Here is a 144179-nt window from a genome sequence, read left to right as displayed (position 1 = left end):
TATGCTTTTACACTTGGAAGTGCCGTGGTGAGTTGGAGTAGTAAGAAGCAACCTACAATTGCTTTATCTAGTACAGAGGCTGAATACAGGGGTGCAGCCATTGCTACTTGTGAGGCAGTATGGTTAAAGAATCTCTTGGCAGATTTGGGTGAGCCTATTGATGGCAAAGTTGTCATTCATTGTGACAACATGAGCAGTATACAGTTGGCAAAGAATCCAGTATTTCATGCGAGGACCAAACAAATAGAGGTCCATTATCATTTTGTCAGAGAGAAGGTGTTGGATGGTACAGTTGATCTACACAGTATATGAAGACTGATGAGCAGGTGGTAGACATCTTTACAAAGCCACTTAGCAGGGAGAAATTTGAGTACTTTCGTACTATGTTGGAAGTACATGGGATGAACCTGAGGGGGAGTGTTGAGAGCCTTGATATCCCAAGCTCATCTACATCTTCATCTATGGCAGTACATCATGAGCTTGAGAGGGGCTGTTGAGATTCAAGCTCGATGTCAGTGCGCACCAGCTATGCTATGTGCTGGCATGTTAGGTAGGAACATGTGTGAGACATAAATGACCGCGTCCAACTGGTCATAGTGTGTGGACATTAGCTAGGGTTAGATGTGTGTCGACACAACTCATAGTGTGTTCTGTGTATTATGGATTATGGCTTTATGCATTGTGTAAGAAGGGAGATGGCTTCCCTCTATGGTTAGGGTTTACAATATAGGGTTTGCTCCTGTGTGTGTGTCTCCTCTCCCTCTACCATTCTTTCAACACCCAGCACGCCCGGAAGGAGGCCATGCAGAGGGGGTAGGGGTCTCACAGTTGGTATTAGAACCAGGTTGAAAGCTTAAGAAGGAAAAATGAATTTTATCATAAATTTATAATAAAAACTTAGAAAGATGCACTTTCATGTCATATTCTCATTCCTTAAGCTTCATTAAAAGACTTTTAATCGATGAATTTAATTTTATAGATGGACGTTCCGTGTTTATCTGGTATTCCCGATCTTACTCAATCTCAGGATATGACTGTTTTCTCTTTTGAGCATATCCTCTCCTCCGCTAACGACTCGAATGAGCAGAGCATGACTCATAAATCATTTCAAGGAATTATATTTTTTGGACCCCGACTGAGAGAACATAGAATAAGTGGCATGCAGGGCAATATGTCCACGCCTCTTGCAACCAACACCTAATGCTAAGGAAGAATATCTCTTTAGCCATGGTCCTGTTGAGGCTAAAGGTGGTTCGCCGGGTTATCCTGTATCACCCCACACCTCGAGATTTTAGGCTTTCTTGTCATATTTATAGACTTCTTAGATGTTTTATTCTGAGCAGTAAGATTGTAGCACTTTGAGCGGTTAGGGAACAATTGTACCGCGACATGCCAGTAGCCTAGTATCGTCGTCTCATGCTTATACCATAGAGGTTTTGATTTTCTGGAGCCATGTTGCTCTATGTATATATTGCAAACCTTATGTAAATAAAGAATGTTTTGTGAAAAATTTCTAGTTATCTAAGTGATTTGACTATTAGATATCGAGTTTAAAGAAATAATATTTGTTTCCTCGGGCATATGTCGTAGATCTTTAATAAGATCGATTATTTTGTTTAAAGTAATTATTTTCAAACTTCTTAAGTCTTAGGATCTCGATGACAAAATCAAATAGAAATTTAGCGATGTATCATTTTCGCCTAATCATGAGACGTGTGCAAACCATGGCAGACAGCCAAATCCTCTCACGAATGCGGGAGAGCTTTGACCCTGATGTCGCAAAGCCCTTTACAGATCTCAGCGCGAGGTCCCTTCAGGTGAAAGGGAAAACTTGGGCGACGCTATGGAAAAGTGGATCGAAGCAATGGAAGAATACTTCGATGTCACTGGATACAATAGAAAAGTAAAGTGGCTCTTGCAAGGCTGAAGATAGTAGAAACAACCAAAGTGGCATGGAGAAACCACTGTGAGACAAACCATTTGGATCGCAACACCAAGACATGGAATGATCTCAAGATATACCTAAGAAAGAGATTTTGTCCTCTCGATTTCTTCGAAACTAAGATGAATGAATTCTTGGAGTTAACCCAAGGAAGCAGAACTATTGATGAAGAGTATCACTAGGCGTTCGCTCTTCTCCTCAAGTACTCGCCACCGCTAGACGAATGAGAACTTGTCAAGGTTTCCAATTAGCTCATGAGCATAGTACAAAGTGAGCAGAAACAAATTTGTAAGATTCCTCCCCATCCCTCAAGATGTCCAGTTTCTTCCCCTGTAATCAATCCCCTTTTCAGAATAATAAAAGATCTTGTTTCTACTACCTGTTTTAGCCTAGAGAGAGAAAATATTCTAGAGAGAGATAATTCAGTTTTTAGATATCTTTGGATGGAAAAATATCCCTTCTTATTAAAATAAATTCCCCCAAAATAGAAGTTTAAAAAGAAATTCCTAAGGTGCATTAGAAATAAATTATAATGTGCACAAAAGACCTTAGCCTTAGGGTCCAGATTTTTTAAAAATTTTGGATTAAGGTTCTTATGGACCAATAATATTAATCCAAATATTGGGAGGATATAAATTTAAGAATAAAAGAAAAACCCCCCAAAAATAAGTAAATGCTCACATAAGATGAAGAGTGGACTAAGGACCAAAGAAAAGAGTAAAAAAAACTGAATTTTGACACCTCAGAGTGGGGATCTCCCCTCATGAAGTAGGCACCTTTTTTCTCATCATTACTCCCAATTTTTAATCAATAAAATGAGATATTTCATCTCTCCTCTATCCTATTTCAAAACTAGATCCAAAAAGTAAGCTGAACAGACCCAAAAACGGTCAAAAATTAACCAAACTGATCTGAAAAATTCTAGAATCAGTTTGCTTGGTTAGAGGCTCCCCTTTTCCTATAAATAGAAGCCTTCACCTTTGTAAAAGCTTAATGGTGTTTATGCACTGTTACTCTACTCCTGTCCTGAGCCATCTACATTGAATTTCTTAATTCAATTGTTTTTGGCTAATCCTCTCCAAAGTGATTTGGTGGGGCCACTCTTGCTTCAAACAAGAGTAGAACCCTCAATCCCTCAAGCCAAAGGAGACCTTACAAGCTTCATGTAAGCTAATTTTGTTACTTATTTACAAATTTTAAATCTATGGTTTTTTTTATTTTTTATGTTTTGCAGTTAATTGAATTAAATTCAAATGCTATGCCTTGATGAAAAGGCCACCCCCTTCTCTTCTTTACATTCTAGCCTTTCTTAATCCTAGAAAGATTAACTAAGGTATTAATTAAACTCTTCTTATTGTTTACTCTCTTGAATTTAGAAAATTATGTAGATTAGAGTTCTATGAATCTAATTTGGGTTAATTTAAGTTAAATAAAGAATGAAAAAAAATGAGAAATGATCAACCATACAAAGGAGGTTATGGCAAAATTTTCTAGAATTTTATGGAAAAGAAAGTTTATTTTTGTTATTCCAAAAGAGTAATTCCCACTACTTTTCCATTTAAAAGAAATATTATAATTACTCCATGTACATATTCACCTATGAATATGCATGGATATCACTGATATTAATTATTAAATTTAATTTTTATGCATAGAAAGATGCATAAAGGAATTTTTTTTATTACAAAAGTGTTATTCTTATTAAAATTGATTTTTATGCATAGAAAGATGCATAAAAATTGATTTTTATACGTAAAAAGATGCATAAAGTTCTTATTAAATTTAATTTCTATGCATAGAAAGATGCATAATGGAAATTTTTTTATTATAAAAGTGTTATTCCCATTGAAATTGATTTTTATGCACAAAAAGATGTATAATGGAAATTTTTTTTATTATAAAAGTGTTATTCTTATTAAATTTAATTTCTATGTATCAAAAGATACATAATGGAAAACTTTTTTATTATAAAAGTGTAATCCCCATTGAAATTGATTTTTATGCATAGAAAGATGTATAATGGAAAAAAAAATTATTATAAAAAGGTGGAATCGTCCCTGTTCTTTCGGGCAAGGGAAATTTTCTCGGTTTCGATTTTGGAATAACAGTTTAGTCTCGTGTCCGTACATTCGAGGGCGAGGCCCCGAGTGGGAAACCCTGCCCCGCATAAGAGGAAGCTACTTCCGCTGTGCTAGCATCCGGGAATCCGGTGCATGAAGGGGGCAGAGGGGTATCACAGCTGGTATCAGAGCGTTGTTGTAAACTTACGAAACAGCAAGAGAAATTGCCTAAAATTTTAAAGTAAATCTAGGAAATAATGTTTTCACTTGTTAAGATTATGTTTGAAATGAACTTCATAAATTGAGAACTCATAAATTGAACTGGATTTTTAGATGGATACCCCAAATCTATCTCGAATTCCTCGACTCTCCCAGAGTTAGGATATGATCGCCTTTGCCTTCTAAAATCTCATCATCTGTGTGATCAGTGAGAGGAAATCAACGCGGTAGTATCACCTTTTTATGCGTACATGATTGAGGCGACGACTTTTGGAGCCAAGACGCTCTATGTATATATCAAAAACTTTTGATAATAAATGATGTTTTGCAAAAGATTCTAAATTGTTTTCATGGTTGTGAATATTGGTTAACAAAATTATCAAAATGAATCTTGTTTTCAAGAATTATGATGGAATATTTATTTGTTTAAGAAATAAATCTCAAAAATTAAATATTCATAAAGCTAGAAACTGTGTTAGTTTAGTTGGATGGTTAGGTACAATCAAGTTTGAGGCAACTGTGAGCTTGCTGCTATCTAGTAGTGTGATTTCCTTGCAAGGTGAGGGAATTCTAAGAGCCAAAGAGAGTCTATGAACATTTGTAGAAGGTTTTTGCATCATTTGAAGTATCTGAGTCAGTCACGTTCTGTGTCAGATTGCTAAAGAGGAATTCAGTCTACTTCAATCAGAAGAGGGCCAAAAGAAGGTTAGCAAGGTGTTGAGGAAGGTCTTAGGGTTGTGGTGTTAAGGTTAGTTAACTTTGGAGGATAATAGAGAATCCTAGAGGATAGTTTTTTGATAGGGGACAAGTGGAGGATTTTGGAGGTAGAGAATCTGAGAAGTTCTGTGTCAGCTAGGAGCTATTTTGGTCAGTTGAATGTCAGTTGAGGTCAGGAGAGGCTCTTATAAGAATGATCAGTGCTTTTGGAGGTCTATGCTGACCTGAGAGGATAGCTGAGGGAGGCAGTTGGATCTGATTGGGAGGTTAGGAGGGTATTGAAGTGTCCAATTGTGTCAGTTGAGGATCAAGGGATGTCAACTGAGTGTATTGGTGCCTTCATTTGTTGGTGTCTGTGCTGGGTTGTGGTGGTGTAGTAGGTGATAGTTCCTCCTCATGGTGGCTTGTTTTTTAGACAAGCTATAGAGGCATGTTCTCCCAGACTCATCACCATATTAGTGCCCATTACTCAAGAAATTCTGGTACAACCTGCCTCCTCTGAGGCTCCAAAGAACTCAACAAATGTTGCTCCATCTTTTAGAGGATATCTGAGCACATGGATGGGGTACTCAAAAGTGTATATTGGGAATACAACATTGACACCCAACTACTAAAAGGACTTGTCCACACATCAAATCTATAAAGTCCTTTGGCAAGAAATTATGCAAGCTATATCTGGTACCATCAAACGAACTAAGCATCTTCAAGAGGTTACCAATTACATTCCTAAGGTAGTTCAGAATGAACGACACTTGCTTGCAACTACCCTACCTATACAAATGTGCCCAGGCCACAAGCTCAAGAAAAGAAAGTAGTTGCTCAAACCCCTCTAAACCATTGTCAATGGAAGATCCTTCAACCTCAACTTATCCATCAACTCCCAAAAAGAAGAATCAAAGAGCTCATAAATGAAAACCATAACATGTTGTAGAGTCCACATATGAATCTACTAGGGAGGAGCAGACTTCCCAAGAAGTTCCAATAGTTTGTCCAACCATTGACTCCTCTTCACAAAAATCAAATCTTATAAGAATTAGGAGAAACAACAGCACAGCAAATGGAGGAGTTCAAGGCTACAAACTACTCCTTGGTGGATCCAAAAAAAGCTTTTTCTTGGATTTGGGTCCCTAAGCAAAACCAAACTACCATCGTACCCCAGCCCAAGTATATCAAGGTTTCTTCATCAATGACCGTGACCAATGTACCCCAATGTCCAAATCACATTTGGAAGAGGACACCTATTTGAACAAACACTGTGACAACTCCACCACCAGTAGCAATTGCTTCACTAAGAGTAGACAAGGGCAAGCCACTTATGGATGTGTCTACAACATCCCCACCTCTCCAAACTTGGCTACCTAAAAAGATTTTGAGGGTACAACATAGAGAAAATTAATATTTTAACCTCTTTTTCAACTAATCTTTTTTTCAACTAACCTCTGCACCCCCAGCCAGTGGAGGAGCTCCCTCTCCTTGTAGGCCCAACATTAGCTCAAATGCTTCTAGCCCAACATAGCTAACTCAGTGGTGCTCCAGCCAAGTGAATCAGCGCAGCAAACTGCCGACCCCACAGCTCCCGATTTTCGTAGATTTGCAGGCATTGTTTTTTCTGAGAAAAAATGAGATCTTGTCTTCTCCAGTTGCAGTGGGTCTAATTCCTCTTAGCCCCAGGGGTTTTTAGCATACTCTACAAGCTGGTGAAGTCAGAATTTGATTTGATCAAGTTTACTGTGAGATCGAAGCTCTTCATCAAATCTGTAGGTGACTTTGGTAAAATAGAGATTAAGCATTCAATGTTTGGTCAAATCTTGTGTTTCTTGGCTTAATCCTCTACTAGACTAATTGCTATTGATGACCTTGAAAGTATTTGAGCTCATTTGAACTCTAAGGCCTCAGATCTGGGCTCCCCGCATACTCTATTTTTTGCACACAAAACAGAGGATTAATTTGCTAATCAGTGATATCAATGCTAATCACTATATTTTGGTGTAATTGAGGGTTCAAATTAACCATTAGTATCTGATACAGATCCCTATAACTTTAGATTGTAATTCGAAGATGGTTTAATACTCCAACCATTCCGTACAAATTGGTTACCCTTGATTTAATGTAATTTCTAGTGATTTTATGTTGATAAATCTGTTGTAATCATCTCTTAAACACCAGATTGAGTTGTAAAAGGGTAGACACTGTCCTTGAATCTTGAAATTGGATCAAGAGGTAAGTCCCCCTTCACATCATCATGAGTACAGCACAAGAAATAGCCAAATTTAATGGGGAGCAGTTTTACACATGATGGCAGACAAAAACCATGTATCTGCTCATGAGAAAAAATCTATGGGGGCTAGTTGAGGGAAGAGATGAATGCCCAGAGGTGAGAGGGGAAAATGAGTGGAAGAGTAGGAATGAAAAAGCATTGGGACTTATTGCACTCAGTTTAAATGATGAAATCATTCATCACATCATAGGGATACAATGGGCAAAAGATGCATGGGATGAACTCAATAAATTATTTGGCACACAAGCTAAAAATTCAAAGATAAATCTGTTAATGCAATTCTACAAATTGGATATGAAGGAAAGTGAACCTTTAATCACACACTTGAACAGATAAAAAAGCATTAAGCAACAACTGGCAGCTATTGGCAAAAAGGTAGAAGATGATGAGGCACTAGCAGTGTTTCTGAAGAGTGTGTGAATATGAAAACATTGTAGCAACACTAAAGAATGTACCTGAATTGAAGCTACACAAGATAGAAGGGATCTCTACTAGAGCAATCTTTGTGTTATTCATGTTTATCATTTGATTCATGGTCTTTATTGGTTAATCCATCACATGCTAAGTGCATCTACATTGCTTACATGCATTGATGAGTTTGGTTATGCTTTATTATCTTTGTGATTAGCAATTCTAGTATTCCACTCTCATCTCCTATTTCTTAACACTACAGGCTATGGTGCATCATTGCAAAACATCTGGATCCTCCTCCTTCTCTGACAGATCTAGAGGTGCCCTCACTAGGGACTACGGGTCGTAAGGAACAAGAGAGTCAAGTGAGGGTAGCCTCCAGCTTGTCAATACTCAACATAGAATACTCTCCCATGCCCTCCTCTATCTCCTCTCTACTCAAACCTAGACTCCGCAATACTCTCTTGATGGCTATCAAGAGACGTGACTTCCCAGAGTCCGCCATGGATGTCTACACACATGCACTCACAATCTAAAGGAGATCATATCTAAATCTATAAGAATACACTCACAATCCACTAGTACATATATGCAAGATAAAAAATGCACATAATCACCATCATTACATTATAAGTAAAATATAACATACTCAAATACAACTCCAAAAACTCCAAATGCCACCAAAACGGGGCAACAAAAATAACATAATGTATCTCTAAATGCCACCAACAGCAACAACATAATATCAGACTATCAGATATAAAGCCAATAGTTCTATTAAACTATAGAAACAGTATATTATAAAAGAGTACTTTAAACTCAATAGTTTCTAAACATTCTATTGAGCCCACTGCACTATATTAGCGAGCTCAACACGAGCTCTTGATTCTTGAGTGGAATTGATTAGCTGAATTTGTTTCCACTCAGTGATGCCCTCTAAAAGATTTGTATACGCTTTATTCGCATCAGCTAGAGTTGTCCCACTACACACTAGTGTGCCATGAACAAGGTCTACAATATATTGTTTTCTAAGAAGTGATGTGAGGTAAGCATTGTTATTATCTTCATATGTGCAAAGAAAAAGCATATCATTGACAATCTTTATCAATGTCTTGGGTCTTGCCACCATTGAATATAAACTTGTCCAAATTAATTACTTTGATTGAGCATTGATGGATTTTCCCACATAATAAACTATGTCTAGTAAGTTGCACTACTCTTGCACCTTATTGCTCACACTCTGATCTCTCTCTCTCTCTCTCTCTCTCTCTCTCTCTCTCTCTCTCTCTCTCTCTCTCTCTCTCTCTCTCTCACACACACACACACACACACACACATATACATTCAAATAAGTGCCCATGTGTCCATGGTGCCATGATGATCTACTCCAATGCTAATGTAAGCCCTAATTCTTATGCTGGCTATGTTTTATGGAAGAGTTATGCTCTAAATGAAATCATGGGTTTAGCTTATATGAAAGCAATAGTATTTGCTATGCTGAGAGCCCATGGGGAGGCTGTAATGATGGCCAATAGCCAATGGGCATGTGTAGGGAAGCCTGTTGGCCCCAAGTCCTCCTATGGCCTCAAAGTTATCCTTTATGGGATGTCCATGCCATGGCCTAGCCCAAGGCTTACCTAAACTCTCCTAATGCAAACCTAATACTAAGGCTGACACTACATGCACTATCTAATAATTTCTCCAAGTGGATTAAGAAGATTGACACTTGACTGAATGGTGTACTAATGTAGAGCCAAAAGCATGGTTACTACTTGTAGCCTGCCCTACTACTTAATGTTTTGGCATGTCCCAATGGGACCCACATGTTCAAACTCTTCAAAACTTGATGGCTCACCTATCTACACATTGGGTATACTCATCTAAGTATCAAAACCCATGCTGATGTCATCTATAACATCGAAAACAGGGCTGTTGTAAACTCCACCCCCCATGCCTCGGTTGCCACCTAGACCATGGTTGTAGATGCATCTAAACACCTTGGTTTTGCCTAGGTTTTGACTTGGTCATAGTCCTTGGTCATAGTCCAATATATCTACTAGACTCTCGTGATGTCATCTTGCCAATATATTATGGTTGTGCGGACCTAGTGAAAATAACAACTTTGCCAATAGCACTCCTATTCTGGTTGTGCGGACCTAGTGAAAATAACAACTTTGTGTGTTGTACACTACTTGTAGCTTACCCTATTGCTCACTATTTTGACTTTTCCCAATGGGACCCACATGTCCAAACTATTTAGGTGATGATGGATCACCTGTATACACATTGGACTTACTCATCCCATTATAAAAGCCCATGTGGATGTCATTTGTAATGTCAACAACATCAAAAACAGGGTTGCTATAAAATTGCAACCCTCATGCCTCTATTGCCCACCAAACCATGGTTGTAGACGGGTCCAAACACCTTTGTTTTGCCTAGGGTTTGACTTCGTGTACTAGAACCTTGTGATGTTGTCTTGCCATTAACAGTCCTATTCTGGTTGTGAGGATGTGGTGAAAATTAAAACTTTGTGTGTTATACACTACTTGTAGCGTGGCCTACTTCTTAATGTTTTGGCATGTCCCAGTGGGACCCACATGTCCAAACTCTTCAAAACTTTATGTCTCACATGTATACACATTGGTTATACTCATCCGAGTATCAAAACCCATGTCAAGGTCATCTGTAATATCAAAAACATCAAAAATAGAATTGTTGTAAATTGCTTCCCCCATGTTTCTGTTGCCACCTAGACCATGGCTGTAGATGGGCCTAGACACCTTAGTTGCCTAGGTTTTGTCTTAGTGATAGTCCAATATATCTACTAGAAACTCGTGATGTCAACTTACCAATTGCACGCCTATTTCTGGTTGTGTAAACCTGGTGAAAATGACAACTTTGTGTATTGTACACTACCTATAGATTACCCTCTTTCTCACTATTTTCACCTATCCCAATGGGACCCACATGTCCAAACTCTTTAGGTGATGATGTCTCACATGTATACACATTGGGTGTTCACATCCCAGTATTTACTGTGGATGTCATATGTAATATCAAAAACAGGGTAGCCAATGCTTTTACTGGTATCTACTGGCATGCTTAGGTAGCTACCGACATGCATTGGGAACACCCAATTAATTGGGAGCTCTTGGTGCATGCCGGTAGCTACCGCCGATATGCTTAAGTTATAGTGACATGCATCGAGAGCTATCGACATGCACGGGGATCTCCCGATCATCGAGAGCTATCGGCATGCATGGGGATCTCCCGATCATCTACTTGTGATTCCTGAGGACCAACCTTTCTTCCCAAATGTTGATTCTCCTTACAATGATCTGGACCACACAGGGGGGATGGGACTTCTTACTCATTAGAGAGAAAACCTGTATGAGGGGCCCACTTTTGGTAGTACTAGTGGATCGGGTCTTATCTGGTGGTGGGCTAGGTCTCGGACGACTAGGATAGACCTAGTCATGGGCCCATTTTGGGGGCTGTCGGCCTATTTCTACATATATTTAGAAACAGGCCATATATTTAGGGCATTCCCCCCCCACACATTCTATACCAGCTATCTTGTGTATATTGCAGAGTTTACACCACAGAGTTTACACCACTTCTCCTCTCTTGCACTTCTGCGTTTTGATGCTCTCATATTTATATCTCATTTTTGTTGCACATTCCGACATGGTATTAGATCCCCAGGTGGCTAGAGATGGTGAGAGCTTATGGGGCTACTATACTTGGTGATAACTGGAGCATGTTTAGGCCGTACGGGATGTGGAGAAGCGGGTAGAAGGCAGGTAGAAGATGGGCGTCATTGCTGGACAGCCACCTTGCAAGAAAGTGCGCCTCTTCTTCAAATTTTTTTCCCACCCACCCTCCCTTCACAAGACCACGCGTGAACCCCTGAGATGGAAAATATGCTCGACAATGAGGATCCCCACCCTCCCAACTTTCCTAGTGGACTGACAGTTGGATGGGAACAACTATGTCCTGAGGTTGGAGATTTGCCATAGCAGTAGGTGGTCCTAAGGTTGGAGATTTGTCATAGCAGCATGTAGCTCTACATTTTGTTCGGGTACCAACATGGTTGTTGGATACCATTCCAAAGTTTGGTGTGACGGAGTATCCCTCTAAGTGAACCACAGAGGATGGACCTTGAAGATCACACAGAATTAGTCACAAAATTCAGTTAGAGGAGCATTTCCAAGTAAATTATGCCTTGATATCTCGTATCATTCAGGACAAGGAGCCTTCCTAGGAGACTTGGGAGGAAAGCCATGCAAGTGGGACTTGGGAGTTGGTTCCGAGACCATCAAAATGGTGAGTCATTGGTGTAAAGTGGGTCTATAATACCAAGTATAAGTCCCATGGGTCCGTGGACAAGCACAAGGCCAGACTTGTGGCTAAGGGCTATGCTTAGGCAGCCAGGCATTGACTATGAGGACACTTTTTCACTAATAGCTAGGATGGCCACAATTCAAACAGTTCTTGCCCTTGCCTCTCATCAACAGTGGTTGGTGTATCAACTGAATGTTGAATTTGCGTTCTTGAATGGTGACTTTAGTTTCTTTGTACATTCATTGATAGCAATATGTATTTTTTGTTTGTGTAGAACCCACAATTAGCGGAATATATGGATTTGGATGTACAACTATTATGGGCCACAAAAATTAAAAATCTAATAAAAAATATTGGGCAATGAGAGCCTGATGTGCAATTTGCACTTGTGTCCCTCAACGGCCAAAAACCAATGCCACCACTTGTGTCCCTCCACAACGGCCAAAACCAATGCCACCACTACAGTAGTATTTACAAATGCCAACCAACACGGAGTTTATCCACCTTCGAGATTCGCCATCCCCTCGATAGGAGCAAGCATAGCAAGAGAATGCTCGTAACTCTGCCCAATAGCAAGATCAAGCTTACTCTCCCACATGGCAAGAGCAAGCTTCCCCTACCCAACAATAATATTCTACAACAGCCTAGTCAACTAGAATCACATATTAAGAACACATCTCTAATGCAATGTGTAAATTCAATATATTCAACAATGTAAGAAGGCATTGATCTTTGTATTAAATATTCTCGGCATGTACAAAAATTTGTCATGCCGGATGCTAACAAGGCATTTTTGTATCTCCATGTTGCCAATGATGATCTCTATGATATAGTCAATAGCACCAAGAAAAAACTTGCTTCATGGCAATTTATTTACATCAAAGAGTCCTTTCATTCTCCACAGTATCTATATGTAAAATTCAAAGTAATGTATGTAAGTAATAGCCTATTATGGCTTAATGTTGAAATCTAAACATTTTCAAGGTAAAGGAGCAGGGATGCCTAGGACGTTCTGTGGTGGCTGGGTGATGGCTTCTACTACACCACCAGCAGAGCAGACACACAAGAAGAAAACACAATGGGATTAGAACTAGGGGACACTGAAATCCCAACTCCAAGGGCACCAATCAACTTTGCTCCTTTCCTCAGCTGACTCCGTTAGACACCCAAACACCCTCCCAACCTCCCAATCTGACCTAGGTGACTTCTTTAGCTATTCTCTCTGGTCAGCGTAGACCTCAAAAACCTCTTATCTTCCACCAAAATAGCTCAGCTGACATCGAGCTGACCAAATTCCCTCCAGCTAACTCAGAACTACCTATAAACTGCTTTTGAAATCCTCCACTAGTCCCCAGTTAGAAAATTGTCCTCTAGGCCCTCCAAATGTCCTCCAAATGTCCTCCAATGTCAGCTAACCTCAAACTCTTGCTTCAGAAACTCTCTGAACCAATCGACTACCCTCTGTTGACACAGAATTGACACCCTTGTGACTAATTTGGCTGAGAAAGACCTGGCTACCTGACAGAATCAAAGTAAACTGATTCAACAGACTCAACTGAAACAAAAACCTTCCTCAAGTGTCCTCTGACATCCACAGGTTCTCAAGCAGCTCTAAACTCAAAGGGATAACACACTATAGGATCCCTGTACTGACTACAATTGACTCAAATGATTCCAAAACATGTCTAAATAGACAAAACCAACTCAGTTGTGCTGACATAGGCTCCCTCTCTTCTACGTCTGCTCTGCTGAGACCTCAAGGCACTCTGAACACTCAAACCACACTAGGATCCATCATAATAGACACTCATTTGACATCAGCCTAATAACACTAAAACCAATAAGACCTCAAACCCTTTTGGCAAGCTTAGACAACAAGCCAAAGCCAACCCTTTGCTTCTTCAACTAATGATGCCTAACACTCATCTAACCATGACTGACTTTGAACCTTCTCTCATCTAACTCAAACTGAGTCAACACTGACTCGGTAACATTTCACCAGTCATCTAACTAACACACAGGTGCTCAAACTCCATCAACTCTATCAAATCAACACATATACCACAACTGAATCAACAAAACAAAAGACCATGTATCCACTCTCACAGGGGTTCCTCCTCCATAAACTTAATTAAGATAACACAATTCTAGCACCATGGCTCAAAACTCATCTAATCACACGGATCTCAAGCTCCATACACTATTCTTCATTGAAACAAAAACAATCTCAACATCCCTGAGACTTGGGGCGCTCAAAGAAAAAGAAGAAAAACACAGAAAACTCTTGGGGTCCTCCATTGATGGACCTTGGCAACAACAACTTCAAAGGTTCATCTTCATTCACAAATAAACCAACTTTTAACTAACTAACAGCAAGTACACATGAGCACAAATAGCAAGATCTGGATTGGCCAAGCCTTTAACAAAGTCATTGCATGGAGACCTTAGGGAACTCACCTCCTAGTAGGTCCTCTTCATCTTCAGCTCTCCCTCCACTTTGGATCAATCAAACCTTCTCCCACTTCCTTGTCCTTCTGTTTGCAAACCTTTAACAACTCCAAGAACTCCAGCCTGCAGTCTTTAGCAAAAACATATCAACCTATAGGAGTCCACTATACTACAATCTCCACTCTCCACTCTCACTCATGGTGGTAACATGAACATCTTTGTCTTGGAGAGAGTCCTTGACAAAAAACTAAAAACTTTTACTTGAACCCATGTCGCTCCCTTGATTCCTTCCAAAACATGTGTAGCCCACTTCCTTCATTCATCCATGCACTTTCTATTTTTGGTTGCATACCTGCTCTTATCCATTCAATTGCACATTGTTTTCACCACCTTGGACCCATTTCTCACTATCATTTATACATTTCATCTATCTATACTCCATGTTTAGAATGGGCTCATGATTCCCCTTACATATAGCTCGCCCCCCTAGGTGAAAACATTCATGTTTTCATTGACTTCCTTCTGTTTCAAACTGCTCTCTTCCACAAACACTTTATATAGTTCTATATACAACAACAAACACATGATCTAGCATTTTAGTACCCTCCTAGATCAAATGGGAACATCGCCCTTCTCCAAAACCATCCTATTGAGTCGATTCATCCACCTAGGTCAAATACCTGCACACTGTCTACAAACAACATCTGAGTTCCTCTCTCATCATCTGGTTTCATCTTCCATGCATACCTATTGTCCAACCTTGCCAACCCCAAGTTCTTCATCCAATGTAGAACACTTTGCAACTCTATGTACTCCCATCAAACCTTCTTGCCATTCTGCCAATACATCCTCACAAAAAAACATCTCGGCCACATCTTGAACATTGTCATCTAGGCAACCCAAATTAGTAATCTGTTGCATCTCCTTGCCAGCATCCACAGCCTCTTCATCCCACAACCTACTCACATCACACAAAATCTCATCATCACCGACACATACTCTAGCATCCAAATGGGCATCAACCTGCTCACCGCCATCTATAACCATAGATTCTCCAAATAAAACACAGACATCCTCCAAAGCATCATCCAATGAAGCATCCATATCCTCACCACTTTCCATATTGTCATACGCATATGCCTGCCCAACCATGCTAGCAACATCGTCTCCTGAATAGAAAAAGGTAACTCTGATAGTCTCTCTTCCTTATACTCCACAACTTCACCAAATGTACCTACAATCTCCACACTTGCATCCTTTGATGAAACAAACTCAATTCAAGTACTTATGGCACCTCCAGCACACTAGGGACCACTTGCCCCTCCACATCAAACTCACCAACCATTGAGCAATTCTCCATTACTTCACTAGCTACGATTATGTAACTGCACTTTCTATAGCTTCAAAAAACTCTGATCCATTGCCTTTGCATCCTCTATTCACAGGACACATAGGGATCCACAACCTGCACACTACTTCTAGCAAGACACAAACCAAATAAATCAAACGTTCTGACTCCACCTAGCCTAGTGAGTGGCATACACATACTAACCCTTTGCTTCATCTTTCTCTCTTGATATATAGCAATCTTTACAAGTCCAGCAAAAGGGTGTGGGTCCTTCACCTCCACCTTCTCGCTAACCCTTTGAGTCAGCAATTCAATAAATTTTTTCTTCTTGAAAAAGTCAGGAAGAATTTGATTCTATCCTAAGGTTTTGAGCATCCTCCTCCAAGTAGCTTCAAACCTATCCACAAAATCTGACACATCTTCATTCTCTTCTTGGGTTAGCCTACCCAACTCTTTCCACCACAGGTCCTTAGGACTGTTAGCTTTCCCATATTTCCTCTTCATGGCTTCTCTCAACCCATCCCAGCTTCCTCTTTCAACACCCCAAGCCTCATACTCAAACCAATCTAGAGCTACATTCTCTAACAACAAACTCACCATCTTCAACTTGTAAGAATCCTCATCTCTATTGACCCTCAAAGCTCTGCCAACTCAACACTCCTCAAAATCACAGTGACATCTTCACCCTTCTCACCTCTAAACACATCATAACGAAAACCTGCCCCATTGACCTTGAGTTGAACAACAAGGGGAATCCAACCTTCTGATCATAGGCCTTAGCAAGAGCTTTCTGATCCCCAGTGGGGGCACCAAAAAATGTGTGGTCGCTAGGTGGTGATGGCCTCTACTACACCACCAGCAAACACACCAGAAGTAAACACAATGGGATCAGAACTGGGGGACACTAAAATCCTAGCTCCAAGGGCACCAATCAACTTGGCTCCTATCCTCAGCCCTCCAACTGACTCTATTGGACACCCAAACACCCTCCCAACCTCCCAATCTAATCCAATTGACGTCTTTAGTTGTCCTCTCTAATTAGCATAGACCTCCACAACCTCTGATCTTCCACCAAAATAGCTGAGCTGATCTCAGCTAACATCCAGCTGACCAAAATCCCCTCCAGCTAACTCAAAACTGCCTATAGACTGCTTCCAAAATCCTCCACTTGTCCCCAGTCAGAAACATGTCCTCCAAGCCCCCAAAATGTCCTCCAACGTGAGATAACCTCAAACTCTTGTTTTAGAACCTCTCTAAGAACCAGTCAGCTTCCCTCATCACTGATCTAACACCCTTCTTACTTATTTGGCTAGGACAGACCCAACTCATAGTAACAGAGTAAACTATTTCAGAAGACTCAACTAAAACAAAAACCTTCCTCAAGTGTCCTCTAATATCTGCAGGTCCTTAGGCAGTCATGCAGCTCTAAACTCAAAGGGATAACACACTATAGGCTCCCTGCTGACTACAATTGACTCACAGTTGACTCCAACCTGTCTGATTGACCAAACCGACTCAGCTGACATAGGGTCCCTCTCTTCTACATCCTCCTTGATTTGTGCCACCTTCCCTACATCTATAGGGGCACCTTTTCCTAGAATCTTTCCACACCCCTATATTCACTCATGCTACCCTTTATTCTCTCATCAGTAGATTCATCTCACCTTTTCATTGCTACCCACTCAATTACAAACTCCCTTTTACAGTCTCTTGCTAAGGGCTTGTTCCCACACACACCATTCACTTGCATATTTCAACACCTCCCCTCAAGTGAATAACTCTAGCACACCTGGACCCTATACCAAGTTTCCCTCTTACTTGGTAGCCCGCGAGACCAGTGCCTCAAGTCCCTAACTCATAGTCCTTGTCCCTCTTTATGTGTCCAAGGATACTACAAGTGCCGCGTGACCTTGACTAAAGTGCTCGCTCACACATACATCTACCACATGGCCTACATCATCGGCGGTGGCTCAGAGGTGGTTTTACTCTAATGGGGCAGGTTATATTGGGTTGTGGGGTTTCTCTCTCTTTCTCTCTCAGAAAAGATGTTCTGACTCCTCTACCTTAGGAGTCTCCATGAAGTTTACCGATGTTGATTCTTCTTCATTTGGTTTGCTATAGGCAGTCTCTAGCCATATGTCTTGGATTCCCACAGTTGTGGTGGCAAGTGAAGGTCCTTCCTCCTCCCCTACCTCGTCCTCGTCCTCGTGCAAGGCCTCCTCGGGTGTAGAATGCTTTCTCCTCTCCAGTTATTGGTTCCAATCCTTTCTTCTCTTTGACCTTGTTCTCTTTCTCTAGTAGAGCTCCTTCTATCGCATGCAGCTTCAAATCTGGTACATTCTTTAAGGTTGCCACAATGTTCTCATACTCTCCCTTGTCCACACTCTTTCAGAAGCACTACTAGTGCCTCGTCATCTTCTACTTTCTTCCCAATGGCTGCCAATTGTTGCTTAATGCTTTTGTATTTGTTCAAGTGTGTGGTTAGAGGTTCGCTTTCCTTCGTGTCAAGTTTGTAGAATTGCATTAGCAGATTTATCTTTGAATTCTTTGCTTGAGTGCCAAATAATTTCTTAAGTGCATCCCATGCATCTTTAGCTTGTTGTATCCCTGCAATGTGGTAAATGATTTCATCATTTAAGCTAAGTGCAATGAGTCCTAATGCTTTCTCATTTCTACTCTTCCACTCATCCTTCCCATGCTCCTCTGAACATTCATCTCTTCCCTCAACTAGTCCCCACAGATTCTTCCTCATGAGCAAATACATGGTCTTTGTTTGCCATGTATCAAACTGCTCCCCGTTAAATTTAGTTATTTCTTGTGCAGTGCTCATGATGATGAGAAGGGGGTCTTACCTCTTGATCCCATCCGAAATTCAAGGGCAGTGTCTACAATTTTACAACTCAAATCTGGTGTTAAATGATGATTACAACAGATTTACAAGCATGAAGACACCAAAAATTGCATAAAGCTAAGGGTAACTGATTTGTACTGAATGGTTGGGATATCAAACCAACTCCAAATTGCAATCTAAAGTGATACAGATCTGTATCAGATACCCAATGGTAAATTTGAACCATCAATTACACCAAAATACAGTGATTAGTATTAATTAATCATTAATTAGTGAAATAGTCCCATGTTTTGTGTAAAAAATAGAGTGTACGGGGAGGCCAGATCTGGTGTCTTAGAGTTCAAATGAGCTCAGATCCTTTCAAAGGCATCAAAAGCAATTAGTCTAGTAGAGGATCAAGCCCAAAAACAAAAGATTTGACCAAATATTGAATGCTTAATCTTTGTTTTACGAAAGTCACTTGCAGATTTGATGCAGGGCTTGATGTAGCTTTTCCTTGATGAATTTCAAGATTTTGAGGCCACCAACATGTTCAAAGCATCCAAAAACCCTTTGGGCTAGCTCCTTTGCTCCCAATTCCAAGTAGTGAAGATAAATTTGAAGTTTTCCTCAGCAAAATAAGTGCTGGCAATTTCGTGAAAATCTACAGCATCTCTCGACAGTTTGACGTACTGAAGTGCCACGCCTAAGCATTGGAGTGTTGGCAAGAAGATGTGTGGGTTTTGTAAGCAATGGATCTGTATGGAGGGAGAGATCTGAGCTCCAATGGAAGTGGGTACTGCGAAAAGTAAAAACAAGGCTTATAAAACTATTATCTCTGAATTAGTAATTAAGAGAGTGATTAAGCTTAAAAATAGTAGCTGAATGCTAAGTTGGCTCTAATACCCTGTTAAATTGCAGCAATGTGATGAGCTATGGTGGATCAAATGCAAAGATCAACATGATTAGAAGGTGATTCGAATATGATTAAGATGAGATTAGTGCACAATTACTATAATAGCTTAATGTAGGCATGGATACTAAAAAACCAACAATTTCTCATTAGGACAATGCCTCAATTATAGGTTTTACATCCACGAGATGCCAAGCATCTAATCCCACTGATTTCTCCTTGATTTGTTCCACCTCCCCTACATCTGGGGGGGCACCTTTTCCTAGAATCTTTCCACACCCCTATATTCACTCATGCTACCTTGATTCTCTCATCAGTAGATTCCTCTCACCTTTTCACTACTACCCACTCAATTACAAACTCCCTTTTACAGTCTCTTGCTAAGGGCTTGTTCGCGCACACACCCATTCACTTGCATATTTCAACAGCTCGTGCAGGCATGACAAGGCCCTCTTGTGCAATATTCGCACATTCAACACCATCCTTGTTGGGGCTGCCCCTATATAAACCTCTAGTGAACTTTGATGCATTGTTGATTGTTTAAGGGAGTGTACAGTATGCCCATTGACCTGTTTCATAAGTTCTTCACCCAAGTGAGAGAACTTGGTTGGTTTAGCATACTCTTTGAAATGGCCTCTTGCTCTGAAAACCTCTTAGTAGGTATCTTCCTCTGAAAACCTCTTGGGAGGAGCCAGAGGCTTCTAACATGTTGCTGTCTGGCTGGTGAGTGTGGGAGCTCGAGAGAAAAATGGCAATAGTTTGGCTAAGGTGAGAGCTGAAAGTGAGGACATAGAGAGGGGGGGGCATATTTATAGCTCTGGGAGGAGGGAATGGGCGTGGCAAGTTTAGGGTATAACCACAACACTAGCAAGGAACGTTCATTGGCAAGGTGAACGAACAGTCGTGTGGCAGTTGGCTAGTGGGAGGCAGTGGGATCAAACGGGTGCAACAAGTCATTCAAATAGGCACGGATTTAGGATATACAAAGTGAATAGGTGCGGGCTTTCAATTTTGAGAAGGGAATGGGTGTTTGGTCCCACTGAATCAAAATGGAATGACTGCAAGGAACTTCGAACGAGCGTGGCACTTGGGTTGAAGAAGGAACACTTGGGGCCAACTTGGAACGGTGGGGGAATTCCAGAACCTGAGAAGGGAACGGTTGTGGCAACCTTAAAACGAGCGTGGCAAATGTGGAACGCCCATGGCTTCTCTTTCTTTTTTTGTCTCTTCTTCTTCTTCTTCTTCTTCTTCTTTGTGTACCCCGAAGAAGGTTTTGTACATAGAGGCTATGTTGCCAGCACCCCATTGTGGGTTTTGTACTGACCACGTGCCCAGTTCTCCAAAGTAAGGAGTCGATTCCAATTAGGCAAAGGCGAGATAGTAGGGGTTACTTCCTTAAGGGATTTTGAGGTGGGTGATAAGGAAGTACCTGAGGCCGAAGGAGATGATGGCATTGTAGTACTTTGTGGTTGTAGCCTCACAATGGTAGGGGGGGGCTTGTGCTTTACCTTTTCTTGGGCAGTCCTAATAGTGGATGTTGCCTTGGGATTGAAGGGTAGGATACTATGGAGTGACACGAGGTAGAGGTTTAGGTTGGGGAGATTTGGGGATCCAAATGCAATGATTGTTCTCATAGAAGTGTTGAAGAAGAGGTTTTGGGATACACCGGGGAGTTGGTTTTTGACAGACTTGAGGGTGTGGTTGAGGGTCACAACACCATGGAGAGCGCTTGGGCTTGTGTTTGTCTTGTACCCTGTAGGCTTGAGGTTGGTGAATGTGTTGCCGACGTTGGGGAGGAGGAGCTTTGGGTGCCTATGGGCAAGGGGGGTGGTTAGAGCTTTTGGGGATCCACAGCTTTGATTCGCCTACATAATATCCTTGCGTTACAAGAAGCTTTCAAGGTACCGAATGGTGAGATAGCAAACCCTATGGAGATTTGTTTTAATGAAGTTAGCAATGTTAGTTGGATTAGTGTGACCTGGTGGGGCAGAAGCTTGTGAAGTGGCAATGTGAGAGTGGGTTGCTACCGTGTGTGGTGGGGTGAGGAGTGTGTGAGAGGAATTGATGTGGTTGGCATGATTAGCGGCCTCTTTTTTGGGGGGACAAATTGATAGGGGTGAGGTGAAGGGATGATTGTGGGTGGTGGAATGGGAAGTGATGATTGTGGGTGGTGGAATGGGAAGTGCTTGTTGGCATGGGGAAGCAGCGGGAACAACACAAGAGCTTGTATGTTCAAGCAAACAATCAGCAGTCTTACCTGCTGCCTCGGCAACATTTGAGCAACAAATTCAAGAATCAATAGTCATGTCTGCAATGGAGACTTATGAGCGCATCAAGGACAAAATAATAATGCTCTTGTCACACCCCTCTAGATATGAGAAATAAGTGCACAAGAAGCCGTTGCTCGCAAGTCATGACCTAGCTGACCCATAAAATAAATTAAAATAAAAAAACTATCGAGGTCAAAACCTGCAACTTCATGGGGTCAAAACCTACAATGTCACGGAATTCACTCTCACAGAATTCCAGTTCATGGCCTGCACTTTCACAGAATTCCAATTCACGGCCTACAAATTCACGGAATTAAATCTCATGAAACTACACTTCACGGAATTCCTTTTCACGAAATTACCTCTCACGGATTCCAGTTCACGGCCTGCACTTTCATGAAATTCCAGTTCATGGCCTATAAACTCACGGAATTGTTACCATATTATAGTAGTGATGTGTGTGAACACACTTAGGACCGCCGGGGCACTTTTTCCCTCACTAGGAGGTTTTTTCCCCCGTGCATTGTATATACGCCCATTATCTTCTAGGGCTAGTTATCTTTCATTTTTGGCACTCATAATACACTACTGTGTTGTGCTCAAGCTTCCTCATCTTCTTGAAGTTGTGTGTGCATTCCTGCAACCCTAATTCCAACAATTGGTATCAGAGCCAGGTTTCCTCCTCCCGGGCAGCATCACCGGCACCTGCCGCTTCATCTCCTCCGATTGCAACGAGGTTTCACGAGTGTCTGCAGGTTAGTATATGCCGTGGGACAGCCCGTAGGGCTTGTTCGTTTCAGAATTTTGATCTGAAGTCATTTCGCCCTCCGTTTTTGCATTCCAAGTACTGCGCAGGCAAAATCGTCCTACTGTGCAGATTTTCTGTCAAGATTAAAATCTGCAGGACAGGTGCCCATTCGTCTGTTTTGGGCTGTGCTACATAGCACAGGTCGATTTTATACAGGTTTACCTCTTACAGACAGCATTTACATCTAGTAGTACAGTCATTGGCCATGGCTGACAACAATGATGTATTCCGCATGTTGGCTGCTGAGGATAAGTTGGATGGCACCAACTATCCATTGTGGGCATATATGATGCGACATGTATTGGTAGCAAAGGGGTTATGGAACATTGTGCAGGGTATTGATGCACGTCCTATTGTGGCTGGGAATGCTGCAAACACATCAGAAACAGGTACTGTTGATGATGGTGCAGGCACAAGTGCTGTTGCAGCTGTTCGAGAACCACCACTTTCAGCAGAGCAGATTCGTTGGGATGGTAGAGATGCGCAGGCTCATGCCTTGATTGCGCTGTCTGTCAAACGTACCATTATCCCACATATTCGCTCCTGCAGGACTTCTAAGGATGCTTGGGATGTACTTGCCACATTGTATCAGGCAAGAAATGAGGCTCGTGTTGCTTATCTCCGAAAACAGTTGGAGAGTGAGCATATGAACGAAGGTGATTCTATGGATAGCTTTTTGACAAAGATCAAGGATTTCAAAGAGCAGCTCATTTCTGCAGATGAAATCCTGTCAGACAGTTCACTTGTGCAGACTGTTTTGAATGGTCTACCAGATTCTTATCAGGGTTTTGCTTCCACTCTTCGCTTGATGATGAAAGGCAATCCCAATGCCTTATCATTTGAGGAGTTAGTTTCTGTTTTGCTGCAAGAAGACCAGTCAAGGCAAAACAGGAATATTATGCGTGTCGCAGATCAAGCTTTCGTTGCTAGTCAGAGAAGCGGGAAAGGTAAAGCTGGCTTTTCTTCTAGTAAGCAGAAATCTGCAAATGCTGCGCAACCAAAGAAGGAAGACAAAGATGAGAAGAAGGGTGACAAACAGAAGACATTTTGCAAGTACTGTAAGGGAAATGATCATGTCATCAAAGCGTGTCCTAAGCTGGCTGCGAAAGAGGCTAAGAAGAAAGAGGCTGGTATGGCTGTTGCAGATGCCTCTCCTTCTAACAATGAATCTGCTAATGTTGTGCTAGATACAGAATGGGCATTCAATGCGCAGTGCAGTTATGACCCATCTTTGCATGACACATGTATGTCTGCAGTAGATTCAGATGTATGGTACTTTGACAGTGGTGCCACTAAGCATATCACCTCGCAGCGCAGTTTATTCACTTTCCTTGAGTCTGCTCCCACAGGGAATACTGTCACTTGTGCCAATAACTCCTCTTATCCCGTTGAAGGAGTTGGACAGATTGTGCTGAATGTTGCAAATGGCAACACCTTTACACTTTTTGATGCATTGTATGTGCCAGGGATCAAAAAGAATCTGCTGTCAGTCTCCGCATTTGCCAAAACAGGTTTGGTTGTAAAATTTGTGGATGACAGATGTACTGTTCATGATCTCTCTTGTGGTGACAACATTGTAGCATCTGGTTCACTATGTCGAGGGCTGTATAAGCTCAATATGGATGGCAAATGTGTAGAGGATTCAGCATGTGCTATTATGGATACGCAGGCTATTTCAGATGCAAAACTGTGGCATGCACGTTTTGGTCATCTGAATTTTGCAAGTTTGCTGCGCCTGCAGAAATCTGAAATGGTGTCTTCTTTGCCTAAGCTTGAGGCACCTGTCAAGCATGTTTGTGAGGGCTGCATATTGGGTAAAATGCAGCGTGCTTCCTTTCCCAAAGATGGATCAGTGAGAGCTGAACGCAGATTGCAGCTTGTTCACAGTGATGTTTATGGTCCCATGCAAACTCCATCATTTGGAAACTACCTTTACTTCGTGACTTTCATTGATGATTTTACCAGGCATGCATGGGTATATCCTTTGAAGGCAAAGTCCGAAGTGTTTTTGTGCTTCAAACAGTTTTTGGTTATGGCTGAAAATGTGTCAGAAAGTAAGATGGGCACCCTCCGTTCAGATCGAGGGGGGGAGTATATGTCTTCAGAATTTAATGCATTTCTGGCTGAGCGTGGGATAAAACACCAATGTACAGTGCCGTATACACCACAGCAAAATGGTGTGGCTGAGAGAAAAAACAGGTCTCTCATGGAAATGGCAAGATGTATGGTTAAGAGTCAAAGTCTACCACATGGTTTTTGGCTTGAGGCTGTCATGTGTGCCACTTATGTACTAAACAGGTGTCCCACCAAAGCATTACAGGTTGTCACTCCATATGAGGCTTGGCATGGCCGCAAGCCATCTGTTGGCCATTTACGTGTTTTTGGTTGCCTGGCATATGCATTAGTGCCTGTGCAACATCGCAGAAAATTGGATGACAAAGCTGTCAAATGTATTTTTGTTGGATATAGTGCTGAGAGCAAAGGCTATCGTTTGTATCATCCACAGACAAAGCGCATTTTGGTTAGCCGTGATGTTGTATTTGTGGAAGATGCAGTTCAGCCCTTGGTTTCATGTACTAAGGAGACAGATATCAGCTCACGTGATGTCTATGATACATTGTTGCCTCTGTTCAGTGGTGCACAGTCAAGTGCAATACCTCATGAGGCAGTTTTTCAGCCTATGCAGGTTTTAAATGATGGCACAGATCAGCCTATATCTGATGCAGATGTGCATGATGCACTTGAGGATGAGAGACAAGAGATTGAGGGCTCTAGGAATATGCCTAGATGGCTGGTGCAGACTTTGCGTGACAGCAAGTTGGATGCCCCTTTGTCTAGTCGCACTCGTTCTGGCTCTCATGGTGCCTCTTATGCGTCAGATTGTTATGCATTGGCTGTTTCTAGTATGTGCGATGAAAGTGAGCCTGTTTCATTTGATGAGGCACAAAGTTCAGAAAATTGGATGGCTGCTATGCAAGCAGAATACGATGCTATTATGAAGAATAGTACATGGTCTTTATGTGACTTGCCCCCTGGCAAGAAGGCCATTGGCACTAAGTGGGTATACAAATTGAAGCGTAAGCCTGATGGCACAGTGGATCGCCATAAGGCTAGGCTTGTTGCAAAAGGTTATGCTCAAGAGAAGGGCATTGATTTTGATGAGACTTTTGCTCCCACATGTCGTATGACCACTGTTCGTAGCATCTGTGCATTAGCAGCTCATAATGGTTGGAATGTACATCAGCTGGACATAAAGACTGCGTTCTTAAATGGAGATTTGCATGAGGAGGTGTATGTATCGCAGCCTCGTGGTTTTGTTCAAAGAGGGCAGGAAAACAAAGTGTGCAGGTTAAAAAAGGCTTTATATGGTTTAAAGCAAGCTCCACGAGCTTGGTATGAAAAAATACATGCATATTTGACTGCACATGGGTTTCAGAATAGTCCAACAGAAAGCACTTTGTATGTTAAACGTGTGGATGGTGTACATCTAATCATTGCTCTCTATGTCGATGACATGCTGCTCACAGGACCAAATGAGAGTCATATTGCTGATTTTAAGGCTGATTTGAATGCCTCTTTTGAGATGTCAGATTTGGGGCATTTGCATCATTATTTGGGGATACAATTTAAGCAGTGTGATGGAGGTATTGCTTTGTGTCAGACAAAGTATATTGAAACATTGTTGCGGAGATTTGGCCTTGAAGACTGCAAGCCTATTGCTACTCCAATGGAGACAGGTTTGAAGTTGAGTCTTCATGATGCTGGAGATCACTTTGATGTCACACTCTATCAGACAGCTGTTGGTTGCCTCATTTATGTATGCATTACGAGGCCAGACATTCAGTTTGCAGTCTCACAGGTGAGCAGATTTATGCATAGCCCAGGCATTAAGCATTGGCAGGCAGTGAAGCGTATCTTTCGCTATTTGAGTGGTACTCGGCATCTTGGGTTGTTTTATCCCAAGGGGGGATCATTGCCGCCAGATTTACATGTTTTTTCAGATTCTGACTGGGCTGGTTGTTATGACACACGCGTGTCCACGAGTGGTTTTTGCTTCATGCTTGGAAGCTCATGCATATCATGGTTGAGCAAGAAGCAGCCTACTGTGGCCACTTCTAGTTGTGAAGCTGAGTACAGGGCAGCTTTCACAGCTACGGTTGAGTGGTGTGGCTCAGACGCCTTATGGCTGATTTGGGTGTTGGGCAGCCATCTGCCACCACCATCTTCACTGACAGTCAGAGCGCATTGGCAGTTGCGCGGAACCCAGTGTTCCATGCTCGTACGAAGCACATTGAGGTGCACTACCATTATGTCAGGGAGAGACTCTCTGCAGGAGAGATCAGTTTGGCTTATGTGCCAACACAGGATAACCTTGCAGACCTTTTCACAAAGGCTCTGCCTCGTGAGAAGTTCGAAGCTTTTCGCAAAGCTTTGGGCTTACTCCCTTTTGTGGATTCGTCCACATAGCTAGACACTTCCCTATACATGAGTGCTAGCTCTTGTTCACCGCATCACTCCAGGGGGGATTTGTTACCATATTATAGTAGTGATGTGTGTGAACACACTTAGGACCGCCGGGGCACTTTTTCCCTCACTAGGAGGTTTTTTCCCCCGTGCATTGTATATACGCCCATTATCTTCTAGGGCTAGTTATCTTTCATTTTTGGCACTCATAATACACTACTGTGTTGTGCTCAAGCTTCCTCATCTTCTTGAAGTTGTGTGTGCATTCCTGCAACCCTAATTCCAACAGGAATTAAATCTCACGGAACTACACTTCACGGAATTCCATCTCACGGCTTGAACTTTCACAAAATTCCATCTCATGGAATTCCACTTCACGGAATTCCATCTCACGGCTTGTAGTTTCATGGGATTAATCTTCACGGGATTAGGCCATCTCACGGAATATCCCTTCACGGCCAAAAAACCTGCAATCTCACAAAAGTTCAGGTTTCTCACGAATTATAGTCTCACGGCTTAAGAACCTGCACTTTCACGATTTAAGCCTCCTCACATGGATTAAGCCATCTTACGCATTAACCTTTTCCAACAATCTTCAATAGCCATTATATATTTGTTAAGCTTATTACTTAGTATTATTTTGGCTAAATTAATGTAGCAGCTGCTCCATGAGTACATATACATACTCATGCACTTGAGAATATTTACACCAAAGGCTCACCATCAACAACTTCTAGGTACATCTTTGGATGGGGGGGCTATGGTGGGCAAAAGCCTGGTCAATGGTACAACCCATGACTTTCCTTCAAGTTACAAACCTCTCCAAACAACACCACCATCTTCACAAATCAATGATCTTCAATCCTTAGTGAAGATATCTATATTAGCCTCGCAAGTCGACATAATTCTTTCAATCCTCGCCAACATGTGGCTACTTCAACACAAAGCAGTTCAAAAAGTAGTTCAATAAGAGTCTCTATGACTCAAGTCTTGTACTCCATGTATCTCTGCTTCATAAAAGCACTTAAATATACATAAAAACATAAAAGCACTTAAATATACATAAAAACCTTAAAAGCACTTAAATATACATAAAAACATAAAAAGCACGTGGGCAGAAGAAGACAGGAACATGTCCTACTCAACAACATTGACAAGAATCCTGCCACCCAAAGGGACATCATCAAAGGCCAATTTCTTCAAATGATGAATGTCGCTTCAATGAATCAAATGAGGAACTAAGAATCACCATCTCGTTCTGAGGATTAAGTCTACGTTCCTCCGGATCCTTCCCTCTCTTCTCTCCCATTATTAATATCTCTTAGCAGCCCCACTAACACAAATCACATGTAACATTGCTTATGATTGCCAAAAACAAAGTGAGCAAAAAGCCCCAAAAAAATAACTTTTTTTTTTGCTCATAGAAATATGCAATCATTCGCAAAAAACCCCACCCCTTTAGGAATTCCCAATAAACTGCTAACCTCTTCATTCACTAAACTAGCTTTTCTTATTCCTTCTAGAGGAACAAAGACCATTGAACGTCACTCAAACATCAAAACCATCAACAAAGCTTGTTCATTCTCCCCACACAAAGGTCTTCAACGTGATCATGAGGACGCGATTGCCATTAGGAAGGGGGAGATGTTAACCCATTACTAGGGTTAACAAGAGCTACCACCATTATCTGACATCAAGGAGTCACGATAGATACACCAAAGGTTCATACATTCAAGATATGAAGTAATAGTGTCCAAAGCTACAACTTGGACGAGTGCCCGTATAATGGTGTGACGAAGTATTTATGGCGATTCCCGCTTCAAGAGCGTATGGTAGCAAGTTAGGATGAAGTCCTAAGTGATGTACTTCATGGATATATTATGAGAGTAGTCATTGTAATAGTATTAGGCCTCTTGTGAGCCTAAAGTGCCCGGCCGGCCACAATTTAGGTAAGTGTGAACACTTATGGCCATGTATATAAGTGAATTTCTCTCATAATACAATATACTCTCCCATTGTGCAATTGAGTCTTGCCCTTGCTAATCTCTCTCCCTAATGTATGCTAGTGAGTGTGTGAGTGAAGTGAGGTGAGAGGAGGGACGAGTACCCATAGTGCAACGTGACGGTGTGACAACGCTCACGGGAGGCACGGTGGAATTGCTTCTCAAGGAGTTGTAGAGCTTGGAGACCTCAAGGGTTACAAGCTCAGCCATTGGAAAGATCCTCACGACAGTTGTGGTTCACCAAGTAATCTCTTTTTGGATATGTTTTAAGGAGGGTTAGGGTGAGCCTTAACATCTACCCTCTACTAACCTTTTACCTCCCCCCCCAAAAAAAGGAATTTTTTTTATTTTAACAAAAAAAATACACATGCCTAGACCAATCTTTTTCCATTTAAGTTTTATTTAATTTTCTTTTGATTTTTAACACGAACAACACACACGCAACGCTATTGTTATAACCCCCTCCCCCAATATATAAAATACCACTCCCTCCTCCACACACAAACCCCCATCCCCAAATTCTTCTTTCTTTAACAAAAAAATACATCCCCCTAGACCAATCTTTTTCCATTCGAGTTTTATTTTAACTGCTTAAAAATATCATTGTTTAGCACCAATGACTGCACGATTAATAGAAATTAAAGAATTGAGTAAGTTGCTAGAAATCACATTATAGAGGATATTTGAAGAAATTGAAGCAATAAATACTACAATGTTAGCAAGTAGATACCTTTGTTTTGCACTTGGTTCTTCATATTTGTTTTGATGAAACAAGCTCTCCAATGTAAGCTAAAATTTGGCGGAGATTTTTTAGCTTCCTATGAGCTTCAAGATTGCTTCAATCTTAATCCTTATGGTGTTGTGGGTGATCTCTAGTGGCTTATCACCTTGTATGGTGTGCAGCTCCAATTAGTAGTAGAGTCCAATGATGAGATTTGAACCATACACAAGTGGGTAAAGATGGGATTAATGAAGATATTAGTGCTAATTACTAATTGATACAGTTTAATTGCCTAAAGCTATAGATTGGTAGGGAATGGTAGTTTGCTCTGATACTAACTTGAAAATTAAGTTGGAAGCACACTAAGGTGAAGCTAATCAGCGATTAAGCTAATGACAAGGCAAGAGGTTAGATGCAACACAAATTTTTGCATTAGATTGGGTGCCTAGGTTGGAGTACATCATTACCACATTGATTTTGCTTAATCCATTACCTAATTGAGCTCTAATATGGATTCATTGATTGTAGCGTCCACCTCCCATGACTCTAGGCTTATTTAATGATGATTGTTGACCTTTATGCATGCACTCTAGCCCGCTTATTTTGGGCACCTTCTTTGATGCTATCTTGGGTTGAATTCTTGCCATGTGCCTTCTTTCATGCTATCTTAGACTGAATTCTTGCCCATGCACATCATACCTTATGACCCATTCAGCCCACCATCTACTCATGTGACCTTTGATTTGACACCTTTGACATAATTTCCAAGGTTACATGCTCTCCCTTAATGCTCAAATGGTTAAACCCTTCGTCACTTTGTTTCTCAACAGAGAGCTCTATGGTTATGCTTAGAGATCATACATATGAATTGGACATTAATGCATAAGCATACGAGCTCTATGTGTATGCTTAGAGATCATGAATATGTTGGAAGGCCGTGGCCTGCTGGCCGCCTACATCCCACATGCATAGAGTCCCAAGTAATGGGATCATCTATAAGTAATAAAGGACTAGGGCCATTCTCATCCCTACACCAAATTTTGTGACTTGGAAGGGATTAGAGTGGTGGAGGTTAAGCACACAGTCGAACACTACTGGGATAGGTGACCTTCCAGGAAGTGGCCACTAATTTATAACATTCTATCAGAGCCAGAGCTAGGGAGGGCATGTTGGGATGTCATTAGTAGAGCTGGTTGACTTACCAATTCCTCTCAATAGAGCTGAATAAAAGCCGAATGCGTGTATGAGTGGATGGACAAGCTTATTGACATGCCGGGTGTAATCATGGGCCAAAAAAAAAGGATGTGTGGGTAAATCCTAAGGGTACCAACTGTGACATCACTGACAATGCGAGAAGCCTTTGAGCCCCATATCATCAAAGCCTCTAGGTACTGGAAGGTCTTGGGTCTTGGCCTGGCCGCCTACATCCCACATGCATAGAGTCCCAAGCAATGGGATCATCTATAAGAAATAGAAGACTAGGGTCATTCTCATTCCTCCTCCACCAATTTTCGTGGTTTGGAAGGGATTAGAGTGGTGGAGGTTAAGCACGCAGTGAGGGCAAGAACACTATTGGGATGGGTGACCTCCCAGAAAGTGGGCCCCAATTTCCAACAGAATAAGCATAATTATTCTTAGAGCTCTATGGTTATGCTTTATATATAAACATAGATTATACATAGAGCAGGTATATGCATAAAGCTTATGCATGAGCTCTATGTGTAAGCATATAGCTCTTATGCTTCTACATGAGCTCTAAGCATAAGCATAGAGCTCTATGCTTATGCTTAGATCACCGAAAGACAAGAGGGTGTTGATTGCACCAACTCTCTCATCTGCCCATAGAGAATATTAGGAGAGAGAGAGAGAGAGGAGCATGTAAGGTGCCAGTCAGTCAAAACTGCCATAAAAAAGGTGATTCCATAGGAAGATGGCAAACACCTGAAGAACATTTGAACTAATGTTTGAAACCTTCAAAAAAATCCCTGAAGTGAAAAACATAGCCCCGGGGACACGTGCCAAGCTAAGTGACGCATCCCCATCAAAATGGGTGCATATATATCTATTACAATTTAACCATGGACAACCAAGGCATAAGGAGAGGTGAGAAAAAAGAAATCCTGGATTTCTAAAAAATAAGAGGAAAAAATGCCTTCATTTTCGGCTTCCATTCTTGCGTGTTGCTTCTTAATATCTTTTACACACCACAACAACGCGCGAGTTGAGTACTAGTATATATATATTGAGGCTGCCAAAGAAGTAAATTTTCAGCTCAATAAATTATGAGATTTATTTTATCTATTCTATTGAAGCCTTATTATGCTGCCAAAGAAGTAAATTTTCAGCTCAATAAATTATGAGATTTAATTTATCTATTCTATTGAATCCTTATTATTTTATGAAAGAAGATTTAGTTTTTTAAAATAGAAATAACAATAGTGAAAGATTATAGCAATGCTTACAAGACTGTTGCGAGGCAGCGATGGGGGAAAGCGCTGAGGATGCGCTTCTGAAAGAGTTCTTCGCCGACGTGAGTGAGGTCGAACGCGACAATGAAGTCCTCAGGTTGGCCCTCGAAAATTTTGGAATAAAATTTGTATTGATCTTGGAGAAATCAGCACAAATTTCATTGAAAAATTATGTATCTTTTGTAATGCCTCTTTGATCACATCAAAGAAGTTTTTGTTCTGAAAGCCTGCTTATATGTATACGCACAAGTGTCATTTTCATTCAAAAGAAACACTTTGCAAAAATCGAAGAGCTCGCAGAAATCAAGCTGTGCAGATCAAAATTATCCCAAAAGCTATGTGAATTTTCTTCTTATCACGCCCCTTTGTTAAATCACGTTTGCAGGTTTATTTTGTTCTTAAAAAAAGAAAAAAGTGGCAAAGCCCAGGAAAAATAGCATGAAAATCCTATGCCTACTCATACAAAAACTAGGGTTTTTCTGGCTACAAATAACGGGATATTTATTTGGCATGGTAAAATTATGCAGTTATGTATGTATGTGCAATGCTCATCTTCTTTTGTGTGTTTTAAGCAGAGTCCTCTCTTGTTTCAAGCTAAACCCATTTGAGCATTTGAATTTGCCATTTAATTCAACACCAGAGGAGGTCAAACGACAGTATCGCAAGGTGATTTATCCATTAAACTTGGCATGGATTTTTTAATAAGGTTTAAAGCAATGGGAGTGTTTGTACATCTGCAATGCAAAATTTTGGAGTAAGTAACACCAAGGAACAGGTTAGGGTTAGGGTTAGTCATGTCATCTTGAAATAGGTTTGAAAGTTGCATTCAGACATTGTTGTTGTTGTTGTACCATAGTTGTACTTCAGGGAGTAGTATAGAAGCCTTGCATGTGCACTTGCATGTGCAAGCCAAGCACAGAAGGTAGGGCTGCAGTTAGGAGCAGATCTAAGCACTTGGTAGCAGCACAATGGAGCATATCTAGGCAGGCAGAAAGGGTCCGGAGGGCAGCCAGGTTTGGCCTGACAGCAAGCCGGCATTTTAGGCTTCTGGTCATTGGCTAGCCTTGGGGATACTCCCACCCTTAGAGTACTTTCAAGAGCTTTCTTGCCTCAAATCCAGTGCTTGGAGGGCTTCGTCAGCAGCCCTTATTTTACCCCCTGCTAGTCTCCTGCAACCTCGTGTAACTATCTGTGGTCTACCTGCATCCAGAGCACCAAATCTATGTGTACATACACATAAAGGATACACGGAAAGCAGTTGATGAACTCACCAACCCAATCACGGGCCTGACAGCTCAGGACCTGGGATCATAAACTGTTATGCACCATAGCTTTGCTTTTGCGATCCAAGTCGCATACTGATACCCCCTCATGGGCAATCAGGACCAACCTGCATTGAGAACATCCAACCCATGCACACATACACATAGAGAACTGCTGCTCCAGACCACTCAGTGTAGCAGAGTTAGATGAGTGAATATACCTGAGTGTGCTGTGAATGCTGTGAACACTGCAATAGGGACAGACGATGGACTTTTCCCTCCCTTTGGGAAACTTACAAGTTACATCCTTAGAATCCTGTTGATTTCTTCACAATGCTCTCATGTGGAGTCTGGACTTGTCAAGGACAGTTGACTCAATACCAGACTCTAGCGTCATGTAAGCAAAATTAATTACACAAAGCAATACCAAATCATCTTGGAGATTGATTCTCTATGTTGCTATACAGAGGTCACATCAGCAGATTATCCTTACAGCAGCTTCTAAAGCCTTGGCACATCAGGGTAAATCTGTACAGAACCTGCAACCATAGAGAGTGCAGTCCAACTTTAGCATCCTCTCACAGGTGTGAGTTGAGGATGCTCCATTCAAAAAGTGATTATTCTCCTTCTACAAAATGCATGGTTAAAAATAAAAGCGAGGCACCACAAGGCCATTTTTGTGACCTGATTCATTATTTCTGTAAAACTAATGAGATTAGTGCTTCTTTTCTTTATGTTCTACTTGTAGTTGGTAAATACACTTTTTAAAATTTCTGGCTGACTGTTTGTTGTCACATTCTTTTTTATTCAGCTCTCCCTGTTGATCCATCCTGACAAATGCAAGCATCCTAAGGCAAAGGAAGCTTTTGGAGGTATCATCATCATAATAGTCTTTTGATAAGCATGTTTTTGCAGGTTGAGTACAGGCTATCCTTAAATGTCACTCTGCAAGATTTTTGAACTACTTCCTAATTCATGTGAATTTGCAAGGACATTATTTTGATACAAGCACGTACTGTCAATGTTTCTCTACTACTGTTAATTTGCAACACACTGAAAAAGGAGCTTCTTCTCACTCTTCCTGAGCTTGATGTTCTTGGCTTCCTGGATCTCCCAATCCCGTCAATCTTGGTCTTCAGGTCCTTTTTGCTCATGGTCTTCCTGGTCTTCTTGGGTTTGTTGCTGTCATGTGCATAAGCAATGCCATGGACCTTCTCAAGGCTAAGTCCAGAAGGGGGCAAACAGATAAAGACCATGAACTAGTAGAAGATAGGTAGAACCAGAATGTGGAAGCTTCAGGTGTAGCATCTGAAGTGGACATGGAGCAGGACAAGTGGGATCATGGAGGGAAGCAGATGGCTGAAGCGCATAAGGGCTGTCGGCTGATTCCAGAGGGGGCCAGGGGCTGGAGCGCATCATAAAGAGCATCTAAAAGCACTTGCGTTTTGGTATTTTCTGGCAGGGCTGCTGGCCGACCAGCAGTCGGCCAGTTCCCCAAGGGTCCCAAGGGCTATAAATAGGCCCACTTGCTCATTGTTCTAAGCATTCTCTCCCTCTAGGGGAGTGGATCATTAGAGGTCCCATAGGGGACAGATTTTGGTGTTAACCACCTTTTATGTAAGGCAGCCCATGGCTGCAGATTTAGGTACCTTTTTGTACCATAGAATATACTGAATTTTCCAGCACCTCTCTCTCTCTCTCTCTCTCTCTCTACTCTCTCTCTATACCTGCGTTTTTGCATCAGATGGTTCTCAAGAGTGTTTAGGGCTGAAAGAAGACTCCGAGAGCTTCCGCGTGTTACAGTTGTGCTTAATGGTCATCCTCTTGGTTGTTGCATGCGCGGAAGGCTTGCTGTACTGATCCACAGCCCTAAGCATACTTAAGAACATTGATGCTACTTAACACAGAGGGGAGAGAGAAGAAGAGAGAGATTAGTGTTCAGCTTTTCTTGTACTACTATGGTACAAAAAGGTTACTGAGACTTGTACATGATTTAGGGCTTGTGGGCAGCCTATGGGCCTTCTCCCTATGCTCTACTTCTTGTCATGCTGAACTACTAATTTAAGACTTGAACTATGACTTGATTTTATGCTGAAAATGACTACATGCTTATATATATGGTTGGGAGCCGAGTCGGCCAATTAACTCCCTGCCGGCTGCTGCTTGGACACAAAACTAAGCATTAAATGCTGTGATCTCCTGTGCTTTATCTGGTATGCTGCCCAAACCATGCGCATAGGTGCCCAGGCCAAGTAGGAAAACAGGCGCAGCATTTAATGTGAGTTAATGCTGTTTTATTCAGTCGTGGACTGAATATATGACAGCCGACTGCTATAATACTGGTCGACTGCTACACTGGAGTAGTATAAATACCAAGGCCCAGATCCATTTGTGTTATCTCATATTTCACCAAGAGCCAAGGCAAACAAGGGCTAGACAAGCCAAGGTGTTGCTAAAGCAAAGGGGTGAAGGACTGCAAGTCAAGGGCAGAGATTTCTCAGCCAAGAAAGGTCAAGATTTCTGTATTTTCTTTTCAGATTCGCATCATTCTAATAAAGCAAATACACCATCCGTGGTGGGGGCCCTACAGAGGGTATTTGGGACCCAATACTGTGTCCTCTCCATCTCTCCCTCTCTCTCTCTATTTTCTGCACATCTTCATTCAATTTTGTGTGTTAATTCCGTCATGAAAAGTTTGCTGATTTTTGAGCATTGAAGTTACCGATCTTCTCCGAAGCTTCCGCATGTTACAGTGGTATCAAAGCCTACTTCAAGTGCAAAGATTCAGCAAAGAAACCAGAATTTTTTCTCGTATGCCGATGGACTACCCCTTTCGGAGTGACTCCTGTCCCTCGAAGGACTGTTGGTTTTCTGCCTTCGGACGTCTCCCACACACACAGTGGATGGTCAGATTGTAAATTGCGCTCTGGAAAGGAAGTGCGTTTTCCTACTATGGCGAGCTTCGACGACGAGAGAGACCAAGAACCTTGGGACCAGAGTGCACCGGGCAGCCTAGCTAGGGCACCGGGCTTGAGTGTTACAGATATGTTCCAGCAGATGATGCGAGCAATCGCAGACCAAACAACCAAGTTGGAAGAGTAGAAGGCGCAGATCTTGGCTCTGGAAGAGCATACTCGTTGTCCAACGTCGCGTTTTCCATCTCCTCCTCCCTCTCCTTCCGTATCCTAGATTCCAGATCCTCGACACAGGGACCCTCTCGCAGGGTCACGACCGCAACCGAGCTCTTTGCTTGAGTTGCAGATGCGTGCATTGGAGATCCGACAACGTGAAGACGAAGCCATGCGACGCGTGGAACACGAGCATTACCTAGCAGCTTTGGACGCCAAATTGACACCGGCGGCGCCCTCGAATCATTTTCCCGAGAAAATGAACTTCAGTAAGTATAATGGTAAACTCGACCCCACAACTCTTTATTCATGGTTGCATTAGTTTGAAAGACAGATACTGACAAAGTGAACTTAGCCAGTTGGTACTTGAAAGGTGAGGCCATTATTTGGTGGACTCAATGGGCTCATGCCCACAAATTAGGTATGGCAGCTTATGTGTGGGACGAGTTTGTCCGCGACCTTAAGCAGCGGTTTCTACCGCCCCACTACCTTGAGCGACTCGAAGACGAGTTTAGGGGAGCGCGTCAAAATGCGCAAATAATCCTTCAGTTTGCCAATAGAATTTCGACTTTATGTTTGCAATTAGGCTTATTTGATTCGGACAAGAAAGGGCAGTTTTTGTATGGCCTTGACACGCAAATCCAGTGGGGGAGGTGTGTATGTTTAGGCCAGCCACCTTTGAAGACGCACTCTCGCTTGCGCAAAGTGCAGAAATGAAGCATAATGGTGGCAAGCCCAAGACTTCCCAGCCGGCTACTCCCAAGGCTACCGCCTCGAGGGGAAAAGGCCAAAACATGACGGGGTCTTCCCGAGGATAGAGCCCGGGAGCCTCTGGCTCCAAGAACTCAAACAAAGCATCTAAGCTTACTCCAGACTAGAAAGCGGAGGCAGGCAAGATAGGTGGCAAGTTGAGTGCTGAGGAGCTTTCTCAGTACAAGGAGGGTAGATGTTTCTTTTGTCATACAAAAGGACATACTTCTCGGGATTTTCCTAAGAAGCCTCCAAAGCCCGCCGCCACTGTCTCCACAGCTTTCGTGGTGAGCTTAGCTCCCACACAGACTGTCACCAATTGGCCGACCATTTGGTCCATCTCCAGTTTTGTGTCTCGTTCACTTGAGGCTAGGCCGGTGTCTCATGTGAAGAGGCCAGTATTTTTGCTTAACATGGACGGGAGCCAGACGGGTGTCACCCGTCTGGCTCCCGTCCATGTTAACACACGGGTGCCACCCGTGTGTTAGCAGGATGGTGTCGTATGGATGGGAGCCAGACTGGTGCCGCCCGTGTATGACCTGGACTGTGTTCTATCCATGGGATTGTCACGCCATGGAAGAGCTAGTATTTGTGCCGTGTCTTGCCTATGGGACTGTCACTCCATAAGGAGGCTCGTGCCTGGAACTGTGTTTTACCTATGGGGTTTTAATTCTAACCTTTCATTTATAAGGTTGTAAGTTCACATTCACTTAAAAGTGGGCACCCACATGTGGGCCAAGGTGGGGAGCCACACTTAACCCTTAAGTGTGTGGGAGTGGGTGCATGACCACCTACCCACACCACGCCATGAAGCTGGCCGCCCCCATGCAAACGTGGGGAGCCGGCCAGCTGTGGTCGTTTACTCTTCTTCAATCTCTACAACAAAAGAGAGCGACCACCCTTGGTAAAGAACAGAACCGGTGATCGTCTCCTCCTCTAGGCTGCGCCATCTCCACCACCTCAGCAGACGGCGGCTCCCTCTGTCCAGCAGGCTGCGCTTGTTCACCAGCAGGCTGTTTCTTTTCCTCTCCATCAGGTGGCTCCCTCCCCTTCTGCATAGCGGCTGCTCTTCCTCCCATACAGGCGGCTGCGCTTGTTCTCCAGCGGGCTGCTCTCTATACTGCAGGCGGCGCAGGCTGCAGCCAGGCGTCTCCTATCCAGCTGGCGGCTGCGTATGCTCCTCCTCCCATTCAGGTGACTGTACCTCCTTTACAGGCGGTTGTGCTCTGCAGCCAGGCGGTTGTCTCCTCTCCTCTACCGGCTGCGTGGGGTTGCACCTCCCTTCCATAGGCGGCTACAGGTGGCTCTGCACCTCCTAGGTGGCTACACCTTCTACACAGGCAGCTCCTCCTCCTCCTCCTCGACAGGCTGCTGCTTTGTTGTAAATCTGATAAAGGATTCTCTCTACCGGTAACACCCGTTCGGTGCCGGGTAGTCCAAGCTTTTGGAGAACCACGGTCCAAAGGTGCCGAGATCGGGAGAGCCCGGCGTTAGTACGGGAGCGCCTATTTGTGCGTGGTCCTGGAACACCAGTGGGGCGCTCTCCGCGGAGTCCAGTGAAGGCACAGGACCGTAGAGACTGGACCACTCAAGTGGTTGCTCTCCTTCGAACATCTACTTTGAGCCTTTTGTTTGGTACTGTATTCATTTGTACATGGACATCATCTAGTTCATTGAACCCATGGAGCATTGTATTTGTTAAATACTCCCAATAATATATCATATATTGAGGGGGGGGGGTCGGCCCCTTCCGGCCCCAGTGGTGGTGTCCATCTATCAACATTTCATTTCATTTCAATTTTCAGTTGTTATTAAGTTGTCCATTTCAATTTTCAGTTGTTATTAAGTTGTCCATTTCAAATTGTGATATTAAGTTGTGCTATTACGCGTGTGGGTGTCCAACGGAGTCTATTCCCACTTGACGGGATCGGTTTCATTGGTATCAGAGCACGGTTGTTTCCCTCTTCTTAGTGGGGAAACGAACCTGTGTATTGGACACCCCGCTTCTAGCACACTTAACACAATGGACAACCAAGGCAACCCTTTGGAAGTGCCTAATTCAAGGGGCCCATCAAGTGCCTCGCGTGCTCTACGAGGGAGGCACAAGCCCCTTGAGAGGGTAAATGATAGTGATTCAAAGGGACAACTGTCTGGAGGAAAGACAGTCATGCAAGAAGAAGAGCCTGATGCAATGAGGGCTGAAATGGAGCATATGAGAAAGCTTTTGCAGGCACAAGAGCAAGAGCTGAAATTTTTACATGAAGATCCCCATGTGCAAAGTGCCAACTCCCTTGGCTTCTTGCCCACTTCCCGTGCCATGGACTCAAAAGTCACATCTACCATTGCATCGGCTTTCCATGCTTCAATGGCACATATTAAGCTGTCCATTTCAAATTGTGATATTAAGTTGTGCTATTACGCGTGTGGGTGTCCAACGGAGTCTATTCCCACTTGACGGGATCGGTTTCATTGGTATCAGAGCACGGTTGTTTCCCTCTTCTTAGTGGGGAAACGAACCTGTGTATTGGACACCCCGCTTCTAGCACACTTAACACAATGGACAGCCAAGGCAGCCCTTTGGAAGTTCCTAATTCAAGGGGCCCATCAAGTGCCTCGCGTGGTTCTGATGCTCTACGAGGGAGGCACAAGCCCCTTGAGAGGGTAAATGATAGTGATTCAAAGGGACAATTGTCTCGAGGAAAGACAGTCATGCAAGAAGAAGAGCCTGATGCAATGAGGGCTGAAATGGAGCATATGAGAAAGCTTTTGCAGGCACAAGAGCAAGAGCTGAAATTTTTGCATGAAGATCCCCATGTGCAAAGTGCCATTGAAGCATGGAAAGCCGATGCAATGGTAGATGTGACTTTTGAGTCCATGGCACGGGAAGTGGGCAAGAAGCCAAGGGAGTTGGCACTTTCCTACCTCCTCCGCAAAGGTGACATCAAAGAGGGGGAAGACGGAGAGCTGAAATTCAAAAATCCACCTCGCTTGAAGTATGGAGATCCCGCATCTCAAAGGTTGAGCATGGAGGGCATGAAGGTCACATGCATTCAAGACATGTATCCCATGGTAGGGGTGACAGGTTTGCCACTAGAAGAGCTTTGCCTACTGAGTTGTCTCATGGAGAGACATTGCCTTATGCAAGAAAGTCACATGCATCTGATTCTCAAGTTCGTGGAGCACATGCCACCGTGCTTCATGAAACTTCCATGATGGCCCATGGAGCCCATGCAGATAGGGCTGCCCCGTTGGGAAAAAGAAAAGAGAGGACCATGAGCCTCATGCTAGAAAGCTCAAGCAATTTAAAGTAGGTGACAAGTCTGTTAAGTTTGATGTTTTTCATAGAGAGCATGATGCTTCCAAAGTGTTAGCATTTGTGGCACAGTTTGACATTGCTTTTAGCGATGAGGACTTCACTGAGAAGTCTAAAGTACGCCATGCTAGCATGTTTCTGAAGGGGACCGCTGGTGGATCACTGAAAAGATCACCAAGGACCCCATTTGCACTTGGAAGGAGTTTAAGGTGAATTACCTCCCTAAAGGCCCGAAGATCATCGCATAGATCTTGTGCCAGGTAGTTCTCCACCTAACAAACCTGCATACCGTGTGAGTGCCGCATAACAAGAAGAGATCATGAAGCAGGTAAATGAGCTTTTAGAGAAAGGTTTGGTTCAGCCTAGTTCCTCACCTTATTGTTCTCCTGTGCTTCTTGTTCAAAAGAAAGACGGCTCATTCCGCATGTGTGTGGACTATAGAGCTTTAAATAAGCTTACCATCAAGAACAGATTTCCAATTCCGCGTATTGATGACATTTTGGATAAGCTTGATGGTTCGGCTTGTTTCAGCCGACTTGATTTGAAGAGTGGTTATCACCAAATACGAGTGGTGCCACAAGATGTCCATAAAACTGCATTCAGGACAGCCTTTGGATTATATGAATTTTTGGTAATGCCTTTTGGTCTCACCAATGCTCCTGCCACGTTTAATCGTATGATGGATAGGATATTCCGACCCCATCGCAAATTCACAGGAGTATTCTTTGATGATATCTTGGTTTTCTCCAAGAATGAGCAGGAACATAGAACTCATTTGGTCACAGTGTTCGAAGAGTTGCGGAAGCATGAACTTTTCATTAATGCCAAGAAAAGTGAGTTCTTCCTTTCAGAGATACATTATCTGGGACACATTGTATCCAAGGATAGAGTAACAATGGATCTTGCAAAGATAGAGACCATTCGGAATTGGCCAGAATTACAAAACCTACATCAAGTACGTAGTTTTCTAGGATTATGTTCATATTATAGGCATTTCATAAGGCATTTTGCTATGATAGCCACCCCTCTACATGATCTCACAAAGAAGAAAACCACTTTCAAATGGACTTCAAAAGAACAGGATGCTTTCTTACACCTCAAGCATGCTATCATATGGGAACCTGTATTGATTGTTCCTGACTTGCAAAGATCATTCGTAGTAGAATGTGATGCTTGTGGCGATTGTATAGGGGCTGTCCTAAATCAAGAAGGACATGCAGTTGCATACGAGAGCCGTCGTTTGCATGATGCTGAGCTTAATATGGATATCTATGAGAAAGAGCTCTTGGCTGTAATTCATGCCTTAAAGATATGGAAACATTATCTTCTTGGGGCTGAATTTGTAGTCAAGACAGACCATCAAAGCTTGAGATATTTTCTATCTCAAACAAAGCTTTCGGAGAAGCAGATGAGAATGGCAAACTTTCTTTCCATGTTTCATTTTCAGATTGTGCATACTCCAGGAAAGAATAATGTGGTGGCATGTGCATTATCCAGGAGGCCTTATGTGGCTGCAGTATCAGTCGCCTCTCATGGGGACTTATTTGCTATGCGAGATTTGTATCATTTGGATGCTGATTTTTGCCATATATGGACTGATTTGATGGCTGGTCACTCACATGTCTCTTATGTTATCAACGAGGGTTATCTTATGAAGGATAATTGCCTATGTGTGGTGAAGGATTTGCGTCCAAAGGTTATGGAGGAATGTCACGCTCCACCTTATGCTGGTCATAGAGGTATCATGCCCACTACACGCATGATTGAGAGAGATTTCTTTTGGCCAAGCATGCGTAAAGACATTAAGGCATATGTACGTGCATGTATTACTTGCCAAAAGGTGAAATTTGAAGGCAAAAACCTCCAGGTTTGCTTCAGCCATTGCCTATTCCCTCGCAACCTTGGGAAAGTATTACTATGGATTTTATTATGGACTTGCCTCGATCCCAGCATGGGAATGATGCTATTTGGACCATTGTGGACAGGTTTAGCAAGCAAGCTCATTTCTTGCCCATCAAGAAAACCATTAAAGTTGATCATATGGTAAAGCTTTTTCTTGCTAACATTTTCAAGCATCATGGTATGCCTAAATCCATTGTTGGGGATAGAGATCCTAGGACTACGAGCCTCTTTTGGAGGGCTTTATTTGATAACATGGGTACTAAACTTGAGTTTTCATCAGCTTATCATCCCCAAACGAATGGCCAAAGTGAAGCTGCAAATTCAGTCGTGTTGGATTTGTTGAAGTGTTATGTGGCAGATCAAAAGACTGCATGGGAGAAGTATCTTCCACTTGTTGAGTTTGCCTACAACAATATGATCCATGCCTCTGTGACTTGGTTGAACACAATGCTAATCAATACACTTAAATACACTAAGATTTGAAGGACACTTGCTCAAATACAAGAAGTAAATTGCTGAATTGACAAGAGACACACAATGAGCCGGAACGGCCGACCCCTCCCTTGAGTAATTTGTATTACTATTGGAGAAATTCAATACATAGCTTCACGGGCATCCATTGCCATATCCTCCATGCCAATGCATATGAAATTCAGCATTTAGAAAACAATGGTATGTCGATGTAGATCGCCAAGGAGCTGCCTTGATGCCCGGCTCGACTTCAGTGCCCATATTCTCTACCATTGGCTCTATGTTCTACCAAGCAAGGTAGCAACTGTTGGGTATAAAGTCCCAGTTTCGCCTCCGGACCTTGATCATCGCGTAGCTCTTTTCGAGAGCTTCGCGGCCATATATTTACTTGTACATTTGGCCCCCATATGGGCCTTGTAAAGGCATTCTTTGTATTTGGTCCGCCGGGCGCCCCATAAGTTGGGCGCCCGCCCATACCCTTGTATCACTATAAATACGAGGTCTCCCTTGAGCCTCAATAAGACATTCAAGATATTCTTGAGCATTGTGTGAGTTCTCTCTCTCTCTCACTCTCACTCTTCTCTATCTCCTCTGCACTTCCTTGGCTAAAGCTCTTGTGTTTGAGTCATTCTCCTCCAACAACTGGTATCAGAGCTATGGAGGGAAGCTGTATGCAGAAGCTATGGAGTTAGAGGTGTCTTCCACCACTTGACTACGGGATCGTCAAACACCTCCCTTCTATCATCAAGATGGTGCGTTTTTTTTTGAGTGCTGCTCTTCTTTTTTTTTAACCATAGTTGCCACACGTTTTTTGAAACGCGTTTTTGAAACGTGTTTGAAACGTTTCAAAAACGTTTCAAACAAATTTCCAAAAGTTTTTTAAAAGTTTTTTTCAAATTTTTTTTCAGGTGTTTTTTCCAGGTTTTTTTTAGGGGGGTGTCCATAAATTTATGTTTGGTACAGTTTAATGCTAAAATCTACATTCAACTTTCATATACATGAATCATGATACATCATGAATGATGAATCCATGATTCAAATTTCATACTGAATCCTGATTCTTAATACATCATACATGATTACAATTTACATCATACAATGATCATACATGTAACATGAATCATGATACATCATACATGATACATGGCAGTCTTCAGGAATCAGGAATTAGATCATAGATGGCAAAAACCCATATAATTATTAATAGCATAACCAGTTTGAAGTTACAAGTTACAACTTACAACATACTAAGCAACATACTAAGCACTAGTGAATAGTGTCAAATGATAAATCTGAAATCTGAAATACAGATGTCTGTACCGAAAGACCAAATACAAAAACTCTGAAAAAACAAATGGTCTCCAATGTCTGGAGTCTGGACTCTCAACTCTAGACTCAAGTGTCAAGAGTCAAGAGTCACTAGTAGTAACTAGTAACTACTCAGCATCATCCTCCTCTGAGGAATGTGAGTCTGTGTCGTAAGAAGATGAAGCCTCAGCCTCAGCCTCAGCACTCGTAGATGCATGATCTGCTGATGTCGGTGCCCGTGATCGTGTCATAGTAGCTGGTGCCATCATCTCCTCGTATAGCATGGCATAGATGTCGCGCTCCTCAGCAGGGATCTCTGGTACGTCCTTCACTTTCTCTATGTCGATCTTGTCGACATTCACTTGGCGCGGCTCAATGGGATTGCCTTGCTGCTCAATTAAACGGAGGTTGCAATGACAATACACCAACCGTTCTAATTGAGCAGTGGACAATTTGTTCCTCTTCTTTGTATGGAAGAGGGCCCATGTGCTCCAGTTTCTCTCACATGGACCAGAGCTGCAATCCTGTGAGAGGACTCGTAATGCAAGGCGTTTCTGTCAAAAGATAACAGAAAACTTTATAAATAATAAGAAGAAACAACTTATATAAGTTGTAAGTACTAAGTTGTTACTTCAAAGTGCAAACTTATTACATGTAAGTTGTAACTTGTCAGTGGGCACTTACCAGAACTGGAGTACCGATGCCATATTTCTCCCACCAAGAGACTGGCTGAAGCTGAGTCTCTCTCAAAACTGCAGTGGCTCTCCCAAAGGCATGACTCCCATTCCGAAATACTAGGAGCTCATCCTCTAACTTCCTGAGGAGCTGAACATCACCTCCAGTCCAGGTCTGGATGTAAGACTGCCATCCCTCTTCTAGCTCCTCATTGTTGAACTGCTCCTCATTCCGCCATAGTGGGTGTAGTATATGGGCAACCGCATGGATTGGCCTATGAAACCAATCCCATCTACGGTTCCACACCTCCCTGATGTCCTGGATCCTGTTCAACGACACTTGGAAGCATGGAATTAATATCAATGTATAATGTGGCCACTGGCAACTAAAAGAACAACAATGACATACAATGATACATACCTCTCAGCTGATAGTATAGTGCATCGATCTAGGGCCTCTCCAATGCGGTCCATGAACTCATATAAGAGTCCAAGGGTGCTGCCCTCCATGTCCGTAATGCGAAGCACACTATATATAGGCTGAGTGGCCGTGACAAGTGCAAGGGCCTCAGCCCACCAAGTGTCTCGCATTACCGCGCGCACAAATGCTACTGCCTTGGGATGCTCTCTATCATCCCATGCCATCCACTCCTGAGAGACAACAGTGCGGAGTAAACCTGTACGGACCCGCACAAGCCTCTCAACCACAATGAGCATGTAAGCAAACCTGGTGTTTGAGGGCTTCAACAACTCCAAATCACTGTGTGCACGAAACATAGCTAAAACCTTTGGCCTCTTGGTGACAAACTTCACCATGCTCCGAGAAGTACTAAAGAGGTCGGCAATCCACCCAATTTTGGCCACATCCTCTATCAAGAGGTCCAAGCTGTGTGATGCACATGGAGTCCACACTATCTTTGGAAACTCATCCTCTAACATCCTGCCCATAGATACACAATTTGACCCATTATCTGTAACTACCTGCACTATGTTCTCTGGGCCAATCTCTAGCACTGCCTCACGCAAATGTCTCCATATGAATGCTCCAGTAACAACTGTACCTGGAACCGAGGCATCAATGGCACGCAAAAACATTGTGCCCTTACAACAGGACACCAAAATGTTATATACATTTCTCTTTCTCATGTCTGTCCAGCCATCACAAAGCAATGTGCATCCATATTTCTGCCAGGTTGCCTTCAAAGGCTCCATCTCAAGCTCCACTGCCTTCTTCTCCTTCCTTAAGTGGGTTTTGCGAAGGGACTCATAAGATGGACCCTCCCACTCATACCCAATGCGGCTGATAGCTTTAATGGCCTTCTTCCAACGAGGAGTACGCACGACGTGAAATGACAAAGCGCATTGTATAAACAACTTTGTCAATTCACGTGTGGCCTCCTTGACAGCTTGCTTTTGTATGCCTGCTTTAATGCCTGCCCTCTTTAGAGAAGGCACGGTGGGCAATGAAGATCTGTGGGCTACAGGAATGGAGCTAGACCCACCTGCTTGACTCTGCAAATCATCCTCTGTCCTAGCTCTTTTGGACACATCACCTACAGAATCTGTATCCTGTACATCATCATCAATAGGCTGAATTCCCTTTGCTGCTTCATGTTCTCTCTTCCATTGCTGAAGAGACGCTACAACCTCTCTTGGTACTTGACTGCAAGGGCCAATGCCTTCCCCTCTTACTCCTGTAAAATGGGCCTTTACCCTAATAATAGACCCACCTGACACTTTGGCACAAAAATTGCATTTCCACCTTTCTGTGCCTGAACCCCCATATCTGCTCACAGGAGTTACGTGGTTCCACATGGCATCCTTAGCCCGAGGCATGATGAATGAATGAAGAAATTTGGGCAACCTGGCAAGAAATGCCCAAATTTCAAATCTGAAATTTGGTCCAAAATCAGAAAAAATCAGCATTTAGGGTTATTAAAAACCTGAGAAGCAGGGTGCGTAGGGGCCGGAGGAGTAGGCTTGGTGCGTAGGCAAGGTGTGCATGCACCAATGTAGGCAACCTGGCAAAAAATGCCCAAATTTCAAATCTGAAATTTGGTCCAAAATCAGAAAAAATCAGGATTTAGGGTTAGTACAAACCTGTTACCTACGGTGCGTAGGGGCCGGGGGAGAAGGACTGGTGCGTAGGTAGGGGTGCAAGCAAACCTGGAAGACTTCAAAGGCTGGAAACGTCTCTTTCAAGCGTCACTTTCAAAACTGAAATGCCAGGAGATACTGCATCGTACGTTTTCTATCATAAAAAAAAACTGGCCCAGCAAAAAAACGCGTTTCAAACGTTTGAAACGTTTGCACGTTTCAAACGAGTAGCCTAAAGTTTGAAACGCGTTTTTTTGCAACTATGTTTTTAACGCAGGAGACTGTTTTTTTGCTGTTTTTTTTCTTGCTCTTCCCTCTCCTGCGTTTTCTGCTCCACCCCTGCTGCCCTTCTGCTGCGTTTTCCCTCTCCCTTGCTTCCCCCCTTTGCTGCGTTTCTGCTGCCCCTCTCTGCTGCGTTTGATGTTCTGTCCTCTCCTTGCTGTACGGCTGCCATCAGCAGCAGCCAACACTGCTGCCAGCAGCCCCACGACCACCAGCAGCAGCTAGGGCTGCAGCCAGCAGCCCCACGACCACCAGCAGCAGCCAACGCTGCAGCCAGCAGCCCCAAGGCCACCAACAAGCAGTCCGGGCTGCAGCCAGCAGCCCCACGGCCACTAGCAGCAGCCGTCGTCGCCTCCAGCAGCCAGGATCTTCGAGCAACCCTCAAAAGACAGCAACATACTGCCCCTCGGGTTTACATCGACATTCGGTGATACTCTTCCGCCGTCTCCTTCACTTGAAGTTGTTTCATCAATCTACGAGCATCCTACATTCAACCCATATCTGGTACATAACATCTTGCTATTGCTTACTTTCTGAAGTGTCAGTTTGATAAGTCATGGCGTCTACAAGTGATCTTAAGGGTCTACTAGAGATTAAGAAGTTTGCAGGCACTGGGTTTGATCTTTGGAAGGTGAGGATTCAGAATATCCTCTATCTGCGGGAATGTGATACTGCACTTGAGCAGTTCAAACCCGCTGCTATGACAGATGATGAATGGGGAATCCTGAACAGAAAGGCCGTTGCCTATCTCCAGATGGCTGTTGCTGATGAGGTCCTTGTAGACCTCAAAGGGCTGACAACAGCCTATGCCGTTTGGGAGAAGCTGAGAAGCACCTATGAGATCACCACGCCAGTGAACCAGGTACATCTCATCAGGAAACTCATGAATATGCAACTTGATGATTCTAAGAATGCAGTAGAGCATATTACTACTTTCACAGGGGTGCTTAATCAGATGCAGGATTCTGGATTGCCTGCTTTTGATGATAAGTTGAAAGCTATCTTTTTGCTCACTACTTTGCCTGACTCTTGGGAAACACTTGTGGTGTCACTTGGGACAAATCCCAACCTAACTTTTGATGGAGTCAGGGGTGCTATTCTCAATGAAGATATCCGGAGGAAGACCTCAGAGACTAGCGGTTCTGCAAATGTCTCACGAGGGAGGACGACCAAGCGGGGAAATACTACTACCAATTCAAAGGGTAGAAGCAAGAGCAAGGGCCAGCAATCTGATGTTACATGCTACCAGTGTGGTCGTAAAGGCCACAAGAAGCCAGATTGCAAGTTTTACAAGATGGAGCTAGACCGGAAGAAGAAATCCAGTCATTCAAATGACAAAAAGAAGGAAAAAGAGAGTAATTCCAGCAAAGCAGAAGAGTTCGAAAAGGACAAGAGCAAGGCCAATGTGGCCTCTGGTGTTGTCATAGAGGAACTGTCTGACTCAGATGATGTGCTATGTGTTTTTTCTGCTAATGCACTTGATGTTCATAACTTGCATGTCACAGAACCAGATGTTATTCATGCCTTGATGTATGAATCTGATGTGCTTTCATAGACTTGGATTATTGACACGGGTGCCTCTTTTCATGTAACTCCTATCAAGGAGTGTTTTGCAACTTTCACTGCAGGCTCCCGAGGAAAGGTGTTCTTGGGGAATGATCATGCTTGCAATATTGAAGGTATGGGCACCGTGAATTTGACTTTGCAGGATGGTAGTGAGTTTGTGCTGCCAAATGTGAGGTATGTGCCTGGTTTGAAAACCAGTCTCCTGTCTGTGGGCCAGCTTGATGCCTTGGGATACACGGCCATATTTGGAAATGGCACATGGAAATTGACCAAAGGCACAAGGCTGATTTCAAAAGGATGCAAGAAAGGAACATTATATAGCCTTCATGGTCAGGCTTTGTCTGGTAAGTTTATTGCTTTTGCAGAGGTACGCTCCCACATGGAGCTTTGGCATAAGAGACTTGGCCACATGAGCCAAAAGGGTCTCTCCATTTTGTCCTCTTTGAACAAATTTGATGCAAAAGGAAGCAAGCTTGATTTTTGTAATGATTGCTTGTATGGGAAACAGAATAGGAGTTCTTACTCCTCTCGTGCCTCTTGCAAGGCTGAAAAGTTGGACTTGGTCCACTCTGATGTGTGCAGCATGCCCATTAAATCTAAAGGTGGTTCAAAGTACTTTGTGTCTTTTGTGGATGATCACTCACGAAAAGTATGGATCACTTTGTTGAAATCTAAGGATGATGCTTTTGCTGCATTTCAAAAGTTTTATGCATTTGTTCATACTCAAACAGGAGTGAAGATTAAATGCTTACGCACTGACAATGGGGGTGAGTTTGTTAGTACTAAATTTCAGAAATTTTGTGATGATAATGGCATTAAGAGGGAACTTACACCCCCCTATAGCCCCTCTTCAAATGGTGTGGCTGAAAGGTATAATCGTACACTGTGTGAAAGAATTCGATGCATGCTGTCCACAGCTAATCTCTCTCAGGATTTTTGGGGAGAAGCCTTGAAAACTGCAGTTCATGTTTGCAATCGATCTCCACACACAGCTTTGAAAGGTGGAATCCCTGAGGAGGTTTGGTCTGGCAAACCGTCCTCATATGCCCACTTACGCATCTTTGGTTGTGATGCATATGTGCATATCCGCAAGGAAGACCGGAACAAGCTTGATGCTAAGTCCGAGAAGGGCACCTTCGTTGGCTACGGTGATGAAGGTGAGATGGGCTACCGTGTGTGGTTGCCATCAACCAACAAAGTGGTTCGCAGCCGGGATGTTGTATTTTATGAGGCAAAGCTGCTCCGTAATGTTTGTGCCTCTCATGGTGATCAGAAAAAGGTCAAATTTCAGCAAGGGCAGCCACCCATTGATGCTGAAAATGAGCCCCAGGATGCTTCACAAAGGGCTGAAGATAATGAGTCCGTGATATTTGAGCCAGAAGAGGTTGGACAGCCGCTTCATGCTCCTGGAGGTGTAGGGCAGCAACCCCTATATGCTGAAAATCAGGCTGTTCGTGAAAACCCGCAGCCTTTTGATGCTGAAATTATGATTCCTCCCGATATTGACCCCCAACCAGCCAATGATCATTGGGTACGGAGGTCTACTCGCTTTCAGAGGGAACCTCAGCGTTTTGATCCCTCTTTGCAACATGTTTTGCTTACAGATGAGGGTGAGCCTCTTACTTTCAAAGAGGCTAAGTCTTGTGAACTCCGAAACAAGTGGGAGCATGCTATGCAGGAGGAGATTAAGTCTCTACATGCAAATGACACTTGGGACTTGGTTGAGTTGCCCAAAGGAAGGAAGTCTATTCCTAACAAGTGGGTGTACAAAGTCAAGACAGTTGACGGCCAGCCTAAGTATAAAGCCCGCCTTGTTGCTAAGGGCTATGCTCAGAAGGAAGGGATTGATTTTCAGGAGGTCTTCTCTCCTGTGGTCAAAATGACCACCCTTCGTGTTTTGTTTGCTCTCACTGCTGTTTTGGATTTAGAACTGTATCAGATGGATGTAAAGACAGCTTTCTTACATGGTGATTTAGATGAAGAGCTGTATATGAAGCAGCCTGAAGGCTTTGTCATTCCTGGCAAAGAACATCTGGTTTGTAAGCTGAAGCGTAGTCTCTATGGGCTGAAACAAGCCCCGAGGCAGTGGTACAAAAAGTTTGATGCTTTCATGCTTAACCAAAAGTTTAATCGTAGCCATGCAGATCATTGCTTGTATACTAAAACTGATGCAGATGGCAGCCCAGTGATACTTGTGCTGTATGTTGATGACATGCTTCTTGCAGGGAAGAATAAGAGCATTTTGGAAGCTCTTAAGGACCAGCTGAAGTCAGCTTTTGCTATGAAGGACTTGGGTTCAGCTGAACATATTTTGGGTCTTCGGATTAGACGGGACAGAGCACAGAAGTTGCTTTTCCTCTCACAGGAGAAGTATATCCAGAAAGTCCTTGATAGATTTAACATGGCTTATTCTAAGCCTTTGGGTGCTCCATTGCAGCCCTATGTTAAACTATCCAAGGATGATTGCCCAAAAGATGATGATGCAGCCAGTACTATGCGTGGGATCCCTTATGCTTCTGCTTGTGGATCTCTTATGTATGCTATGGTTGCTACACGGCCAGACATTGCTCATTCAGTGGGAGTAGTCAGTCGTTTTATGTCCAACCGTGGCAAAGCACATTGGGATGCTATAAAGTCTATTTTGAGGTACTTGAAGGGGACACAGAAGAAATGCCTTATGTATGGTAAAGGTCCACTTGAGGTGCAGGGTTATTGTGATTCAGACATGGCAGGTGATTCTGATACCCGCAAGTCTACTAGTGGGTACATCTATACTCTTGCAGGTGGTGCTGTTTCTTGGTGCTCTAGACTCCAGAGGATAGTAGCACTTTCTACTACTGAGGCCGAGTACATCTCCGTCACAGAGGCTTCTAAGGAGGCCATTTGGTTAGCACGCCTTGTCACAGAGTTTGGATTGCCAGAGAGGGCTCCGGTCCTTGGTTGTGATAGCCAGAGTGCCATATACCTGGCTAAGAATGCCATGTTTCATGCTCGTACCAAACACATTGATGTACGGTACCACTTCATCAGACAGGTGCTAGATGATGGTTTGGTCAGTTTGGTCAAGATTGGCACTCATGAGAACCCTGCAGATGCTCTCACCAAAAGTTTGCCAAAAGCACAGCTTGATATGTGTCTACAGCGGGTGGGAGTTACATAGCTTAGAGGAGCTTCACTGGCCCTTTAAGTGGGAGGTTGTTGGGTATAAAGTCCCAGTTTCGCCTCCGGACCTTGATCATCGCGTAGCTCTTTTCGAGAGCTTCGCGGCCATATATTTACTTGTACATTTGGCCCCCATATGGGCCTTGTAAAGGCATTCTTTGTATTTGGTCCGCCGGGCGCCCCATAAGTTGGGCGCCCGCCCATACCCTTGTATCACTATAAATACGAGGTCTCCCTTGAGCCTCAATAAGACATTCAAGATATTCTTGAGCATTGTGTGAGTTCTCTCTCTCTCTCACTCTCACTCTTCTCTATCTCCTCTGCACTTCCTTGGCTAAAGCTCTTGTGTTTGAGTCATTCTCCTCCAACAGCAACATCTTCAAGAGCACATAGGACAAGAGAAATACTACACAGGGCGGCTAAACAAGGAGTCCTGCCCTTCTACTGAATAAGTAATGACAACACATTGTCCAATTAGCTTACCAGTCTTCATAGAAGTTGTTGCAAGCGGAAGCCTTCGCGTTGGAAGCTTTAGAAGTGTTGATATCTTCGATTTGCCGCAATCCTTCGCGACAAAAGTCTTCAAGGGGATGAAGGGAACCCTGGGAAAGCTTCCCCTATGGTTCAACTTGAGAAAGGAAGGCTGAAATTAGGGTTTTCAGCAAAAAGACCAGAAATTACAGCAAAAATGAGAGCTGTTTTGCTGAATTTCAGTCATTGGGAGTGAGTAGGAGAGTGATTAGCACTTGAAAACACTCTTGGAAGCTTGGAAAACACCCTAGCAAGTTGGGTATGGCTATGGAGAGCTTGGAAATGGAGAGAGATGGTGGAAAAACAGAGTTTTCAGCCTCCAAAAATCCTCATGAAGAGAAAACACGAATTTTCTCTTAATAAGTAAGTGAATTGGGGTCCAATCAAGTGAGAGGACATGGGGATCTAGATGCCCATTTATGAGTAAAAAGGGGAGGATCAGGTCCTGGACATTGAGTCTTGTCCGCCTCGGGACTTCAGTGAGTGTGAACTTGGAAGCGGTCATAATTTATAAGTGACTTTTGGGCGCCCAAACTTTAATGAAGTGGGAACGCACTCACTTATAAATATTGGCCAAGTCCTAAGGGCTATTTGAGCCTAGATTGGGTAATACTTACCACCTGTTCACACGCACGGTTCACGGGCGGGCGTCCCCTTACCCGGAACTACACATAGGTCATGCAGGCATGAAAACAGCATGCAATTTCATTTGCAGGCAAGCATATAAAGATGCTATGCAATGCAGCATTGGCATGAGCAATTTCCGTTCATGAAACCATAGAAGACCAGGCGTTTCCAGGCAAGTATATGCGATACCAGACCCAGTTGAAAGCCAATCCTCTAGGCGTTTCCGGGCATGTACACAAAGGCACAAGTCCCAGCGGAAAGCCAAGTCCTCCAGGCGTTTCCGGGCATGTACACAAAGGCACAAGTCCCAGCGGAAAGCCAAGTCCTCCAGATATTCCGGGCATGATAACATCAAGTCCCAGCGGAATATCATATCCAACTATACAGCATGACACGTGTCAATCACATGCATAGGCACATTGCATAAGCCATGGACACCAATCCAATATGTACATAGTGTGAAAGCAAGAGTGAACCATGCGGGTGGCCAAATGGTGACATTCCCCCCCGCTTCTAAACAGTTGTCCGCAACTGAAATGCATCCAAATATGTCTGAAGCACATGCGGGCAATCTTTGAAGAACTGTTCATCTACCCATTTAGCATCAATGGGAAGATAGTTCTTAAACTTCACAAGGTAACGCCTCACAACTTTGCCTGCAGCAAGCTTGCGTTCCTTGTGATACACAATCTGCTCTGGCTGCAAGATCTCCTCAAGCTCATCCACTTCTGGTGGATCCTCAATGACCATTTCACTGGGCTCCGGCCCTACATACTTGCGAAGGAGACTCATATGAAAAGCATTGTGTATGTGCCAATGACTAGGTAATGCCAATCTGAAAGCCACTTCATTGATCTTCTTGATCACTCGAAAAGGCCCATAGTACCTGGTTGCAAGCTTAGGATATACACCCTCTTTGCTAGGCCTCTTTGCAAGTCTTGCTTTCTCAAATTTCAGCAATACCCAATCATTCTCTTTAACATCCAATTGCCCTCTATGCTTGTCGGCAGCCTTTTTATGCTTGTCTTGTGACCTTGCAATGGCTGTCCGCACCTGAGCAAAAGCAATATCCAAGTCTCTTACATACTCATCAGCTGCAAATATCTCATCCTTTGTGCGAAGGATAGGTGGCAAAATCACCTTACCATAAACAATCTCAAACGGGGCCTTTCCCGTAGATGCATGCACTGTGTTGTTGTATGCAAATTCCACAAGCGGTAAGTACTTCTCCCAAGAAGACTTCTGATCCGCCACATAACATTTCAAGAGATCCAACACGGCTGAATTTGCAGCCTCACTTTGCCCATCCGTTTGAGGGTGATAAGCTGATGAGAAGTCCAATTTGGTGCCCATATTATCAAATAAGGCCCGCCAAAAGAGACTTGTAGTCCTGGGATCTCTATCCCCCACAATGGACTTCGGCATTCCATGATGTTTGAACACTTGTGCAAGATATATTTTAACCATATGCTCAGCTTTGATGGTCTTTTTGACCGGCAAGAAATGAGCTTGCTTGCTAAACCTGTCCACAATTGTCCAAATTGCATCATTACCCTGTTGGGTACGTGGCAAGTCCATAATGAAATCCATTGTAATACTTTCCCATGGCTGCGTGGGAATAGGCAATGGCTGAAGCAAACCTGGTGCCTTTTGCCTATCAAATTTGACCTTTTGACAGGTGATACATGCACGTACATGTGCCTCTATGTCCTTCCGCATACCTGGCCAAAAGAAATACCGCTCAATCATGTGCGTAGTAGGCATTATGCCTCTATGACCAGCATATGGAGAAGCATGACACTCATCCAAAACCTTTTGTCTCATGTCAGACACCACACATAGGCAATTATCTTTCATGAGATAACCCTCTTTGATCACATATGAGGCATGTGCATGACCAGCCATCAAATCAGCCCAAATAGTGGCAAAATCAGCATCCGTATGATACAAATCACGCATGGTAGACAAGTCCCCATGAGAGGCAACCGAGATAGCTGCTACATACGGCTTTCATGACAATGCATCGGCCACTACATTCTTCTCCGAGGTGTGCAAGATCTGAAAATGAAACATAGAGAGGAAATTGGTCATCCTCATATGCTTCTCTGATAACTTAGTTTGAGTAAGAAAATACCTCAAACTCTGGTGATCTGTCTTCACAGTGAAATCAGTCCCAAGAAGGTAATGTTTCCATATAGTAAGTGCATGAATTACAGCCAAGAGCTACTCATATATGCCAAGAGATAGCTCCGCATCATGCAACCTACGACTCTCATAAGCCACGGCATGTCCCTCTTGATTAAGGACAGCTCCTATGCAATTTCCAGATGCATCACATTCCACACAAAAAGGCTTTTGCAAATCCGGAACGATCAACACTGGACCATGAGTAGTTGCATCTTTCAATTTAAGGAATGCATCTCTCTCAACATTAGTCCATTTGAACACGGCCTTCTTCTTTGTCAAATCATGCAAAGGAGAAGCAATCCATGCAAAGTGCCGAATGAACCTGCGGTAGTAAGAGCATAATCCAAGAAAACTACGGATCTCATGCACCGAACTCAATTCGGGCCAATTCCGAATTGCATCAATCTTTGCAGGATCCATCCGCACTCTATCTTTGGACACAATATGCCGAAGATAATGCATCTCTGACAAGAAGAACTCACTCTTCTTTGCATTTATGAAGAGTTTATGCTTATGGAGCTCTTCAAAAACAATAGCCAAATGAGCGTTATGCTCTTCTTCGGTCTTCGAGAAGACTAGGATGTCATCAAAGAAGACATCTGTAAATTTTCTGTACCCACGGAATATGCGATCCATCATTCTATTGAAAGTAGCCAGGGCATTTGTAAGATCAAAAGGCATAACAAGATACTCATAAAGCCCAAATGCTGTCTTGAAAGCAGTTTTGTGTACATCCTCAGGCACTACACGTACTTGATGATATCCACTCTTGAGATCAATTCGGCTAAAGCATGCCGATCCATCCAACTTGTCAAGGATGTCGTCTATGCGTGGAATCGGAAACCGATTCTTGATGGTAAGCTTATTCAAAGCTCTATAATCCACACACATACGAAAGGATCCTTCTTTTGAACTAAGAGGACGGGTGAACAATATAGGGAAGAGCTTGGCTGAACCAAACCCTTCTCAAGAAGCTCATTTACTTGCTTCATGATCTCCTCTTTTTGGGATGCACTTACATGATAGGCTGGCCTATTAGGTGGTGAGCTACCCGGCACAAGATCAATGCGATGATCTTCCGGTCGTACAGGTGGTAACTCATTTGGTAACTCCTCAGCAAAACAATCATTGTGCTCTTGCAAAAATTTCAGCCTATCATTACAAAGAGTGTTTACATGTACATTATTTTTCTCAATAGGATCTCGTACAAAAATCAAGTACGCAAAAATACTCTTTTTCATTACTTTCTTAATTTGTACATGAGATACAAGGGGAATGGTATCACCCTCTTCACCAGCATCAATTACATGTTCTCGGCCTTTATGCATGAAGGTGATCGTGTTAGTCTTGTAAGCCTTGCACGGATCAATACGTGTATGCCAAGGCTTTCCAAGCAATACATCACAGCCATTCAAAGGCGCCACAAGAAAATCCTCATGATCCACATAGCCTTGAATGTGTATGCGCAACTTGCCAAAAATAGGCATGACCTGCACTTCTCTACCAACAAAGGCAGCCCCCGCTTCAATTTGAGGACCCATGTCCTCCACTTCAATACCCAAAGCAGCTGCCATCTGAGTGGATATGAAATTTTTAGATGCACAATCATCAAACATGAACAAAGCGGGCTGATCTTTGAGCTGTCCCCAAGCTTTACATACAACCCTATCTTTGCTATCATGTGAAGTGTTGCCCTGCACATCCGGAACCATATGCACATTAGGCTTCGGACATTAGCATTTTCAGCTTTGTTCTTCTTATTTGGGGATGCTTTTGCCATGTGCTGAGTGCTGCCACAAGTAAAGCATTTGCCTTCACGCATATATTGCTCCTTCTTCTCAGCACTAAGACCAAAGTTTGCCGGCTTATAAGGACGCTTTTTAGTTAACTTATTTTCAGCTTTTGGACCCGATTTGACTTGGTTTTGGTCCCTTTTAGGTGGCTGTCCATCATTTTGCAGGTTTTGGACAGTCCTCTCTTTCCCTTGAAATGAGGGTTTAGCCTTATTGGATCGACTCAATTTGAGTTCCAATTGCTCGGTGGCGGTGGCGGCTGTGATTAATTGGTGTAAGGTATGACCAGGATACATTTGTAATCCCGCTTTGTACACGGGTTGCAATCCCGATTGAAACCTTTTCTTCCTTTCCGCCTCGGTGACATGCATAAATGGAGACACCTCCAAGAGCACTTTCCAAAACTTTTGTACATATGCATTTACCGATTCCCCCTCATTTTGCTTTACCCAATCCCACTTCATTGTTATCTCATTCAATGCATTGGGAGGCAAGAATTGAGCATAGAACCTCTCCTTGAACTCTTCCCATGATCTAACAGGATTCGGTGAGAGCTTCTCCGTGAGCCACCAATGGGCAGCAATGCCTTTCATGAACATGGTTACATGCCGGATCATGGATTTCTGAGTGAAATCCTCATCACTGAAAGCAATATCAAACAGGGCAATAAAAGCAAGTGCCTTTGATGCATCATATTCCCCATGATATGTGTCAAACTTCATAGATTTGTCTCCGGCTTTGAAGTCACGAGACTTTGATGCATGTGTGTGCATCTCAACATGTTTTCCCCCATGTTTGTCCATTGGGACAGCCCCTGTGAGCATCATTTTTGGACCAGAAGGTGATGCATAAGGCATAGATACATGTGCCCTGTAAGCATGAGGCATGGTTGGCCCCTCAACATGCATTGATACATTTTCAGCCATAGCTTCTCCCTCACGAACACACTCGAAGGCATGAGTGGCATGAGAGATACGCGGAATACCTGCACCAACAAAAAATTGCAGCCCATGTTGCATGTGTTGTGCATGTACATTTTCAGCCGGCAATGGCATTTGACATACATTTTGACCACTGCCATAAACATTGTATCCTTCACGGGCTACATGAGGTATTCCTGCATGGCGTGAAGTCACTGATTGTTCCTCTTCCATAGCATGGAGATTTATCCTCTTAGACATAAGTTCTTGTTCGGGCACCAGTGGGGATTCCAAGACATGTGGGATGGTTGCCTTTTCTGCATAGGCATCCTCGGTACGAGCCAAGTATGCACGTGCTGCATCCCTCGGTTGCATGTGCAACTCTTGAGTAATCATTGCCATTGCATGATCCATATAAGATTCAGATTTCTTGGCCTTCAAACGATCATGTACCAATGGATCCTCGCGGCGATAGAGATTCAATTCTTCTTGTTGTGCATGGAGAAGAGCCTGCATACGAGTAAGTTCAGCCCTCAAGACTATGGACTCTTCTTCTTGCATCTTCTCTTTGCCACGGGACGGCTGTCCTACATATTCATGTTCCCTATTGTGCACCACATGAGTTTGCTCATCCTGTAAAGCATTGGAGGCATGCATTTCATTGTCCCTGCCTCTTGTATTAGCATCTCCAACATTCATTGTATGGCTGTCCATAATGTTCTAAGTGTAGAGATAGCTAGTGTTCACGGTGATCGTCTCTCACGATAGAAGTGAAAGAGAACCGTATGCTCTGATACCAATGTGACTTGGTTGAACACAATGCTAATCAATACACTTAAATACACTAAGATTTGAAGGACACTTGCTCAAATACAAGAAGTAAATTGCTGAATTGACAAGAGACACACAATGAGCCGGAACGGCCGACCCCTCCCTTGAGTAATTTGTATTACTATTGGAGAAATTCAATACATAGCTTCACGGGCATCCATTGCCATATCCTCCATGCCAATGCATGTGAAATTCAGCATTTAGAAAACAATGGTATGTCGATGTAGATCGCCAAGGAGCTGCCTTGATGCCCGGCTCGACTTCAGTGCCCATATTCTCTACCATTGGCTCTATGTTCTACCAAGCAAGGTAGCAACATCTTCAAGAGCACATAGGACAAGAGAAATACTACACAGGGCGGCTAAACAAGGAGTCCTGCCCTTCTACTGAATAAGTAATGACAACACATTGTCCAATTAGCTTACCAGTCTTCATAGAAGTTGTTGCAAGCGGAAGCCTTCGCGTTGGAAGCTTTAGAAGTGTTGATATCTTCGATTTGTCGCAATCCTTCGCGACAAAAGTCTTCAAGAGGATGAAGGGAACCCTGGGAAAGCTTCCCCTATGGTTCAACTTGAGAAAGGAAGGCTGAAATTAGGGTTTTCAGCAAAAAGACCAGAAATTACAGCAAAAATGAGAGCTGTTTTGCTGGAGAGCTTGGAAATGGAGAGAAATGGTGGAAAAACAGAGTTTTCAGCCTCCAAAAATCCTCATGAAGAGAAAACACGAATTTTCTCTTAATAAGTAAGTGAATTGGGGTCCAATCAGGTGAGAGGACATGGGGAGATGCCCATTTATGAGTAAAAAGGCGAGGATCAAGTACTGGACATTGAGTCTTGTCCGCCTCGGGACTTCAGTAAGTGTGAACTTGGAAGCGGTCATAATTTATAAGTGACTTTTGGGCGCCCAAACTTTAATGAAGTGGGAACGCACTCACTTATAAATATTGGCTAAGTCCTAAGGGCTATTTGAGCCTAGATTGGGTAATACTTACCACCTGTTCACATGTCACACAACCATGTCAGCAGACAGTTTCACACGCACAGTTCACGGGCGGGCGTCCCCTTACCCGGAACTACACATAGGTCATGCAGGCATGAAAACAGCATGCAATTTCATTTGCAGGCAAGCACATAAAGATGCGATGCAATGCAGCATTGGCATGAGCAATTTCCGTTCATGAAACCATATAAGACCAGGCGTTTCCAGGCAAGTATATGCGATACCAGACCCAGTGGAAAGCCAATCCTCCAGGCGTTTCCGGGCATGTACACAAAGCCACAAGTCCCAGCGGAAAGCCAAGTCCTCCAGGAGTTTCCGGGCCTGTACACAAAGGCACAAGTCCCAGCGGAAAGCCAAGTCCTCCAGATATTCCGGGCATGATAACATCAAGTCCCAGCGGAATATCATATCCAACTATACAGCATGACACGTGTCAATCACATGCATAGGCACATTGCATAAGCCATGGACACCAATCCAATATGTACATAGTGTGAAAGTAAGAGTGAACCATTCGGGTGGCCAAATGGTGACAGCCTCCATGGGAAAGGCTCCGTTTGAGATTATTTATTGGCAGAGTGGTATTGCCACCCATCCTTCGTACAAAGGATGAGATTTTTGCAGCTGATGAATATGTTCATGACTTGGATGTAGCCTTTGCTCAGGTGCGGACAGCCATTGCAAGGTCACAAGATAAGCATAAAATGGCTGCTGACAGAAGGGACATGCAAGTCAAAGAAGGTGATTGGGCTTTGCTGAAATTTGAGAAGGCTAGGCTTCGGAAGAGGCCAGGACGAGAAGGATCATATTCTAAGCTTTCTCCTCGCTATTATGGACCCTTCAAGGTGATTCAAAAGATCAATGAAGTGTCATACAGGCTTGCTTTACCCAGTCACTGGAAGATTCACAACGCATTTCATGTGAGTCTTTTTCGGAAATATGTGGGGCCAGATCCTGACGAGCGTGTCACAGAAGATCCGCCAGAGATTGATGAGCTTGAGGAGATCCTCCAGCCAGAACAGATTGTCTTTCACAAGGAGCGAAAGCTACCTGCAGGAAAGCTTTCCAGGAGATACCTTGTGAAGTTCAAAAATTATTTGCCTATTGATGCAAAGTGGGCAAATGAGGATTATTTTCTTGACTACTCACAGTTGTTGTAGGCATATCTTGAGGCTTTTCAGTTGAGGACAACTTTTTAGAAGCCCGGGGGGATGTCACCAATTGGCCGACCATTTGGTCCATCTCCAGTTTTGTGTCTCGTTCACTTGAGGCCGGCCGGTGTCTCATGTGAAGAGGCCAGTATTTTTGCTTAACATGGACGGGAGCCAGACGGGTGCCACCCGTGCGTTAGCAGGATGGTGTCGTATGGACGGGAGCCAGACTGGTGCCACCCGTGTATGACTTGGACTGGGTTCTATCCATGGGATTGTCACGCATGGAAGAGCCAGTATTTGTGCCGTGTCTTGCCTATGGGACTGTCACTCCATAGGGAGGCTCGTGCTTGGAACTGTGTTTTACCTATGGGATTGTCACTCCATAGGAAGACCAGGAATTATGTTTTATGTCGTGCCATTTTTGTGCCCGACAGATATTTTGTACTTGTTCCATGAATGGGAGATATGTCCATGATACTATTTGCACATGCACTCATGTTTTGCATGTTTGAAACTGTTTTTGCATGACTTGTATTCTTGTGTTTGCCTGCTTGACGTGCCACTTACTGAGTGGGGACGCTTGCCAGTGAGTCGTGAAGTTTGCTCTGTCTTCTGACGAGTTTTGTTGCATGTGAACAGGTGGTAAGTGTATTGCACTTGTTGGTGTAATAGTTTTAATTCTAACCTTTCATTTTATAAGGTTGTAAGTTCACATTCACTTAAAAGTGGGCACCCATTATGGGCACCCACATATGGGCCAAGGTGGGGAGCCACACTTAACCCTTGGGTGGGTGCATGACCACCTACCTACACCACACCATGAAGCTGGCCGCCCCCATGCAAACGTGGGGAGCCGGCCAGCTGTGGTTGTTTACTCTTCTTCAATCTCTACAAAAGAGAGCGACCACCCTTCGTAAAGAACAGAACCGGCGATGGTCTCCTCCTCCAGGCTGTGCCATCTCCACCACCTCAGCAGACGGCGGCTCCCTCTGTCCAGCAGGCTGCGCTTGTTCACCAGCAAGCTGTTCCTTTTCCTCTCCATCAGGCGGCTCCCTCCCCTTCTGCATAGCGGCTGCTCTTCCTCCCATACAGGCGGCTGTACTTGCCACATGTGGCTGCGCTTGTTCTCCAGCGGGTTGCTCTCTATACTGCAGGCGGCGCAGGCTGCAGCCAGGCGTCTCTCTATCCAGCTGGCGGCTGTGTATGCTCCTCCTCCCATTCAGGCGACTGTACCTCCTTTACAGGTGGTTGTGCTCTGCAGGAGATCAGGAGAGCCAGGCGTTAGTACGGGAGCGCCTGTTTGTGCGTGGTCCTGGAACACCAGTGGGGCGCTCTCCGCGCGGAGTCCAGTGAAGGCACAGGACCGTAGAGACTGGACCACTCAAGTGGTCGCTCTCCTTCGAACATCTACTTCGAGCCTTTTGTTTGGTACTGTATTCATTTGTACATGGACATCATCTGGTTCATTGAACCCATGGAGCATTATATTTGTTAAATACTCCCAATAATATATCATATATTGAGGGGGGGGTCGGCCCGTTCCGTCCCCAGTGCTGGTGTCCATCTATCAACATTTCATTTCATTTCAATTTTCAGTTGTTATTAAGTTGTCCATTTCAAATTGTGATATTAAGTTGTGCTATTACCCGTGTGGGTGTCCAGCGGAGTCTATTCCCACTTGACGGGATCGGTTTCACAGACCCCAGTGGTTGCTCCTAGTTCTTCAAATCCTTGTGCTTCAGTTGGAGCAATTATTAGCCGGGAGCTCGAAGATAAGCAGAAGGGCGCCCAGGACCAGGAGTATGAGCGCAACAAATTGCTCAAGTCCTTTGGCTACATAGGTGGCCAGAGAGGAGTTGTCTTGTTTGACAGTGGCAGCACGGAGGATGTGGTCACGGAACAGGCCGCTAGGCGTGCCCGTTTCGACCCGACTTCGGTGGACAAACAGGTTGAGGGTTTTAGCACAGGCATGACAACGAGCGTCAAGTATGAAGCTCTAGGTGCTAAGTTAGTTATTCAGGGCATAGAATTTGTGCGTGATTTTATGGTTGCCCCTCTTGTAGGAGAAGACATAATTTTGGGCATTCAGTGGTTTCACAAGTTTCTTCCTGATGTCAAGTGGGACAAGCACACGTTCCAGATCAATCAGAATGTGTCAAACGCCCCAATGACCATTAAGTGTGAGCCTGCAATTCCGAGCCAGTGCTTCCGAGAAGTACTCGGCTCTCCATGAAAAGTTCTAGAAGATTTTTCTTCGGGACAGTCTCCCTCCCCAGCTCCCCCCGTCCAAACCGGAGGACCACAAGATTGACCTTCTCCCAGGCTCGGAACCCCCGAGCAAGTTTCCGTATCGCCTTTCCAAGGCAATGGAATCGGAGTTGGACCGCTAACTCCAAGAATTGTTGCAATCTGGCTTCATCCGCCCCAGCGTGTCGCCATTTGCAGCCCCGATCTTATTTGTCAAGAAGAAAGATGGGTCTTTCCGTATGTGTGTTGATTATCGTGCACTCAATAAGCTGACTATCAAGAGTAGATTCCCAATGCCTCGAATTGATTATATTCTTGAGAGGCTGAATGGAGCAAAGGTGTTCTCGAAACTTGATTTAAAGAGTGGGTACCACCAAGTGCGGATTGTGGAGGGGGGCATCCCCAAGATAGCCTTTCGTACGGAACGGGCCCACTACGAATTTGTGGTCATGCCATTTGGCTTGATGAACGCCCTAGCTACATTTAACCGCATGATGATGCGTGTTTTCCGGGATTTGATTGGAAAGTGTGCGTTCATATTTCTGGACGACATACTGGTATTTTCAGCTACGGTTGAGCAGCATGACATTGATGTGGAGAAAGTCCTTAAGTTGCTGGAAAGCAACGAGCTCTACGTCAATGAAAAGAAGTCGGAATGTTATCTGTTCCAGGTGCATTACTTGGGATACATAATTAGTGCCGAAGGCATTCGACTTGATCCGGCTAAAGTGGCCATGATTGTCAATTGGGAAATACCTCAGACAGCCTATGACATCAGATCCTTTGTGGGTATATGCTAGGCATACTCCACCCACATAGATAAGTTTTCTGATCTCTCGGCGGATCTCACCGATTTGCTAAAGGGTGTGAAGACAAGAAGGCAAAAGATTCGAATGACTCCACGAGCGTTGGAGACATTCAAGAACCTCAAGGTGGCTTTATCAGAAGCGCCTTGTTTAGCACTTGCCTCGTGGGACAAGCCATTTCAAGTGATCACCGATGCGAGTAACATTGCAATTGGAGGTGTGTTACAACAGAATGGTCATCCAGTAGCTTACATATCTCGTAAGTTACTGCCCACAGAGAAAAATTACTCAATCTATGATCGTGAACTCCTAGCAGTTATACAGGCCTTGAAACATTGGAAACATTTTCTATATGGCCGTGACTTTGAGGTTCGCACCGACCATTAGGCATTCCGCTGGATTCAGACAATGCCAAGTGCACAATGGAGTGAGCGACAACACCGCTTCCCTAAGGCTTCTGGGATGTTCTAAATGATGCACAGGCATATGAATGCATATTATGCAGGATGCAGAGTGCTTTATGATGAAAACCCTAAGGCTTCTACTGACTCTACATGCATGAATGATTCTCTCCAAGTGGGTAAGGGACTTGACTGACTGACTGACCCGCTAAGGCTAAGGAATGACCTACGTAGCTCGTGCCTGTCTTATCCTGGACTGAGGATGTACAATGGAGTCACGGTGTACGACAATTATCATCCTACTGGGTTCTAATAATGTACAACTGTTGTACTGCTGATGATCAGCCAGTTTGTCACCATGCACTGAGTGCAGAGTGCATGTGACAGTTTTGTATCACCCCAGTGAGATACGGATACGAAGCCCAAGGCAAGGAACACAGAATCGGGAAGAGCTCCCAGGAGTTTTGTTGGTGGTGTTCCACAAAGCCAGAGGGGATGGCAGTCCTGTGAGCCAGATAGGTTCTCGGGCAACGGTCCTAAGAGAGGATTACCCTCCAAGGGGTGATGTGAGAGTGCCAGACTCATTTCTCAGGAATGAAGACCAAGACAGTGTTCAGAGTCAAGGTAGGAATGGATTGTGGACTAGATGGAACAGATGCATAGATCTTATTCTGAGACAGAGTGGTTTTGGAGACCGGACCGGGCTTTCAGAGAAAAGGGTTGCCAGGGATGGATGGATGACAGAGGGACTTCGGGAAAAGATTGGGATGATGACACTCATCCAAGAACGGATTGGAATCCCATCATCAAGTTTAGCAGAGGGGGATGTCATGTGCATGACATGCTCATGTACCTTCTCAGGGCTAATCTAGAAGGGGCAGCTAGAAAAAGGACAAGTAGAGTTAGGATTTTGGAGCACAAGGCCAGTGTGGACTTGGAGCAAGGCTGGAGGGCATGAAGAGGAAGGCATGTCGGCTGTACCAAAATTAAGCAAGAGGCTGTCGGTTGCATACAGGTGTGGTCAACTGAACTGGAGAGCAAGGCGGCTGCAGGCATTACTATTTATGGGAAAAAGTGCCCAGTTGGCTGGTCCGACAGCAGTTGGCCAGCTCAGCTTTGATTCAAGAAGACTATATAAGGGCACATGAGCTCATTGATAGATTCATTCAACTCTTTAGGAGCTTGATTCTTAGGGTCCAGCTTTAGGACCAGATTTTGGTGATGTTCACCTTTTGTATGAAGGCAAGCTAGGGCTGTAGATAAGGTATCTTTTTGTACCATATTAATATACTGAATTTCCACCATATCTCTCTCTCTCTACTCTCTCTTCATGTCTGCGTTTTGCATCAGATTGTTTCCAGTGGTGTTTAGGGCTGAAAGAAGACCCCCAGAGCTTCTGTGTGTTACAATGGTCTTGTGGCATCCAATGCCTATCCCCACTAAGTACCGAATTCCTCGTAATCCGTGTACATGTGCTTCATGTCATCTAGTCCTATACCAACAAGATCGAGTCTAGTGGTTTGAATCGTAGTCACTTACTGGATTGGCCTTTCCTGGAAGGTACTCAATCATACCACCGAATTGCTGGAAGCTCTATGCAAAAGTCATGTAAGGCATCCAACTGTCTCTGAAGCCCTTCGGTTGAGTCTGAGAGGACGATGTCATCTGCATAAATTAGTATGGGGATCAATATGCCTGCCAGTGTGGGACCAGCCCCGCCTAATCCGTCAATGAAGCTCGAGATCTCATCAATGTAGAGGCCGAAAAGAGTGGGTGATAGAGGGCAGCCCTGTTTCACCCCAATAGTCCGGTGACGGACTCATAGAGGGCGATGATGCTCCAAACCATGTCAAATGGGACTCTGATCTCCTGTAGATGGTGTAGGAGGCGGGTTTGAGGTAGTATCAAAAGCTTTGCGGAAATCCACAAAGCAGTAGTAAATCCTTTGATGACATGCTCTACCCTCCTCGATGATGGCACGGTTGGTGAAGATGTGGTCAAGGGTACAACAGCTCCTCTGAAAGCCAGCCGATCCTGAGGCTCTGCATCCCTGGCTCTCTACAAATGAACTGAGCTCCGCCTCTAGCACTGATCCATAGAGCTTGGCCAATGTGTGGCCAATCATGATCATCCTGTAATTATTAGGATCAAGTGGATCTCTGGCTTTGAGGATGGGGGTGATGGTGTTGGTGGACCAAGAGGGTGGAAATCCTTCACAAAGAGCTCTATTGAACATGAAGCTAGTAGGGGCACCAGGGTATCATCGGCATGCGAGATGTACTCGGCGGTGAGTCCCTCATGATCCTGGGCTCGCCCATTCCGTAGTCTACGAATGGCCTTGAGGACCATGCCCTTTGTGAAGAAGGTAGAGGTGGTGGGACGGAGATCTGGTGGTGGGGGTAGGGGTGGCGGATGGGGGATATGATAAGAGGGAGCGTGCATAGGAGTGCCATGTGTCCGGGCAAGTGATAGGTGTGGGAGGGCGATGTTCTCGGAGTTTCCTCTAGGCCTCTTTGCAATTCGGCCCTAAGAAAAGTCGGTATAACTCATCTTGTTTCTGAGCATAGAACTCCCGTTTCTTGTGTTGCTGGCACTTCGTGATTTGCCCAATCTGTACCTCATGCTTAAGACGGGAGTGTGTGGCCTGGCATTCGTTATCATACCAATAGTTATGGGGCATGGAACCGTAAGGTGGCTTGGTGGTAGACCGCCGCGTGCAGATGAAAGCAGCAGTGGCGGATGTGTGGAGTATGGTGGTGAGTTGTGATGTGAGGGTGGATATGGGGACAGTAGGTTCCACATCCTGGAGTTGGTGGTAGATGTGGTTGGAGGAAACAAGGTGAAGCTCGTGATCAAAAAGGACCCGAGTGTAATGTGAGATGGGGGGTGGTGGTGGAGGGACGGGTGGTGTGCAGGTAAGAGTGAAAGAGATGTAGGCATTGTCAGCTTCAAAAGGGGGGTGGTGGGATGGAGAAGTCGGGGAGAAGGTGTGCCAAAGCCGGAGATCCCATAAGGTAGTCCACGGTGCCAGTACCTCATGAGTGAGGGAAGGAGGTGAGGGCGCCAGAGGAGGGCCATTGGGACATCCTGTTATAGATAACGAGACCATGTGCAGCTCCCAGCTCTAAGAAATATCTCCCATACACTGTGACCTCCTCACGGTCCTGTGATGATCGCTGCAGCCCTGTGTCAGTGATGTCTAGCTCCTGTAGTCTGATAGGGTCGTCTAGATCGAGTAGTGGGACCTGCTGACTTCCCGCCCTTGCGTTGAAATCCCCGAGGAGGAGGACTTCCTCCAGCTGCGAGAACTCCATGATATCCGCATATAATGGTAAGTATGGTGACTGGCCATGCTGTGCGGCGTAAGGGGAGTGGCGTGGTGCAAAATAACACACATCAATGTGGATGACTGTCACTGTGAAGCTGTAGCCGCACCCAAAGATACTGTGCATCCTCGTCCTTTCGGACGATGCTGAGAATCTGTCGGAGATGGGATCTAAAAAGGACAGCTACCCCTCCAGAGCCACGTACTCCTAATGTGCGGGTCTCGCCTCGGAAAGTTGACTTCAACTCATACCCGGCTATGTATGTTAAGCCCCTCTCAGGGCTCTGATGAGTCTCTCTATAAAAAATGACATCCCTACCTGTGAGAATCTCGCTCAAGCCTCCTGGATTCGACCACAGCATGCCATTGCAGTTCCATACTGCCAACCTCAGGTGTTTGGTCTCATAGACCTTGCGTCCCTATTTGGGACGACGCTCAGTGATAATGAGACCCTACCATCTCTGTAGATAGCCCACGTGCTTGCTCTCTGGGCCTCATGAACTGTCACCATCGCCTCACGCCGGTGCCACCTATGCTGGAGTGAGATCATCTCCCATGTACACCTGTGTGCCCTTGAGGGCACCCCGCCTGCCTAAGAAGGCTTGTCTGCTGGTGGCATGAGGGAATCTAATGCTGAGGGGCCGCTCTCGTGTCATATCCTTGCCTTCCCTCCATGTATCTGCAAAGGGGGGGCGATCCCGTCCACTCCTAGCATCTGGCAAAGCGTCATGGCATCCTCCTTCGGGGAAGCCCCCGCCTGTAGCCCCCGTACTCGCACATGGAGGGTCCTATCCTTCCTGCGTTTCTCCTCCTCGAGAGTCTCATGTATGATGCTCTGTGGGGGTTTGTGCTTCTTCACCATCTCCACCCAATCTTTCTTAGTGGTCTGCAGTTCTTCCCGCAACCTATCACTCGCAGCTTTCAACTGCTCCAAGTTAGTCCTTAGACCCTCCTGAATATTCAGTTCCCCTTTCTCCACTATATGGTCCTTGACCGTAGCCTTTAGGGCTTCCATTTCTGTATGAAGTTCCCCTATCATTGGGGAAGCCTCTGGCATTCCTGTTTGTTGCAGCTGGGTCTCTTTCAACATCTGAATCACCTCTTGTCAGTGTTTTCATTAGAACTTTCGAAAGGTAACTCAGTCTCCTCAGTCATGTTGATCTCACTCTTTGCATATGCCATTGCCTTATTCATAAGTGTGATACTCATTTGTTCTAACCTCTTGCCTTTTACAATCTGGCACTCATCCACTTTCAACACAAAACTTACCTTGTCACCTTGCATGACAATCAAAAGTTGATAAGTTTTAGTACTTGAAAGATTTTTTAATTAGCTCTCAAAGAATGTAACAAATTACTTACATTGTTTAGGCAGTCCATAGAATAAGATCATAGCTCTCAGAAGACGTTGTAGATCAACAAATATGTTGTTGAATTCATTGTAGGGATACATAATCTTACCATTTGTGCTTCGCTTTTCCCCCCAAGCTCCAATGGTTAATGTATCATTGATGCAATAGTACTCTCCAATTTTGCGTTGCACATGGTTCACCTGTGCTGCCAATTCTTCAATCTTGTTGTTCTTTCCCTGTATCTCCTTGTGGAGGCCTTCCAACTGTTTTTCATGTTGGTTCAGAACCCTGTCCAGCACCTTCTTTTGTTCGTCCAATAACTTCTTGGTGTTGTCCTCCACTGTCTTGATGTATGCCTTTAGCTCTTGTAGATTCATTGTGGCTATTTTCCCCTAGTTGCTGCCTTGGGGGCCTGAGCAAGGTTGGGTGCGAAAAGGGATGCGGGCACAGTGGGCACAGAGCGGGAGCAAGGTTGGGTGGGAAAAGGGAGGCGGGCACAGTTGTCGCAGCAGCGCGGCAAGAGGCTGGAGGGTTTGCGCAGGTGCACATGCACAGTCGCAATGCGGCAAGGGCAGGGCAGCGGGTGTGCACTACAGCAGCATCGAAGGGGCGCAGCACATCAAGGGTCACCGGCGCGCAACGCGAACAGAGGAGGGCGTGAGGGTGCTCACGCCATTGCAGGTTGCGCGCGCGCGTGCGAGAGAGCGAGGAGAGCAGGGGAGGGGCGCAGGTAGGAGAGGCGGGCGCAGGGGGGCGAAATAGTGGCAGAGGTGAGGGAGGTGCAAATCAGCGGGAGGGAGGGAGAAGAGGACACAATATTGGGTCCCGAATACCCTATGTAGGGCCCCCACCACGAACGGTGTATTTGCTTTGTTAGAATGATGTAAATCTGAAAATAAAGACTGAATCTTGACCTGCACTTTTCACCTTGGCTGGAGCACTTCCCCTTGGCTGTCCTGGCCCTTGGAACACACCACCGCTTGTGAATAATGAGATGGATCTACTGTTTTCAGGCTTGGGTATTTATACCCCCTTTATCTGCTGGTCGGCTGCCTCTCCAGGGGTCGGCCTATTTGCAGAAACCCCACGAATTTAAATGCTAAAAAGCCAGTGTTTTCACATTGTTGACCGGCTGGCCACCTTGCGCAAAGGTTGGGCTGCTGGGCAGCCCTGTGCAGGCTGTGGGCTGCCCCCACACCCGGCCGACTGGCTGGGCAGGGCCCTAGGGCATGTCGGCTGCCAGGCCAGGCCCCTTGGGCTGGCCGACAGCCTGCCCAGCTGACTCTAGGGCTGGTGGGCAAGGCCTGGGGCCCTCCTAGCCCCTTGGGGTGGCTCTAAGCCTGCCCCATGCCCACTGCAAGAGCACAATGTTCTCTTCTGGGGTAGCCCTATGGGCTGACCCCTGTGTACATGCAATCCTACATGCTTCTACAGATGCTTGGTGTCCGGTCGCAAACCCAACACGCAAATCATCTGACATCATTCCAGCGGGAGACTCGGAGTATGGATTGGCACTGCTCCATGTGCAGGACAATGCACACCTGACCTCGGACGCGTAGAGTGGAACCGTGGCTGGCTTGTCCCGGATTGGGCTCACATGGGACCAGTTTCCACTTCAGGTCCTGCACCTTCTTGTTTAGATATGTCTACGTGGCATCCAAGTGCGGGATGCACGCGATATATGAGAAGCTGGATATGCTTTTCGGAGCATAGGGAAAGAACTCTAAAGTTCCATTGTAGATAGAGTTCTAAGTCCCACGCCTGTCGGCCAGTTCAAAGAGAGAGAAAGAGGAAGATAAAACACTCTATTGATGCTGCCCTATACTTGAGCGCATCTCTCCAAGAGCAGCCTCTTTCGATAGAGTCAGCCTACTTCAAAAATAGGGCTCTTGCTTTTCTTTTGCCAAAAGTGGCCTTCCTTGCTAAAAATATCTAAATTTGTGCTTTATTTAGCCAATCACTCTATAAATGACCAAACTTGCCATCTCTAGTGTCCAGACTATAAAAATATCTCATTAAAGCTGGGCGCCTAGCTTTTTACTGACTTTTTGGGCTGCAAGCTGTCCCGCATGTCCATAAATCTACGCCCAAATAATAATATGTGTGGCCAAACGTTAATGATGTGTGAACACATGGACTTATAAACATTATAAGTCACTTTATTGAATAAAATCCCATGTTGCTTTTGCTCAGAAACCATCTTTTAGGCAAAACTTTGCTAGTAAATGCTCCATCTTTCTTCCATGGAAAATCCCCGTTCACACCTTGGTTCCCGACAGTGTCAAATAGTATTCAAGATTGGTGAGTGGACTAAATTGGTGACATTATCCTTGATTGGGAGAACTGGCATGAGAAACTATGAACCTAGATTTATCCTTGGCACAGTATGAGGTAATCCCTTGAGGGGAGATTTGTTGGAGGTCTTACTTGTGTGTGAACCACTCTCATGAGTGTGATAGTGTTTGTGTGTGAACCACCTCTTAGAGGGGTTATAATTATATCTAGATATTTGTGTGTGTAATGTTGGCAATCACAGGTCCAACCATGGAGCTATGGAGGATGGAATCTCTCCCTGGTAGAGGAGGAAGAAGAAGAGAGAAAAGAGAGAGCAAGTTGGGCACAACACAAGATTGTATTATAAGTGAGAATGAGATATGAACGAACCACCAGGTACAATACCCTTTTATAGGCATTCAACCCTATCTTTTGACTCTTACTAAGAGGTTGTTCACACCTAGAGTGTTCACACCAAGTTGGCTATAAGCCTAATGACCGGATGCCCGTATTCCCAATGTCACATGGTATTTCGGTGTATTTCTGACACCCTTCCTCAACAAAATATCCATGGCTACTATGACGTCAATTCTAGCTCTAGTTACTGCTTACAAAGCTGTTTATGATGACCATCCAAGTGTCCGTAGGTCTTACTCATGGTGGTTTACAACACCAGTCAATGATGACAGATGCTAGACATCCAGTTATAATTACATTTCACTTAGGATAGAAGGGTGACCAGAGGTGGGCTGGTTATGGCTGGTTTAGGAAGCCACCCATGCGTTTTGTAACATTAAGGTTGGATAAAGAAACCCAAAAAAGTCTAAAAGATTCAGATTTTGGGGGACGACTCGGGCAGAGAACCCTTGACTCAACATAAAATAGGAATTTAGAAATAAAGGGAGAGTCCCCCCTTGATGACCAATATGCTGATGAAGATGTTCTTGATGTAGCTCGTAATGTCGATGTAGCTCTTGATCTTCGTCATGTCGATGTAGATCTTGATGTTGATGTAGCCCTCGGTCTTCTTCATCCTTGATTTCATTGTGTAATGAAATCTATGTAGGCAAAGATGGATCATATTCTTGTTGGAGAATGCACAGGCGGAAGCATAAATAAGACAAGAGAGAGAGTAGAGAGAGCTTGTGGACAAGATCACCTTTTATATTAGCTTGAAGGTTTACAATGGCAATTGGCCAGCAAGAGAATGTTGAACTTGTGCAAGGGATTGGATGATAAGTGAGAAATGGGAGGCCTCCTTATATAGTCCATGTGTGAAATGGCCTACTGCCTCTAGGGACAAGCCGACTGCCCACGACTCATAAAATAGGGGAGAAATACTTAAAATGCCCAATAAATGGTACAACCCAAATACATTGAGATGCATAAATTCTAACAATTCTCAATGTGTTCACGAAGCCTGGCATGATGATGTTGCATGCTCCTTCCAAATGATAATGCGTTGAATCTGCTTAAGGAGGTCTTAGCCTTATCAATGGCCAGTGTCTTGCCCTTGTACAAATGATTTTGGAGCATGATAGATGCGGTATATGAAGCATATAAGCTCAAAAATCCCATTGTCCCAAACAATGCTAATACAGATATATACCCGATTTTGGATTAACAAATTGACCACTCAAATCAAGGGGCAAATCTGATTTGATGCTTCACAAAGGTTTAGCAACACTTGAATGTGAGATATGATCCATTAATGGCCCTAAAAACCTCATATGATTAGCACTAATCAAGGTATTAGTGAATGCAATTTTCTGGTGATTGAGTAGAAAATACCTTGATTTGGAGAGCACCGTCGGAGGGGCAAATCAAGGGGCTTTCTTGATATGAATCTTTGGCAAGTAATAGCAAGTCCCCAATGGTATGATTGATGTTACATGCGGAAGCTCTGAGAGTCTTCTTTCAGCCCTAAAAAACCATCTAGAACATGCTGATGTAAAAACGCAGACAGAAGGGAGAGTAGAGAGAGAGAGAGAGATAGCTGGAAATTCAGTATTTCATATGGTACAAAAAGGTACATAATCCCTTGCAGCCATGGACTGCCTTCTGGAAAAGGTAGACAAACCCTATCCCTAGTCCTATGTCTAGACCCAACTCAAAAGGAGTTGAATGAATGAAACAATGAGCACATAAGCCTTATTTATATAGGCTTGAGAACACCTCATGGATTGGCCTACTGCCGTTGGCCAGCTCTTGGACAAATAAATCTCATAAATGCTGTAGCTAACAGGAATATTCCCTGGCTGACAGCCCCTGTGTCCTCCCACAAGATGCTCCACAGTATATGCTCCGAAAATTTGGTTCTGTTCTGATCTTTTCTTCTTTATCTTGTTACCTCCTTAGGGTTAGCCTCTAAGATAAGCATGTACATGTGTGTGCACATGACATCCCCCCCCCCCCCCCCCCCCCCCTGCTAAACTTGATGACGGGATTCCAATCTGCTTCTTGGATGATTGTCATCATCCCATTCTATTCCCGGAGCCTCTTTGTCATCCTTCCTACTCTGGCAACCTTTTCACTGAATACCTGACCCGGTCTCCAAATCCACTCTAACTCTGAAGAAGATCTATGCATCTGCTCCATCCAATCCCCATTCCGTTCCTGCCTTGTCTCTGAACACCGTCTTGGTCTTCATTCCTGAGAAATGAGTCTGGCACTCTCACTCCACCCCTTGGAGGTGTGCACATGACAATTGAACCCTCGATGGTCCAAGAACATAAGGATTAATGCCAATTAATCACTGATTAGTAGAGGTAACTCACTGTTTGTAGTGCAGAAGAAGGGAAAATGTGAAATTGAAGCCCTTTCACAAATCTTCCTCAAAAACTCTTCAAGGGGCACTTATAGCAATAGGTTAACATGATTTTAGAACCACTAAACACATGATTAGCCTTAATAATGACTCTTTAATTACCTCTATGCAAAAGTGACTCTTAGAGAGGTGCCTAGGGCTGTAGCGGCTTTTGTGGTGCTTCTTTCGAAAAAGTGATGCTGTAGGTGGATTCGCAGCACCCCAGAACCCTCGAGGACGAGTGGGTTCGCGCCGATTTGGACTTATTGAGCCACCATTGCGTTTTTGCTCAAAAGCTATGTTTTTTTTGAATCGTCTTCTTCTGGCGTGGATGCGCGCGATTCGGTCCAATGGAAGCTCAGCCGAGTGTGCCTATGATCTGGGGAGAGGCCTGAAGTTGTAGTTTGATCAATGGTTAAGTATCTAAGGAGCAATCATGGCTGCAATGGCAGGGGGTAGAAGAGAGAGATGAGCAAACATGAGAAAATGGTGAAAAATGGAAAATAGCTAATTACTCACTAATCATGATTAGGGTTTGATGATGAGCAAGGATTAAGCACTGAGAATCATTGAGAAGCATGGCTCTGATACCATGTTGGCAATCACAGGTCCACGCATGGAGCTATGGAGGATGGAATCTCTCCATGGTTGAGGAGGAAGAAGAAGAGAGAAAAGAGAGAGCAAGTTGGGCACACCACAAGGTGATTGTATTATGAGTGAATGAGATATGAATGAACCATCAAGTACAATACCCTTTTATAGGCATTAAACCCTATATTTTGACTCTTAACTAAGAGGTTGTTCACACCTAGAGTATTCACACCAAGTTGGCTATAAACCTAATGACCGGATGCTCGTATCCCCAATGCCACATGGTATTTTGGTGTATTTCTAACAGTAATGACATAAGCAGTGATGTCATCGGGGCAACCTTTGTAACCTATAAAGGTGCAGGTACTTAATTGAAGAAATCAATCAACAATCACATCATTGAGTCGTGTAGTACTCTCTGTTGAGCATTGTCTCCTCTCTCTAAGTCTCTCTCTCCCTGTTGCTGCTGCTCACGTAGCCATAGCCACGAAGCTCTTGAAGCCTCCATAGCTTAGGATTGTCAACAAATGTCACGATTTTCAATAGACAAAATGCTAAAAAATTAATTACAGTATGTAGAAAATCAGGCCTCAAAGTGAATTTATTAGTAGAAAAGCCCGAAATTATTGTAACAAAGCCCCAAAATCGATTGCCCAAATTTTGATTGTAGAAAAGCACTGAAATAATTGTAGAAAAGACCCAAAATTATTTGTCCAAAATCAATCATAGAAAATCCTGAAATTAATTGTAAAAAAAGCGCTAAAATAATTGTTGAAAAGACTGTTCAAATTAAATGATGAAAAATCCCCAAATTAATCATAGGAAAGTCAGAAATTATTTTAGTATCTAGGAAACAAGGCTCCCATGTTCTTGAAGGCTTCAAATTCAATCGCCCAAAATCAAATTTGGAAAATTAAGCCCTCAAGTTGGCAATAGAAAACAGGAAATTTTTAGCATAGAAATGCTTAAATCAATTGCCGAAAAGCTCCAATTATTAATAATTGAAAAACCCCAAACCACAAGCATTTTTTACTTGCTTGATTGCAAGAAGGGGTGCCAAATCCTAACAGCAACAACAAATTTAAGGTAATTTATACATGCTTTGGGCTGAGAGCAGAGTATGCATGATGGGAGTTGATATAAACCTTGTGAGTAGACTTTTACGGAGTTAAGATCGCACTTTGGGCTTTTTGCTAAGGTAGAGAAATAACCTGAGCTTTCCATTGATATATGCTTCCTTTCATTTGCTTGGCATGTTTCTTAGTGTTGTTTGAATCCAAGAAAGCTTAGCTTCAGAGGAGAAGGTTGAATGACTTTTGTGTTAGTCATGTGTTTCACATTTCTTGTAAATTGTGAAAATTCATAGCTGGCTGATCTTTGCTATTGATGATCCCTTTGTGATTTTGTAGCTTTGGCTAAAGCTCAGCAATTATTATTGGAGCCACAAGAAAGGGATTATATTGTCGCACAGATTAATCTTGCGAGAGGTATTTTCTTTCTTTAGCTGGAATGCTATTTTGTACATAAAGCGGTTGTGCTTTGGCCGGAATGCTGTTTTGCATGTTTTCCCTGATTTTTACCTGTTTTGTATCCCCTGCTCGGTGGTGCATGTACACTATGAATTGCTGTCCTGCTTTATTCCGCTCTCTTGTTATAGCCCATAACCTCTAAGGTGTTTCAAGCTTCACCATTTCTCTCTTATCTAACACTTAAAATCTCGAGACTTGGCATTTCGGGCTACAGGTGATGATGTTGTCATGCATGATCAGGAGTAAGCCATCTCTACCACATGACATTCTACATGCAGAGTTTGGGTTGGCCCCATTGGTTACAGATGCCCTTTTTCAGACTGTCACTTATATTTAGCATGTATACACGCTTGACAGAGATCGCCTCCCATGACTAGCACTAGAGTCCTCTATGCAATTATACTACGAGAGGGAGAGGGAGCGATTGTGACGAGCTGGACTGCCCTCCTCAGCATCATGGCCACCACCATTACCGACACATGCATGGTACTTTGAGGTAGTCGAGTGGTTTCATGCACATGGCATACAGATGGACCGTCTCCCCCCGTTTCAGTATAGCCTGGATTCCCCCTACCTTGATCTCTCACAACAGGAGATCAACCGGATCATCCGGTTAGATCCACTCGGGCTACACATACACCAGACATGGGTGTCTCCGTCAAAGATTGGTAAGAAGTGTGAGTTCTACAGAGATCACTTCTTGAGACTCTCCGAGGATGGGTTCTTTGAGATCTTGGGATACATTCAGATACATGTCACATGCTATGCGTATCACGATCGGCCAGCTTAGGGTATCCTCCCATCGCCTCAGAGTAGAGACTAGCAGAGCTGAGGATATCCCACATGAGGAGAGGACATGCATAGTATGCATCACAGGAGCAATAGAGGATGAGGCCCATTATATGTTAAGTTACCCGGCTTACTATGAGATACGGGAGAGATTCCACTGCCTCTTCCTAGAGGGATTCGGACCATACATGGGTGATACGGTTTGAGGATCAGAGGTGCTTGGGCATGCACTTCATGGAACTCAGACGACACAGGGATGATGTGTTGAGGCAGCATGCTGAGTGACAACCCCGGCTCCGACAGGACACCTCACAGAGAGCCATCGCAGATTTCTTTGTGGTATACACATCCCCATCGGAATCCACTGCCCACAACAATTCCTCTACTATGACATCAGAGCCCACCACTCGTACCCATGCTGCAGCTCCACGCCCCAGAGGAGTTCTTAGCGAGAGAGCTCGATCCATTCTATGAGCCAGTCGTTCCCGACCTAGAGCATCAGGACCCTCCACCGCACACAAACATATTCATGAGGTTCTTCGTTGACATGACATACTTCCATCACAGAGGCCTGACATTCACTCCACCATCAGATCGGTTCTGGCTGAGGCGGGTATCGTCGTTAGCTGATCACAGCATATCTCACTCTACACAGGATTATCTGTTGATCACATATACTATCAGATGTTTTCATTTTACTTTTGCTTTCAGTTTTCCATGGCTCAATATATCCATGGTACCATTGTATTACTTTGGGTATCGTAGGCTCTTGGGGTCTTCCGTAGACGTTAATATAACTCTCTCTCTCTCTCTCTCTATATATATATATATATATATTCCACTCACCTCCATAGCGTACCCCCCCTCGCTATATTCCAGTTCCAGTTTCATTTTCTAGGTGCCAGTAGTATCATCTTTATTTTTCATTTTCTGGGTTTTTTTTTAATCCAGACATTGTATCAGATCCACCATGATGTAACTTTTGGTCTCATAGGTCATTATGGCCTTTTGAAGACGTTAATATAACATTTCATTTCATTTCATTTCATTTCTCTCTCTCATTCAGTTATTCCATGATTCAGTTACGCATGGATTCATTGTAACTTTTGGTCTCATAGACCATTGCCGCGGTCTTTTGCAGATGTAAATATGTATCTCTCTCTCTATCTCTCATGGCCTTCGCCCCCTGCTTGCTGCGTTGCCTGCTGTGCGCACCCCCTCTGCCTGCCTTATCCCACCTTGCTCAGGCCTCCAAGGCAGCAACTAGGGGGAAATAGCTAGAATGAATCTATAGGAGCTAGAAGCATATATCAAGATTGTGGAGGACAACACCAAGAAGGCATTGGGTGAGCTGACGAAGGTACTGGATAGGGTCTCGAACCAACATGAGAAACAATTGGAAGGCCTCCGCAAGGAGTTACAAGGCAAGAATAACAAGATTGAAGAACTGGAGGTAAAGGTGAATCACGAGGAGGAGGAGATTCATACGCTGAAAGAGACCTAGATGCAACAATAGGCAATGCCAGAGGCTGCTGCCTCAGTGATAGGGGAACTTCGGGCAAAAATGGAAGCCCTAAAGGCTCCTGTCAAGGACCATGCAGTGGAGGAAGGGGAACTGAATATACAAGAGGGTCTAAGGACGGACCTAGAGCAGCCTTCAAAGTGATAAGTTGCAGGAAGTACTACCAACCACCAAGGAAGATTGGGTGGAGGTGGTGAAGAAGCACAAACCCCCACAGAGCATCACTATTGAGAAGGAGAAATGGAAGGATAGGGCCCTCCATGTGTGAGTGCGAGGCTACAAGTGGGGGCTCACCCCAAGACAGATGCCATGATGCTTTGCTAGATGATAGGAGTGGACGGGACCGCCCCCCCAAGGTGGATGCCATGAAGCTTTGCTAGATGATAGGAGTGGGCAGGAACCCCCCCCCCCTCTCTTTTTGTAGATACATGAAGGGCAAGGAAGGATATGACACGAGCAACCTTTCATCATTAGATTCCCTGACGCCACCAGTAGACATGCCTTCTTATACAGATGGGCTGTTCTCAAGGGCGCACATGTCTACCTGGGGGATTACCTCACCCCAACACAGGTGGCACATTGGCGTGAGGCAATGGTGACGGTTCATGAGGCCCATAGAACGGGCAAGTGGGCTATCTACAACGATGGCAGGGTCATTATTGCTGAGCGCTGTCCCAAATAGGGACGCGGGATCTAGGAGATCAAACACACGGAGGTTAGCCATATAGAACTGCAATGGCACCTTGTGGTTGAATGCAAGAGGTTTGAGCAAGATTCTCACAGGTAGGGATGTCATTTTCTATACACACAGTCATCAGAGTCCTAAGAGGGGTTTACCATACATAGTCGGGTATGAGTTTCCGAGGCGAGACCTGCACATTAGGAGTACATGGCTCGGGAGGGGTAACTGTCCTTTTTAGAACCCACCTTCGATAGATTCTCAGCATCGTCTGAAAGGACGAGGATGTATGGTATCTTTGGGTGCAGCTATAGCTTACTGGGGAGTCCAGACAGAGTCATCCACATTGATGTGTATTATTTTGCACCGTGCCACTCCCCTTACGCCACACAACATGGCTAGTCACTATACTTACCATTATATGGGGATATTATGGAGTTCTCACAGTTGGGGGAAGTCCTCTTGCTGGGGGACTTCAATGCCAGGACAGGGAGTCATCAGGTCCCACTACTACTTGTTTTAATGGTTTTGGGCAATAAAAACCTTCAAAAAGCAATTTTTAGGGTTTTTGAAATTTTCACTCCGTACAGCTCCGCACATGTCCGTACAATTCTGTATGGCTATACGAATCCGTACAGCCGCACAGACGGACGATAACGTGGCACTACAACCGATGAAGGCGCTTTGAATCAGCGGGCATCGATGAAAAACTCCATGGTTTGGTTCATGATCAAGAAGATGATTTCCAAGCTTCAACGGAGATGGCAACACCTTAAAGATGAAGAGGTTGTTCTCCAACTTGATGCTCAAGAGCGGCTCATGCTTCTTTTATACTTGAAGAGAGCCCTGCTGTTTACCAAAAGCTTATCCATGCTTTGCTTTTGCCTTTTTACTCTTTGCTTTTCCCCTTTTGCTTTTCAATAATAAAATATTACTCAACTTTTGTCAAAGTTATTTAGCTTTTTCTTTTCTAACTTCAAGGCCTTGCTTTTTGGCGTTGGAGCTGCTTTTTGGAAAAGGGACTTTTAGTTTTTGGTTCGGTTGAATCTCCTCTTGCCAATGGTGCCCTTGGCTCGCGGTCAACCTAGTTTGACTTTTTGATTTTTCTTGCTTTTTAACCAAAACTGGTGCTTTTTCTTAATCAAACCTTATGGCCACTGTTCCCAGGTCTTCCACCTGTTTGGTGTCTGGGCATGGGTTTCATCATGTGAAATAGAGCTAGGAGGGCCAAATAGTTACAATTCCCCTACTACTCGTGGGAATCTAAAAGCTGAGATAGCTAGGAGGGCCAAATAGTTAGCACTCAAGGGCCAGCCTTTGCCATAGCCCAGATGGTAGTGGATGCACTCTTCCAGACAGTCACATACCTCCATCACGGCAGTCACATGGATCCCCACGAGTGCTCGAGGCTTGCCCTGCAGTCCTTGAGATAGCTAGCACTCGAGGGCCAGCCTGGAGTATGGCATGCCCGAGTTTCCACGTGGTTCTCAGGATATGGGCTCCGCATGGACTACCTTCCACCCTTTCAATAGAGTTTGGACTCCCCTTTTCTCCGGCTTTCTCATGCGGACATTAACCGGATTATCTGGTGAGCTTCTCACACCTTCGGAGCTCCCACCGAAGATGCACTTCTATCGAGATAACTTCCTCACGCTGGCTGAGGATGGATTCATCCAGCAGTCGGGGTACTTGAGTGTTCACATGTCTCATGCCATGGATGATTGGCCAGATACGGGTTTCATCCCACTGCCTGAGAATGGAGACAGGCAGAGCTGAGCGTGTCTTCAGAGCCGAGGAGCTTATATAGAGACCGAGAGAGAAGAGTATATGCCGATTATGCCACATAGAGGTTGAGATAGAGGAGCATTACATATGATGCTGCCAGTATGCTATGAGATCCGTGGGAGGTTTCGTTGTCTGTTCCATGAGGGATCTGGCGCACTTTCCAAGATCATTGACCTCCCGGGCCAGTGTTGCCTAGGGCGCTTCCTGCTTGAGCTCTTTAGACAGAGGGACACTTTCTTGAGAGAGCTTCGGCCCTCAATGGGCCTGAGAGAGAGAGAGAGAGAGAGAGAGAGAGAGAGAGAGAGAGAGAGAGAGAGAGATTAAACGTCTACTAAAGACCCGATGGGCCTATGAGACCAAAGTGATACAATAATGTCCATGGCATATCTCATCATGGAACAGAAAATAAAATAGAAACAAAACAAAACTTCTCACTGGATTGATACAAAATTGTCCATGGAAATCTCATCATGGAATACCAGGAACATGTAACATGAGAGGAGCATCAGCCCCCATTAGATGGTATACCACTCTCCAAAATATCAAGCATGGGGCTAATGAGTATGGCTGAGAAGTCTCCCTCAGCTACGTCACGTGGAGCATATCCTAGATCTGGAGCTGATGAGGGGATTGTGACCAATGTCCAGGGGGCCGGGGGTGTCGGGCACGCTGGAAGGCGGAGGCCCGGTCTGAGGTAACTCCTCTCGGGCGAGGCGGGTCCGAGGTGGGTCCACAGGATCCACTGTATGGGTGTCGTCCACCTCTTGGGTCCGGAAGAAACTGGTGATGGTTGGCTAGCGAAGGAGGGGTCTTTAGTAGACGCTTAATATATCTTTCTTTCTTTCTTTTTTTTCTGTCAGTGGACAGCCTTACATGCTTCCCACATGCAGGGGGGACTAGCACTGTGGACTACCTCATGGGCTCCCCTGCTCATACCACAGATCCTGAATTTCACCATCCCACCCCTGTGTTTTGTCTTTCCATTCTCCATCGCTCAGAAGGCAGCCTGCTCATGCATAGATCCTGCTTGGGTGTGCAAGCCTAGTCCCCCACTCAATTCTTTGTCACGGGAGTTGGGCTGTGATGTTGGAGAGAGGTAGAGACAGATCTAGGGTGGGGATTCGGTGGGATAAGTAGTCCTCATATACACAATTCGGTGGGATAAGTGGTCCTCATATACATGATTAACCTCATGGCAAAAGAGGATGTGGGTGTAGGTTGTGGCAGCAGGTGTAGGTGTGAGTCAAAATGGGGCAAGAGACTGTAAACAGGAGATATGCATGTTGGCCGGCTGGACAGCAAAGAATTGAGCAGGCTGGACTAACACAATTTACCGGGTAGACTTGGAGGCTATGGGCTGCAGCAAACATGATGAATTTAAGTGCTGAAATGACCGGAAAACAGGCTGAACACTTGCCCACATGCAAAACACAGAAGCTGGGCTCAAATGCACAAATGCAAGGGGTGCACACTGCGTGTGGACTGCTGCGAGGGAAAATGCAGGCTTAGAGGGTTAATTTGCATTGATGAAGAACTGGCTGCTCATGTAATAGAAAATGAAGGGTCTGGGCCTTTATGTTAAGATTCTTTGGCCCCTTCTTAGTCCCTGGATTTGTGTGCCAAGAAAGTGCCCTAGAGTCTTGGTCCAATTCGACTCTTTTTCTCAGTGTCCAATCAATTGGCCCTTTTTAGCCCTTGTTCCCATTGACTTTTTTCAGCCACTGTACATCCCACATCATATTTGTCCCAATTGAGTTTTCTTCGTGCTTCTAATGACTTGACCATTCATTTGTATAGCCACCTAGCATTTTGCTTCTTTTTGGGTTTGGAGCTTAGCAACTTTTGTGCCAAAATGAAAGCAATTTGTTGCTCCAAGGGTCTGGACTTTGGAGCCTAGGAACTTGTGTCCAAAAGAGTGTCTTTGTGCTACTCGTGCTTCAGCCTAAGCTATGCATGTTCTACTTGTCATGGTAGATGTGATGAGAGATGGGCATTAGTGATCGGTGCGCGGAGTAATATTTTGAGTTACGATGTGTCTCAAAGCCAGCACAACTCTTCCTGTGAGAAGAAAATTATAGAAAGCTTATGTACCCACAGTTTACCAAATATTGACTTGCCATACCGGATTATGATTGCCTTGTTCGATACCATGAGTTGCACCGAATGGCGATGTTATATCCAAATTATTGCTCCTCTTTACAATACAAAAAAATCATGTGCTTGTAAATCAAAATGGGTTAGCATTAATCCTCATTGCTTAAGGTAGTTTTTTTAAAGTAGTAGTTGGGAAATTCAATGTAAAAGAGTGTGTGTGAGTAGGGGCATGTGAACCACCCCTTGTATGGATTATGTAAGCAGGGATGTCATCGAGTATGACTTGGCATCTTTATCTTATCATGTACTTCAAGCTCTGTAATAGCCACCCCTATGTGTATATGAATATAACATTGAGCAAGATGTAGCCCTTGTGGATCTCGTGTTTAGCTTAGGGTTTATTTTAATCTTGCATATGTGTTGATCTTCTCTTGTTGCCCCATCATCACTATCCCTGTGTAACCCTAGTCTTCTCCCCTTAACCCTAATCCAACAGTGGTATTAGGGCTTGTGCACAGCCGGACCATCTCCACATGCAAACATCACCGCTGCCCTAGAGCCAGTCGCCGCCATCTCAGAGCCATCCGCTGCCGTCTCAGAGCCAAGCGCCGCCGTGAGCTGCCGCCTGAGAGCTTGCCCTCGTTGGTTGGTCGGGTGGCACTGCTGCCCAGCAAACCACCCCCATCATCACTATCCCTGTGTAACCCTGATCTTCTCTTGTTACCCCATTATCACTATCCCTGTGTAACCCTAAAGTTGGGATCTACAATCGATCTCTGAAATCTAGTCCGTAGAAAGAAGGAATCATTCTTCTGATTCCAGGCCCTCGGAGCCTGCTTAAGACCATACAAGGCCTTCCACAACCTGTAAACCATTCCCTTTGATCCTGGAACCTCAAAGCTTGGAGGCTGCTCAACATACACCTCCTCCTGCAAGTCACCATTAAGGAACGCAGATTTAACATCCATCTGAAATACGGGCCACCACTGAGAAGAGGCAAGGGCAAGAACGGTCCGAATCGTGGTCATCCTTGTTGTCGGTGCAAAGGTATCCTCATAGTCGATGCCAAGCCGCTGAGCATAACCCTTAGCCACAAGTCTGGCTTTGTGTTTGTCCACGGACCCATCTGACTTATACTTGGTCTTAAAGACCCACTTGACACCAATGACAGACCGTTTCGACAGCCTCGGAACCAACTCCCAAGTGTTATTCTTCTCAATGGCATCCAGTTCCACCTGCATGGCTTTCCTCCAAGTATCCTGTGCAAGGGATTCCTTGACAGAAGTGGGCTCTTTGTCCCGCATTATACGAGACATCAAAGCATAGTTTACCTGTAAAAGCTCCGTTGAATGACTTTTATCACGAACTCTATGCGATCTTCGAGGTCCGTCCTCTGTGGTCCATTCGGAGGGAAGCTCCGTAACACCTGACTCCCGAAGGGTGTCTACCAACCACCTGGGTACTCGAACAGAACACGGAGCCTCTTGCTGCTGTGAGGGCTCATTTCCAGCTACCGGCTCAACCTCCTCAACTGACTGAGGCTGTCCAGCTGGAACAATCGACTGGGAATCATCATCAGAATCATGTGGGTCACCAAGAAGTGGCGGCTCATCAATAGTGGAAACCGGAACATGTTCATAAAAAACCACATCCTTGCTGACGACAACCTCGTTCCTCTCTGGATCATACAACCTGAATCCCTTGGAAAGAGAGTTATATCCCACAAAGACAAGCGTTTGGGACTTTGAGTCGAGCTTCCCCCTCTACTTCTTTGGAATGTGAACATATGCATCACTCCCAATCACACGGAAATGGGAGACATCAGGTTTCCTGCCAAAATACGCCTCAAAGGAAGTCATGTTCGGTACTGAAGTCGTCGGAGAACGGTTGAGGATATGGACAGCTATAGCCACCACCTCTCCCCAAAGTGGACGAGGAAGATCACGATGCTCCAGCATCGTCCTCGCCATCTCCACCACAGTCCTGTTCTGACGCTCAACTACAATCTCTGACGGCGAACTTGTATTGGCCGGCTCCCGCTTGATGCCATGCTCCGCACAAAACCGCATGAATGCATTGGAAGAAAATTCTATGCGACCTGACTACCGTTTCAGATCTTGAAAAAAGTCACGGGAAGGAGTCATGTGCCTGGAAGTACCACTATCAAGAATCCATTCCCGAGTATCCTTGGCGGTGAAGCCAACTGCCTCCTCGCCCGAAGAAGATGAAGCATCTGTGTCCAACATCTCCAAGTGCACAAAGGCTGGAGTCTTTGCAGCGGAAGCTAAAGAATCAGCACTCTTCCCAGTTCGCTTGGGACACTTTCTCCAATAGTGGCCTTTCTCGCCACAATTACTACATGTCCTCTTTGCCTTCAACTTCTCTCGGTGTGAATCGGGCTTCTTCGTAGAAGACTTCTCCGATGAAGACTTCCCTTTGTCCTTGTTGTTGTTGTTGTTACGGCCTTTTGACCGTTGGCCAGTCAAGGCCTCAGAACCTCCGCCCTGTGGAGGGTTCGTGAATTGCTCTTCTTGGTCCCAGACCATGGGCACAAGCTCCTCCCATGTGATGGTGCTGAGCCTGCCACTGCTGATCAAAGAGGAGTAAAAGGCTGAGTACTGAGAGGGTAAATGTGACAACAACGTTATGGCCATATCCTCTGTCGATATCTCTTTCCGTGCCTGGAGAAGTTCCTGCTGAAGAGCCTGCAGCTTGTTGATGTTCTCCCGCATCGTTGACGACTTTGCAGGATTCATCACCCGCATTTGAACTTCCAAGGAGATTCTCTTCATGGGTGATACCCTGTTGTAGAGAGAATCCAAATGTTGCCAAATCCCTCTGGCCAGCGTCATATGCTTTATGTGATTGATCACCTGTGGTGTGCAATTGAGGAAGATGAAAGAACGGACTCGGGCATTAACACGATCCCATAACTGTGCCTGTGCCTCCCGTTCCTTCCGAATAGAGGGTAACTTCCCTTCTTCCAACTCCGGCCGTGGAACCCCAACAACAATGAAATCAGCCAAGTCATAGGACTCCAAAACAGATTCCATCATTACCTTCCATATGCCGTAGTTGTTCCCGTCCAACTGTCGGTCCACCGGGAACGTGGGGAGTGTCGGGATCTTAACGTGCTTCTCAGCCATCTTAAGCAAATCAGCCATCTCAAGGGTTCACAAGGTCTTGTGAAGGGAGGGTGGGTGGGAAAAAAGAAGAAGAAGAGGTTGCAAATAGAATGCAAGGTGGCTGTCCAACGGTGGTGGCCGCCTTCTACCTGATCTCCAAGTCCCGTACAGCCCAAACAGTCTCGAATCAGCACCTCAATCAACAAACCCTCGACGTCCCACTGTCTCCAAGCTTCAAGCCACTTAGGGCTACCGAAGGTCATCACATTGGAGGCAAAGGCCCCCCCCATTCAGTCACGAAGGTTGTTTTCTTCTTGTCCTCCGGAGCCATGCGCACTTGGTTGTACCCACCATTGAATCCATCCAGAAATGAGTATGTCTTATGTCTTGCTGTAACATTCAGTGGAGTGAATCTTTGAATGGTAGAGGAAATGGATCAGACATAGTGGAGACATTCAGTTTTATGTAATCTATATCGACTTTAAGCGTCCCATTCTTCTTGGGGATGATGACTATGGGTGTGATAGCCATTTTGCTCTGTCAATTGGATAGATGAATCCCACTCTCAAAAGCTTATCTATCTCTTCTTTGACCTTCTTATGGTGTAGTTAGGATTCATTCTGCCTGATTCTCCTTCAGATTGATCTTGTGCTGATAAACGTTGATACCATGTCAGAATGCATAGCGGAAATGAAGACAACTGTTGTAGAGAGCAATATAGAGATAAAAGAGAGAGAAGCTAGTGTAACTGTACTATATACACCAATAAAATCCCGGAATACAGAATACAGAAGTGTGAGGGCAAGGGGCCATTTTATATGGCCCCTAGCTACTGGTCGGCCAGCTCAAAACAGGCCGATAGCAGCTTGACTGTAAGCCCAGCGGGGCGTGCAGTGACAGACTTAATCACGTGTCCAAGAGAAAAAAATATAAAGAGAGAGAAAAGGGAATGGGGATCTTGCACAGTACAGCAGGGAACAGGCCCTGCCTCCTTTTAGGAATTTATTCAGGAACAATCCATGGGCACGCTGGCCAAGATCAATACAATCAATGAATACAAAACAAACAAATATGCCGATGTAGGATATCCAAGTCGATGTCGATGTCGACGCACAAGATCTCTGATGTCGAGCACACCATGGGGATGACCCACAAGTATCTCTCACCGGGCTAGTACCAAATCTAATATCCAAATCCAAATCCAATGATTCCAAGTCCAATGAATCCAAATCCAGATCCAAGTCCAAGTCCAAGTCCAGATCCAAGTCCAAGTCCAATAACCAAGTTCCACGTTCATGTCCAAGCTTCATGCCCAATCTATATGTCCAACTCCATGTCCAAGCTATATGTCCAAGTCCAAGAAACTCACTCATCCCATGAGTAATCTCCACAACTCCTATAGCCTTGTCCATGAAGAAAACCATGGAAAAGCTCTTTCTCATAAGAAAACTGATATAAAACTTGTTTTAATGGTTTTTGGGTGAAAAAACATCCAAAAGCAGTTTTTAGGGTTTTTGGAGCAGTTTTAGGGTTTCTGAAATTTCTGTCTGTACATGTCCATACAGTTTCGTACATGTCCGTACAACTCCGTACATGCGTCTGTGTTGCCCATGCATATGCCCATACAAGTCTAGGGCTAACCGTACATTTGAAAAGCAAGTTGGAGAAGGTGTTGATGGTGAAGAAGAAGCTCTCCATGATCATAATGATGCTCACACACTCCACAATCTCCTTCAATCTTCAATGATCTTGTTCCTGGTACTACAAGAGAAGTCCAATCCTTTTTATACTTGTAAGAGACCCTGCTTTTTGCCAAAAAGCCTTCATGCTTTTGCTTTGCCTTTTTATGCTTTGCTTTTCTCTTTTTACCTTTGCTTTTACTCTTTTTACTTTTATTAATAAAATATTGCTCAACTTTTGGTGCTTTGCTTTTCTAGCTTTAAGGCCTTGCTTTTTGGCTTTAGAGTTGCTTTTTGAGAAAGCGCCTTTTAGCTTTTTGGTCCGGCTCAGTCTCCTCTTTCCAATGGTGTCCTTGGCTCGCGGTTAACCTTGTTTGACTTTTTGCTTTTTCTTGCTTTTTGACCAAGAATGGTGCTTTTTCTAAATCAAACTTTATGGACCCTGTCCCCATGTCTTCTTCCACCTGTCTGTGTCCGGGCATGGATTTCATCATGTGAAAAGAGCTAGGAGGGCCAAATAGTTACACCGACTGCTCACGCCAGCACAATGGTTAGTCGGCTAGCACTGGGGGGGGGGGGGGGTCGGGCACCAGCAGAGCAGTTGGGCAGCCAGCAGACAAAGTCGGCCAGCACTTGGGGGCAATCGACAGTCCACACACAGCTCCAAATAAATGGAAAAAAATACGGAGAGTGAGGAAAATGGGAAGACACCAAATACGGGCGGGCATACCCACAACAGAGGCCTTGACATAGTGTATAGACAAGAGATGACTGCTAACAAGAAAACCTTGGGCGATTTCATCTATCGTCACATTCGACAAGCCATAATTGAGGTGAGATACAATTTTAATTTTTGAGTTTGAAGCTTTCAAGTTTAGCCTTTGCCTTTTACTTAACTTTCAAGTCTCATTTATTTTCCATATTCTCATTCAAATTTCATGCATCCATCATCCTTGTAGGTTGGTCCCGAAAATGTGGTTCAAGTGGTTACGGACAATGCGTCCAATTGCCGCAAGATGGACCGCTTGCTTGAGGAGGAGTTTTCCATAGTATGGACTCCTTGTTCCTCTCACTGCCTTGACTTGCTTATGGAGGATATAGGCAAGTTAGAGTGGGTGACACAAGTCACTCATATTGTCACTTTTTTCAGTCAAAAAGTCAAGGCCCTCGCTATCTTCTGCCATCACAGCGGCTTGGAGATGAAGAAGCCCTCCATGACGCGCTTTATCCACATGTGGCTTCTTCTAGAGCGCCTTTATGATGTGATGTCTAAGCTCCAGGTAGCAGTGGTTTCGCCGGAGTGGCAAGAATGGATACAAGGTGAGATACCTTCGCGTGTCGATGAGGCAAGAGCCATTCAACGGTTATGCTTGAGAGAGTAGTTCTGGTGCCAGGTTCGTGTCCTAGTCATTGTGATTACTCTCTTGTATAGAGTTTAACGCATGACAGACATGAGGGAGCTACTATGGGGCTCCTCACTAACTTTATGAGAGAGGCCATTGTCGAGATTCGTCGCACCACAGTCCTCGATGAGCTTGATCCAGAGTATATGCTAACAAGGTAAATAAGATTCAAGAATAATTTAATGAACTAAAATAGAGTGTTGAATCTAAATACTTATTCTTTCTTTTTTCTCATATAATATATTCTTTCTTTATTTTAAAATTCATAGTGATCTCCTTGAGGCTACTCCTCGACGCAATGCTATCTTGGCACTGGTGGAGAAGAGATGGAAGTGGATCAAGAGGCCTATCCATAGCCTTGTTGCCTTGTTGCATCCTACCTACAAAGCACTCTCACTTCTTACTGATCAAGAGTTGCTTTCAGCTAGGGATGCTTTCTTACCGAAAGCATTGCTCGATGATGAGAGTGGACAATTTCAATTCTTACAAGAGCTCATCAACTATAACGATAGGAGGGATTCTATGGTGAAGTCTCTCTTGTGGTGGAAGTCATTTGCTTACCAATAGCCTCACCCACAAAGAGTAGCTTTGAGGATTCTAGCACAGGTTATCACTAACCACTTTGCACTAAGTTACTAACTTGTTAAGAAATTTTAACTCTTAACACTTGAGCTAAAGCCTAAAGCCTAAAAATTATAATTATGTGTAGATACTAGAATCCTAAAACATTGTTTATTTTTATTGTGGATTAGGATTGCTCTTCGGTGCATGTGAGAGAAACTGGAGTTCCTACTCATTTATACACACGAAGTAATGCAGTCAGTTGAGCACGAAACAGTTAGAGCGGTTGGTCTATTGCTGCAATAACTTGCGCATGGTGCATGCAATGCATGATATGAGTCAAGCTAGACATGTATATTGTTATGTTAGACCTACATAACTTTCAATGTTTTATTATTTACAATTGAAATATGTTGTAACTTGTGGATTTACTGAGGCCTCCAATCAATTACAAAACTTGTAGATAAACGTCGACCAATTCAAGTTGATGGTGGACACTCTTAAAAGCATAGTTGTTTCTCGTACCCGTACAAATGGGTTATTACCATACGGTTCGTACAGTACAATACCGTACGATATCGTACGGTACGAGTTTTGTTTTGTTTTGGTTCCCCCCCCCCCCCAAAATTTTTTTTCCAAATGCTTTAAAAAAATATAGAAACCCTGCTTAACGAAGATCCCAAATGCTCGCAATACTTTGCAACTTTCGTGTCCACTCAGTATTCCATATGGGATTGTTGAGAGACCTAAAAAATCTAGCGAGGTAGACTGTTAGTGTACACTAGATTGGTAGGATGAGAGAATCTTGCTACGTCACTTGGAGATCCCTGGTATAGGTAGGCTAGACAGTTAGATTCTCAAGTTATGTACGAGGGAGAAGATTTGGACATGGCCATTTTGATCTAGAGAGGAGTCCCTAAACCTATCACCCTAGATGCACTGCTCGTATTTGTGCAAGGACGGTCCCTTAGTCATAAACGCTACACTGGGAGACCTTTGAGACTCCTCCCCTCCCAACCTTTCCTCACATTCAAGCTTGAAGCTCCATAGGTTGTAAGTGTAAAAAATAAAGACCGTATTTTATGGTACGGTATCCGAAAATTTCATATCGTACCAAAAATTCCGGTACGGTATCCGTATTTTCGTATCATGACAACCATGCTTAAAAGTGTCCACAAGGAGCATAATGCAAAGGAGGGGGCCATATATGCGGAGCTCTACAAAGAGCTAGAGGAGATTGATAGATGAGTCTCTCGCACTCGTCGTGGCCGCCAAGCTAGTGGTGGAGTACAAGTTCGGCCCATCCTTACTTTTGGCTCCTGAGACTTTAATTGCCCAGTTGCTACCTATGTAGACGTGGCTCCACGAGCCGGAGCCCTACCCCCGCAATGGTTAGAGTTGAGGATGCTTCCATTGCGGAGTCTTATTTAGCAGTTCATGATGATATCAGGGAGCCCGAACATGATGATGAGGACAACATTCTTAGCGATGAGGATTTTGGTGGGAGCTCTGAGGTGTCCTCCTCTTGTGAGGATATTGAAGAGCCTAGCGACAGCTCTGACATAGATGGTGACATAGGCTTTTAGCCTCTATAGTCCTCTATAGACTTTTTGCATTTTTTACTCACATTTTTGTACTTGCCCATGCGGCATGCCGACTTTTGCGGCTTTATATATATTCATGACTCTTTGACATGTCACATGTACATTTGTCTACTTTCATTTTCTATGCAAGTTGCAAGTTTGCAACATTCTAAATTTTTATGTTTTGGGTAAGTTGTAAGTTGCAACTTCTCTAAGTTTTGCATCTATATTTATATTTTTAAGTATTTTTTAAATGGACCGTACCTCCATCGCATTTTTAGTGCATTCCAAGACCGTATTTGAATGTACCGCACCGAATCGAACTTTTCATACCTAACAACTATGAGCATGAGATTTTGGTGGGCCCATGCAGGCCATTTTTTAAGCTCATGACTACTTTCCATTGAGGGAGGGTTTGTTGGGAAAATCCAATGTAAAAGAGTGTGTGTGAGTAGGGGCCTGTGAACCACGTCTTGTATGGATTATGTAAGCAGGGATGTCATCGAGTATCACTTGGCATGTACTTTGGGCTATATAATAGCCACCCCTATGTATATGAATGTAACATTGAGCAAGATGTAGCCCTTGTGGATCTTGTGTTTAGCTTAGGGTTTATTTTAATCTTGCGTATGTGTTGATCTTCTCTTGCTGCCCCATAATCACTATCCCTGTGTAACCCTAATCTTCTCCCCCTAATCCTAATCCAACAGTAGTTCCTCTTTGTAGCAAGCTATGCGGTACTCTTTTTGGGTTGTAAGTTGGTGGTTTTCTTTCCGTGCATACATCGCAGATGAACTAAAAGCGGAGAGAAAGAAGCAATTAAAGAAAGACAATGCTTCTAAGATAAGGTCACTGGTTGATGAGGTAATGTGTCGCATTCCTTAGTCTTTGAAAATTGAACTTTAGTTTCCACCATTGTACATCAGGAATGATTGTGTCCATGCCGCTTTCATAAAAGTGAGTCTTGTAAGAGCGGCCAGGCTGTATAATTGGGCCTTTTTTCTTGCTTGTGCGTTTGGGGGTTCACTTAGTACATTTATGGGATCCCACCTGCCTGCGTGAGCCTGTGCAAAGTACCTTCTATACATAACAAGTTTGGAGTTTCAATACTCTCCTATACAAGGGTTTTTGCATGTGAAAACCCTCTTAACTTATTGTGTATATGCCCCCAAAAACGCCCATGTTCTACATGCACCCATTCATTATGCATGCATGAGTGAATCCCCCTTGCTTGTGAGTGACAAGCATAGTCCATCATATCTAATGCCCCCAAAAACGCCCATATTGTACATGCACCCATTCATTATGCATGCATGAGTGAATCCCCCTTGCTTGTGACTGACAAGCATATTACATCATATCTAATGCAATTCAATACGCCTAATTATCCATAAATCTATTCAATGTTTTTCTGATTTGGGCCTTTGATTATGCAGGGTAAATATGAATTACAGTATGAAGACAGTGAGGACTTCAAGCAAAAGTGGAAGCAACGGGTTCGAGAAATTCTTACAGAGCAGGAGTGGCGTAGGCGTAAAATGCAGATGCGGGTAAGGCTTGCTCTACTGTCTTTGTTTTATGTTTCATGGATTCGGTTGTTGAGCAAGAAGGCAGCTTCTGTTGGGGTATAGATGAGAACAGCAGTATTTCGTGTGGTGTGGCTTCATACTTTCACCATTGGCAAAGACAAATATTAATCTTCTTATGGATAATGTGTCTTACAGATATCAGAAGAAGAAGGAAGGTTGAAAAAAGACGAGGAGGAAGCCAGGGAACTATCCAAGAGAAAGCGTGAGAACGATGAAAAATGGGAAGAAACAAGGGAGAATCGGGTAAGATTTCTAAGTTCCAGTCAACCACTAGAAAACAAGTGAAAGAAAATGCTCTGGGATTTTTTCAAAGGAATTCAGATTTCTAAGTCCCAAAGAAATCTTAAGATTACAAGGAAATTAATCTCATAGAAATTATTTTAGGATTGCCGGAGGACTGGGGGGTGCGTTGGTGGCGGTTAATGTTACGTCCACTTTGCACTTGGGTGCCGGGGCACACGACAGCACCAGCAATGTGCAAGTTTTGGGTTGGTGATGTTCATTGTGTCCAGTTGTGAACCCTAGTGCATGCACCAGTCAGCCAGTGGCCATCAGGTTAGTCTTGGGCAAGTCCAGGCAGTAGTTGTACATGCGCAAACCCCACACTGTGTTTGTAACCCACTTGAAGTTGATGGCTGTAGAGATCGCTGGCAGTGTATCAGCCAAGTGCCGGTCACCAGACATCAGCATGGATCTGTTAGGAGCCAAGTCAGGTAGGAGGGAAGCCCGTCAGGCAGTGCAAAATCCATGTGGACAAGTGCAGCAGGCTTGGGGTAGAGGCCGGGGAGGTTAGGAAGAGGCTGGGCAGGCCTGGGCAGTTGGCCAGGGAGGGTTGGCGCAGAGGTTGGGCAGGTCGGGCAGCCTAGAAAAGGGCAGAAAGTGCTCTATGTAGGCCCTTCCTCTCCCCGTTTCAGGTCTTTGGTTTGTGACAGTGATCAGGTCAGGCAGAGCATCGACCATTGCAAAACAGGGTATTTCTAGTGAGTTGCTCATTAGGCAGCTTGTTCAAGCAAGGAATTGCTCGGAGCTGCAAGGATGGCTACTGTTAAGCATGTGTACCAAGGTTAGAGTTCAGCTAAGCAAGCAAGGAGATATCTTTAGTTTGAGGATTAAGATGTGCATTGTATTCGTTTCAACTTCATAATAAAGCAAACACACTGCATGGCCCTTAGTAGGTATTGGGACCCGATGTTGCGTGTGGTGTATTCTGTCTCTCTCTCTGATATGGGAGCTCCCCAGACAGAGAGACCCACGGGCCACACCTAGCACTTTTCTCTTCCAGGCAGTTAGCAGCAGACGGCGATACACGATGTTGGTACACCCAGATGTGTACCTGGCTGAGATTACATGGCATGACGATTGATGCACTCCCTCCATTTGGTTACAGCCTGGACTGCCCCTTCTTGGACCTTAGTCGCTCTGACCAGAATAGGGTGATCAGGATGGATATTGTGAGGCTAGATGCAGAAAGGACATGGTCCAGCCCCCCCCTACCACTAGGCACGAAGATGGCCCACTATCGGGACCATTTTCTACATGTCTCCCCAGATGGCTTTGTGACACAGTCTACATAGATGGACACCCATCTCTCACATGGCATTCACAGTGCCATTGGACAGATCCGCACTTCATCACATCAGCTGAGGGTAGAGACTGGCAGATACGAGGGGATGAAGCCAGCAGACCGCATTTGTCAGCTATGTCACCAGGAAGTGGAGTCACAGGAGCACTACATATGCCGATGTACTGTGAACTATGAGATACGAGGGAGATACTGGTGTCTCTTCCGAGAGGGTTTTGGACCATTGTGACATGTGATGGAGTTTGGGGATCAGAGGTGTTTGGGGCTTTTCTTATTGGAGCTCAGACGCCATCGAGAGGCTCTCCTATGAGCCAAGACAGCACACCAGGATCCACCCCGCTAGCGAGCCATGACAGATTTTTTCAGGGCCAGGACCACCCCGGCAGATACGACCAGGACCTCCACTACCCCCTCGGAGAGCCAGAAGTCCCATAGACGTCCTTCAGGAGTCACCCTTGACAGAGCCATAGCACTTTGTCGAGCGAGACGCCCACGCTTACCAGAACCTCGTCCACGGCCGCTTCATCACCGGTGGATTAGAGCCATCATCACCCGCCGTAGGAGACGACTGCCCTGCCACTTTAGTCTCTCTATCTTACAGCACCCCATGAGAGAGATACTGAGATGAGCAGATTACACCAGTCTTATGCTAGTTGTAGATATTATACACTTTTGTTGTACCTCAGTAGGAGTATTTTCCTTTCATAGCTGTTTAGGACTGTTTTAGGACTTTTTTAGTCCTTTTTGTCTTACTTTTGATGAGACACCATCAGCTGTGTACTATGTTTTGGTCTCATAGGCCACTTTGGCCTTTCACAGACGTTAAAATATCTTTCTTTCTTTCTTTCTTTGTGACATGAGGACACCAATTGGGTTATCCGGTTAGATCTTCTCAGCCTCTACATGCACTGCACATCGAGCACACCTTCGGAGCTCCCAATGAAGATGGAGTTCTACAGAGATCACTTCCTCACCCTCACTGAGGATGGATTCATCCAGCAGACCCGGGCTACCAGTGTTCACATGTCCCATGCCATGTGGATTGCGATTGGCCAGATACGGGTTTCATCCCACCGCCTCAGATTGGAGACATGTAGTGTCTTTAGAGATGGGGAGCTCATACAGAGACCGAGAGGAGAGGATCTGCCGATTATGCTGCATGGAGGTTGAGATAGAGGAGCATTACATATGCCGTTGCCCAGTATACAATGAGATCCGCGGGAGGTTTCAATGTTTGTTTCATGAGGGAGTTGGTCCACTCTCCAGGATCATTGACTTCCCGGACCAGCGTTGCCTAGGGCTCTTCCTGCTTGAGCTTTGCAGACACATGGACACTTTCTTGAGAGAGCTTCGGCCCTAGCTACCCTGATCCCTCCCTTCCTCGCCAGCCAACCATCTCCAATTTCTTCCGGACCCAAGAGGTGGAGGACACCCATACAGTGGATCTTGTGGACCCACCTCCGGCTGCTCCGGACCTGCCTCGCCTGAGAGGACTTACCTTAGACTTGGCCTCGGCATTCCAACGTGCCCAACGTCCCCCGCCCTCCAGACATCGGCCACGATCCCCTCATCAGCTCCAGATCTAGGACATGCTCCGCTACCATCGAGCTACCTTTTCACGTAACGTAGCTAAGGGAGACCTCTCGGTCATACTCATTAGCCCCATGCTTGATATTTTGGAGAGTGGTTTACCATCTATTGGGGGGTGATGCTCCTCTCATGTTCCATGTTCTTGGTATTCCATGATGAGTTTCCATGGACAGTTCTGTATCACCACAGTGAGATAGCTATGTTTTGTTCGTATTTTATTTTCCATTCCTTGATGAGATATGCCATGGACATTATTGTATCACTTTGGTCTCATAGGCCCATTGGGTCTTTAGTAGACGCTTAGTATATCTCTCTTTCTTTCTTTGTCTCTCTCTCTCTCTCTCTCTCACAGGCTAGTGTAGGAGCTTGGCCGAGAGGTGTGACACTCGACAGAGCCAGAGTTATGCAAAGCTCGACACCCTAGACCCCATGGCCCTCGCCCACGGCCATGCCACCACAGGAAGATCTGGGCCATCATCTCCCATCATCGCAGGACCTTCTCGCGCCAGCTCACTTTTACCACCTTGAGCACCATGTCATAGCGGCCCATGGCCCTGAAGGCAAGTACCAAATGCCAAGCTGAACTGCATGTAATCCACATCAATGCTCTGTAACTGCACCAGTGATAAGCATAAGAAGAGGTAGCAGATATACGCATGTGTAAAGGCAACAGGATCGTGAAGTCATGCCTGTGAGACATGCAATGTAAGCTGCAAAAGTGAAACTCATCAATAGAGGATCCGATGAGGAAAAAATCAGCAATGGTAGGGCTGATAAAAGTAAAAATTCAGCAATGGGAAAAGCTGAAAATGGGGAGAAAAAGTGGGGGCTCGAGGCGGGCATCAGCCACCAATGCTATGAGAGGATAGGTAAACTCTGAGCGATGCCATGATCAGTGGCATGTATGTTAAATGTAATAATGCATAATCCCACAATGAATAATATACATGTGACATGTCAAAACCATGAGAGCAAGCCAACACTGGCCAAGTGTGTAAAAGGCACTCCCAGTAAACATCACATGTGAGAAAGCGACAATGTCAACACTGTAGAAACAATCCCGCTGCAATGGAAAACAGCATAAAAGGCATCTCTAGTAGACATCACATGAACGTCTAGCATAGACCAGCATAAGGGTCAACAAGCATAAGTGACCATGAGGCATCACCAACTGCATGTGGGCAAGTAGAATCCCCCCCTGAAATGCAGACAATGCATACCATGGAGTATAGACTATAAAGCATAGTTATCAAAAGCAATGGCATCAGAAGACATCTCTGTAGGCAATGAAGATGTAAGTGTCAAGGCTGACACGTGTAGCCAAATTGGTCTGATCTGCACTTGTGGAAGAAGATGTCAACTTCTTCTTTTTTTCACTCTCAATACGCTTCCTGCATTTCTCTATGGTGTGCCCTAATTTCTTGCAATAGTTAGAGCGCTTTTTCTTTTCAGGCTTGTCCTCTGTCTCGGGAGGATTCGATGGGCTAGGTTTAGGCCCAGATCTATTCCCACGAAAAGGAGCAGCCATTTTTGACTCAACAGACATCATGTTGTTCCTATTGGAACGAGATTGCTCCTCACTGAGCAAGAGAGTCACAAGGTTGTCAAAAGTGACAGCATTACGTACGGTACTGATCGATAGAGTCACCTTCAAGCATGCGGTCAGTCTCAAGCTTGCCCCGAAGGTAAGCTACAGGAGCCTCATTGCGACCTGAATACAATGCCGCCAAGGTATCCCAAGCACCCTTTGCAGTGGTGCAAGATGGAATGTGCGGAATAATATGCCTACGGCACGAGAGAGCAATCAATGCATGGGCTTGAGCATCCCTAGCATCCCAAGTACGCTGTTGTTGAGTAGGAGGAAGACGAGGAGGTGGACCTGCAGGAGGATGAGCGGGAATCACTTCACCTTCTGCTGGAGCAGGTGCAAGAGGATGCTCCTCAGTGCCATCCACATACAACCATACATTTTTGGCAACCAAAACATGACGCATCATATAAGCCCACATAGGGTAGTTGTCCCCATTGAGCTTGTCCTCTTGAGATAGCATTCCAAAGACGTAATTATTACTGTTGGCCATGATAGGACAGCAAATCTGTCACAAGTCACCACGAGTATGCAATGTCCAGCAAGACGGTAAGAATGCGGGAGATAAATAGCAAGATAACCAATGGACTGAAAGGGAACTCCTTCACCAGAAGAAATACATATGCATGTCCCAAATCTGCAAGTGTACTGCACGATGATGCAAATCTGTCAAAGTGTCCACAATGGCATACATATACTGCAACAAACCACAAATGTATACATGTGCTGTGAAAAACACAATCAGCTGACACGTGTAAGAGCTGCAAGTGCTCAAATCCTGGCAGATCAAATGTAAATTGGTCGAATGCTCCAAAAATGGGCTCAATGTAGAAAAGCCCTAATTTTAGGCAACCAATTAGACCACATTTGAACCGGATTTGCACCTGTAAATCTGCTAATGCGATTGTCACCTGCACCAAGTGCTGCAATGCCCAAAAATTGGGGGGAATGCCCCAATGCCAACCAAATGTGCCTGTAATACCCAAAAATTTGGGGGACATGCTCCAATGCCAACCAAATGTGTCTGTATTACCCAAAAATTTGGGGGAAATGCTCCAATGCCAACCAAATGTGCCTGTAATACCCAAAATTGCCTGCAAATAGTGCCAATTTCTGCAAAATAGTGCCATTTTTTTGCAAAATCGAGTCAATTTCTGCAAAATCCCCAAATTTCTAGTGCAATTATGCACCAAATCTGCTGAAATCAATGCCAATGTGTGCCAATGTTGCAATTGCAGGCTCAATTGTAAAAAGCCCCAAAGTTGAACAGGCAATGTGTGCAATTTAAGGTTAAACCTTGCAGATCTGGAATTTCAAGTTGCTTTGGGCAGTGCAGAGCAGGCACAGTTGCAAGTACAGCCGTATGGTATAGGTGCAGGTACGGTCGTACGACGGTGGGCGACGGCACAGGCGGCGGTGCTCAAGGCAGTAGGCGCAGGCGGCGGCGTGGTGCCGCTGAGGGCGGCGATGGCGTCAAGGCAGGTACGGGCGCAGACGGCTACTGTTGCAGCTGGCGCAGGGCACCCAGATCTGAGGCCAGAGGACGGGCGGCGCCAGATCTGGAGCGACGTAGGCGGCGCGAAGTAGATCTGGGGTGGCGCGAAGCAGATCTAGGGCGTACAGGGGCGACGTCGCGGCGACGGCGGCGACAGCGGCGACGGCGGTACAGGCGGCGGCGGCGTTAACGCACAAGGGCGGCGGCGGCAGCGTGGTGGAGCTGAGGGCGACGGCGGCAGGGCCGTACAGTACGGCATACGAAGAGAGCAGAGGCGGCGTGCAGAGGCGGCTGAGGGCGGCGACAGGATGGCTGCTGGGCGGTTGAAGGCAAAACCTTAACTCTAACCCTAATGCAGCAAAACCCTAATTCCCAGATGTGTGCAATAGGCTCAAGCTCTGACGGGCAGCAGGGGGCAAACCCTAATGCTAACCCTAACCAAGCTCTGATACCAATGTTGGGTAGGAGGGAAGCTAGCTTGCGCACACGCGCGCGCGCGCGCGCGCACACACACACACACACACACACACACACACACACACACACACAACCTCAAGCACAGAGAAACGTGAGAGTGCTGGAAAAGATGTACTCAATAATGATATGAAATGAAAGTACAAGTGAGTACTAAAAGGCCTAGGGCAAAGTGCCCAACACACATAAGTGTGTTCACACGGGGAAAAAACCTGTGTCTAGTCACAGGGAAAAAGTGCCCGTGAGTAAGCTGGGTTCACACCTGAACTAGCCGGGAGTGGACATGACCAACAACGTCACGGGGTAGAGATTGGTCGGTACGTCTTGCTAGTTAGCTCAGCTCGTGGCTCGGTGGAGACAGCCAAGACTTGTGGGTTTTGCCCACGGCTCTCAAGGTTGGGTGGTGAGTTAGGCCTGCACCCCCTTCACGTTATTTGCCTTTTTTTTGCAGGTTTCGAGTCATGTTTAGGAGCATTCTACGAAGAGATCCATGGGGATTTGACAGTGGTATCAGACCATGCCTCGAAGAGCGTGCAAGTCAGTAGGTAGAGAGGAAAGAGGTCAACGAAAAAGGTATGAGTTCGAGATGATTGTTGTTTTTTTTCGTGTATACTGTTTTTTTTTAAAGAATCCAGTGTATTGTATTATGTTTGCATCGATGGAACCCGTGTTGAGGGTTTTGGTGCATAGGGTCGATTTGAACTATATATGAAGAGAGTTATTTTTCTGGCAAGGAGTCAAGCAAAGTCTGTCGGCTATGTGACCTGGCTGTGTGAACAATGAGAGAAAGAGAGAGATGGAGATGTCGGCTATGCGTGGAAGCATGTGGCCAGACCAGACGGTAAAGGGATGGAACCCGTCAGGTAGCAGGCGGCCAGGTTGTCGGGCGTGCAGAAGCGACCCTCAGGCGGCGCTGTTGCTGCTTGTGGGTGACGGTGCAGATCTCCCTGTAGTCGCCAGCTGGCAGGGAGCAAAAAGCGTCGTTTTTTTTTCAGCCCACGACTAATTAAGCGAAACACTGCTTTCGTTAAAAAAAAAAAGCTTTATGTTTTTTTTAAACAGAAACGTAGCACCTATTTTTTTAAACAAAAAAGCAATGGTAGCTTTTATGCGTGGTTTTTTAAAAACATAAAAAATTGGCACCTTAGCGTGGGTTTCAAAAAAAAAAAGTAGTTTTTATGCTTAGCTTTTAAAAGCCTTATGTGTGGCTTTTCCAAAAGCCATCTCATATGGTAAAAAAAAAAAAACAAAACAAAACAAAAGCCACACATAAAAACACACGCTTTTGGGGGGATTATAAAATACCCCTAGAGTGAGCTTTTAGCCACACATCTCCTCAAGCTCTCTAGCACTTTTCCTTGCTTCCAGCCAAGATTTTCTCTCACTTGCCCTCTTCAAGATGTCGACCCAAGAATTGGAGATGGAACCCATTCCTGAATGTGAAGACCTGCCGGCTACTGAGACCGCCGATGGCGATCTTTTCGAAGATTTTGTGACTAAATCTGTTTTTTGGGAGTTTAAAGTTACTTTCGAAGCATCTTTCTCGGAACGTCAGGCACAAGTTGCCACACAGATGCAGGCTTTACAGAATTCCATCTCTTTATTGACCACTACCCTGTTACTCTCTCGGGCATGGATACCTTGGCATCTGCTTTAGGCCCCAACATTACTCTGGAACAGTTTGGGGGCGAGCAAAAGCAGCGTACCAAGGAGATTGTGGACACATGGCTACATAAGTGGTAGGTCCATTTCCAGTTTTATCCATATGGCGATGACAAAAAGATTCAGTTAGGAGCAGGTTTCCTCTCAGGCAAAGCTTTGCTATGGTGAGAAGAACTCAAATCTAAACCAACAACTTGGGCACAATTTGAAGAAGACTTCAAGAAAGAATTCCTCAAGAAGGAGGATAACTATGATATCGTTGCTCAGTTTGCCAGTTTGACCATGACCTTGCAGAATCTCACTTATGAGGTCTACCTCCAAAAATTTAGAAGATGGATTCTATTACTCTTTTGGGTTTCTTCGTAGCAGGTTTACCCGACTCGTACCGTTTACAGGTCAAAAACAACAAATGCAAAACTTTGGACGAGACCATTCATTTTGCTTGTATTTATGACGATATGATAGTCTCTTCCAAAACCAAACCTGTGACCGAGCAGGGGAATAAGCACAAAAGAAAGTTCTCCGCGCCAATGGCTAGCATGATTGAAGGAAAGTCTTCGGACCAACCTTCAAAGAATTCTACTTCGACTCCAGTAAAGAAAAACCGTCTCCTCAAGGCTTTGAAGCTCAAGGAGGAGGGACGTTGCTTCATCTGCAAAGAAAAAGGACATATGCGTAACGAGTGCCCGAAGAAGGGTGCTAAGACCAACGCAGGACCCAAGACGAAGGCAACCAACTAGTTGTCTTTGACAGGTACTTCGGTCACTGTACTTTCTCGCCCTAGTTCATGTTCTGATTGTATGTTCAACTCTAAAGTTTTTGGCTTGCATGATCTTCTCCGAGTTTATGGATAAGTGAATGGCCATAGAATCCACGTTTTTCTGGAAATTGGAAGCTCACACAACTTTGTTAATTACAAACTTGTGCAGAAATTGGGTCTGGACACAACACCTAGCGATCATACCTACGAGGTACGCCTACTTGCGGGTCGGAAAGTGTGGGATCGAAAGGTGGAGAAGCTACCGATCCGGATTCAGGACTACGAAGATATTCAGGAGTGCTATGTTATGCATCTAGAGCATGCAGACTCCAAGTAAACCACCTTGGGGTGCGCCTGTGTTACTTAGGAGAAAGAAGGACAACAAACTAGATTACAAGAGACTGAACAAACTGACAATCAAGAACCGCTATCCTCTCCCTAGATCAAATGACTTGATTGACCGTTTAGTCAGAGCGAAGTATTTCACAAAGATAGATTTACGTACTGGCTATCACTAGATATGTATTCATGAAAGGCACGTCGAAAGAACCGCCTTTCGGATTAGGTATGGCCATTACGAGTTTCTCGTATTACCTTTTAGGTTAACCAATGCTCCAACCACTTTCCAACAAATGATGAATGATCTTTTTCGTGAACCTTTGGGGAAGTTCGTGGTTGTATTCCTGGACGATATTTCAGTATATAGTCGTACTCTTGAGGATCATGTTAGACACCTCACGATTGTCTTGACTATTTTAAGACAGAATCGACTATATGCCAAATTAAGTAAATGTGAGTTTTTTATGACAGAAATCATTTACTTGGGACACAAGATCACAAGAGACGGGTTGAGCATTGACTATGACCGCATTCAGAAGGTTTTGGCCTCGCCGATACTGCAGACAGTGAGACAACTTCGTTCTTTTCTTGGTTTTGTAGTTTTTCTTCGGAAATCTGTGCGGGAGTACTCTTAACTCACACTATCGATGACCGACTTGTTGAAAGGTCGTGGACGTAAGTCAAATCAGTCTATCTCTTGGAATAATGATTTAGATATGGCCTTCAGACTTTTGAAAGATAAAGTCAAGGAAGCACCTACCTTAGCACTACCCGATCCTAGTCAGTCTTATGTTCTTGAGACTGACGCGAGTGACTATGCGATCGGGGCTGCTCTATTCCAAGATGGTAGACCTGTTGCTTTCGAGAGTCGAAAGCTGGACGACACTCAATCTCATTGGCCAACCCTTGAGAAGGAGCTTTATGCTGTCATTCACGCTTTCAAGTTTTGGAGGCATTATTTATATGGCTCCAAGTTTGTGGTATTGACTGATCATCAATCAAGTATGTGTGTGATGCAGATGATTTGAGACGAAGAAAAGCTAGATGGGCAGAGTTAATGCAAGATTTTTATTTTGAAATACGCTATCGAAAGGGGTCCATGAATAGCAGATGCGATTAGTCGGATCAGAGAGGTGAATACTTTGTCGTTCATCGAGATTTCTACTGACTTATTTTAGTCATTGAGAGGGCTTTGTAGCATTGATAGTTATTTTGGTCTATATTGGCAGAGGATCCAAGACGGGAGCTCACTGATTGACCAAGACTCAGTGACTGAGCTGAATGGGAGAATTAGGGTTTCATGTGAGAGACAAACACACAGAGAAGAAGGGAGAGAGAGAGAGAGAGACATATGTGGGGATAAGTCAACTCAACAACTGTGAGTGTGTGACTCCCCTATCACACATGTATATTTGCACTAGTACACATAGTGTACTTAGTACATTAAAAGTACTAAGTGTACTATGTACTATAACTTATGGGCTAGTACACACTATAAGGGTGGCCATAATGCCTTTACCCCAACAACCTCCCACTTAAAGGCAAAGTGCCCTTAAATGAAGGAAAAGAAAAAATCAGCATGTACATGATAATATACAAGGCCATATCAAGGCTGAAACTGGCCTCATCCAATGCCCATCAAGTGTCTGCAATGAGCAAACCGCTCCGGATGCAAACTCTTTGTCAACAGATCAACCGGGTTGTCATCCGTATGAATCATAACAAGCTGAATTTGCTTGTTCTCTATCACCTCTCTGATGAAGTGATACTTCACATCCACATGCTTCGTCTTTGCATGAAAGACAGGGTTCTTTGCCAACTGGATGGCACTCTGACTGTCACAATGCAACAACGGAATATCCCCTGTATAACCCAAATCAACCACTAACCGAGATAGCCATAATGCCTCCTTGCAAGCCTCTGTGGCTGCAATATACTCGGCCTCTGTAGTAGATAAGGCAGTGCACTTCTGCATCCTGGATATCCATGACACAGCACCTCCTGTGAATGTAAACACATAACCGGTAGTAGACTTCCGGTTATCTGGATGACTGGCATAATCCGAATCCGTGTAACCATGCACTAATGCATCCTGTTTGCCAAAGCAAATGCACATATCCTGTGTGCCCTTCAGGTATCTCATGACACCTTTCACTGCTTCCCAATGCTTCTTGCCAGGTTTGGCCATGTATCTAGAAACCACTCCCACTGCAAATGCAATGTCCGGCCTAGTAGCAACCATGGCATACATGAGACTGCCACAAGCTGAAGCATACGGAATCTTGGCCATATCAGCCCTGTCACTATCCGACTGTGGGCTGTCCATAGCACTGAGTTTCACATATGGAGGCAAAGGAGTACTAGTCTTCTTCCCCCCGTCCATATTGAACCTCTACAAAACTTTGCCAATGTATTCCTTCTGAGACAAATACAACACATGCTGATTTCTGTCCCGAAGTATCCGCATACCCAAAATGTGATTTGCATCACCCAAATCCTTCATATCAAAGGTTTGATGCAGCCTCTTCTTCAAGGCAATCATCTCTTTACGAGATTTCTCGGCAATCAACATATCATCAACATACAAGATGAGGATCAATAGACTGCCATCCAAAGCTTTCTTGGTGTATAAGCAGTGATCTATGTCACTCCTCCTGAAATTCTGGGATTTCATGAATGTATCAAATTTATGATACCATTCCCTTGGTGCCTGTTTGAGCCCATAAAGACTCTTTTTCAGCTTGCATACAAGCTTCTCCTTTCCATTTACTGCATAACCCTTTGGCTGTTGCATATATATCTCCTCATGGAGATCACCGTGAAGAAAAGCAGTCTTCACATCCATCTGAATCAAATCCAGATCATCATGAGCAACCAAAGCTAATACAGCTCTAAGTGTGGTCATTTTGACCACTGGAGAGAAGATCTCATCAAAGTCCACACCATATTCCTGCTTGAAGCCCTTAGCCACTAACCTGGCTTTGTATCTTGGCTTTGCATCTGATGCAACTTTGAGCCTGTAAACCCACTTGCATGGCAAAACCTTCTTGCCTGTAGGCAAATGCACCAACTTTCATGTTCCATTTTTGTGCAGAGAATCCATCTCTGACTTCATGGCACGCTCCCAAAGAGCCTTGTCTGCCCTCTGTAAAGCCTCCTTATAACATGAGGGCTCCCCACAGTCAGTGAGCATCAAGTAGTCAACCCCTGGAACAAACCTGTCAGGGGCTCTGGAAGGTCTTGTGGACCTCCGTACCCAATGACCATCATTTGCAGGTTGCTGTCCAGCTTGCATATCACCTATTGGTGGCTCCTGTTCCATGCCATAAGGTTGAAATATCATGCCCGGTATCTCCTCTAACTGTGGGATATCCATAGGGATATCTTCTGCCATCTCTGGCTGTCCATTTGGACCATTTTCAGCACCATTTAAGGCTGGTTTTGTTGCTGTAATGGCTGATTTACAGCCCTTGGTTGTTGTCCATGATGTCCATCATCATCAAAGATGACTCTGCCAGGATCCTGTTGCCTTGCAGGCTCCTTATACATGCATGTCTCATAAAAAATGACATCATTGCTGCGTATAATCTTTCTATTCAGTGGATCCCAAAGTCTATACCCCATTTCACCTCTGTCACCATATCCTAGGAATATGCGTTTGTGAGACTTAGGATCAAGTTTGGTGCGCATTTCCCTGCGTATGTGCACGTACGCAACGCAACCAAACACTCTCAAGTGCTTGTATGACGGAGGCTTCCCTGTCCATACTTCCTCTGGCACTTTCCCACCAAGCCTCGTGTTAGGTGACCTGTTTATAAAATGAACGGCTGTCATAACAGCTTCATCCCAAAAACCATGAGGTAATGCAGCATGTGACAACATAGAACGGACCTTCTCCTGAATGGTCCTGTTCATCCTCTCTGCTGTCCCGTTTTGTGGAGGATCATAAGGAGTAGAGAGCTCCCTCTTGATGCCTTTAGCATCACAAAAGTCCTGAAACTGTTTGGACATATACTCTCCACCATTGTCGGAACGCAATGTCTTCAGTGTTTTGCCAGTTTGATTCTCAACAAGAGCAACAAACTTCTCAAACACTGAGAATGTATCACTCTTCAAACGAAGAGGATAAACCCACACCTTGCGTGTGGCATCATCAATAAAGGACACAAAATATTTTGCCTCTCCCAAAGAAAGCTGAGGCATCTCACATACATCTGTATGCACAAGCTCTAACTGAGCATCTTTCTGTCCAAGAGCTTTCTTGTGGGGGCACTAGAGTTGCCTGCCATATATACAATGCTCACAAAACTGAAAACTTGAGAACTTTAGAGAAGGCAAGTAACCAAAACGAGACAATTGCTCCATTCCCTTGACACTCATGTGTCCCAACCGGCTATGCCACATAGAGATTTCCGGCAGCTCGGTTGCATTTACATTAGCATGGTGACAAACACCTGCATGCATGAAGTAAAGAGTGTCCACCTTAGAGCCTCTGGCAACAACCAGTGAGCCCTTACTAATCTTCCACTTTCCACGACCAAATGTGGTAACATAATCAGCATCATCAAGCTGTCCAGTAGAAAGCAGGTTCTTCTTGATCTCAGGCACATGCCTGACATCATGGAGCATAAGCTGTGAGCCATCTGAAAACACAAGCCTCACATCACCTCTGCCAAGAATCTTGCATGGTTGTCACCCAAATAAACTACTCCTTCATCGCCAGCAGTATACCTGACAAACAAGTCTCTGCAACCTGTGACATGAAAGGAGGCACCTGAATCAATGATCCATGAGTGCATACCATGACCATCTTCTGCAAGAAGTGAATGGGCATCAAGTGAAGACGTGAATAGGACCTCATCCTCACTGTCACCTGCATGTGACACATTGACTTCTTCAATCTTGACTCTACTTTTGCCCTTTGGCTTTACATCTTTGGCTTCATCTTTGTCTTTGTCTTTTCCTTTGCCCTTTTCCTTTTGATCATTCTTCCATTTGTAGCATTGCTTTTTGATGTGTCCCTTCTTGCCACAATAATGGCATTCCAAGTCCTTTTTGGAGCGGGACTTGCTCCTTCCCCGTTCTTGGCTTTTACCCTTTGCTGGGATCTCCCACGTGCATTCATTGCATTGGACTTGCTCCTTCCCCGTTCTTGGCTTTTACCCTTTGCTGGGATCTCCCACGTGCATTCATTGCATTGGACTTTCCAACAGAGTTGTTTTTCCTGTTCATCTCCTCTTGAAGGAGCGCACCCTCAACATCTGCATATGACAGCATAGCATTTGAATTGCTAGTGGCTGTCCTGAATGTGTCCCAACTCTCTGGCAAAGTGCATAAGAGAAAAGTGGCTTTGAACTCATTGTCCATTGCCAACTTTTGATTAATGACCTGGCTGACAATACCATTAAACTCATTTAGATGGGCTGTCATAGACGCCCCTTCCTTCATCTGAAGACCTATGAGTTTCTTCAACCAATACACTTTGCTTGAGGCACTTTGCTGGGCATACAAGTCCTGCAATCTTTGCCACATTCCCCAAGCTGTCTTCTCTTCACGAATGTTGAAAAGTAAAGTGTCTGACACAGACAACATGATGGTGGATCTTGCTAGCTCATCCATATCTTCCCACTCTTCAGCAGTAAGAGAAGCGGGCATTACACCCCTTTCTTTGATAGGCTTGTGCTGCTTCTTCTGGAGCAACACATTATAGCACTGGGTTTGCCGAATATCATAATTATGTGAGCCTTCAAGCTTCTTGATGTGAAGCAATGAAGAGCTCTCACTTGTGGTTGCCATAGCAATATGCAACCTGTCAATGCCTGACTCCCTGCAAAATGTGCAAACACTGCACCAAAAGCACACAGAGTGCTCACAGTTGTTCTCCCAAAGTTTATCTCCCACTGCGGAAGCACAAATGCAACTCTACTCCCACTGTATGTGATAAAATCACCAAAATCTGGTTGCTGCAGATTTAGGACAGCACCTTAAATGTGCTTTGTTCCCCTTCCAAAGTACTGTACAGCAGTACTAAGTGCTCACCAATGATGTACCAAATCTGTACCGGCAGGTACAGCAGCTGAAAATGAGAATTTTCCTCACTCAAATCAGTGTACAGCCATGCCAAAACGTGCACAAAGTTGTACCAAATCTGTACCAGCAAGTACAGCAGCAATAAATGCTCTCCTGGCTGTCCAAATGAGTGAAAAGCAGACTTTTACAGTCCCCACCACTGCATACAACAGTCCCGAACAGAAATTGGGCAAAAGCCCCTTGACTGCAAGCTGATTTCTGAGGATTCAAGGCGTAAAAGTCTTGCCTGCTGCTTTGCCAAGCTCAACAAGCATAAAATCTTGAAAAGCCCCTTGATTTAAGATCAATTTCTGATCGTACATGGTACATTAACGCACATGAAAGCATCTAGAGTCTTCACAATGCTTCCCCCTGGCCACATATACATCCAGTACATAAAAGCCCCTTGATTTACAGGCACATTGAGTGCTTGACAGGCATCAACACATTGCCCAAAGCATCAATTGCGAGTGCCTGCATGCAAATCAACCCAATCGGCACAAAAGCCCTTTGATTTGCACTGCAATTTCCTGCAATTTTGGCCCGAATGTGAGATTGCTCACATCATACAGCATGTATGAATGCCCAATGGCACAATTACATCAAAAGCCCCAAATTTCGACATCCAATTTCTTGCAAATTGATCCTGAATGTGACCAATGTCACCCAATTTTGCCAATTTTGCTCAAAATTTGAGCAATTTGGCACCTGTACCTGCTCAATTGATGATTGTACCTGCTCAATTGCAAATCCCAAAAAAAATTGAAGCATGTACCTTTGAAATGAGCTGATTTCTGTTGCAATTGCAGGTACAGTATCTGGATCGTGCAGGTGGGCGTCGAATTTGCTGTATTGATGCTGTTGCTGTATTAGTGCAGACTCGTGCTGATGCTGATGCTGTTGCAGGTCACGCTTCTACAGTAGGGCACAGGTGGGTTGCTGCACGTCATAAGGGCTGTGAGGCAAGCTGGCTTGATCGTGACGTGGGTTAGCGACCCTATGCATGGCAACACGATCAAGGTTCCGTCAGGTTACAAGACAAGGCTATCGACGCAATCCTGGGCGAGGTGAAGGCATTCTTTGACGTCCACGAGGAGGAAGGCAGCCACGCGGGTGGTGTCCACCTGGAGATGACTGGTCAAAACGTGACGGAATGCATCGGCGGGTCGAGAGCTATGACTGTGGATGACTTGGCGTCCCGCTACCACACTCACTGCGACCCACGCTTCAACGCCTCCCAATCGCTCGAGCTTGCCTTCATCATCGCTGACAGGCTCCGCTATGCACGTGACCTGTCATGAAATCTGGCAAACAACGGAAACGAGGTGCGCTGAGGGCGCCTGCCTGTGATAACTCAAAATGTAAAGTAGCCCCTTCTAAGGCTGCAGAGTTGATGTCGCATTTCTAACTGATCTCCTGCTTGCTGCGCTTAGGGTTATCAGAAAACTGCCGAATTTGAATTTCTCAGTTTTAGTGCATTGGTCGCTGCTTGGTGGAGAGGAAATCGTGACAGTTAGAGCTTGGAGTGCTCACTGCTTTGCTTTTTTTTTTTTTGGCTTTGATACCAGTTGAATGGGAGAATTAGGGTTTCATGTGAGAGACAAACACACAGAGAAGAAGGGAGAGAGAGAGAGAGACATATGTGGGGATAAGTCAACTCAACAACTGTGAGTGTGTGACTCCCCTATCACACATGTATATTTGCACTAGTACACATAGTGCACTTAGTACATTAAAAGTACTAAGTGTACTATGTACTATAACTTATGGGCTAGTACACACTATAAGGGTGGGCATAATGCCTTTATCCCAACATGAGCAGCCTACCATTCAGGCTCTGGGAGGCCAGTGGATGATTCGGAATGGTTTAGTGTTCCGTAATGACAAAATTTGTGTACCACAGATCCCGGACATTAGGTCCAAGATTCTTAAGGAGTGTCACGACGCCCCTTCTGTTGGGCACCCTGGGGTACACAAGACATTAGCTTTAGTGAAACACACTTTTTATTGGCCAAAGATGAAAGGATATGTAGAAGATTATGTCCTCAAGTGTTAGATTTGTCAAACAAATAAAGCTGAACGCTTTAGACAGGTTGGGATGTTACATCCTTTGTAAATCCCAGGTAATAAGTGGAAAAGTATTTCCATGGATTTTATTACCAGATTGCCACGAACACGTCAAGGCCACGATTCTATTTGGGTTGTGGTGGACCGCTTGACAAGAATGGCTAGATTTTCACCTACACGGAAGATTGTTACAGCTATGCAATTAGCAAGGCAATTTATCGAGCAATTGATTAGACTGCACGGTTTATCGCAAGACATAGTCAGTGATATGGACTCTAAGTTTACAAGTGACTTTTAGAAGCTTGTTTTTGAGAAGTTGGAAACAACTTTGAATTTTGAGTTCCTCAGATCATCCTCAATCTGATGGTCAGATTGAAAGGGTGAATTAGACTTTGGAGGATATGCTTCGTGCATATGTCTCCAAAAGACAGCGTTCATGGGAGGATTATCTTCCTATGTTAGAATTCGCATATAATAGTACTAAGCATACGAGTACATTTTTTAGTCCTTTTATGCTTATGTACGGTTTTCAACGTAGATCACTTGTTACCGTGGGATTTTCAAGACTTCAACACGATGCAGCATGTAATGTTTTGCAAGATATGCAAGAAATGTTACAAGTTGCGAAGGAATCTATTAGAAGTGCTCAAGACAGAGAGAAATTTTATTCTAATAGACATCATTCACCTAGAGAGTTCTCTGAAGGAACGATGGTGTGTTTGCGAGTTCCGAAAGATTCCAAGACTATACGGACGGGCCGATCTCCGAAATTATCCCCTAGATACTGTGGACCATTTCGGGTTACACGTCGGATCGGGTCAGTTGTATATGAACTGGACTTGCCTTCTCATGTGAAAGTTCATCCCGTATTTCATGTCAGTAGACTTAAGGAAGTACTCGGTGGAATAGACGAGTTTTTTCCGAGACTATACGGACGGGTCGATCTCCGAAATTATCCCCTAGATACTGTGGACCATTTCGGGTTACACGTCGGATTGGTTTAGTTCCATATGAACTGGACTTGCCTTCTCATGTGAAAGTGACAGGTGGGCACCCAAGTATGGACGGGCGGGCGCCCAAGTGTGGACGCCCGGTGACCGGCCAAGTACCTATAAAAGGGTGGCCAAGGTTTGTCAATTGTTCATAGAGTCTCACTAGTCTTTGTGAGAGCTCTATGGTCAGGAGCCTGGATCTAGTGTAGACGTGCACTTGCTTCATGCAGCCGAGCCCGGTAGAAGTCTCGAGGCCCACAAGAGTAGCTCCCTGGCAGTATGGGATGTCACGGGGTAGAGATTGGTCGGTACGTCTTGCTAGTTAGCTCAGCTCGTGGCTCGGTGGGAACAGCCAAGACTTGTGGGTTTTGGCCACGGCTGTCAAGGTTGGGCGGCGAGTCAGGCCTACACCTCCTTCACGTTATTTGGCTTTGTTTTGCAGGTTTCGAGTCATGTTTAGGAGCGTTCTATGAGGAGGGGGATTTGACAAACGTGCTCGTGGATTGTTCCTGAATAAATTCCTGAAAGGGGGTGTTGCCTGTTCCCCGCTCAATGTGGTGTATTGTGCAAGATCCCTATTTCCTTTCTCTCTTTCTCCTCTCCCTATCATTAGATCTTGGACACGTGGTTGAATCTGTCACGTCACGCCCCGTTGCGCTTGCACAAGGACAAGACGGCAAAGTCTACCGCCGAAAGCTCATACAAGTCGTTCGTCCGAATGCCCTTTGCAATGACCTTATTAACTCCATTAAGAATGACTGCACTATTCTTGTTGAAGTGAACCCGCAAGTCATGGTCATGTGCCTAGAAGCCCCATTGTCAATGATCCAAGAATCATTATGTGTTGCAACATTAGCCATCTTATTGCACACTTCTTCAATGCAAAAATTTCTATAGCATGATTGGATTCTTCCTTAGTCTTTAGAGTGCCATTCTTGGCATGTGCTTGCTTTTTCCTGCACTCTTTGGCTATGTGCCCTTTCTTGTTATTGTAAAAGCATTTAACTTTCTTTTGATTTGAAGAGTTAGAATCCTTACCCTTATTCTTTGTGCTACCTAGTCCCCACCACTGCATCCTCATGATCTCATCCCGAAGCAATGACCTGAACGCCTCGAATGTGAGAGGAGTAGGCCTGACACAAACATTCAAAGATGTAATAAAACTATCATACGTAGGCGGCAATACCCTTAGACAACAACAACAAGCGAGATCTGGAGAGAGCACACTCATGCCGATTGCAGCCATTTGGTCAAGGAGATCTTTGATTCTAGTGAGAAACACCACCACCGTTTCACCTTTATCTAGCTTCTCTTGTTGAAGCTGATTTTCGAGTTTCTGAATCCTTGAGGGATTTGTGGTCTCATACTGGCTCTGCAACAAGGTCCATGCTTCTACAACTATGGGGACATGCTAAACCATGGTTAGCACACTATCTTCTATGCTTGAGCATCTGAATCCCTTGGTCTCCAAGCTTGAACAAGGTTGACAACAGGTGGTATAGGGTTGCCATTTGCATCCCTTGTTGGTGGTAGGTGAACATCAACACCAATGACGGTGTCCCATAGCTCATAGGAGGAAAGAATAGCCTTAAGCTTGAACATCTAGAGAGGATAATTGAAGCCGTTAAGCTTTCCATCACACGGAATGGTGGTGGGAGCAGAAGATGCCATTTCTCTTCTCTAAGGGATTGCCAGACAACAATTATAGAAGAAGTTTTGTACCAAGCCGGTGCTCTGATACCATGTAAGAGAATACAACGTGTGGTGTATACAAGAGAACACTCACAAGTAGGAGGATCTTTCATAGCACAACTTTTAAATACAAATTGCACAATAACAGAGATAGAGAAGAATATTGTATTACTGAAGTGACACGATAGATAGCAAATCCCCACACCTGTGCTCTCATGTGAAGGGAGCTTCGATGGCTGATTTGGAATTGCTAAGACGGAGGCTGTATGCTAATCTAGGGAGTAAACTCATAGTGATGACTGATGAACTGTATGGAGAAGGGGCCGTGTATACACGGGGTGGCCTTGACATGACCGTGTAGGTCCGTAGACTCGGCTCATAAAGATGTACTAGATAATGCGTAGCAGTTCTCCCACCTCCCACGGCCATCCCAGCTCATCTTGGGCCCCGTTCAGGCCTCACAATGTTAGGACTGGGTGTCCAAGTGTAAAGTCTACCTACTCCATCTGTGGACCGTTATGAGATAATTGTCCAATGTAGCACGTAGCCTATCTGGCAGTGTGCCAAATCTAACCCAAGCCATCTCTAAACCAACTGGCCTCATAGGCCACCTTCCCATGTGAATATGGGGTTGCCGGGCGCATATGCTGCTCAACCATGGCTACTTCTCATAGTGGGGCCCATACAAACGTGAGCTAACCGGTGCCTGGACACAATACAATATGAGGGTGGAGCATGATATCCAACACACCTATGGGAAACAAATCTGATTGTAGGCCCTCATGATCTTTTGCCTTACCATTTGGAGTTTCCGGATAGCTTGCGTCAATGACTGGTGAAAAGAGCAGATGTGGTGGGTCGGGGTATGTTGTGACATCCATAAGGGCTGTTGAGGAGTATGTCCATGTAGGCTTACCATATAGTTGGGTCAGTGCAGGGGCAGGCTGATTTCCTTTCCAAGAAGTGAAGGAAAAAGTCTTTGGAATTACAACTGTAAAAAATATCTAGCAGTTGTTCGTTTTTTTGCTTGAAATTCCTGTTTCTTGCATCTTACAAGTGTTGCCTTTTACAGAGACTCATAAAAAGCCCCGAAAAAGTCTTACGTGGTGTATCAGGCTACATTTGGGAGTCGGCCTACAGAAATGAAACATGTCAAGAGGGGTCAAGGGATCTTGAGGAGTGGCCATGCTATTCACGTTACCTTTAAGCAAGATGTTATCAGCAGTACAGAGAAATGCATATGCCGAGACAAGTGGATCTCAATGCATAGGCAGCAACAAGATGTCTACATAGCATTATGCTACACACACCCCGCCCCACCCCCTGTGGGGCACTCAACGCTTTGGCCAGATTGGAACCAAGGTCCCCCTCTTATGTCTTATTCCCAGACAGAAGAATTCTTTGAGTAGAGAGAAATACTACTAGTAGGACTTCAATGCAATGACAGCTGAAAGACACAGAAACGCTAGATTTTCAGGAGGATGCATTCATAACCCCAGAGGTTATGCCAGACATAAGCAGATGCAAAGCCAACAAAGGGCCTACAGTCATGGACCATGGTGTATGGCAAAACGATGGGTACAACGTGACGTTGCCAGTGTGGACATCATCGAGCCATTGCAATCCCATAGTGACAGGGAGATGGTCTTTATGAAACCCATCGTTGGCGCACCCCTATTTGGTGCAATGTGCAATTGTTTTAGTGGTGTGCAGATTACAACTATCATCAATGTATGTCAAGGTATCTTCTCTTGCTGTTGACGCAAGAGGTGGACCATTGGGTCTTGACTCATGGAAGTTTTTTTTTTTGTGCAGGTTACAAGCTGGCGGGATTTTATGAAAGCTGGCAACAAGGTAAAGATTCACTTTTTATTTTCTGTAAAACTATAGAGGTTCACAATTTGTGAAGCTGATTGGGTTATATGTTTTTAAAGGCCAAAAAGGGGGAGCTGCGGCCACCCAAGCTCAAGACAGAAGATCCGAATAAGTCATATGTGCAAAGACCAGTAAAGAAGGGCTGAGGTTCTGGAGAATTACGAAATGAAATGGTGCAAAGCATTTCTTCCCTAGTGTAACATATTATTAGCATTGTTGCTCTTTTTTTCTGTAAGAGATGCATTTATGGTTGATCCTTGGCTTTTTCTAATCCAGTCGGGGAAGAATGATAGCCAAAGTTGTTCATGCTTTATGGTTGAGATATGAAATCTCTCCTACACAGAAGAGCCAAGCGTCCCTTATAGGTGTCACTTTGCCACACATCACTGCTTACATAAGATCCCTTTTAAGAGGGTGTTCCCACACAAGAAATAACCTACACTAGCGGTTGTTCACACACACTAGGAACGCTTTATTTAATGCATGTTTTACACACAATATAAAGTGCTAGTTTACACCACCTAGCACGCACTTATTTCCACATAATCACTATTGATATTTAGCAAGATGGTTACTTTGATACCATTTCTTAAAGCCAACCATAAACTTCATAAAACAACATTAAGCCTACGCCTGACATGATTAGGCAGCGACACTAAGTTGTGCATGACATGTACATACATGCAGGTAGGTAGTCAGAGAAGGACCACCACTATTTCTTCTCCATTGTGGAAATGTGCAAGCATAAACCTTAACTTCCAATCAAGGTAGAATAGTGTTGGAAGAACTTCATATTGTGGGTACGGTCACCCCACAAGAGGGTGTTTCTAAGGCAAGTTACGGGCAGAGAGAGAGAGAGAGAGAGAGAGAGAGAGAGAGAGATTGAGTACTCTGTCATTGGCTTTTGCCAAGCCCCCAATTGTGGCCAATCCTTGATGTTGAAGCTGATGCTATTGAGAGTCAGCTGTGTTTTGAAGAACGAAGAATAGCCTTGTGCATATGTGTCTTGTTCATGGTGTTGATGTGTATTCCACCGTAGCTTCAGCATTAATGTTTGCACATGAGTTAACAATAGATGAACAAAATATAGTGCTCGCTGAAGCTCCCGCCTTCACCCCTGCTCGCGCTGCCTGCTCGCCCCTCGCCTTCCCTCCCTCACGCCCTCCCCCCCCCCCCCCCCCCCCCCCCGCCCTGCCACCACTTATGTGCCCCCCCCTTCATCTCGCCTTCTCGCCCTCTCTCGCGCTGAAGCGCCCGCCCCCCTTCAGCTCGCCATCGCGCCCCCCTCCCCTCTTCAGCGCCCCGTCCCCCCCCCCCCCCCCCCCCCCCCTCCGCCAGCCCTCTCTCCCCCCCCGCCTCTCCTTTCGTGCTGCCCCCCCCCCCCCCCCCCCCCCCCCCCCCGGGGGTTTTTTTCTTCGCCGCCTTAACCCCCCCTCCCCTTCTTGCTGGTTTTTCCGCCCCCTGGGGGTTCTTCTTTTTTTATCCTTCCGCCTTCCCTCTCCGCCCTTTGTGTGCAGCTCGGTTCTTGCAGGTATCGCATTCTCTCCGCCTTCGCCACAGCTTCAGACTCTGATGGAGGCTCCTCCCGCCCCACCTCAGACTTTCCAGTGTGGCTGGTCGCCCACAGGGGTTCTGCAGTTGGCACTTGGCTTGTCTACAGCGGTCTTCCGGCGGCCTGCGTCCGATGCGGCCACCCTATGGAGACACAGAGACATTGCCTATGGGACTGCCCTCACGCGCAGCAGATTTGGCTACAGATGTTGCGCATTCTGGCCCCCCTCTCTCCAGAGGGGATGTATACGTGGGGTGCCGCCGCTTGGTCGACTTCGTCAGGGCCTGCTATGGGCTATGAGACGGAGCAGGACAGCCAGGCCATCAGATTCATTAGGGACCAGCCTCGCCTTGTTCCTTCACTGGACTTCTCGTTCGCCGGCTGGACACAGGAGAGGGATCTACGATGGGAGCTCCTCAGCAGCCTCACCATATGGTTCACCTGGAGGGCCCAGTGTTTCCGGGCCTTTGAGGGGAGACTGGAGCCACCAGCCGAGACTGTTCGGGGGATCTGGCAGGAGCTTATCCACACCCTGCGAGGACAGTACGACCGCATCCGGGGTGACTCGGATGGGGCGATCTTGCGGCGCCAGGCCTTTCACACCACTTGGCGCAGCGGCCCCTTCTATACCCTACACATGGGGTCCCCCCGTTGGCACTACAGGCCACCTGTTTGGCTTTTCCCCCCTCCTATTGTATGATATAGCCTCTCAGTTCTTTGTACTGATTCTTGTATTTTTCAGCACCTAGGGAGAGTCTCCCTGGCTGCCTTGCTTTGTTCTCTGCTCTGTTTTCTTATGAGCAGAGAGGATCTTTTGTAGCCCTACGGGCGGTTTTGATATAACTAATGAAAGGATCTTTTCTCGGGGGAAAAAAAAAAGATGAACAAAATATACAATAAACTCCTTGTCAACACAAACTCCATAAAAATCATGCCAAATATGCTTTTGAAAGGCATCCCTTTCTGTTCAAGAGGTCAACTTTAAGTTTGTACTGGCTAATGGAATTGAAGGCAAGCCAAGACTTATCATGGACACGATTTGACATGTGGCATATGTGGTGTAACATGTACACACACCTTTGTAAAGGGGGTCACACCTATAAAAGGGACCAATATTGTAATGATTAAGTGTGCTTCGGCTTATTGCTTATCCCATTTAAATCTTGATTCTCAACATCTCTCTTTTTGCAAGATCCCATGAAGGCCAACAATATTATCAGGGCCTCTCTCCTGTCGTGAGAGTGCTGCAGTCCCATACAAGGAGATAAAGTCCATTGCCATCCATGCACCCATATGCTACCCTGACTCTCTAGGAGCCTCCCTCCAGGCTGGGATGACGATATAGCCCCTTTCTCTTATAGGAGGGCTATACACCTTGTCTCATGTCCATCTTTAGAATAAAATCAACTAAAGAAAGGGAGTCCAATTAAGGATAAGCTGCCTATAAGCATCATGAACTGCAGGCTCGTATGAAATCGCATGTCCCCACATCAGCATCAACATCAAGGTCTCGCCACGATCGGGGGGCTTGGCGAAAGCCAATGACAGGGTACTCAATCTCTCTCTCTCTCTCTCTCTCTCACTCTCTCCCCTCCCCCCCCCCCCGAATTTCTTTCTCGTTTTTCTCTTTTAGGGTTTTGCAGGTCATCATGGCAGCATTTTTAGTGTTTCGCTGCTCAGGAGACTGGGTTTCGTCTAGTGTTTTTAGGGTTCCCTAGGTTATTATGGGTGTGTTTTAGGGTTTCGCAGGTCATCATGTTTGCATTTTTAGGGTCTTCGCTGCTCAGGAGATTGCATTTTTAGGGTTTTGTCTAGCAGCCAAAACCCTAAAACGCAGCCATGATGACCTAGGAAACCTTAAAACACATCCATGATGACCTAGGGAACAGCTTAGGGTTGTTCAGGTAAGGGAATTGCATTGAGTACACAACTCACAGTTCACACGGCAACCTGAGTAATCACCTGCACACACACATTGCGGAGAATGCTTGCTTTTCTTTATAGCTCTCTCTCTCTCTCTCTCTCTTTGATGAGACACCAACTTCAGATGTACTCTCAGTTTTGGTCTCATAGGCCACTATGGCCTCTTAGAGACGTTAACATATCATTTCATTTCATTTCATTTCTCTCTCTCAGAGTTTTACTGCTGTTTTTCAGGTTTCAAACCGGCGCCTCTTTCTCTCTCTTCGAAGTGCCTCTTTCTCTCTCTTCGCTGCCTCCTCTCCCTTCTCTCTCTTCGCTGGCCTCTCACCTTCTTTCTCTTCGCTGCCCCCTCTCCCCTTCTTTACATTGCCTGCAAGAGGGCAGTTGCATCTGCCGAGTTTGTGCTGGCTTTGGCGATCTTGCACCTCCCACTGCAGCTTGGGTTTTTTCTACATTGTAACACGCACTCCCAGCTGTGAGAAGTGCTGCAGACATGGGATTCCAGGAAGAACTCAACAAGGTTGCAGGTAACTTGAAATCCCTCACATTAGACAGTAAGAAGATTGCAGATAGAACATTTCACAGTCACGAAAAACAATTTTTTGAGATCAAGGAGATGCAGGACCTGAAGTCCTTCATGAAAGAATCTTTTGTAGTCAAAGATGCATATGTCACTACCCAAAAGGAGGAGATCCAAGAACTGAAGCAACAACAGGCCAAAAACAATGAAAATATGGAACTTCTACATGCCATTGTTAACTCCTTAAGGGCTGAAAGGGAAGAGGGGGAACTCCCTATAGCCGAGGAGCTAAGGAACAAGCTTGCCGAGCTCAAGGCAGCCAATGAACACCCTACACAGAGCTGCAAACAGCCAAGCATGCCATGGAGAATGCCACACAAGAGGTAGCAGCCACAAAAGAAGTGGTGGTTGCCATCAAGTCGGAGATATTAGGGTTTACCACTTTGCACGGTGAGCTTGAAGATAGTTGTTTAGCTCCTTGTATATGTAGTGAGCCCAATCATAGTGTCCCAGTATGCACTTTTTGTAACTTGTGGATGTCTTACCTATTACACACGTCCCTAGGTTGACTTGCATAATGAAAGACAGTGCTCTCTACATGCCTTCTCCGCACAACTGGATCCTTTATGTTATCATACTTCATGCCATTGATGTTGTGAACTTCTTCTCTTTTAGCATGCCATCAAATGGTAGATCCTTCTTTTTTACTTGGTGTGTTTGTGTTGGTGGTGGCAGGTGCATGACTCCTCGGATGTCATTTTCCTCGATCATGACTTTGACCATGTTGCCATCTGGGCTGGTGACCTCACTCATCTCTTGGTCCCTTGGTTATAATTTTTGTTAAATTTTGTACACAAGCCTGGGTTGATAAACTTGGGTAGATCCTATGCATACTCTGTTCCAAACCCATTACCTGCAGCTTGGCCTTCACATCAGGGTTTTCTAGGAACATGACACATTCTTGCGAGTGGTACTGGAAATGTACCTTGCCCTTTGGAGTATCCACATCCTTCTGCACTATATAACCAGCCACTTAGTCCATCCAATAGTGTCGTCTTTTGAGACACTATTGTGGAATTATGTTGACTTTTTCTCTATTTCTTCAACGTAAAAATAGTTTCCATGTATTTTAGCTCTCTATTTTCCAACGTTAAAAACCAGAGTTTTTCATATGGTGCATCAAAACTTACATGTTTTGATTATTTTGAGCATTTATGATGCTTTCTAAGGGTCATCAGAGTCTACTATACTAATTTAGACCATCTACGCATATTTGATATGTATCATGAAAATCAAATTTTCACAACATGCAAAAGCTTATTGGTTTTTCATAACGTGAAAAGCTTATTGGTTTTTCACAGTGAAGTAATATGTGTGTTTTTCTTGATTTCTCTTCACTATTTTCTTAGGAAACATCCTTGGGTACTCTTTCATGCTTTTTGGTAGATTTTTAGCTAATGTAGAAAACTAGGTTTATATTTTCTTGATGTTTACAATCGTCTTGAGCTCATATAGCAAGTGGGACGCACTAAGAGACCCTTGAAACTTGTTTTTAATGATTTTTACTTGACGTGAAAAACCAAGTTTGTCTTTTCATGGTAGTGAAAAAATCACCGAGTTTTACACGATGACAAGGTTTTGAGTTTTTGATGTTTTTGTTAATATTAGTACATGCTAAGGAGAAAGATTAGATGATAAAAAACAAGTTATTTAGTGACATGAAAAATCCCAAGTTTCTCACGTGTGAAAAACTAGTTAGGTTTTCATGGTGAAATCTAAACTTTATTTTTTAACTTTTGCAAGCATGGTGGCTAAGTGAGATATGATATAGTAGATATAGGAAATAAGGTTTGTGGCAACCACCCGTTAGTTTGGTTCTACCGTGAGAGAAATGAGTCATTTCTCCTTGGTTTGAGTTTTTCACGACAATAATTTAGCATAGGAAATGTTAATTGGGAGGTCCAATTAGAGAGCTAAGATCTCTACTCTCTCTCTCTCTCTCTCTCTCTCTCTCTCAAACACACATCAAAGAGTAACAAGCAAGTAGAAGACTAGATATCTCATTCAGGGGGGTTGTCAAACGAGGGAGCTTAGTGGAGAGAGCTTTAGAGGGAGCTTTTCTTGGCTACCTCTCTCTCTCTCTCTCTCTCTCTCTCTCTCTCTCTCTCCCACCATTTTCTCCCACCACCTCTCACCACCTCCCAGTTGCACCACTCCATCCTAGCTCCTCTCTTTCTCTCTCTATCTATTACCATCTCTCTCTCTCTCTCTCTCTCTTCGACCATATCTTTCACTCTTCTCTCCCTCTATTCTAGCGCTCTTCTCTCTCTCCTACCATCTCTCTCTCTCTCTCTCTCTCTCTCTCTCTCTCTCTCTTCTAGCACACTCTTCTCTCTCTTTAACCATCTCACATCTCTTCGTCTTCTCTCTCTTATAATCTCTTTGTCTCTCTTCACTCTTTTTCCTCTCTCCATCTCTCTCCTACCATCTCTTTAACTCTCTCTCCCACCCTCATCTCTCTCTACTATCATATCTATATCTCTCACTCCTCTCTCCTACCATTTCTTTCTCTCTCCCTTCTCTCTCTCTCTCTCTCTCTCTCTCTCCCCCTATAGGGATTTCATTGATGTAATTATGAACATGTCAATAAGTTATTAACTTTTGACAATGGCGCTTGAAATTAACATTGTATTAACGTTCCCAGTAATTGATTTGGAGTTCAGGTAAACCTCGTCGGGCCTTCGTTGTTTCCAAGTAGGCCTGTCGGTCTTTTGATTTTTCCCACGGGTGGCGGTCCCCTTGGGAAACAGAAAAATTTCGATGGGTTATTATTATAATCTATAAAGTTCATAGATGGTGTCATTTCTCATTTTTAAATAGTAGTAGTCATACACTAGAGGGTGCGTCTCGCGGATAGGCATCCCTTGTTTACGCAGCTTGGGTAAGTGTTATCCCTTAGAAAATCCATGTGGATTGGTCTATTAGTCCTATTATTGGGTTGTTTTGGCCCTTGATATAGACAACTCAGCCCTGCATTTCACATATAGAGTATAGTGTGCGGATTGGACATCTTGTTCTTCATTGGGTAGTGGTTATCCTTGATTTACATTTGTAAGCTATTTGTGCGTGCTTTAGTTTAGACTTAGGGTTAGGGTTCAGGGACTACTTTGCACTTTAGCTTGGACTAGTAGTCCTTTACTGGTAGGTAGCGCTTGTCCTTGCTATAGAGCAATATGATTGTGCATGTGAGTGATTGGACCATTTGTCCTACTATTGGGCAGTTGTGGTTCTTTCTTTTGCTGCATCTCTCATCCCATAGGATAGCAAACGTGATCGATTGGACCATTTGTCCTACTATTGGGTAGCATTAGTCCTTTTGTCTTTTGTTATCTCTATTTTGTTACGAAGTGTAAGCCGATGGAGTATTTATTCTTCAATAGGTTGTACTACTTCCTTGGAAGTTGATGTAAGATACTTATTTGATATGACTGGCTTATTGTAGAGTGTAGTTTGGACTACGAGTCCTTTGTTGGGTTGTAGTGCTCCTTTGCCTGGTGGTGATTCACGTCTTGTTCATCTTTTTTTGAGATATGTTCTCAATTTTTATATGTACTTGGACATGCATATCAATCCAATTTTTATATGTAATTCGACATGTATGATATGCTTTTGTATTATGTTTATATCTTGGTTATATCGTGCTGAAAGGTTTTTTAATTTTAATTGGCGAAGATTATGTAGTTAAAGCTATAAATGTTAAAAGTGATTTTTTAAACACAACTTACAAGATTAGTGTGTAAATGTCCTATGAATCTTGTTCTTATATTTATAACATGGAGATTTTTTAGTAAACCCTGTACTGCTTGCTAACATGAGCACATATATCCCACATATCTAGCACAAAATGGATCGTAACACCTCAGATCCACATGTGTTGCAATGTGAGGCTTCTCCAACAACACAGGGAACATCCGCTTAGGTGTACAACACTGGAAAGAAAAAAATGCTTGGACTCGAGGGACAATTTTGTAAGAATTTTTGTAGTAAATTCATGGAGTGGGAATGCAATTTTTATCATGTATGTAAATCAAGAGGCAAATAACATATTAGGAACCAATTTTTTGGTAGTATTAAGAAATCGTGTAGAAAATGTGATAATCTCGGTGTAGTCGGTGTATCAAAAGAACTAAGACAACCAATAGAGGAGGGTGACAATGGTAAAAGACTGAAAGTTTCCATTGCGAATGCTCGTCCTCTTTCACATGCTCTTTCTCAGGCTTCTTCACGACCAATGCAATATATTTTACTGGAGCTTCAATGTCTATGGTTGTGAGAAGTGGAAACTAGCATGAAAAAAGATAGGAGAGTATGGTCTTGGTTTTAGTCCTCTCTCATATCATCAAATGAGAAATGATTTACTAGAAAAATGCTATGCAAGTGTTAAAAGAGGGTTGAACGATTAATTTTGGATAATGTATTGCTGTTTCGATGTGGAATTGTTTGTGATGGATGGTCCAATGTGCAAAGGTGACCTCTCATCAATGTCATGCTTGTGTCTCCTCGAGGAGAATGTTTTATCAAGGTAGTGAAGAGCTCAAGTCAAATAAAATTTTGTGCATATATAGCTAAAGTTCTTGCAGAGGTAATCGAAGACGTGGATCCAACAAATGTTATCTAGGTTGTCATGGATAATGCAAAAAATTATCGATATGTCAGCAAAATATTAGAGTCTTGTTACACACACATACATGCATGTGGATGTAATATATACTCTTTGACTCTAGTATTAAATGATTGGTTTAAAAGTGTAGATATAATTTAGTTCAGAGAGATACTTGATGAATGTAGGGAGATTGTGAAATTTGTGCTTAAGCATCAAAGAGTACTTGATATCTTTGGAGCGCATATGATGACACTGATGTTGAAGCCTCCAGCAAAAACAAGGTTTTGCACTCACTTTTATACATTAGAATCTCTCCTCGAAAATAAAGATGGTATACAAGAGACATTTACGTGCATTGCATTTTGAAAGTGGGAAGAAGTGCAAACATAGAAGGTGCACTCGAAGAAGGTAATAACCCTTCGTGGATTACTCAAATGGGGCTCTTTTTGGCATGGAGTTGAAGATGTATACCATGTTATGTATGCCATTAGAGCTTTGGATAGACAAGGTGTAAATATAAGAAAAGTTTGGATGACATGGTGTGGAGGACAGTTCAACAGAGCTTGTTAAATTTAGAGGCCATCTCAGACTCCTATGTTACTAAATGGCAAGCACCATTTACTAAGACTCATTTTATTGAGATGCTTGAGTATTAGATGGGATTCAGTTGATAGCCCCTTCCATAGCGTGGTTTTTTTATTGGACCGAGAATATTGGTCTATGAATATGGATGTGCCAAAGAAGAAGTATTGGATGATTTTTAAGATGTTGTCAATTCAATGTATCCCAACTTAACAGTCGTGGTGGCAAGTTGTGTTCAAGAATTGCTGAAATACAAGTTAAAAGAGGGAAAGTTCAGTAGCAAGTTTGTTCAGCATCTAGCAAGAGATCAACCTGCATTTTTATGAGATGAGTACGCAAGAAGAAGTAGATGAGAAATTGGAGGTAGATGATCAAGAAATTGAACAATGCCTACAGAAAAGAAGGCACCACTTTATACCAGAACATGAAACTCCTGACATTTGAGTTCAATGTACCTTCATATTGATTTTAAAACCAATTGTGACAATATGAAAGCACAAAAAGTGTTGCTTCATTAAGATTGAGGGTACAAAATTTAAGTACATAATTGCTAGATGTTTCTTAACTACTTTCATCAAAGTTGATGTTTCTAAAGATGCTAGCACTTTCTCGCCCAATGTTAGAAATGATTTGTTGGAACTCTTGTTGGAGTCCACACATCTTATATAAGTCTTCTTGTAATTCTAGGTCACATAATTTACAACGGTTAACTAATAACATTGACTAGATTAAACATGATAGATGGTAGTAATGTCCACAAGGCAATGTGTAATAACCGCTCCATTTGTAAAAACATTGACTAGATTAAGCATGATAGATGGTAGTAATGTCCACAAGGCAATGTGTAATAACCGCTCCATTTGTCAAAAGATTTATCACAAAATGGACATACATTGTGAGAATTGATTGGGAATTTCTTTATTGCTGATGGATGGGAGATTAGTGTACTTATATGCTTAACAATGAGCTTCTCTTCTAAGCTTGCAGCTTGCTCCTTAAGTGCATGGAGCTCTCTAATCAATGACACATTGTCTTGAGTTGATTTGGTAGGCATCATGGTGGCAGCATCTTGCCACTTCTTGAGGTGTGTCTCTTGGCTTTTGATCTGCGTCAACTCTTCTCTCGTTTCATACATCTCCAAGGAAGCCCCATGGATAGCCCGTCGAAGCTCCTCTTGAGTGAGCATAACTGTTTCTTGTTAGATATCATGTACTGAGACTCATGGGTTTCTTTGGAGCTAAAGTCCATGGAATACCTTCTACAAAGTGCATATACAACATATTTGTATACCAAAGAGGACATTGTGCATGATGTAAGGGATGAACTTTGATTTAAAGATATTTTTTTTTTCACATTTTCTCTTATATCATCATTTAGACATTTCTCCACCTTCCATTTGCCTTTCTTCATCTCCCCATCACTAATTTTTTAACTCCTTCCACTGCATGTGAGAAGGATTTCCCCATTAGGATGATCTTACTACATTTCGAGCAACCTGTGTGGTGTCTAGATTGGTGGCCAGGGCTTGAATGCATTTGTAGGCTTTTCGTGCTTGTTTGGTTTGTGCAACCTGTGTGGTGTCTAGATTGGTGGCCAGGGCTTGAATGCATTTCCCCATTAGGATGATCTTACTACATTTCGAGCAACCTGTGTGGTGTCTAGATTGGTGGCCAGGGCTTGAATGCATTTGTAGGCTTTTCGTGCTTGTTTGGTTTGTGCTTGTCTTGTAGGATCATCTTCTTGATCCCCTTGTCTTGCTCGATGTGGTATTTTCCCACCTTGTTTGGCCATGGCTGTCAACACAAAGTATGCACCCACATCAATATCACTATAAAGAAAGGTAAAAAATTGATGGAAAAAATAGGATAATTAGCATCAAGCAATGAATGATTGCGGTGGATGGCATGGACTCAAGTGATTGCACTTAAAAACCTATTCACTCGTTGCAAAGAAATTTCTAGCACAATGGATAACAAGGACTTAATATCTCACAAACTTTAAAACTTATCCACTTATAAAAATCAAACAAGGCCACAACAAAACCTCACAAACTTTACATATTGATTGATTGCAAAAATATACATCTCAACAGATTGTATCAAATATTGATTGTAGCGAAAATATACATCTTGATTCTCATTAGATTGTATCAAATATATTTTACAAAAATTCTATATCTCATTAAAATGCTGGCATCAGCTCAATGACTGGTTGAAGCATTTCTCTTGAGGCTAAGTATTAATATTTTTTAACATCTCAGAAAACTCAAGTAGGTTTTTTCTAGCTACTTTCTCCTTTACAAACATATAATGCGTTACAAAAAAGAAAATAAGCTCTAGTTTATCCCAATTGGTATGCAATTCTCGATTGCCTTTAGCGTGATGCTCAAAGCTTTCCTTAAAAAAGGTTATTGATTGGATAATTAACCAACCCAGTGCATATATATCTGAATCTCTGCAGAAACATCCTGATTTTTAGGATCTAATAGTTTCAGAGCTTACCAAGGGTGCAATCGACTCTTGTCTTTGGCTTCATTCTTTATGAGATCCCACCCTACATCATCTGCGCTTATTACTGGAGGCTGATGCAAGTAGTTCACAGACTCTCTTTTCTCCCCTGCAACAACAAACATTAACAGTCCCCAGTTTATGACTCCCATTCTGCATGCGTGCTGCCTTGTATAAATAATCTAACATAATATTGTCTGTGTGGAGATCACAATGAATGATTCCCTCTGCATGAGCGATTCCCATGGCCTTAACTCTATTTCATGAATAATATTAGGTAGCCCCTCCAAAAGGCATCTAGCCGAGCCATTTGTGCAGTCTCTAAAACAGGATCCTCCCCTAGCAACCTTATTATTCCTTGCTTGCTCTGCAACTTGGTGATTATACCCTTGAAGGTCCCACGTTTGAAGGGGAGGGTCATGAATAAAGATCCCAATGTACCACCGTTGTAGCTTGGGGGGTGCACTACTAAGAAACCCTATGTATCACGTACGTTCAAGGGGTATTAAAAAAACCTTACTTGTGAATTTTTCATGAATAAAATGACCCCTTTTTCTTTACAGACTTACGTTTTTTTTTTCAAAATTAAAAAAACCCCCTTCTGTAAATATATTTACGTAAATTTACCTTAAAATTTTAAATTCAAAAACCATGTGCTATACTTACATATTTTTAGGTGAACCCCCCCGAGCGTTGTAGTAATGAAATATTGTTATCCAGGGGGACTGACGGGTAAATGCAATGTATCTCACAAGGCCGTGGTGTGATATTTTCATTCCATACTTCTTTGTGAAGGACTTATGCTTCTACAAATAGGAGCTTTCGTATTTCTTTACTACAAAGGTGATGGAGGAGAGAAAAAAGATAGGCCTTCAAATTGCACTCTCCAACACTTCCGAAGGCACTCTCTGTGATCTTGGCATTGCACATTTTTGGAAGTAAGTGCTAGGTGCGACATACTACTTGCTGCTTCCATCTAGAGACGACTTGACTCTCCACTCTGAGGGGCCTCCCATGGACTGCCTACTCTAAGAGCGAACACGCTTTGATAGTGTGTGTTAAGAGTCTACTCCCTTCGCTCTCTTGGTTATAGTTTTTCATTGTCTTATTTCCACTTCGCATATCCCAAAATTGTAGCCATTTCTTGTTTACTCTATGAGAGAGAGAGTCACAAATCTGTGGCATGTTTCTACATATCCCCTATGATACTAGGAGAATCTGCATCTTCTCATCTAGGGAACCGTCTTTTATGTGTAGGACTCGTGGCTTTCACAATGTCCCTTGTGAGCCCCTAGAGCTAGACTTCATTGGAGATAGTCTTTGATGTCATCCTCACACCAAGTGTACTAATTCTGTGGGGAAAATTTCTTGACAGAGCGTCTGCTTTGTGATAGAATCCATTATGCCCTACCATGCACAATAAAAATGCCAATGTGAATACTAATAAAAGCTAATTCTTTGTATTTAAAGAAGACAATTTTTAATATAGAAAATCAAAATTTGAGAGAGAGAGAGAGAGAGAGAGAGAGAGAGAGAGAGAGAGAGAGAGAGAGAGAGTAGATATCACATTTGTTTTTGGAAAATTTAGCTTTAAGATATCACAGTGAGAGAGACCATATTTTCAAAGCAAGCAAAGCAAGAGAGAGAGAGAGAGAGAGAGAGAGAGAGAGAGAGAGAGAGAGAGAGAATAGACGATGTAGACTCTGAAGAGATGAGATGGAGACTTAGACAGAGAATAATCAATGGACATTACACAAACAACATAGAATATATACACATATAGATTGTAATATAAACTACGACATGTTACAGCTCAATAATATGATCTAGTAACGAAGTATACACTCACATACAATTAAAACGACGACACGTTAACAGGCCGAGCAATATGACCCAATGTCGAACTTTACATGCACATAAAATATGAACTAGAATGACACGTGATAGTAGCCGAGAAATTTGATCCATTCTCAAACCCTAACATACAATATATAAACCCTAAAGATGACCCAAACAGCCGAGAAATACAACTTAGAGTCGAATCCTATACACCCCACCCTATGGCTGATAGACGACACGTTACGGTCAAGTATTATGACCCAATGTCGATCTTAATTTGCAAACAGGGGAAGGTGTCACCTCCATGATGACAATGACAACAAACGAGTGATACGACTAATTGTCAAAATGGTAGACATACTTATCTAACTGCATATACAATCGAACATTACAATATAATGCTGAGAGATAAGCACCACACGAGGTGGATTAGACACGACTCTAAAACCCAGCTAGTCATTGACGTTAAGTGTAAAAAATAAAACACACTGTTGATTTCTGACTAGGTCTCTAAAAAAATAAAACTAAATGTAAAAAGTTAAAATTACTACCTGTGTGATGCAGTCTCTGCACTCACTCTCTCTCTCTAGCCCCCCCCTTCTCTCTCTCTCTCACTCTCTCTCACACACACACACACACACAAACAAACAAAAGTGAAAATGTGCCTGGGGAACCCACCGAGGAACTTTATTTATAACCCTGTCGGGCCCGTCGAGCTTTTCATTTTTCCCACCTAGGAAAAAGAATAAGCTTGGCTGGAAAATGCAAAAGCCCGGCGGGCCTTTATAGGTTTTAGAGGTCACCACACAACAGGTTAACTTATTTGATGTCAATGACGCTGGTGTGTTATTGACTTATTTACACATGTTAATAATGTAAAAAATTTGAGTAATTATGTAAATATGAAATTCTTGCTACCCTATTATCTCTTTCTCTCTTGTCTCATTTCTCTCTCTCCCTTGTCTCTTTTCTCTCTTGTCTTACTCTTCCCTCTCTCTCTCTCTCTCTCTCTCTCTCTCTCTCTCTCTCTCTCTCTCGCTTTGTCTCTCTCTTTGCTCACTCTCTCTATCTACTACCATCTCTATATCCCCCCCTCTCTTCGCTATATCCTACCATCTCTCTCTCTCTCTCTCTCTCTCTCTCTCTCTCTCTCTCTCTCTCTCTCTCTCCTTGTCTCTGCCGTCACCCTTAACCCTCCCCCCTCCTCTATTTCATCAGTAGTCTATCATGGTCTCACTTTCAAACTCATTTTCACTCTTCCTTCTTGTTATTAGTATCTCTCTTTGGATTGTTCCTATGATGTTATAAGGGAGATATCATCCTCTCTCTCTTCATGTTCTCTCTCTTTTCCATGTTGTCACCTCTTGCATCTCTCTTTCTCTTCATGTTCTCTCTTGTCCATGTTGTCACCTCTTGCATCTCTCTTTCTCTTCATGTTCTTTCTTGTCCTTGTTGTCATCTCTTGCATCTCTCTTGCTCTTCATGTTCTCTTTCTCTTGTCCTGATCATTTGAGATCACAAACTTATCATTCATTTATTTAAACAATATACATAACTTCATTTAACCCCCACATATCCTTTGAGTCTAGAAACTTAACACTATCCTATTCATCTACATAATACACACAATGCCAATACTTTATTAGTTTATTTGACATGTCGAGCACAAACATTGTTGAAACTCTCATTCTTATTTTATTTTAAACCCCAACACGCATCTCTCCCTCCCTCCCTCTCTCTCTATTCATATGTAAAATAAGATCATGATAGTCATAAACAATTGTTAAACCCAATGACTTGAACATTTATAAATAAACATGTTCATTGAACTATAATGACATCTTCTTCAAGACACCCTTCATAACCTCCTCTTTGAGATCAATAAAAACTATGTTCATGCCTAATTTGTGCGTTTCCATTGCACAATCTCCACATCCTACATAAAGCTCTACAATCAATTGCCCTTCTTTTGCATGGTGCTTTAATAGGCTATCCCAAAACTTATTTCCACATTTGCCATCCACCTACAAAGAAAACATTTCTCTAAATTCCACATAATATGCAGCACCCAGAATTCGGATTACTTATATGTTTATGCCTTACCTCACAATGCAATCCCATATGGGTGTCTTCCCTAGTGCATACTGGTTCAAGGATCAATGACATAATTAGGTGAAAATGGTTGTGCATGGTTTATTTCAACTATGCTCAAGAATGTAGCAGAGGAAGATGAGGGTATGCATACACAAGAGTATTAAAAGATTTAATATAATAGAGTGTTGTTTAATGGCAACCTTTTATGAGAATCATAAGCACCTCTATGGTTAGTGTTACGCACCTCTTGTCCAAACTCTTTTCCAATCTTACACGACACATTCAATAGTGTGTTAAATATGAAGCCATATTTCTCGGCCTTTCCTATCATGGTTATCACTTGAAAAATTGGACCAATGATAATACGGGAGCTATTGTTATCAAGGATGGTCTCACAAATCTTGAGCAATAAAGGATCCTTTCCATCTACGTGACATTGACGTGAGAACATGAGAATTTGTGCCTTAGCCTCCTACATAGTAACACGTAAGGTTTTATTGTTAAACAATTCCTCTTAATCACTCACATATACAGAGATTCCATGGTGGGATTACGTCATCAAAGAAGCTATAAACGGAATCTCATGTGGGCAACCTCACTATAATACAATCATATCATGTGCTTGTATTGATATCTTTAATATCAAAAGTCTGATTTACCTCTTTCACACTTTGTAACATTTCTTGAAGACGTGCTAGCTCCTCTGGACTCTCCTAGTTTTAAATTACATGTCCTATCTTGATAAGATCCGGTATAAATACTCTCACCTTCACAAAAGTATCTACTGCTACACCATGTTGAGAAGAGTTTGTTAAGAATGATATAAAAAACACACATTACATGTCATTATACATGTATGCATAATTGATTAGTATATATGTAAGCATAGAGGTTTCTACAGAAGTATAGGAACTTGCACTTTGATGTTGCAACACGCTTGGAACACTGAGGACTACTGTACTTACCGTACCACAAGACACTTCTACAAATCATACATTTTGTAAGTACATTCACTTCACATATACATGTTATCAAACCATGAGACACTCTTAAAAAGCATACATTTTGTAAGTATATTCACTTCACATATACTTTAGATTTTCATTACTATTTAGTAAAATCATACCTGGAAAATGTATTTAGATTAGTGTCAAAACACCTAGGTTAGGTGGATTATTATGTCAAAATGGTGCATTTGGCGCTTCACCTCGATGTAAGCTTATTTGCATCCATAACCAAATCATGTAAGTTAGTAGTCCAACTATTTATTAATGAAAGTAATCAATTATATGATTAAAAGAGAGGCATGCCTATGCTGCAGCATGATCTGCTTCCTCATTTTTTGGTGGTCTCGATGGGCCAAATGCCATCCTCAAAAACTCCATCGTTGTACTCTAATGTAATGTCAGCATCCTTGTCATCTTCTTCCCCTCTTGCATTTGCTTCTTCCTCTTTATTTGTGGCATCCTCATTTGGAACTTCCCTCACTTCATCATCATCATCCCCTTCATCCTTTTCATTATCCTCTTCATCTTCACATCATCCTCTTGATATTCCTTAAGCTCTTTGCCCTTTTCTTTAAGATGTGATTTGGTCATGTAGAATTTGAGTCTTCATAATATAAAATCGCAAATCAATACAACATAATACTAGATATTTACTGAAATATCTAATTACAAGCACGAGTAGGTATGTAGTACATACCATCTTGGATTTCTTTAATTTATAAGCTCGAGTGTACATCTCCTTCTTGCTCCTAGGAAATTTTCAACTTGGAAAGCCGAGGAATAGTAGTGGACATCTCTTGTACACCCCTACATCTCAAAGTTCTCAAACTTGTTGCTGTGTTTACATTGCATTCTCATGTCCTAGATCCCACCACTCATTTATGATGGCTCGCACAATTCTCGGAACGGTACTTATGAATCCATCTACATAAAATTGTTTCTATTCAAGTTAAGAATATAACAACATAAAAAAGTAGTGAGAGTGATCTTTCTAGATTGTTACGCACCCGAATACAACATGCTTAGCAGCTTTGATGGCAGTAGGGTATGAAGCTACCGCGCCTTGTTTTTTTAAGGGACCCCACCATTTCCTTAAATAACTGCCCAAAATACAATCTCTTGAGATCAAACATGTCTTTCTTAAAAGTATCTGAAAAATGTATTTAGTACTTATTTGTATTTTTTGTAAGAACTACCACACCTTGTGCTCCAATCTCATGCCATATCACTTCTCGTCTTAGCCAAAACTTGCATTTACTACATTGCCATTGAAAGTGTTATTAATACAAGATACAATGCTTTGTATATATGAAGAAAATAGAAAAAATAATAATAACTTGCTCATTGTGCTTTTCAAGTCCTTAAACCTTTGAGAATCTCCATCAATTAAGATATCTCAAATCATAGCGTTTTGGTCATTTGGCAGTGTTCGAGATGCCAAGCTATATAACCTATCCTCTCTTAACCAATCTGGTATGTCATCCCAATTTACTTGCACTAGTTGACTGTAACACACAATCTAGTCTATCATTCCAATTTACTTGCAAGTTAACTACAACACACAACATCAAATCAAACCGCAACATCAAAACATTTTTACGTCGTCACCTATCTAAATGACTAAAAGGGAAGAACATAGGTTTTCTTACTCAAAGAAACCATCTCCTTGGGTAGGGTTTACAACCACAACTAATTATCTAGTAGCATGCCTACACTTTCGCTCATCTTTATAAAAAGCAGTTCTCCTTTTATCTTTAAACTCCTTTGCAAGCAAGGTATCTACAAGGGGGTCAATCTTTGTAGTGGTGGTGGGAAGGCAAGGTACTCATCCTATATTTCACAGGTTACTTCATTATTAGTATGAGAATATATGGATGCTAATATTATATTGTAAATGTTAGAATTATTTATTCCTCTATAAAGCCATATAGAGAATGTACCTAGAATACTATTTGGGATAGCTTTGAAAGTTCACAATTGTACCAAGATGGGAAACCCTTTTTTTTTGCATTATGGCATGCTTCTCCATTCATGCCTTGTTCTTCATCGCGCTATTGTATGCTTCATAATTGTTTCTTTTTTTGCTAATCCAATCCACAAGGGGCAATAAAACATAGCCCACTTCATTCATCCTAAGACAAAAAGATTATAAGCTATGTGATGAATGAAAACACATATCCCACTTGGATCATCCTAAGTCAAAGAGATTTAAAACAAATGTTTTCGTAATGTGTATGTCGTCCCACATAAAACATCTTCTTTGACAAGAATGCCCACTCTACATATGTACTTGATCAGATCCTCAAACTCATGGTTTTTCATTCACCATATATCATCCCATCTAGTAATATCCTCGTATGATACTATTACCTTATTGGAGAATTTGGAAAAATCCCAAGATTGAGAATTTTCTTTTCAATCTATTTTTTGGTGTGTACCTTAAGTATACAAACTCAAAAATTATCGAAGAATGTGCATTTAGAACCTAGTTTGTGATATGTCACATAATGGGGTTTTGACACAAAAGCTTAAAAAGACTCACCATACAATCTTGTAAAATGGGAATTGGGATTTTTCTAAATTCTGTAGGATTATGAGATGACGAGAGACAGAGCAAATGAATCTGCACCTATCGGTGGAAGCATATGCATTTGTATAAAATTCCCTTGCAAGCTTCTTGTACCTAAACTGCACTCTCATGGAGGGGTTGGGCAAAAGTCTACACATGGAAATAGATGGTAAAGGAGTGGATCTTTTCACCTGCAATGTACATAAAGAGTTCATGCTTGCTATTACTAAAAACAAGACCCTTTGCAAGATTAATTTTAATGTTGATAACACTTACCTTTAATTTTAATGTTGATAACACTTACCTTTAATCTATTTAGGCTATCTTGTAGAAGTTCAAGCGAGCTGAAGATGAGTTGCATGTGTAACCATGAAGTGCTCTTCACATTATCACCTTCTTTCTCAATACCCTCTTCTACTTCTTTGTTTCTTTCTTAGATTTCAAAGATTCACCTTTTTTTTGTAGATTTGGATGATTATTTTGGATTTTTTCGATCATCATCTTCCTCTTGATTTTTCGAGGTGGTACCCAATCATCATCTTCCTCTTGAATTGTTTTCCTCCTCTTCTTTGTGCTTGTAACCTCTTGGCTTGCTTGTTGCATGGTAGTGGGCTTTAATTGTTGTCCATGCTTTGGATATTTATTTACTTGTTGCGTTTCCTTTGTGTGTAGATCAATCTAAACACAACGATATATATAAGATAAATTAATTTAAATAAAATAAAAAACATAAATATAAATAACAAGAAAAGAATAAATATAAAAATACTTACGCAATCTCTTGCCAGCCATAAAATGATGTATCCTTTAGTTTGATTTAATATGGAGTTACCACCATCTTCAAGAGGAAAAGAAAGAGGCACTTCTCCTACTTTGACATCTTTAATTGATACTCCAACATATCTTAATGATAAAGGAAATTAATGCATGGTATTAACATTGGAGTTCACATGTAACATGGTGCCAGGAGCTATTTTCATATCTTTCAACATAAGAAACACTTGTGTCCCTCTTTTGAATTGAGAAGACACCATATAGAAAATAAGAGGGAGAGGAGAAGAGAAATGGGGAAAAGCAATCAAGAGAAACAAGAGGAAGAGGAGAAAAGAAAGAGGGGGGAGGAGATGAGGGAAGAAAAGGAGAGAAATAAAGAGAAGGGAAAAAAAGAGAGCTAAAGAAAAGAGAGAGAGAGAGAGAGAGAGAGAGAGAGAGAGAGAGAGAGAGAGAGAGAGAGAGAGAGAGAGAGAGAGAGAGAGAGGAAAGGCAAGGGAGTGAAAGAGAGACTAGGAGAGAGGTAAAGAAAAGAGAAGGGAGAGAGAGTTAAAGAGAAAGGACCAGGAGAGAGAGTGGAAAATAAGGAGAAGAAAAAGAGGAGAGAGGTAAGGGAGAGTTATAAAGGGAGAGAAAGAGAGGAGGGAGGGAGGCAAGGGCGACTAGCAAAGAGTGTGGAGGGAAAGAGAGGGGAAAAAGAGGAGAAAAAGAGACAAATGATTGTTAGGGTAAAGTGGAAGAGGAAAAGGATCGTTAAGGTAAAGAAGGTGGAGGGATTGAGAGGAGGTAAACATTTTTTGGCTAAAGAGAGAGGGGACGCAAGGAAAGCATTGGGGCTAAAGAGGGAGGGGAGAGAGATGGGGAGGCAAGGCAAGCATTGTTTTTAGAAAAGAGAGGGACATTGTTTTTAGTAAAGAGAGAGGGGAGAGAGAGAGAGAGGGAGTAACAAAGAGAAGTAGCCTGAGTACAACAACATAAAAGAGGGGATTCTCATCTTGGATCGGATGGAAGGCCATCTTTCCTTACTCAATTTGTAACTATTTGAACCTTTAACATTTAGTATTCAAAACTTTGGTTTCTAAAGAATTAAAATTTATATAAATTGATATTTTTTAATGTAGGAAAATGTGGTGGGCCATTCTCCTTCTTGATGAGTACAACTTTGCTTCACAATGGGATCTCGACCACGTTTGAATGGTTGCAACAAAAAGGTGTTACTTTGAACTATGAAGCTATGCCTGCTATTGTAAATTACCTCTTTGAAAAAGTTCTAAAAGTTCAAATTCCTTTGGTTTTATATGCTTTTAGAAATTTATCTAATTTGTGTTTTAATATTACTTAATATTTTGTGCTATAGGACGATAAAGAAGAGGAAATAGGCAAGGATGACGAGGATGATGATGATGAGGAGGAGGATGAGTAGAGACCGGCCTATTATGTTTTATGTTATGTAGCTCTATACTTGATGTAGCTCGCCTTTCATGGCATTTTGGGATGTAACTCACCTTTTATGGCATTTTGGATTTAATACAAATAAGATTTTGGGAGCTACTATGTTTCAATGTATTTTCATATGTCGATATGTTTGTTTATATAAATTAGAACTGTCTTCAATATATTGAATTAAATTTTTTTTTTGGGGTAGATTAGGGATAATGCCCCAATTTTTCCCAAAAACAATATCAGCGATGCTGAGCAACAGAAATAGCAATGCTATTATTTTTATTAGTGCCGCCATTGAGCGAGACAGAAATAGAGACGTTGTTTTTTATCAACGCCACTGTTAGCGGTGGAAATAATGGTGCTATCATTTTTTATTAGTGCCGCTCAATGGGGTGAGAATAACATGGAAAATATCGGCGCTTATACCATGGGATATAGCGACACTTATAGCGTGGATTATAACGAGCAGTTATAATGGATTAATATACCAATGCCTATAGCATGAAAAAAATCGTGTCGCTTATTGTGATGCTTACGTCCTAACATTTTTCTAGATCCTTTTATAAAAGCCATACTATAAACGTTGCTACCCTGTCCTTTTGTTGTAATGTTTTTTTTCGAGAAAAAGATCCTTCTATTAGTTAATAAAAAAACAACCAGGGCTAGATACAAACTCGCTTCCATGTACGGGGTAGGAAATAAATAGTCAAGAGGTGGAAAAAGATGCACTTCTCCTCTGGTTGGCTGCTCTATGAGGAGACGGCTATCTCATATAGGAGGAGGGGGGGAGTAACCACATAGGTGGCCTATAATTCCAAGATCACCATCTCTAGCGTGGTAAGAAAAGAACCATGCCGCCACCAAAGCCTTAAGATTTAATCTTCCTGTCATTTCCACATGCATAAACCTCCCTATAACTTCTGCCACCACTGACTATGGAGGGTATGGAGGATGTCGAGCCAAATGCTTCTGATGGACTCCATAGGTGGAATGTGGGTACCCTCGATGGCTTCATTGCATCTAGATCTCCATATATGCCAAGCTACAATGTTATTACAAATCTCTCATCTCTGACATGAGCCCAATCTCTAGTGGTCTGCAGATGGGGCTGGGACTGGTACTGCCAAAATGTGGAGGTGGGAGACCTAAAGAGCTAGGCCCCCACCATCCTCCTCATAATCCCTAACAACCTTATCCTCTGTGGCCCAAGCAACAGAGCCCCATCTAATTATATGGCTCAAGGTCTTGTCCATTGCCATTGTGAAGATGCGGAGAATCCATTGCCAAACTTATTGAGCCTTCAGGAAATCCCAAAGACAGTGTCACTGAGGCTCTTGAGGGTGGTCGCCGCACCTGAGGAAATCTGTTGGTCAATATCCAATGGGCAACCATGTGCCTACCGCCAAGCTCTTGAGGGTGGTCGCCGCACCTGAGGAAAGCTGTTGGTCAATATCCAATGGGCAACCATGTGCCTACTGCCAAGCTCTTGGGTGTCATTAGCCCACAGAAATAGGGTGATCTTTTGAGGCCAAAAAGCCACTCCTGAGGAATAGCAGAGTTGATGTTTGGCTAAGGTTGTCTCTATCCACAAATCCCTACAAGGCCTCTCTCTTGAACCTCCAGAGGTAGCTTCCTATGTGCAAGCCAATCTCCAACGGACCAGGTAGGTCCTATGCTCAATGTGCCCCATGATACACATGAGGTCGGACCCCCAACATATGGCCATTGGGTAAATGGATCAAGGGGTTTTTAAATCAGTGGGCCCCCAACATATGGCCACTAGGTAAATGGATTAGGGGGTTTTCAAATCAGTGGGCTGTTGTATACACTAATATCTAACCTCACCCTCTCATTCTACTTTCTTGGTCTTGTGAGGGACCAAAAGAGGACGTTAAGAAGAAACATAAATGGTAACAACAGAGAGCATGTTGGCAGTACAGATTCTTGGGTCCTCATAAAATTAAGTGAAGGTAGGATAATATATCTTAGTTAAGTTTACTTGATGTCCTTTAACCTTGAGTAGCCTCCACTGCTCAATGTTTTCATCAAAGCTTTTCTTTAGCTAGTAAACTATTGGAAGGAAATCATGACATAGGCTTAATGATTGGGGGTATTTTATGGCAACTAGCTTGAATGGTTAGGGCTACCTTCTATTAATTTAAATTGTTAGTTACAATTTTAATGAGATAATTTTGTTGTTTATGTGGAGCATACTTGATTAAATGGAGGATTGGATACAAAAGAGGTGCATGCCATGCATATTATAAAGGAGTATCTACGCCAAAGACTACAAGCATGCTTATATGTACTAGCTTAGGGCTATTTAGAGGCAATAAAACTTACTTCCCCAATATGTAAAGTCATTATAGTGTGGATTATTCTCCTTAGGGAGGAGGACAAAAAGGTGCAAGTTCATGATTTGGAAAAACCCTTTGATTGTGAGGCTCTTCAAGATTAGTGCACTCTACATTTAATTCTAGAGATGCTTAAGCTTCCTTTTTTGTAAAACTTTTCTATTAATGTAAGGAGGAATTGCTATCTCTTTTTTCATTATTTGCATTTCTCTTTGCAAACTGAATGGTTGTGAAGTGCAAACATGCATCATAGAGGAAGATAAGTTTATATTGTGGAACTCTTTTAAATGTTATCCCTCCATCAATATGCATCATAGATGAAGATAAGTTTATATTGTGGAACTTTTTTAAATGTTATCCCTCCATCAACATCAATGCAAGGAAAAGGCATTGTGTCCCCAATTTTTACCAAACCTTAGGGTGACATAAGGACACAACTTTTGGCATGAAAATAGGCTAGTAAACTTGTAAGTAGCATGGAGGGGCTCATGGAGGCCATCCCAAGGCTTCAAATGGCCAAAGTTGTAAACCAAAAGTCTTGCCATGAGTCTAGAGTTTGGAATCCAAGTGCAAGGAATATCATTGCATCGGGCATAGGTTTATAGAGAAGATTAATTAAATCTAACTAATTGAGCTTATTTAGCTACTAAGGTGCCCTACCATACCCTGATTTCTCCTTGATATTTGTATATGTAAAGATTCAAACCACCCACAATTTCAAGATAATTTCCTCTATCCTTTTCACCAGTATTAAAGATTTCTATGACTATCCATGAAACTATCACAAAACACCAAGGGGAGGCTTCCATAGCCCCCCACAACATTTGTTTGCAATAAAGATTAAAAAATAAGGGTTGCTATAAGGGCATGCATTTGGAAAAATAACACCAGATGTTGCCAAAAGGGCATGAGTTTTGGCAAAGCATCAATGTTCTTAAGTTTTCTTAGAGGTATGTGGATCAGTACAGCAAGGCTTCCACTCATGCAAAATTGGTATCAAAGCATTCAGGCTTAGCCCACTAATATATGTCCCAAGGAAGGTGCACAATTTCAGCAGGAAAGATGCAACAGGGTAGTAGATGGAGTGGTCTGTAGGAAAAGCTAGAGGAAGCAGTCCCTAAGGGTAGGTACACAGACCTAGTACCTCACTAAGCTCTCAGATAATTTCCAAAGTCCTAGCAATAGGCATGATCAATTCCGGTAGGTGACCCAATGCTATGCCAAGGTTAAGGGAAAGCAAGCATGGGGACACCAGTGAACAAATGATCAGTCCTTCATCAAAGACTTGAAAGTGGAGATCACATGTGAAGCTGTTCAAACCAAAAATATCAATCAGACAGTAGAAGTCAAAGTTAGTAATAAGTAGTAGCCAGTTCAAAATTAAGTCAAGGGAGGAAGGATAATACGGGCCACCCTGTCATCAAGTTTAGCAAAAGGGAATGTCACGTGCACTCCCGTGCCATGACTCAATGCACTCCCGTGCCATGACTCAATCTTCAACATGAACATTTTAAATGCCTGATTAGTCAATATCTTAAGCATTAGCTATAGTATTACTATCAGCAATAGAAGTATCATATTCTTCAGCACCATCAGCATGGTCATACAACATTAGCATCATCTTCCAGCTCATGGGAGAGGTAACAAGGACCTGTCGGCTAGCAGTGGTGTCGAGAGCCTGCAGGTACTCTTGGGTAGTCGAAAAAGAGTCATCTTACAAGGTAGTAGGGGTGGGAAATCCATACAGCAGATATAGTATTTATCCCATGTTTTTTGGCATTTATTTGTCCACACATCAGGCTGACTAAAGATGTACTAGCTGACTAGCTTTCCTCACCCATATATACACATAACTCATAAACCAAAATATAGCAATTGATTAGTTCATTCATAAGTCATCTAGCATTCAGTAGAACATCATGTATAAGGGCTAGGGACCCCTACGAGGCTGACCACAAGCCTCAGTCATGTACAAGCATAGCCACCTTTTTATACCATATGAATAAAGAAAATTTGATAGCTAATCTCTCTCTTCTTCTCTCTCCTCTGTCTTAATCATATGATAATTAGAATCAATGTTATTAAGTATGCTTAGGTCTATGGATCAGTACAGCAAGGCTTTTGAGCATACATGTCCATTATTATGGGTTGTATTGCTCTATGATAAAAAAATATAGGAAAAGTGCTAAAACAAATAAGGGTGACAAGACTATTACGTGGCCACATCTCCTACACCATGAGACTTTTGGAGACATGTCAGGCAGGAGGTATATTAAATAAATCTAATTGCATTTTGCACATTTTTTGATCTTGTTGTATATATAAATGATACTGATTACATTTTTTTTTGTCTTATGTACTTACAAGGTACACGCTAAATTAAAATTTCCTAAACAACAACATGCCACAAACGAGCAATTGTGTAGAGGCATGAAAGCTAGACTTGGAAAAGGTGGAAAAGCGGGTTTTAGAGCATGATTTGTAAGTAAAAGAAATGCAAGTGTTTGTCTTTTTCTTGTCGTGTCCTCGTATATTTAATTTTCATATGCCTAAATTTCTTATTTGAATTTGTTGTTTGTAGAGTTAGAATTTTGGTCAAAGATGCTACACAGCATTGAAAAGATGCAGGGGGGAAGAGAGCTTGAGCTCTTTCAAGCACACACACACACACACTCACAAAACCCTAATAGAGAACACACAAGGTGAGAGGCTGAAAATCTTCTTCTTCTCTACTCAACACTCAACACACCATATACAAGATAAGAGTACACACAATATGAAAGGTACTCAACCAAATACATACACGGGTTCTCTATAGTGTGAACCTGACTAAATGAGCTGGCGCTATAACTATGCCAGTCTCTAGAATGGCTGTCACACAGCCTGTCATCCCACTGGCCGCATATCACCCAAGATCTCACCAACCATGCCAGTGGTGTAAGTGTGGGGCCTATCCCCCAGGCGGGTCATCAGTGGCCACCGCCTCACTAGATGAGCTCGATATCTCAACACTCCCTCTCGAGCTCAACTCCATCTCATGTACACCAAGTGAAGCCCTGAATCTGCGGAGCTTCTCTGTACCCAATGCTTTGGTGAAAATGTCAGCTACCTGATCCTCTGTGCTGACATAAACAAGGTCAAGGTCTCCTGCCAAGACCTTCTCTCTGACGAAGTGGTAGTGGACCTCTATATGCTTTGTACGAGCATGAAAGATTGGGTTCCTGGCCAACTGTATACTGCTAATGTTGTCACAGAAAATGACAACTTGTCTATCCACTGATAGACCCAAATCTGCAAGTAGCTTTCTCAACCAAGCTACCTCACATGCTGCCATAGCAGCTCCCCTGCACTCGGCCTTTGTACTCGATAGAGCAACCGTAGGCTGCTTCTTGCTGCTCCAAGTCACAGCAGCACTCCCCAAAGAAAACATGAATCCACTGGTAGATCTTCTATTTGAGATACTACCAGCCCAATCAGCATCTGTGTACCCATGTACACATATCTCTGTCCCAGTCTCATAGAATAGTCCACAATGCAAAGTAGATTTCACATACCTCAGTATGCGTCTCACTGCATCCAAATGCGGTTTCCGTGGAACCTGCATAAACTGACTCACCAACCCAACAGCATAACTCAAATCTGGTCTGGTGATCGTCATATAGATCAAGCTTCCTACTATGCGCCTATACATAGTAGGATCCTCCAAGATCTCTCCTGAATCTGCACTCAACTTGCCATTCTGATCCAATGGCACAGAAATAGGCTTACAGCCTGTCATACCATACTTGGACAACATGTCCAAGCCATACTGTCTCTGCAGTAATCCAATACCATGTGGTGACCTAATCACCTCAATGCCCAAGAAATATCTGAGCTCCCCCAGATCCTTCATCTCAAACTTCTGTCTAAGCAAGATCTTTACATCAAAGATCTCTGCATCATGGTCCCCCGTAATGATCAAGTCATCTACATAGATGACAACAAGCACAACCCCTCTATCACCATGTCTCACATACAACGAGAAATTTGCATTGGCTACATGAAAGCCAATAGTGACAAGATATTCAGAAATCTTGTCAGACCATGCTCTTGGTGCTTGCTTTAAGCCATACAAGGCTTTCTTCAACCTGCAAACATGCTCGGGGTGTCCCACATCCTCATAACCAGGTGGCTGCAACATATACACCTCTTCTTGCAAATCCCCATGCAAGAATGCATTCTTTACATCCATCTGATGTAAAGACCATTGCTTTGACGCAGCCACTGCTATCACAACTCTCACCGTTGCCATCTTGGCAACTGGGCTGAAAGTTTCCTCATAATCAATCCCATATGTCTGCGCATATCCTTTGGCTACCAATCTAGCCTTGTACCTGTTTATGCTTCCATCACTGTTATGTTTAACTTTGTACACCCACTTGCATCCAATGGCTTTCTTGCCTTCAGGCAATTGCACTAAATCCCAAGTCGCATTTCCATATAGTGCATCCATCTCCTCGTCCATAGCTTTCTCCCAACACATATTTCCAACAGCCTCATCAATGCATGTGGGCTCAACAACCTGCACAACCTTTGCCATATATGCATAGTGATGTGCCACATAACCATCATAGGTAAATCTCTGCACAGGATTTCTCACTCTCCCTAATCTTCGCAGCTTTTCATTCATGGCTTCCATAGCCTTCTTTACACCAGGTGTTCTCATAGCTGGGATCCCAAGCTCCTCATCAAGGCTCATATCTGAGCCACTAGACTCTCCATCAACATGAGAATGCCCTGCAGAAATGTCAGGCATACCAAGGGGCTCCCACTTTCTCTTTTCCTTTA

The 144179-nt window shown here is 43.7% G+C and overlaps 2 protein-coding genes across 3 annotated transcripts; one reads left to right on the top strand and one right to left on the bottom strand.

Annotated features, from left to right (window-relative positions):
* The first annotated feature begins 32186 nt into the window (after positions 1-32186).
* Positions 32187-120879, top strand: LOC147635598 (uncharacterized). 2 transcript variants are annotated; one of them, XM_086802971.1, is made up of 10 exons: positions 32187-32344; positions 32823-32913; positions 34321-34381; positions 76415-76492; positions 92545-92618; positions 93191-93304; positions 93479-93586; positions 115469-115507; positions 115588-115701; positions 120259-120879. In XM_086802971.1, the coding sequence occupies exons 1-9, from the start codon at positions 32262-32264 to the stop codon at positions 115672-115674; spliced, it is 735 nt and encodes a 244-aa protein (XP_086659097.1). In that variant the 5' UTR covers positions 32187-32261; the 3' UTR covers positions 115675-115701; positions 120259-120879. The 2 variants fall into 2 exon arrangements, with proteins under 2 accessions (XP_086659097.1, XP_086659098.1); XM_086802972.1 differs by lacking the exon at positions 76415-76492.
* Positions 44244-47289, bottom strand: LOC147635599 (uncharacterized). The gene is made up of 4 exons (XM_086803245.1): positions 46999-47289; positions 45477-46919; positions 45066-45381; positions 44244-44935 (listed from the first exon to the last, which is right to left on the bottom strand). Exons 2-4 carry the CDS (start codon positions 46889-46891, stop codon positions 44510-44512), a joined length of 2157 nt encoding a protein of 718 aa, XP_086659371.1. The 5' UTR covers positions 46892-46919; positions 46999-47289; the 3' UTR covers positions 44244-44509.
* Positions 120880-144179: the final 23300 nt, after the last annotated feature.

Source organism: Cibotium barometz, chromosome 9, assembly GCF_041138505.1.
Source record: "Cibotium barometz isolate CiBa-2024 chromosome 9, ASM4113850v1, whole genome shotgun sequence".
NCBI classification, from domain to species: domain Eukaryota; kingdom Viridiplantae; phylum Streptophyta; class Polypodiopsida; order Cyatheales; family Cibotiaceae; genus Cibotium; species Cibotium barometz.
This window is presented reverse-complemented; position numbering and strand designations above follow the sequence as displayed.

Bases quoted from the DNA above. Each gene is read 5' to 3' on its own strand.
- LOC147635598 (XM_086802971.1), top strand. From the start codon at position 32,262: ATGGGGGAAAGCGCTGAGGATGCGCTTCTGAAAGAGTTCTTCGCCGAC. The intron at 92,619-93,190 runs GTAATGTGTCGC...TTGATTATGCAG, and splicing joins TAAGGTCACTGGTTGATGAG to GGTAAATATGAATTACAGTA. The intron at 93,305-93,478 runs GTAAGGCTTGCT...TGTGTCTTACAG, and splicing joins GGCGTAAAATGCAGATGCGG to ATATCAGAAGAAGAAGGAAG.
- LOC147635599 (XM_086803245.1), bottom strand. From the start codon at position 46,891: ATGCCTCGGGCTAAGGATGCCATGTGGAACCACGTAACTCCTGTGAGC. The intron at 45,382-45,476 runs GTATGTATCATT...GTCGTTGAACAG, and splicing joins ACTATACTATCAGCTGAGAG to GATCCAGGACATCAGGGAGG. The intron at 44,936-45,065 runs GTAAGTGCCCAC...ATCTTTTGACAG, and splicing joins GCATCGGTACTCCAGTTCTG to AAACGCCTTGCATTACGAGT.